Below are 141,345 nucleotides of genomic sequence, written 5' to 3'. Positions count from 1 at the left end.
GCTACATGTGTTGGGCGCTATTTCGAAGTTGAAATCGACGTTAGGTGGCGAGACATCGAAGTCGCTAACCCCATGAGGGGATGGGAATAGCGCCCTACTTCGCAGTTGAACGTCGAAGTAGGGCACGTGTAGCCGATCCGCGTCCCCCACCATCAAAATAGCGGGGTCCGCCATGGCGGCCATCAGCTGAGGGGTTGAGAGACGCTCTCTCTCCAGCCCCTGCGGGGCTCTATGGTCACCGTGTGCAGCAGCCCTTAGCCCAGGGCTTCTGGCTGCTGCTGCGGCAGCTGGGGATCCATGCTGCATGCACAGGGTCTGCAACCAGTTGTCGGCTCTGTGGATCTTGTGTTGTTTAGTGCAAGTGTGTCTGGGAGGGGCCCTTTAAGGGAGCGGCTTGCTGTTGAGTCTGCCCTGTGACCCTGTCTGCAGCTGTGCCTGGCACCCTTATTTCGATGTGCGCTACTTTGGCGTGTAGACGTTCCCTCGCAGTGCCTATTTTGATGTGGTGCCGCCCAACGTCGACGTTGCCAGCCCTGGAGGATGTGTAGACGTTATTCATCGAATTAAGCTACTCCGATGTAGCGTGCATGTGTAGACGTAGCCAAGGGGACCAACATCTAACCTACAACAGCCTGAAGCTCGTTGCTCAGTAGGAACAGGAAGCTTTATGCTAAGAGGCAGCCAATCAACAGCCTGCTGAGAGTCAGACAATTGCACTGACTGAGCAGGTGTAGCCCCCGACTATGGGACATCAGCAGCAGCTCGCTAGCTTCCCTTGTAGAGTAATAGCACAGCAAGGAACCCTTTCCTTATTAGTACTAGAGGCCAGGGTTTCAGAGCTGTGTTTTCCACTGCCCTCCTATTGTCTGGCTCTACCTCCACAATTCTTTTGTCTAAACCTCACCCTTTTCTGCAGCTGTGAGCACGGACGTGAATAAAAATAAAGAGGGTTACAAATAATTGTTATCCATATCAATTAAAAAAATGACCCCACTCCATCACAGCTAGTTGTGGTGGTGCTGTTGAAGGCAAGTCTAGAACCCTCTGCTGACTTTGTTACAGCTGCTTTCCAGCATCTACCCACAGTCTGATGGCTCCTATTGCAGGTCCATGGAGTTGGCGCACGGTCTGATGGCTAGCAGGGCCCTGGGTTACACCCACAGTCCCAAGCCAAGGTGCCTTGGGTGTATTCAGATGTGATTACATGGCCAACTTATAATTATGTCCCTGTGAACTTCTGTTTTTTTATAATTTAGTTTGATTTATTTGTCAGGAAGTTGATTATTTTGTTATTTTCATTAACCCACTGTCCCCCCTCCCCCAACACCGCCCCCACCCCTGCCAGGTGCAAGGGAGAGAAAGACCATGGCTGGGGTGACCTGAACTGGGGCTGGTTCTCCTTGTCCTTCCATGGAGCTGATGTCAGGATCCAGGCGCGCACATTGCTAAGGCAGTTGAGGTGAGCCCTTTGCCCAGCCATCTAAATGAATGAAAAAAGATTGGGACAAACCGGAGCAATGGTTTGTGGTAGATGGGATGCAGTTCAATAAGAACAAACACAAAGTGCTCCACTTAGGGAGGAACAATCAGCGGCACACAGGCAAAGTGGGAAGCGACTGCCTAGGCAGGAGCACTGCAGGAAAGGATCTCGGGGTGTAGCAGGGAGGAAAAGGGTTGAACTCAGCTCTGGGAGAGGGCTGTATCTGAAAAAGCCAGCCTGGGAGGCAATTAGCTGCCAATTAGGGCAGCAGCTAATTAGGGCTCAGCTGCGGCTTTAGAAATGGAAGGCTCTTTGAGGGGGAGAAGGCTCTTGCTTCAGCTGCAGAACAGGTGGGACCTTCTTGTCGGGGAAGCTATAGGGGTTTCCTGCTGGAGGATCTGCTGAGCTGGCTGGGGGAGCTCTGGTCAGGCAAGCTCCTAGGCTGCAGGGCCTGAGACGAGGCCTGTAGGTACTACGGTAGCAGAAGGCAGCAGTCCTACAGCGCTCTTGTCAGTGACAAGGGGACTTTCCAGGCTGCAGTTTGCCCCTGAGGTGAGGGGCTAGATGACAACTGGCAGTGGGTCACTGAGGCGAGGTGGATATTGGGATTCAGGGCTCCCTGGGAAGGGAGCACCCCAGAGAGCTGGGGTGCTGCACCAGGGTGGTAGCCTGAGGGAAGGGCCTGGTACCCTGAGAGGGATTGTATTGTATCTAGTTCTGGGTGCCATGTTTTGGGAAGGATGCGGCCAAACTGGAGACAATCTAGAGAGGAGCAACCAAAATAACTAAAGGTCTAAAAAACATGACCTGTGAGGGAAGACGGAGGGGGAAAAGGGTTTTCTTGGTCTGGAAAATAGAAGACAGAGGGGACACAACAGTTTTTAAGTACATTGTTGCAAGGAGGAGAAAAGGAAACTTTTTTTTTTTCCCCTCTAACCCCTGAGCATGGGACAAGAAGCAATGGGCTGAAATTGCAGCAAGGGAGGTTTAGGGTGGACATTAAGCAAAAGTGCCTCACTGTCAGGGTGGGTGAACACTGGAATAAATGACTGAGGGAGGCTGTGGAATCTCCATCAGTGGAGATCTGTAACAGCGGGTTAGGGAGCCACCTCTCCGGGATAGTCTGGTATGTGCTTGGTTCTGCTGTGTGTACTGGGGGCTGGACTCAATGACGTCTCAAGCTCCCTTCCTGTCCTGTGACTCCAGGACTGTACATGTGCATGAACAGTTTAACGCACTTGGCGTTAGCAGCTCTAGTAGCTTGCCGCAAAAGAAACCTTCATGTGGAGAAGCCCTTAACCAAGGGCTTAAAATATAGCTGACCTGCTCGCACCCTTGTGGGCTGCAGCAATAATCCTTCAAGACTCTGCAGAGGGTGGGCGGGAGGCCCGTGGGATTGCTCGTGTAGCAACATGCAGGGTCACAAAGATTCCCTAGAAAGCAGAGCAGATCCAGAGACGACTATATCTTCTCGGCTAGGAAGGAATTCCCCCTTTAAGGGGTAGCTGCAGTTAAGAGAGTACCTGGCAGTGCAGCACCACCTGATCTGTGCTGCATGGAGGTAGGGGCAGAGATATAGAAAGGGCCAGAAGACCAAGGGCTGGCTGAGAAAGGCAGTGTGGTTTCAGGGTAAGACAGTGCATCAGGACTCAGGAGCCCTGGGATCTACTCCTAGCTATGCCACTCACCTGCTGTGACCTCAGAGAGGTCACTTGGTGGCCATGATCAGCAAAGGTATTGAGGCTTCCCCTGAAATCAATGGAAGGAAGAAATTTATGTATGTTTCTAGATCTGGGGTTTTCCCCACTTTCACCTGCAAGCTCCCTAGGGCAGGGCCTGGCTCTAATTACACATGTGTTTATTGCCACTTCTGTATTGTGGGTTGGCAACCTGGACATCTGTTCACATGACCTTATCTACTGGAGAAACTGAGACCTTTGCACTGAAATGGGATGGACCCATTCCTTCTCCCAGCTACCCCAGAAAGACTATCACTTTGGGTAATCTTTACTCACCCGACCTCTCCTCAGAGGACCTCTGGGGCATTTTATAGAGGGACACAAACCCCTGGCTACCCTACCCCTGCTGGGGGATGCCACCTCTTGGTCTTTGACTGCTTATGACTAATCTCCTCTCTGCTACCTGGGAATATGCAAATATGAAAAAGTCTGGCCTGGTAACCCAAGTATTCCTGGGCTCTGAAGGGTTGGGGAGCCAACCCTTCACTTGCATGTGAGAGGCCTGCTAGGGAGATTCTGCCCTGGTGTGGGCTGAAGAGAAGGGGACAATCTGGCCTGGTATTTTTGGAAGGGCTAACAAGCAGACACTTTACATACAGGAATATAAGCACAGTGAACTCTGAAGCATGGGAAGGACATTCAACAGGAAATATTCACAAAATACGCTAACAAGATAAACCTGTAATACACTGCAAAGGTAGCAGCAAGTTAAAGAATCCATCAAGGGATAAATCCGCTATCTAATAGTCTTCAAAAGTCTTGTTGGCATCCTGTGTAGATAAACTCGGCAGGTTGCCGTTTCAGCTCCCGTAATCCACAGGACACTGAATCCATGAGATGGTCCCTGTTACACACTTTCAAAAGGGAATAATTTCCTTGGGGTCCTTGCAAAACCTGCAGCAAACAATTAAAATGAAAGGCAATACTTAAGGCTAAACATAAGCCTTAGGTTTAAATGGTTTCCTGGGCTTTGCCATCCACACAAACTTCCTGGGACAATCCTGCACACGCTAAGAATAACACAATGTGGTTATTTCTCCCATCTGTGCTCTTGCAGGCTGACTTGATTCTAGGCTCGTGTTTGGGTACATCCTTACTCCAATGTCATCTTCAGACAAAGGGATTGGATCCCATCAAAGGATGCCAGGTGATCATACCTGGCTATCACCTAAGAGAGACAGGAAGGTATTCCCCAGGGAGAGGATGATCCTTGAAATATCCTTCTCCTGCTTATCCTGTCCTTGTTCAGCTTGTTGTGCAGATTTTACTGTTAATTTCCATGCCCTGGGAGTCTTGGGCTTATCTCACTGTTCTAGGTCTCTGGCCACCAAAGGTAAATGTCTTTACATACCTCCTTGTGGTGAGAGCTCCATTGGCACAAGACGCACAGCAGGGCAAATTAGGTTAATGAAGGGGAGCACCAGGGCTTGAAAAGTTGATGGATGGTGGAGACTAGCTGAGAAGGAACCGGGGCTGGAGCTGGCATAAAGACAGAAGGTGACCAGTCGAAAGGAACTGCAGATGCTCCCTGGGAGAGGGGAGGTTTTTCTGAGGCTACAGAGTTAAGTTGTCTGAGAAGGTCATTGAGTCCATCCCCCAGCTCATAGCAGGACCAACCTCAACTAAATCATTCCAGCCAGGCCTTTGTCAAGCTGGGCCTTAGAAACCTCTAGGGGTGGAGATCCCACCACCTTTCTAGATAGCCCATTCCAGTGCTTCACCACCCTCCTGGTGAAATAGCTTTTCCTGATATCCAACCTAGACCTCTCCCACCGCAACTTGAGACCATTGCTCCTTGTTCTGCCATCCGTCACTACTGAGAACAGCCTCTCTCCATCCTCTTTAGAGCCCTTCTTCAGGTAGTTGAAGGCTGCTAGCAAATCCCCCGTCACTCTTCTCTTCTGTAGACTGAATGAATCTAAAGTCCTCAGCCCCACCTTATAAGTCATGAGCTCCAGCTCCCCAGTTGTTTTTCTTGCCTTCTGCTGGACTCTCTCCAATCCATCCACATCCTTTCTGTCATGGGGGCCCAGAACTGGACACAGAATTCCAGTTGTGGCCTCACCAGTGTTGAATAAAGGGGAATAGTCACATCCTTTGATCTGCTGGCAATGCTCCCACTAATGCACCCCTGTATGCTGTTAGCTTTCTTGAAGGTGCAGGAAGGAGTTGAGGGAAATAGTCTAGGCACAAGCAGACCACAGCTGCTAGGTACAGAGTTCTTGGGCTGGAGGTCAGAGCAGAGGTTGGGCCGGGCTTCTGGTAGAAGCCACCGGGGAAGCGGCACAGAGTTGGAATGCAGCAAAGGATGTCTGATAGGACTCTGCTACCCCAGGAGGAAGAATGGTAGTCATCTGTCCAGAAGGCCAGGTCAAGAGGGCAGAGCACCCTGAGTTGCTGTGTGTGAACAAGCAGAAGAAGGGGGTGATGGATCTGGAAGGTGCTAACCCCATAGCATGCAGACTAGACCCATGGATTTGAATAGGACAATTTACATGCTTACCATTAAGCTCACAGATACCCGCTGGCAGGATTGTGGCCTAAATAACCTGCCAGAGAGAATATTACTTGGGTAGATAAAATCAGATGTCTCCCGCTTCTGTGATTTATCTGTTGTGATACTTGGTGTTTTCCTGAGCTCCTGGAGTCTTGCAGACAGGGGAGGTTCAGAAGGAGGTGATGCATTTTAACATCTTTGAATCTAGAGAATGAGGCAGAGCTTCAGGAGAAAGGGAAGATGTGAGGGGAGGAAATATAATTAGCAAGGCTGGCAGAAAGCAACCGGCTACTCAACAGTAATCTGGTGACGTCCCGTCTCTTTCAACAGTGGAAGAGACGAAATCTCCACCATTTGTAGCAAAGCCCCTCTCCCGAGAACGCTTTCAGGTCTGTGCACAGCGACTATTCTGGGCTCTCTCGGGAACACAGGCAGGCAGGGCCTTGCACTATTTCTGCTCGAGACCCGAGTCGGAAAGGCCAGATGTATGCAAGCGGCTGCATTCCCATACCTTGCCTCTCCCCCAGCAAGCACCTGGCAACTGAGCAAAATGGGAGAATGGCATCGTCATGTTCCCTGTGGGGAAGTGTGGGGCTCTTTTCATGGCAGGCTGGCAAGAAACACGCCCGGCGAAGAGCCAGCCCCGAAATTCAGAATTGCACAAAAGGGTGGGCAGACTCCCTCGAGGGGCATTGCAATTTCATCAGGGGGAGGTGCAGAATGATTAGGTGCTGGGTCTCAGGCTCATCCAGCTCCCTAAAAGATTGAAATCTGTTACTGTTTTTATGTGTGGGTGCACTCACTTTGCTGTACCTATTTTAATACAGCTTGTACATTCTACAGACTCATTTTCTTTCATGTGCTGAATGGCTTTTTTGATACGAACATAACCGAAATATCCATCAGTTTGGATTCCATCAGACAGGTGGGGGGTGCAGGGAGACAGAACTGCTAATTTCAGGGACGAATAGTGGGGCTCTGACGTAAAAGTTTGCTCCCCAATGCTGTAACTGCTTCTGGGGTTCTCTGAAGATGACCATTCAGTGGGCAGCAGCGGTCAAAACAGCTAACAAGGTTCAGAAAAGGGCAACAAAAATGATTAAGGGTATGGACCGTCTGCCATATGAGGAGAGATTAATAAGACTGGGACTCTTTAGCTTGGGAAAAAAGACGATTAAGGGGGGATATGATAGAGGTCTATAAAATCATGACTGGTGTGGAGAAAATAGATAAGGAATTGTTATTTACTCCTCCTTACAACACAAGAACTAGGGGTCACCAAAAGAATTTAATAGGCAGCAGGTTTAAAACAAACAATAGGACATATTTTTTCCCACACAACGCACAGTTAACCTGTGGAACTCCTTGCCGGAGGATGTTGTGAAGACCAAGACTATAGTAGAGTTTAAGAAAGGACTAGCTAAATTCATGGGGGATAGGTCCATCAATGGGCATGGACAGTGTCCCTAGCCTCTGTTTGCCAGAGGGTGGAAATGGGTGACAGGGCATCGATCACTTGATGATTCCCTGTTCTGTTCACACCCTCCGAGGCAACTGGCATTGGCCACTGTCGGAAGGCAAGACACTGAGCTAGATGGGCCTATGGTCTGACTTAGTGTGGCCGTTCTTACGTTTTTATCTTCTTACGTTGCAGTGGTGACGGGGTGTTGACTGGGGAGCTGTGGTGGAAGGACAGAGTCTCTACGGGAATGGAAGAAAAATTGCTGCAGGAAACTTGATCACTTTAAAAAAGCTTAGCCTGAGGAGGGGTTGTGACTGTCAGGCTTTTTCGGTGCAGTAATGCTGTGAGCCCCATCTTCCCTGCACCAAGCGAGTGAAAGAAACAAGCCCTGTGGGGTAGAGAGCGGAGAGGGATACAGCCCCACGAGGCTCTCACGCCGCCTCGCTGTGCATACAATGTGAGGTATCACTTGCCTAGCCCTTATCAAGGGCCAGAGTCCTGTCTGTCAATAAAAAGGAGGGACTCCAGGGAAGAGCAACAACAAATACGAAATGGGCTGGAAAGCTTGAAAGCCCTAAGTATGTAAAGCTTGGCTAAGCAGTAGCTAAGGGGCGATATGCTGCACTGGCTCTGTAAGGAGACACGACACACAGCTTCCCTATGGGCTCCAATAGCAGCAACACCCAAGCAGCTCCTGCTCCGAGCCTTTTGAGCCAGTAGCTGTTTCACACCACTTTCACGCCAGTCTGGCCCCGGGAACAGAGACGGGCGGAATCCTCTACTGCCAGAGGATGGGCAAGGACCAATCAGGCCTTTCCGAGCTCCCATTTCGGCGCTGATCTGACACACCTCCTCAGGTAACTGAATCCTCCCATCGTTTCACCCCCCCATCCTTGTAGGTAGCTGGTCCCTCGCAGCACTGCTTTCATGTGATGGGAGACCCTGACCCCCTGGGGACGGCCGGGTGCTATCACACGCCTTTATCTTGGCTCTGTCCCCTTGAAACTCCGGAGCATAATTTGTTGTGCTGCAAAACTGCGGAAAATTCTTTCCGGCGGTGAAATGATTCAGTCTGCTACCTCTATAGGAGAGACTCAGAGGGCTAGCCATGTCCAGCACGCTGTCTGCAGGCTAACACAGAGCCCATCGTAACGGACTGTGCAGATTAATTCCAGACAGGCCCTGTCAGTGTGCCATCAGTAAGGCTTTTCTGCCATCTCGTGGCTGTGATTGAAGTTGCTTTGTTGAGCCTACTGAGGGAAATCTGCCTTTAAAAGGGTCGGAGTCAATTTTTTTCCCCCCAGTTGTGATTAATTCTGTCTTTATTTACACATAGGACAGAGGCTGATTCCCTGGAAGCGTTGGCATTTACTTCGGTTTCATTGCTTGCTGCGATTACAATATCGCCTACTCCAACCATCTGAAGTCAAGAGAATCTTCAAAAGTTAAATCAATTCTGACATCGGCTGAAAAAATCGATATTATTTAAAAAAAAAAAACAATCCCACAACTGGGTTTTTAAAACTAATTTTGTAAAGTACTTGGGTCACATTTGCTCACATTTTTTCCTACAGGGCTAGAAATTTCAAAATGAAATCTGAGAATGTCACCTGTCCACAAGACTCCAGGAACTCGGGAAAACACCAAGTATCACAACGCATAAATCACAGGAATTGACGACATCTGATTTTATCTATCCAAGTAACATTCTCTCTATCGTGTTATTTAGGCCACAATCCTGCAAGCAGGTATCTGTGAGCTTAAAGTTAAGCATGTAATTTGTCCTTTTCAAGTCCATGGGTCTAGTCCCATGTGGAAAGTCAGTCACAGTGGTGAGTCCACCAGGTGGACTATTCTGTAAGGGCTCATGAGCTAAATGTTTAGAAATTGCTTTGGAGATAAAAGCCCTAGAAATACTTTTACTGTTGCTAAGTATCAGAGAGGTAGCCAAGCTAGTCTTCATCTTCCAAAATAACAAGAAGTCCTGTGGCACCTTACAGACTAACAGATATTTTGGAGCATAAGCTTTCGTGGGCAGAGACCCGCTTCGTCAGATGCAAAGCTGGTGCTCCAGATAGCTGTTAGTCTATAAGGTGCCACAGGATTTCTTGTTACCGTCGCTGTAAGTATTCACGTCGGTAATAACATTACATAATTAGCCTGTCATTCTCGTCATGTTGAAGCTGGTCCTGTTAAGGCATTTGTCACACTCAAAGCCAGGAAGGGAGACTGGGAAGGTGGGGATTGGACCTCAGCAAGGCAGGAGAAGGCGGCTCTGCTGATCTCACTGATCACTGGGGGGAGTCTGCAGACTGGCTTAGCCAGCGGTATTGCCTTACTCCCCTCGGGAAGGTGCATTTAAATGGAACCTGGCGGGCAGCTACACCCTGGGAAACTGAGATTCCATTACAGGTTTAGGACAACTGGCCAACATCTCCCTGGGCATCCCTTGACTCTCCCGCTCTTTGTGTCAGGCCTCTGGCTGCTGTCTCCTGTGATCGCCTCAGAAGTTGTGACTCGCACCCAGATCCCTCTGGGCAGGGGACCATGCTAATTAGTGACCCCACATCTGCCTGAAAGCAGCGTATCAAACAGCCAAAGCATGCAGAGCAGGGGTTTGCCACCAGCCTGGCCAGCAGGTGGTATTCCGGAGCCCTGGCTGCCACAACCCAGCCATGCACCCCCTAAGCCCAGCAGCTTTTCTCCTTTCGGATAGAAAATGCTCAATCAGACTGTGTGGGTGTCTCACTGTTCCCCAAGACCTACTACTCACTGGGCCGGGAAAGGCCCAGCCCCCCAGCATAGAAGCCTAGTCACTCGCAGGCTCAGTAAATATTTCCTTCATCTCTGCCTGCCTGCTGCACCAGCGGTAGGGACACAGAGCTCACCTGTCTGTCCTCTGGCCAGTGACAGCACCCCCCCGACCCCCCTCAAGCTGTGTGGCTGCGTGTTTGTGCAACTTCCCTTTAAGCCCCACACAGGGGCTCAGGGCTGCAGCTGGGAGAGAGGTCTGGCCTCACGCCCTGCAGCTGCCACGGCGGATGGAGAGGTGCCCCTTTTCCCCATCCCCAGCAGGCAGCGACCCAGATAAGTCTGAGCCCTGCACCCTCGTGAACCCCAAATCCTACAGCCCCATCTCCGGCCCTCTCCCCAAACCTACACTCAGAACACCTGCCCCCACTGCGTGAATTTTTCTCTGCGCACCATATGAAGGTGATGCGTCCCACATAAAAAAGTTAATTCCACTCAGCAACGGGAACGTGGCTGGCAGCCCCAGCCCTTTGCAGAGCTCATGGCAGTTTAAGTGTTGGGAGCATTTACAGCCAGTTACTCCAGCTATGGCCAAACAAGGTTTGCAACTGGCTGGAAATAGAGATGGCAGAATCCTGAAAGCTAGTGTCTGCCCGCTTCGTGACTCAGGGGTTGCTAAAGCAGAAGGCAGGGAGGTCTCTGTCCACCCCTCACCCCCATCAGCTCACTCCGCTCCTCACACCTCCTGCTTCTTTCTTGTGTTGTTCGTGAAGGAGCATGGAAAGCAAGTAGGTCTGACGCTGGAAAGGAGCTGTTGCTTGAGGTGGCAGAATGGGCGGAGGGTGGGAGAAGGGAAGGAGCCTCCCAGACTTGCCCAGATGGTGGTTTATTGTGACAGCTGAAGTTCAGTGGGGACAATGACATAAGATGGACTGGCACCAGGGAGACCCATGTCCTATTTCTGCCTCTCTGGCCTTGGGGAAATCACTTCCCTGCCTCAGTTTCCTCCTCCACCTTTTGACTGTCTTGTCCATTTAAACCGCAGGCTGTTCAGGGCCAGGATCACCACTAGGCACGTAATACAGCAGCCAGGTCTCACCAGAGCCTGCAGATGCTGCTTCAGCGTGAAAAAGAGAGGCCCACGTGTATACACGGTATTAAAGGTGTGAGCATATCATGGACTTACAGGGGCAATAAGATATTCTCTGTCTTATTCTCTATCCCTTTTTTTTCTTTTGTTATAAACGATTCCTATCCGTTTGCTAGGGAGTCCCCAAGTTCAAGCCTACCCAGTCTCGAAGTTCTCAGACATTTTGAATTATACTATTACTACAAATTATAACCCTGTATCAGCACGGCTCTCAGGTGTCAGTAGGTAGCACACACCTTGCAGAGGGTGAAAGATCAATGCAAAACAAGGGAAGATTTAAGAGAGACAGGCTGAGGTGCTGGGCATTCCCTGTCCCCCAGCTCCGAGGCACTGCCAAGGGATATATTGCCTCTCCAAAAAGCTGGGCTTCCCAGGGAAATCTGATGGCACCAAAGCAAAGATGTAGACAAAGGCCTGGAGAAGAAACAAGCGTGAAATGGTGTTTGTGATAGCTGCTCCGAGCTTTTTAACTGATGAAACCTGAAGCAGGGAGTTTACTGCCTGGTGAAGGTTTAGCATTAAAGATAACGGCGATGAGGGCAGGATGGACGGATTCAAGGGAGGAAGCACTGAGGTTTAGGAGGTGTTGGGAGGGACGTTCCTAAAGGGCCAGGTTGTGCCACTCTGACTCACCCTGAGTGGAACAACTTATCGTACAAACCATCTCCTTCAAACCAGTGGGCCCCAGCGTGGTAAAGTGGTGAGGCCCCCTGGGCAATGAATGAGTGTGAACATTGCCAGGGCAGTGGTGGCTTGCATTGGTGGGGCTGTTCACACCGCTGCAGGCCCCAGAGACAACACCTCCCTCCTGCATGGTTGGTGAGCCCCTCCAATAGAGGTCCATCCCCCATGGAGTGAGGATATGGGTTCATGGAGGGCTGCCATGTGCCGTTCCCTGTGCTGGCCCCTGGACAGCTCCCTGAAGCTGTGGGGAGTGATTTGGTGATTTGTGGAATTTGCCCAGAAGGTGGATAATTTGTGGCGCGGTGAATTCGTTCCTTTTCCTTCTGGTCCTAGGGCTTGGCAGCCTGACCAGGAGACAGCTTTTGGCCTACAAGCCGGAATCATTTTTCTCGGCTTGCAGGGCTTGTGTCCTCCCGGTGATAGTTGGTGATCTCTCAGGGGCCCGAGGGTTATGTAGATATAGAGGTGGTCAAGTAAATTTCAATGGAACAGTTTTTCACTGGAAAACACCATTTCATTGGAGAGAAGTTTTTTCCCACAAAGGGGTCAGCTTTGATGCCATTTTTGCCAGGAAGGTCCTCAGAGTTAAGAATGACCCTTGCCAAAATAGCCAGGAGTCTAGTGATCAAGGTTTTCACCAGCAAAATCAGTCCTCCAAGGTCAAGGTCGCTCTCTTCTCTGGATTTTTTCACCATAGAACTACAGAAGGTCATTCCCACCCAGCTTTCTTTAGTTATTACCATAATTCACTTGGGCAGGTGCTGAAGTGAAGGTCCTGGTCCATGTCCATGGACATGCTCTTAAGTGAGGGGAAAGCATTAGAGAGGTGAGGTAGGATTTTTTCATTGTCCTGCCTCGTGTTGGTGGGAGAGACAAACTCTGGAGCTACTCAGCACCCTCCTTTGTCAGCTTTGCCAGCTGTTATTAGCCAGTAAATCCCTAACTGACCTCAAATAGGCATATGCCTCTAGTGATCCCTGCAGCTTGGCCCACGTATCGTCATGCCCATGCAAGGGATTGTAGGTGTGACTGTGTGCGCCTTCACATTGGCATTTCTTGGCTTTGGCATGCTCAAATGTGCAACCTTACCATTGCATAAGCAGAGAAGCTTTTTCACCTAATTATTAAACTAAGAAACATTGTTAGACTGGCAAGAATCCAATGATGGCCAACAAGACTGATAAAAGGATTAGAGGGTATAGCTCATAAAGAGAGATTAAGGAATCTTATCCTGTGCAGCCTAAAGAAAAAGATGACAAAAGAGAGGCACAGAGGATAAAAACACTTAAGAGGAAATAGCACGGAAGTGGTAGATGATTTATTTACGGGGGTAAAAGAAGAACTCAGGATACAAACCTGGGGGGAAAAAAGAGAAACACAAGCTGGATATTAGGAAAATCATGTTACAGACAAGTCAGTGGAATGGCAATAACCGAAGAGGTCTTTCAAATCAGAGTAAACGAACACAATCTGGGTGTAGAGGACAATCCTGCATTAGTGGAACATGCTGGACTAGTGACCTAAGGAACACTTTTTCACACCCAGCTCTGCATTCATTTGTATACCTACACGAAGGGCTTGATTCACCTGGATATTACTGCAGTGGAGTCACACCGCCCTATTGGGTGGTAAAGAGGCCCAGGAAGTCCTATTTGCACCTACTTCCAGGCTTTCATTTTGCACTAAATACAGGAAACAGCAATGTGAAGGTCGCACACTTAAGCACTCCAAAACCAAGAAATGCCACTGTGAAGAGAAGGAAAACGTTCAGAAAAGGGCAACAAGAATGATGAGGGGTTTGGAATGGGTGCTGGAGGAAGACAAGGACTTTTCAGCTTAGAGAAGGGGAGACTAAAAGGGGGCTATGAGAGAGGTCTACAGAATCATGACTGGTATTGAGAAAGTGAAAAAGGGAAAGTTATTTATTTGTTTCCTTACCATAAGAACTGGGGTCACCCAATGAAATTAGTGGGTATCAGGTTCAAAACAAACTAAAAGAAGTTTCTCGACACAGTGCAGTCAGCCTGTGGAACTCAACTCCTTGCTAGAGGATGTGGAGGAGATTATGACTTTAATAGGGTTCAAAAAAGATCTAGATGAATTCCTGACTGGGCGCTCCCACGGGGGAAAGCAGATTCCCTCTTGTATCCTGTGGCTGAGCCAAGAGTTCTGAAAGACCCAGGCATTGTGGGCTCACCTGGATCAGCTCCCACACACACACCCATAAAATGCCTCTTGGCATCCGTGAGGACCTGGAGCATCATGAGCTGTGTCTACACGTGCACGCTACTTCGAAGTAGCGGCACTAACTTCGAAATAGCGCCCGTCGCGGCTACACGCGTTGGGCGCTATTTCGAAGTTAACTTCGACATTAGGCGGCGAGACGTCGAAGTCGCTAACCTCATGAGGGGATCGGAATAGCGCCCTACTTCGACTTTCAACGTCGAAGTAGGGACCGTGTAGACGATCCGTGTCCCGCAACGTCGAAATTGCCGGGTCCTCCATGGCGGCCATCAGCTGGGGGGTTGAGAGACGCTCTCTCTCCAGACCCTGCGGGGCTCTATGGTCACCGTGGGCAGCAGCCCTTAGCCCAGGGCTTCTGGCTGCTGCTGCGGCAGCTGGGGATTCATGCTGCAGGCACAGGGTCTGCAACCAGTTGTCGGCTCTGTGGATCTTGTGTTGTTTAGTGCAAGTGTGTCTGGGAGGGGCCCTTTAAGGGAGCGGCTTGCTGTTGAGTCCGCCCTGTGACCCTGTCTGCAGCTGTGCCTGGCACCCTTATTTCGATGTGTGCTACTTTGGCGTGTAGACGTTCCCTTGCAGCGCCTATTTCGATGTGGTGCCGCGCAACGTCGAAGTTGAACATCGACGTTGCCAGCCCTGGAGGACGTGTAGACGTTACTCATCGAAATAGCCTATTTCGATGTTGCTACATCGAAATAAGCTATTTCGATGTTGGCTTCACGTGTAGACGTGCCCATGGAGTGGTATCCCTTCCTGTTGATGTAAGCAGCAGTGCTCTGGTCCAGGGTCCAGATGGTGATGTGGGTCCCATCCAGAGCCCCAAAGCAGTTGAGGAAGCATGAACCCCGCAAGGGAGATGTCGAAGGCCCTGATGCGGATGACCCAGCAAAGGATATCATTAAGTGCCTGGACAACCTGCATGGGGTGGGGGGTGAACACACCCATTGGTGCATGGCTGGGCAACTCAACACACCTCCTCTTGGGTCTCCCCGCCCCAGGGTCTTCACCCCTGGTCCCTTGAAGGTCCTCCTTGTCTGGGAGCCACCCTCCACCGTCCAGGGGTGGGTGTGAGACCCTAGCATAGCTTACCTCCATGAGAACAGCCCTGACAGTGGCCTTGTCCACGCCATACTGGTGGCCAACCAACTGGAGGCTGTCCAGGGTGGCCAGCTTCCAGGTGGCAATGACTATCCTCTTCTGCAGGGACAGCACAGGCTCCATCTGGGTGTCCTGGTGGTGGAGGGCTGGGGCGAGCCAGTGACACAGCCCCAGAAACGTCTGCTTGGGCATACAGAAGTTCTGGAGCCAGTGGTTGTCATCCCACCCCCCCCAGCACCAGACGGTCCCACCACTCACTGCTGGAGGGATAGCCCCAGAGGTGCTGGATGACCCAGGGGATGGGGAGCAGGCCTCGCCCCACAAGGACGGCATGTAGCAGGGTGCCTATCAGGGTCGCCCCTCAGAGTTGCCAGAGGATGGCCGCTAGCAACGTGGCCAGCAGGCTGGCCAGGGCTTCGAGGAGTAGAACGTCAGGAAGCTGCCGGGCGTCCATTTTGTTCCCCACGGTGGGGACTCTCCATGTTTGGCATCTGCGTAGCTCAGCTCAGGGCGTGTGCAGGATGAGCGTACTTAGGAGGGAGCCTTTAAGGGGGCGGTGAGCTGTGGCCCCAGAAGGGCTTGTCTGCCATGCAACCCGGTCCACTACTTTTCCTGACCCTGTCTTTTGGAAGAGCATCCCTGGCCGTGTGGACGCTCACTTTTCAATGAGCTGACTGGTCTTTTGAAAACGAGGTTCGTGACTTCGATCCACTCTCTGCGTGTTGATGTGCGCTTTCGAAAGGCGATCTTTGGTACGGTTGCTCACCTTTCGGAAACGTGCGGTAGTGTAGAAGTAGCCTTGATGATTACCTCTTCTGTTCACTTCCTCTGGGGCACCTGGCGTTGACCGCTGTTGGAAGACAAGACACTGAACTAGGCGAACCTTTGGTCTGACTCAGCATGGCCATTCTTATGAAACCCAGTACTGACACTGCTCCCATGAGTAACAATAAGAGCATAAAATGCTTTCTTTTGATCTTTTTTGCCTTTTTCTTTAAACTCCGCTTAGTGAAGTTTTTCAAAACAAAAAGGCTTTTTGGAAAGACATTTTACGCTTCCATCAAACCCAGTTGTTTTAACAGAGTCTAATTTCTTTCCCAATTTTTTTTTTTTTTTTGGAAATGAAAAATTTAGTGAAAACAAACACTGTCCTACAAACAGCTGCAATTCTTGACTTGGTCTATGTTCAAGCTCCTCTCGTAAACTGACATCCCTGCATAATCTCCGTAAGCCATCCAGCTTTTGTCTCACAAGAGTTAGAAGAGCTGCAGCCAAGGTGGTACAATGTTTTTTTTCGACCTTACAGGCAGCAATGGAAAATCTTTGCAATTGTCAAAGATCTTCCTTTGCAGAGAACACAGCGCTAATAACTTCTGCAAGCAGGCTGTTGGACAACTGGCATGGAGACCATTTTTTTTCAGGTTTCATATTGTATATAAATAGCACTGGCCAGTTGGGATATTTGATAACCACGAGAAACATTCATTTCAAGGCTCACGGTTTGCAAAACTCCTCCAATAAGATGCTGGAATTAGTGAGCTTAGCTTGCATGCACAATTACCACAATTGTATGTCCAATCTGTTATAGTTATTTTGCAGGCCATCAAGGTGAAAAATTGAAGTTCAGGAAATATGGCCGAATACATCTAAGCACGTCCTGAATTGACTGTGTAGTGAAGGGCAAATCTCGAGAAGCCCACCCCGAACTGCTGCCGAACTACTAATTGAAGCTGGTCGGGTGGGGGGCAGGAAGGTGCAGGGGGAGAAACAACTTTGAGGGAATCACGTTCCACTGGAGACCTATCAAAATCATGAAAAAATGTGAAATCTTATGGATTTTGCCAGAAGTTCATTCATCAGGTTAAAAGAGGAAGAAAAGTTCTACCAGGTTCAAGGATGGATTTGATATTTTCTGAACAACCCTTTTGAATTTTTCATTTCGAAAGAGTCTCCTTTTTAGTTTCTTTGTTGTGTTAAATTCTACGTTGCCGATAAAGCCAACACTTCAAAATCAAAATGAAAACCAATTCTGAAATTCTTTGTGAAGTGAAATCCCCGTTCTCCACCTAGATCTAGCACAAATGCTCGACACGTTTCAGGAACTGGATCATTTATTTTCCAACTTTTCTTGCAATTGAAAAGGATAAGAGGCTGTATTTCTTGAACAAACCTCAACGTGAGGCATGGGTGAAGTGAATTATTTTGCTGTGCAGTTCTTTCTAAGATGCTCCTACAGCCTGTGATGATCAAGAGTTTCACTGTCCTTGCTTTTCTGACTTTCCAGGCATGTCAGAGCCCCTTCTCCGCAGATAAGGAAAGCTGTAATGAAGCAGAACTGGGGAGGTGCTGCTGCAGAGGGAACGCAGAGGGTTTCTAGGGGAGAGGGCACAGCTCCCCTCCACACAGGGTCAAACCCAAGCCCTGCAGAGGTTCAGCATGTTGTGGCATGCAGGGAAGTGTGGGGTGATGCAGCTGGACCAAGGCAGAGAGAGGCTCGGGAGATCTGCTGGTCTGCAAGGTGGCGGTGCTGGGGTGTGGATGCTGCTCTCTCAATGGGCTGAAGAAGCTTTTGTGGAGCAGTTCCCCACCTTTTTGCACCCTGGTGGGGACTGACTCCATCCTCTCTCTCTCTCCTCCCAGTGGTGACTGAAAAATGGTCACACGTCAACTGCTGTCTCGGGAAGTGTTCCAGAGCCCTCTAGCTTCCTATCTACAATGACGACGCTGCTGTATTATACCCCTTCACCTCTCCATGTCCAGAAGATGGTCTAGATCCCGGGAAGCTGCTGAGACCTGTAAAACTCTCTACATGGACATTGCTGATGGCCTCTACCCAGTCCTGCAAATGCTATGCTTGGTAGTTAATCCGCCTTGCTGGGTCCAAGTTCAGTAGGACTGGGACAAAGGGATCAAAACAAGAGGGTTATTAGCATGTTATTTGGCTCGAAACAGCTGGCGGAAAAGCAGGACTCTTTTGGCACAGTGGCACTTATTTCCCCAGAAAAAAAGAATAACTTTAATTGAAGTCTACAATGTTGCATAAACGGAAGGTCTCCATTTTAATTGAAAAATAATTATAACCATTTAATCATTTTAAATGAGGGCTCTAATTGCAGTCAGTGCATAATAGCCGAATGCAGACACTTAGATTCCCGCAATAAAGCCGGGATGGTACAGCTTGATTTGCTAATAGCACTTACACTTCTCTTCCCTTTTGTCTCAAAGATTAATTCAGGCAAGGGCTATTAGTGCTGTTAATTGGTTCTGCAATTTAGACCTTGGGCTTGTGAATGAGTGACTGATGCAGAACCATCAGCCAATGATGTGAACACTTTGTCAATGCGCTCCTGTTTGTCCGGTTGGATAGGACGTCCTCCGCAGCTCCTCCTGACATCCAACCATGCTGGGACCCCGGAGGGATTAAGCTGAGCGATTCATTTGGCTTTAGATAGGTCAACAAGATGTCTTTGAAACTACAGGCGACAGATGAATAAAATCATTAGTCATCGCAGAGCCTCTCCCTTGCAGGGACAAATCCCATATTCACGAGCGATCCACTCCCACTAACACACGGGACGGCAGAGTCACAGGGCGGCCTGGCAAAAGGAAACACGCGATATTATCTAACCAGAAATATGCATGTACAGGGCCTGATCCAAAACCCCCTCAAGCCAATGGAAAAACACTTCAGTTGGAGTCTGATTTCTGGATCAGGCACTTAAACCACTGCTAGTTCAGTTTGTCTCCTGACCAGGTTCGCCATGGTTCCTATAACCAGCCAGGTCTAAGAGTTGCTTGGAGGGACATCCCCTCCCCAAGACATTTGTCTAAAGTCATTAAGAGAGAATGTGCTATTGAGGGAGGGCTCCAGGCTCCATTAAGCAGTTCTCTTAGCTCAGAGGCAGGTTTCCAGGGATTGCCCATTGCAATGGGACTTTTATACTTTTAAATACTCTTGGCACTTTGGGAAATCTCTGCCTCAGCTGGCAGAAGCAATTGCATTTGGAAGGAATTAATGGGCTTTCATCCTTCTCACACACACACACTCAAAGTGCAGTCAGTTGGAGGAGAGGCCAGGCCCTCCGGTCCTTCAGCCAGCTCCTGAACTGGATTCGCTCAAAGCTTTCACTCAGGAAACACCTGGGCCCCATCTTGGTCGTATCTGTGCATCTACCTCACTGTATAAAGTACAGGTTGAACCTCTCTAATCCAGAACTCTCTCATCCGGCAACATCTGTAATCTGGCATGATTTTAGTTCTCCGGAAGACCACTTATCATGGGTGTGGCCAAGTTTCCTGTGGTCCCAGGAAGTTTGTTTCCAGCCACCAGTCTTGGCTCCACAGCTAAATAACAGCACAGAACACTCAACATACTCCTAAATGTCTTCTCAGAGCCCGAAAAGCAGTGGAAATGTCGCTAATATACTAGGCAATATAGATCTCCCGTGGTCTGGCAAGTTCTCTTGTTCAGCACGGGGCAGGTCCCGACGGTGCCAGACTAGAGAGGTCAAACCTGTATGTTCTTTTAGACTTATCGTCTTGCCAGTCTTCAAGGCCATTGCAAGATGGAACACATTCCGAAAACGAAAGGGAACAAATACCAAGCTACCTGAGCCACTGTACCGATTAGCAGATCCTCACCGTGCAGGCGCAATGAATATTCATGGTCATATTTCAATATCTTAGTCTTAGCCATAGTCAGAGAAAGGAACCTGCAACCATTTCTTGGTGCTGGAGTTACAAGTAGAGAAGACTGAAGCTAACACGATGTGTTTAACCCCTAAGATGTCCCTAGGAGGGAGGTCTCAGAGGTGCAGCCGCATTAGTCTGTAACTTCACAAATAAGAACGAGTCCTGTGCCACTTTAGGGACTAAGGAATGTATTGGGTCATGCTCAAGACCCTTGTCATAGCCCCTTTGTGGAGAGCATCACAACAAGGGCAGAGCGATCCTCTTGCTCCATTTGCACACGTATGCAAGGATCTGGTATCTCCCGACCCTCTGGGACTTGCCCATGACCCAACACTAGTCAGAGCTAGAACAAGACTTAGAATTTGAGGGGTTTGTGGCTCTGCCCTTCATGTTCATTCCTCTAGGCTGTGCTGCCTCCACGGGTTTGGCCGGATGCTGTGCAAGTGTGCAAGGGCACCCATTAAGTCTAAGACATGGGCCATCTTCCCAATGGGGAGCAGCCTAGGGTCCTTGTATCCTTGTGTCACTCATCTGACTATGTGGAGCGAGTCGCGTGGCCCGACCCTGCTTCACTCACCGTCCAGGATGCACTATTACGACAACGTGGGCATTGCGGTAACGGCCAGCACCAGTCTGAGGATGCTGAGGTGTCCTCCTTAGTTTGAAGGAACTCAGATTAGCGGACCACGGACAGAATATTGAGGGCAGCAGGTGAGGAGGCAGTTTGGTTACACCTTATTGCCGTCCCACCGAAATTTTCAAGCCTGTCAATGAGCATGTTTCGTCCCCTCAGGCCGAGGCTCTGCACACTGCTCAGGTCAACCAAAATCAACGGGAAGAGGAGACATGGGTGCTGCACGATGAAGGAGACCACCGCAGAGCTGGGCAGGCAGCCCTTGGAAATCGCTGAAACTTCTGGGCCTTCTGAGGCATTTTCTCTCATTTCCGCTCAATACCTCTCCAGAGACAGCCTCCCGCCGGCTGAAACACGCTGCTTGCCAGTCACTGGCGCACCTCATTAGTCAGAGTGAAACTACTCGGCCAGGTAAACAGAGAGCAAGGCGTTAACTCTGTGACTAACAAATGGCTCCTGGTACTGATTAAGGAGAATTATCTCCCCGAAACAGATAAAGGGAACAGGGCAAGTCTGTGTGGCACCGGCCAGGCCTTTCCGACTCCGTGAGTGACGTAGCCAACGGCTCCAGCTACAAGTACCTTTGTGGTCAGCGGGCTGCCCAGACGAGACCGGCTGTGTGCTTTTGCACCTCCCCAGCCCCTTCTGAGAGCTAGCCGCCATCATGGCTGTGACCCTGTGCCAGTCCTTGGGCTTTGTGGTGTCAGTTTTAGGGGTGGCTGGAATCATAGCAGCGACAGGCATGGACATGTGGAGTGTGCAAGACCTTTACAACAACCCGGTGACGGCCGTGTATAACTACCAAGGCCTGTGGCGTACCTGTGTCAGGGAGAGTTCAGGTTTCACCGAATGCCGCTCTTACTTCACCATCCTTGGGCTGCCAGGTAGGGGCCTGCTGGTCTTACAATGTCACTGGGGCAGAGGTGGGGTTAGGAGGGCTCTAGATTGAAAAGGCCTGAGCCTGTTTTCACTTCCCTCTGAAGTTTGCCCTGATGTCTCTAGTAAATCGCTCTAGTAAATGTCTCTAAATCACTCAGTGATGGGCGTTTTGGGGTATCCAAATTGAGGCATGTGTGGAAGGCCCTGCTCATCTGAGGGTGCCGCTCCGTGCTTTCTGAAGAACAGGTCCCAGTAAGACGCCTCAGCCTGCCTATCGAAAAGCACATATCACGTTTGATTGTTTAAGGCCCTCAATTCTTGTCTGTCTTGAACTATTTAAGGGTTTGATTTTTAAGAAACAGCCTGAAGCTTCTGTAAATTGAAGAGGTAGGAAAGAAGAGAACAGGTGGCCAAAAATAACACAAACTACAATTTGCAAATGTCCTACCATGACTCTTTCAGTGTTCATCCTCCACTGGGGCTTTCTCTTCCGCCAGCGTTCCTGTTGCACCGGGACATAATGAAGTATGTTCTTCTTTTACATTGTCCTTTCGCAACATGTGTTTGCCATGCTAGGAGATGTCCCATTTCTGGTCAGAGTGGACTTCCTTATATCACAGTCGACCAAGTAGTGAAAAGAGATGATTTATGACTGCTCTGTTTGATGCACATGTTCAAAAATAGATTGGCTAATGCTCATGGAAAAGAGTTTTCCTAAGGCCAGGTAGTGTAGAAGTGATTCTCTTGCTAGACCATTTGAAACATGGATTCTCCATGCTATGTGGGAAAAGCAGATACTTTTAACCTGTCCATGCAAAATTCCCCAACTCCTATTTGGCAGGTCTCAAAAACTGTTCTGTCTCAGCCCGACCTGGACACTTATGGGGAATTGAGGGACTACATCTATAGATGTGAAGAATTTGCTGTATTGTACATGGACCTGCTGTGTCCATAAGTTTCCATAAGTGTCCATAAGTTTCGGGACTTTCCTGCAGAAAACCAAACAGCAAGGAAAATGGCAAACTGTTTATTGTTGCCCCAGAACACAGCGCTAGTTTGTATTACTTGTTCAGTGTCAGCTACGGCAGATCTGAGGGCTGAAAGGCTGGGTTTTTCAATTGCCACTGGCTGCACAGAAAATGCAGCTCATTGTGGTTTTGGCCGAGCAAATGGACTGGGACTACAGGTTGAACCCCTCTAATCCACAGCTCTCTGATCCAGCAACATCCATAATCCAACGTGGTGTTAGTTGGCTGGATGACCGTTTTTCATGGATGTGGCAAAGTTTCCCACAGTCCCATGAAGTTTGTTTACAGCCACCAGGCCTGGCTCTCAATGTTCTGTGTTGTTATTTAGCTGTAATTTACCCCTGAAAGTCTTCTAAGAGCCTAGTAGGCAATGGAAGTTTTGGTAATGCTGCTAGACAATACTGACTTTCTGTGGTCTGGCAAATTCTCTCATCTGGCACTGGTCAGGTCCCGAGGGTGCCAGTCGAGAGAGGTTCGACCTATGCCTTTCCAGGAGTTCATCTGTTAAAATTCATTCCAAAGTCATGTGGCTTTGCCTAGGGTGTTTTCTATGTGCAAGACACAGCCTCCACAGCCAAGCTGTTGGGACTCTGCTCTTCTGTCAGAACTGAGAGAGAAAGGACTCTCTCTCTTGTGCCATCATATACATACAATCTGCATTTTGATAAGAATAGAGACCAAATATAGCAGCAGATCATGGCATAATTTTCAAAAATATTTTCAAAGCATGCGGAAGTGAGCATCATTTGTGAAAGGGTAGAGCATCATGTCTTTGGGGTGTGCGTTCATTCCCCAAGTACGTAAATGAACCAATCACAGCATGAATAACAGTCGAGGAGTCCATCCTGCTCCCTTAGCTGGCTTACAACTTTCGTGCCCAGCTGGCCTCTCTAGCTGCCAAACATTGTAGTCCTTAGTGATCTCTTAGACTGTTGCCAGAAGATCTGAATGCATTGGTCCTTGCTTTGTCCCATGCTTTTCTTGAGAAATATTCTGCATGTTTGAATGACCCACATTTGCTCATGCAAAATCCGGCATGCAGAGCCCCTTTGAAAATGTGTTCCTCCCAACCCTCGGAATCGCATAATACAAAACCTGCCTGGTTTGTTCACTCTCACAACTGCCAGTGAGCACTGTGTAAGGTTACAGACATGAATTTGCCACTGAGGGTAACATATTAACCCAACAGAATGTTTTAAAAGTGCTCCATGTACCATGCAGTCCGCAAAGTAGGGCAGGCCTGAGACGCAATAGGGCTTGTACAGCTTAAAATAACTTCAGTATGCTAACACTTTATTCAAGAACAATGGGATTAATTTACTGGGCTCCATAATGAATGAAATGAATTGGTGGATTCTAAAGTTCTCAACCTTCAAAATGCTTCTGATTACTGCTCTGCAGGGAAGGGTACAAACTTGTATGAAACAACAGGTTGCACCTCTCTCGTCCAGCATCCTTGTAAACAAACTTTATGGGACCACGGGAAACTTGGCCACACCCAGGATAAGTGGCCATCTAGTTAACTAAAATCATGCCAGGATTACTGATGTTGCCGGACAAGAGAGCGCCAGAGTAGAGAGATTTAACCTGTGCCAATTTTCATTGTGGGACTCCTCCTCTGTGAAAACCATTTAATTTTGGAATATTCAGTGAAGTTTTCAAGGCAAGACTGCAAACACTCCTTTGTTCACCTGTTAAGCTGTACTGAGTATTACTTGTTATTCATTTCTCAAAGAGACAGCTCTTTTTTCCCACGAAAAAGAGAGCTGCAAAACATTTTAAAACTGCTTCATCTTCTCCATCACTTTTGGGGAAGCTGCAAATCTTCTGCAATTCTTTGAATTTCTCCGGGTTCTCCCAATCTTGGGTTGATACCTATAAGATGAAGCTTTCCTCGTCTGCAAAGGCAGAGCAATGGTGATCAAACAGAGCTCATGCATTCATCAAACATTTGAAGTCACTGATATTACAAATCACCAGAAAGGAATACTTTTCTGGCAAGTCAAAATAAAATCAATCCAAAGAGGATGAGTTGTCTTGGGTAGTATTCGACTCTGTCTATGGGCTTTTGATTAACTCGCCATTTTTTTTCAAGTACTAACAAATCGAATTAATTAACCTAACAAATTGAATCAGTTAATTCCATATGAGAATTCTTGGGCACGTTGCAAGCATTGACAATCGGCAAAAATCTTTCGGTAAAAAAACGTGGGTGAAATCTTGCTTCAGTGTTGTGAGGGTATCACCGTGTGTGTGTGTGGCTGCACAGATATTTACGAATATGTAGGTTCTGTAGTTCTGACTTGCTGATCTCTATAGCAAACAGTATCAGCTCTGCCCACTGAAGAGGGACCTTGCTTTTCCTAAGGGGGAGGGAAGTGGAATTGACTTTTCTTCCCTATTAAATACCACATGACATTTCAAGTCTCTGATGACAGTAGTACATAACCAACCTCCCCACTGGTTCTGCTTCTAGAGTGGCTTAACATCTAGGCTCCTTCTGCAACACAGAAATACCTCTGCATCTGCAGTTAGGAAAAGGCAATTTATTAGTGAAAATGAGTGTAAAAATCAAAGCCAATTGTTTGTTAAAATCTATCTATATTATTTAAGCGAATCACCATGCGGCTTGTTTTAAATATGTCACACCGTGATTTGCATTACAGCTAACTTGCTAGCTGTGCCATAATTAATGGTGTGTCAGCATTTCCATTATAAACCTCTATTTATTATTCTGACAATGGCAATTTATATTATGAACAATAGCGCTGGGGTGAATAAAAATAGTAAAACTGAGGTACAGGAGCCAGGTGACCTGAGTTCATCTTTGAATTTTTGGTTACTGTATTTTTGCTTTCCACTTCCCAACCCATAGCATAAGAAAAATAGAAGGGTTGTAATATTCCATCCTTACAATGTGTCTCTAATTTATCTAGCTGTTTAAATTTTGAATATGCAGTGGAAAAAATCAGTAAAGAAAATATGAAAATGAGAAATAACTTCCGTAGTTTATTGCTCTTACTTCAGCCGCTCAGCTATAAATATTTAGTCTGATGGGAAATTGTCATCCAAGAACCATACATGTTTTCTTCTCATTTTGGTCCTGAATATTACATATTTTGCTGTTAGGTATTCTGGACAAAAATACTCTTTTATGATCATTGGAGGCATCTAGATTAAAATGCTCAAATAATAGGTAAACAAACAAAAAAACCAAATAACCATGACTAATTCTAGGCAGAACTTCTACAGGTTGAACTTCTCTAATCTGGCACCCTCTCTCCTGACAACACCTGTAGTTCGGCATGATTTAAGTTAGTCAGAGGATAACGTATCGTGGGTGTGGCCAAGTTGCCCACAGTACAGTAAAGTTTGTTGCCAGCCACCATCCTGGCTGTCAGTGTTTCAGTGCTCTTATTTAGCTGTAATTTACCCCTAAATGTCTTCTAGGAGCCCAGCAAACAGTGGAAGCATTGGTAATGCTGCTCGACAATATTGATCTCCCATAGTATGACAAATTCTCTTGTTTGGCATTGGTCAGGTCCCACTGGTGCTGGACTAGAGAGGTTCAACCTGTAGCACTATCTATAATAAGCTTAGCCAGGCAAGTTCCATCACACACCCCAGTTTTCAGTTGCTTAGAACTTTGCTAAACATTAGTAATGCAGGAGGAAATGTTCCATGCCAGGTGTCTGTTTCAATAAAATGGTTCAGCAGTTTTACATTGCTCCAGTCCTTATGCTCCTGTTAGAAACAGTCTTACGGCACTCTCACGGAGAAGCTCCAGCTTTTCTGTGCTTTGGAACGGGGCCTTGAAATTTGGCTGAGGCAGGAGGTTACCTTGGTGTCAGGGAGGTGCCTTTTACTGTGAAAATATCCCGAAATTTGGCCAAACTAAGCCTGAAGTTCATATAAGTTTGCATAGTTGTTGAAAGCATTTTGGTCTCCACCTATGAAAGAAACAGTGCAGGTGATGTACTACTTCTTAATCAACTGATTTCCGTCAGTGAGAAAGATGTCGTCCTTTCCATACTTGAGGAAGAGCTTTCCGAAGCTCAAAATCTTGTGTCTTCAAGTTGCTCCAAGGAAAAGCTCCTGCACGCTCAGTACTGTCTTGTTAGTGTTTGGCAGCTAAATTCTCCAAAGTTTCCTTCCGCATGGATCATTCTTCTGCCTCAGCCAACTTTTACTTCTCATAGCTGCTGGGTATGACTGTACACGCTGCATGTGCCGTGACCGAGCATGCTCTGTCCCGGGACTGCAAGGCCTGAGCAGGTCTTTCCCTGCAGTTGCTGCTCCTCCCTGATGTGGTGTGGGGTACCAAAAGTGAGAGCAGGGAGGCAGTGAGGAGGGAAGGAGATTTACAGCTTGAGGAGGCATCTTGAGCTGGGCAGCGGAAGGAGATTACAGGTTGAGCTGGGCAGGGTGGTGGTGGGTGCAGACAGAAAAGAGGGGGACGGGGACAGAATACTCTATAACCACTAGGTCATACTCCCTTCCAAAACTCAGGAGTTCTGAATCTGTACATTACTCTGCTGCCAGCAAAGACTTGTGAAACCCATTTGGCAAAAGCGTGTCCGGCCAGCCTACAACCAGAGGATAACAGCTTCTCCTATTATTAGTTACACTAGTAGCTCAAGTGGCAGAGCTCTGTGTGCTAGATCTAAACATTCCCTTACTGCTGATGACACAGTGTGTGTCAATATGCTAGAATCTTTATATAGCGAGTCTGTTCTCTTTAAATAATAACTTACTTTAAAATTCTGCATCAAAAGAACAATAATAATGCCAGTCAAGCAAGGAAATAGGTTGGAAATGCCTGGATTAAGGTTTTCTGTATAAAAGGCATATGGACACACTTAATTCTGGCACCTCCCAAATGACAATTCCTTGATTTTGTAACCTTATTTTGTAACCTTAACGTCCTTTTAACACAGTATTTGGGATGTAATAATAGATAACAAGCCACCAGAATGCATGCCGTTACTTAACACTACAACATACGAGAGCAGGTTAATTCTACCACAGCAGGTGTTCGAAAGCCTGTGAATCCATAGCTAAGAGTCAGCAAAGCTCACCTCTTAGCCTTTCTCCCTGCCTGTTGGGCCATACAGCCAAGCTTTAGACAGAGCTTGGGGCCTAGCAAAGTTTATCGTAATTATTTTTAGATTAAAAATCAAGACCCACTGAAATCAACAGTGGAACTCCCGCTGACTCCAGTGGGTCTGGGATATCATCTTATGTTTGGGAATTAATGTAAGTCAATGATAAGTCTTCTGTGGTGCAGTGTCTGAGTCATATCAAGAGGTGAATGAGGAGTACTAGAGTCACGAAGAGGCATATTTAACCACCCTCTCCACATTCAGTGCTACCTTACAGTTCAAGGATTTCAGTGGCCTTACTCCTGGAGTAAGGTATTAATCAGTAATGGTGGCCCATGTTCCCTGTAAGCTGAGCGCTTGGGCAGAGATCCGAATGGCACCCAGCTGATTAGAAGAGCATCTGTAGCACCCACAGCCAGCAGTGTGTCTTTCTGCCAGGGGTGCACATCTGTGCATATTTTGATGCACGTGAAAGTTTATTCTGCCCATTAGAGCCTGGCCCCTATATACGGGGAGCTGTCTGGCTAGGAGCAGCCTGGTGGACAGAAATGGTGTTTCTTAAAGTCTGCAAAAAAAAAAAAAAAAAAAGGTGTGAGGCCTCATTGTCAATTTCTGGGCCAAAAAAGCAGAGGGCCCCAGGGGATGTCTCTAGGTGCTCACATGAGATGTGCTCAGGCGAGGGCAGAGATCTGTTTACACTCGGGGAGGTGGGTTGAGATCTGTCAGCAGCATGAGGATGCATTCGGATATGGCAACGTGGAGGTGGGGTGTGAAGGAGGTAGTGTGTGAGTGGAGCCTGCGCTCTGACCAGTCAGGCGTGATTGCAGGATCACAACAATGAAGAGTCAGGCTTCCACCCCCTTCTCCCTTCTGGCAGGATGAGTCAGGGGAGAAGCACTGTGTAGCCTGGGAGCAGAATTTGGTCCTTAGAGTTTTGAAGCTTAAAAGTGGGTGTGTGAAACCTACAAGAGTCTAATACGTGATTGATACATATTTAAGGTGCAGCCTTTATAAAACTCCTTGTCTGGGAATGCTGGGGATAGGAGGGCACATAAATTAAGGAACTCTGCTGGCATCTCTGCTGCGTAAGGCAAATGTTATCCAGCAAGGGTAGTGAGGGGTCATAGTCATGCTAACAGGCACATCTTGATCCTCAATCTGCAAGTGGGGCCAAGTTTCTTCAAAGCTGTGCCTGTTCTCTCCTTAAAATCCTCAGCTCAGCTCCTGAGTTTAAAACAGCAGCAGGCAACTGGTGCAGCCCACTTAACATCTTCCAGGACAAGCTGTGTGGGTGGTAGGGTTCTGGGTCTGCTAGGGAGGCTATGGATTGGGTGGAGTTTAATAGGGAAGCCTCAGAATTATCAGTGGATGAAGAGATTGATAGCCTGGATCAGGTAGGAAAGGGATCTTCCCTGAAGACCGCCTTGTCAGGGGATAGGATTTGCCCTCCGTAATGAAAACTATGGGGCTCCCCCAAATTGCTACGTCTTTTGATGCAAGGATGGTGGGGGGGAGCTGAGTGGCACACTCTGGGCCCTAGTGAATAACTTGAACGTATACTAGCCGGCCTGTCCAAAAATACCCACCAGCACCAGTCTTTATTCAAGACTAAGCAACTAAACCCAATGTGTCTCTTCCAAGCCATTTATAAAAGGCATGTTCCCCACCTGTTCCACGGTTGCAAGTAGAAGAACAATGCCTGTGCTTTTTCAGGTTGCCCTAGCTCCCTAATGCCTTGTCTCAGATACCCGCGAGGTTGAGCGACAGAGGATGTGGTGGTACTCTGCTCACCCTCTGCCTGCAACGCCCCATCCCCAGTAGGTCTGGGATCCGTCTGCACAAATAACCTGAATGAAACAGTTAACACTGAGTTTTAAAGTGTTGTCCTTAGGTTCCAGGGTTAACATCACCTGCTGGGATGAAAGGGGACAGTTCACAATTCACTTAGACCTGCAGTTTCAGTCTTGCTGCAGCAGGTCAGGGTCAGAAGGTTTTCTTCACATCCATATTAGCTACAAATTTTGCGGGGGGCTATATCCTGAACTTGCAAATGTTGGGGTAGTTCCTCCAAAGTGTTTAGGGCAGTGGTTCTTAACTTGGCGTGTGTGATGCACTTTCTGGGAGTGCGAGACAGGCCAGGTTTTTTAAGAAGGTAAATCATCGACCACACAAATTAAGCACTGGCACGTAAGTACGACTACTTTGTTTCATCAAAGCTATGTATTTATTAACATTATACATGTTTAAATGACTACTGTACTCCACAAACAAAAAAATTATTTTCAAGTTTTTAAGCTACTTGTAGTGAAATTATCTTGCTGTGAAATACAGCGTACTGCCACGTTGCAGGGTGTTTCTTGACACATGGGCAGATGATGATGGGACAGTCCGGCGGCTTTGTTTGAATTCGGTTAGCCACTAACTGTTAGCCCGTTGGTTACAGTTTACTACTACAGCAAAACTCCGCGACATCTCTGGGTGGTACTTGCATATTTTGCATGCCTCCTGTGCTATTATTGTGGTGAGTAATAACATGAAACTATTTTACATGCATTTCATATGCATTTAACAGTGTATAGCCCCCCCCATCTCCATTTTTGATAAGGGGTGTGAGAGCATATTTTGAGAATCAAAGGGGTGCTGGCTGCAGCAAAGGTTAAAAACCCCTGGTGTAGGGTGACACGAGGGCCCAGAAAGCTTAAAATCTTCAGGAAATGGCAGAGAGACCAGGGACGGTGTATCATGGTGTCTCTTTGTGCCCTGGCTCAACCCACAGAACTCATCCAGCCACCATCCCTCTGTACCGTGGGAAGGGCAGGTGCTGGAACTCTGGGTGCAGAAGGCTAGGGATGGCCATGAGCAAAACCAGGATGGATGGTGAGCAAGACTCATCAGACAAGATTCGCACCTCCTCATTCCAGGCCCCTTTACACTTTGTGCATCGGTGCAAAGGGACACTAAGCCCCCCAGTTGCTCCAGCAGGAAAATTCTTCCAGGGCAGGCGCTGTGGAGAGAGAAACACAGGATTGCCATCAGAGGCCCCTTTTCCTCATCGTGGTGTAGGGCCATTGCCGGAGGTGGGCTGTGCTGTGTTGTGGTTGAATTCGCAGCAGACAGTGCTGAGGAGATTTGGAGCATGCTGAGGTCTGTAGGAAAACCCTGGGGAGGCAGCTGTAACTTATGCAGGCCCCCGGGGTCTGTCAGAGCTAACCAGCCTGCAAGTGGCCCTGGGTCAGGAGGAGGCAAAGATGCCTTCAGACTCCACCAGCAGGACACATCTAACCCAGAGGGTGTTCTCAGAAGTACATAAAAACCAGCCCACCCTTCCCTGAAACACCAAGTACTGTGAGGTGCTCCTGTTACCTGGGTGTGTGTGGGGTGGGGGGAAGGTTTGCAATTCAGATAGTGAAGCAGAAGGGGGTGGATTTCCTTTGGTTCCACCTGAAGAAGTTGGAAATGGCTATTATGGGTGTGTGCTGTATTTGCCAACAACTAAGTAAATACGAGCGTATAGGTAATTTCCCAGGAGCAGCAGTGATAACATTTGAGGGCTGTAATAAGCCCAGAGATTAGGATCAAGATAAATTAATACGGGGCAGATAAAGGAGGTGTGTCACCAAGCAAAGATTGTTGAAGGCTGCAGTTACAAGCAACCTGCTACCTTGCAATTTCAGTAAAGCCCGACCAGTGCGGCCGGAGCTCTCTGAGCGCCACCAGCTCCTAGCTGGAAATGTCCTCTAGGGGCTGCTGCAGATGAAAGTCGAGGAAGGAAGTCTTTAACTGATGTGCTGTGAGCATTCTCAGTAATAACAGTCAGTCGCTAGGGTTTTGAGGGCTGGCTCAGAATGGCGGAAAAAGAGGGGAATGAGGAGGGTGCAACAGGGACACCGGGCAGTAAAAGCTCCAGAAATCCACCTTCCTGAACTTGTCGCTGATGAACTGTCCTGCCCGCCTGAGGCTTATCTGTAACAGTCCCCACTCGCAGACAGAAAATACATGCAGAGGCTTTGCAGTAGAACCCTGCGCACATTGGTTTAAAAGCCTTGTTTGTTCAAAGCAACATCATTCTCTGAGAGAACAGGGGAGGGGTTATATTGTGCGGCTGGAGTCGACATGTCCGAGGGGTTATATTGATTTTAGGGTTGGTTTGGTGACGGGCAGGGGCAGAGCTGCTTATCATTTCTCCATTCATCATGTTGGAGACTTTCAATAAAGAGGGTTGGAAAATGTGGCTATTTCTACAGAAAATTTACAACCAGAAGCAGAATGTTTCTTCTGCAGGAAAACCCAATGCTTGGGGTGGGGGGCAAAGAGATACAAAAAGTCAAAGACTGGAGATTTTTTTTCAGCAAAATGCAATTTCTGAAAAATATTTCAGGTCATTTGAAAGGTTTTCATCTGAATTTGCCTTTTTATTTTATTTTACATTTGTATAGTTCTTTTACCTTTTTGTTTTACAATTTAAAATATACAATGAAATAAATCAGGAATCAGAATGTTGTTTCTAACTGAAAAAAAACCCCCATTTGTTCATAGCAAAATGATTTACTTCCTTTTTTCCTACACAAAGGGCTTGTCTACACTACCATCCTCCTTTGAAGGAAGGATGGTAATTAGGGTGTTGGGAGTTTATTAATGAAGTGCTGCTCTGCAATTATGAGGAGCAAAGGGACTTCAGAGTTGCCCTGGCACTTCGAAGTACTGGTGGGTGAGCCGTGGCTAGACGCAAGCCGGTACTTCGAAGTTTAAAACTTCGAAGGTGCCATAGGGGGGAGGGGAGTTTGCTTAATGAAGTGCTGCAAATGCAGAGCAGCACTTCATTAATAAACTCTCAACACCCTAATTACCGTCCTTCCTTCGAAGGAGGGTGGTAATGTAGACAAGCCCAAAATGTCATTGATATTGGCATGTTCTGTCAGCAAACGACAGTTTGGACAACTTGGCATTTTCATATGAAAAAATACTCCGTTGAAGGCTGGGTCCAAGGATGTAGCAACTGACTAGGAATTCACTCATCTGCGTGTAGAACTCCTGCGGCCTCTTCTGGCTTGCACATCATAACCAGACCATTCAGGGATGTCTGTCATTTCTCTAGCCAGGAAAAGTGGTGAGCAGTGCCACTTTGGGAGTCAGGGTTCCATTAGTCAGCAGCCCAGGAGCTACACCGACACACAGGATGCGAAATTTGCTTACTGGGCAAGATGCAGTGAGAAAGTGTTCTGAGTGGTGTCAGATGGCAGAACAAGGAGCAATGGTTTGAAGTTGAAGTGGGAGAGGCGTAGGTTAGATATTAGGAAAACCTACTTCACCAGGAGGGTGGTGAAGCACTGTAATGTGTTACCTAGAGAGGTGGTGGATTCTCCATCCCTTGAGGTTTTTAAGTGACAGCTTGACAAGGTCCTGGGTGGGATGACTTAGTGGGGGTTGATCCTGCTTGAAGCAAGGGGCTGGACTAGATGACCTCCTGAGGTCCCTTCCATCCCTAGGATTCTGTGATTCTACGCAGTTCAACTGATTTGATCTGGGTTAAAGAAGCATGTCAGCTGATTTGTTTTATGTTCAGATTTTTTATAGATTCCCTTGTGTGCTCTATATATCAATGAGTATTTTTACTAAGATGTCCTTTCTTCTCAAAAGTAGAAATTGTGTAATTCCGTACTAAAACTAATGCGGGGAGAAATTTTTGAGATAAAACTTTTTTGGTCAAAAAGAGCAGATGTAGATGGACTGAAACATTTTGAAAATGATCGCTGAATTTGTCAGATTCTGTCAGTCAGAACAAAAACACATTTTTGCCCCAGTTTTATTTAAAAAAAACAAAGGTTTAAAAAACTCTCCCAAAAGAAATAATTTGTTTTGGACCAAATAAAACATTTTGTTCCAAAGTTAAATGTTTTGTACTTTTTCAGTGGGCTAAAAATTTAAAAAATGCTTTGGGTTGACTTGAAAGACTGTTTGTTTTCATGTTTTTTTGTTTTTGGTTCAGCCACTGGAAGCACCAAGTACCTGCTAATTTGAAAAGTTAGATGGCCAGGGCTGTGCAAAAGTAGAAAGCATCCATCTATAGGCAGATGTTCCCCGCTGTTGCGGGTGAGACAATAGAAGCAAACTCCTGTGGTCTCCATTAAAGCAAGAAGAGAAAGCCACATGAGTTGACTCAAAGCACTCCTGCACTTACTTGAAGATTGACTCAGTGGCAGTCGATCTTCCAGGGTTCGATTTAGCATGCCTAGTGGTGCCTCGCTAAATTGAATAATCAAGGCTCCGCCATCAACCCTGGAATTCTGGGCAATCACGAGGAGTAAGGGGTCAACTGGAGTGTTTCTCCCGCCAACCTCCCAGCTGGGGGCAGCAGGAAAAATCGATTTAGGATACATAGACTCCAGCTATTCACATATCTGGCGTAGCGGGTGTCAAGTTGCTTTTTCCCGGTAATGTAGACCTCGCCTCCCAGGGCAAACATGACACCAACCTTTCCAGGGAGAGCAATCTAACAAAAGGCACTGCTGCTAGCTAATTCTTAGGGCTGTTCCACCAGGGTTCCTTACGAATTTGCACTTCTTCAGATGATAACAGTAAGCCTAGATGGACCATGATCTTCTCCCAGTATTCCTGCATCTACAGCTCATTGTATTGTCATGCTTGGGATGTATTTGCTCCAGTGTAGCGGTGCACCTGAAGTGTTAAGTGGGATGTCCTGGGTAGTCCTCATATAGAAAAGAGAGGCAGGAGCTTATAAATCCCCTGTAAATCAGCCAGCCTTGTGATAACCTCACCTCTCTTCAAGGTTGCTTTCATTCTGCTTCATAACAAGGTGATCCTATTGACTACGTTTGCAGCAAAGAAAGGTACCGTGACTGGATAAAGACAGAACTTGTTTCTAGGTGAGGGCTGAAGTAAATTGGTGAAAACAGTGTGTTACGTTGAAATTTATGAGCATGAGGTCTAGAAGGTCCCTGTAACTCACCGTAGTGCAGTGGTAGAGCAACATGACCCATTTATATTGCTCCCCTGAGCACAGCACTTCAACAGGAGTGGACAGAGAACTCATTTACTAATTCTCGCATCCCCTCAGCCTTTGTAAAGAACCACATGTAAAACAGTGGGTCTCTGAACGGTCAGTGTATACTTGGACAACACTCATGGATGTTGGCAGGTGATACGATAGCCTAGTTGGGGCTGAGGCTTCAGACTAATGAGCGCCTTGGAAATATCTGACAGGTTAGGTAGATACCTGGACAACTGACCCCCTCGTTTGGATCATTCCCATATGAATGATTACTAAAAAATGTGGTGACTTACTTACTTGACTTAAATCTTTGTACTCTGAGTGGAGCACAGGTCATCTACAAATCTCCTTCACTTCACTCTGTCTTGGGACAAAACTAGCTGGCTCCAAGAGCACCCCGCTTGTCGTCTTTCAATCACAGTAGACCTTCTCCACGTTGTCGGAGGTCTTCCTCTTTTACGTTTTCCTTGTGGGTTCCATGGGAGAGCTTGGCGGACTACATTGGATGATGGTTTGCTGAGAGCGTGGCCTCGCCGTCTCCATCAAAAGTCTTCAAACCGCAAATACAGACATTTATGAACAGATGCCTGAGGTGCATCCTTCGCATTCAAATGGTCAGACTTGGTCACAAACGAGGACCTTCGGAAAGATTTGGTAGTGGGGATTTATAGGGACGATTCCCTGGCTGGCCTGGCCAGGACATACTTTGCTCTGCAGAACAGCCTCCGGGGGGACTGGCTGGTGCCAACATGAGTCAGAACAGCCCCTGCCTAAACTCAGCATTGCGGATGAAGAAGTCTGGGTGAAACACACCCTTACTGCTCCCGTGAGGAGTGCTGAGGAGACCTCTGCTGCCCTGGTGCATCTGCTCTGTTCTGTTCTTGTCTTATCACAAGTCCTTTAGCTTTTCACTGTGTTCCTAATGAGACTATGGCTTTTTCCTCTCCTGGTGGCAGCCCTTACGAAGAACTCAAGTAAAAGACCCCGACCTGATTCCCCATGGTCGTTTACCTTGTGTAGAATCTGAACCATGTGCCCAAGGTGGTCAGAAATTGCTAGTACCAACCTGACTAAGAAGTGTCCTGCTCCCACTTTGGATAGGGGTAAGTAATGTCAGAAGGAGCAAACCAGCAAGAAGGAGTTGCGTGGAGTCTGTGAAGACCTTAGGGAGAAGCTGCGTTGGGTAGCATCAGCATCGTACATGTACCCAGAAAAAAAGGAGAAAATTAATTTGTATGTTGAGATCTGCCTTGACTCCCCTGTCTCAGCACTAACACGCCAAGCGCACAGTTGAAGTATAGTGGACTCTGGTGTATTTAGACATGGGAAGAGGTGCAGGCTTGTTTAGGAATAGTAATAATGATCTCATAACTTCGTTCAGAGTGTGTTGCCCAACATTTGATCAACAAGGAGTACTTGGCTCCCCAGGTGTTTCTAAAGGACAAAAGCACCTATCTCTCACCTCGCCAACCAAAAAGCACACAACCCTACCCAACGAGAGCGAAACTGGACTATCTTGCAAAAACATTTTGAGCAAACAAAGCCGCGGAACAGGCACCATCTGATAAGAGCAGCCGTGTTTCTGGTGACTCAGTTGAGAGGACTTGAGTGCTGCCATAAGGTCGACGGATTCATTGAAGGCAGCTCAGATCCTGGCCCAGGGGGAGACATCATGTCGACAACAATATGCCAAGTGATGGGCTTCGTCGTCTCCTCTTTGGGTTTTGCTGGGTGCATCGCAGCCACTGGAATGGATATGTGGAGCACACAGGACTTGTATGATAACCCAGTCACGGCCGTGTTCCAGTACCAGGGACTGTGGAGGAGCTGTGTGAGGCAGAGCTCGGGTTTCACAGAGTGTCGGCCTTATTACACCATTCTTGGGCTACCAGGTAGGGGCAAAAGATAGACCCGGGTGATCCCCTGGAGTTTTCTTGAAGGATAAATATAATGCCATTTTCACTGACTGGCAGGAGATAATATTTTAAAGCAGTTTGTGAAGACGGGAGAGCAAATATCTCCAAAGTACTTAGCACGTGTGTATAACAAGTCATATATATTTTATTGCCATCAATAATAATCTTACCTGGCAAATATTACAGATTGATGCATATTTTTCCAGGACTTGCATTATTGTCCTCTGCTAGAAAGTAAAGAGGCACAGCTTTGTTGATGGGAATCGAGCTACTCTGATTGAAATCAGCTGAGATTCTGGGGTTCTGGAAAAGGGGGGACCGGCGCTGTTCTGGAATTTCATTTAGTTATTCCAGTGTTACGGGGGTATCATACTGATCATTTCCAGAAAGAAACCAGGGGAAATATCCCCCCCAGCACCTGAGGAAAGAAGCCAAACTGAATTTTCTTGTTTTCAAAGCTGGTGCAGAGCAACAGGCAGAGAGGAATCTGAATGCAAGAGTTCAGAGCAGAGTTTCCCGAACTTTATAGAGTTGTAACCTGGTTTTTTTTCCAGTATCTTGTTTTCCAGCCAAAAAATATAAGCACGTGTAAAAATGAATGAAAAATGAATACATTTTCACTGTTTATTTATTCACAGTAATAATGGTGGCTAATAATATAAAGTGCCTCGCTCATCGTTATTACCTTAATTGCCTGAGAAAATACAAAATGGATCAAATTAATAGGATCATGTGCGATAATCTGTATATTTTCTAAGGACCAGTATTTTTTTTTCCCAAGGGCTGGTACTGGACATCGGACCACACCCTGGGAAACACTGGTTTAGAGGATATTTTGAATGACCATGAAGTTTTGCTGCACAATAGCGGTTGGCTGGCTGTTTTTATTTCAGTTTTGGATCTTTACTTATTTTTTTAATAAGAAGAAAATGACCCAGCTGATCTATCCACTTTAAGGCCCCTCACCTAAAGCTGATTTGGTTATTTAGAGACAAGCATGGAAGCTTTTGTTAAAATATGGCATCACCTAGTTCCCTTTGAATCATTTGGTTATTGTACTATTTCCCCTGGGGCATGCTTCTCCACTGCCAAGCCGCTTGTAGAAAGATTTGCACCCGAGAAAAGAAAATGCAAATTTGGTCTACAGACATTCTGAGCTAGTACAATTTTACAGTCCTTTTTGCCTAAGTATAGCTGGGCAAAACAGTAGGTTGTCCGAAGCGTCAGGAACAGATGCAGGCGTGTTGAAATCAGGGTATAATCCCTATTACCAAAACCATCCTCTTAAAAAATAAATAGAAACATTTTATTCCAGAGAAGTCAATTCTGCCCTTGAGCATCTATGCCATTCACCTGAGGAAGAGGGTTTTGTCCCTGGAAGCTCAAGACCTAATCAATTTGTTAGTCTCCAAGGTGCTACAGGACTGCTTGTTGTTTTGGGGCATTTGAGTAATTTGTATGGCACACCAGCAGGTACTGAGGCTGGACCAAAACTGAAACTGATCTGATGAACAGTGTGATTCTCCGTTACAGTATTCAGTCCTTTACACCTGTTCAGCGTGGAATAAAAAATTAACACTGTGTCACTGGTTCAGTCCCATTTGACACTCATTTTTCCTTGAACAGGTACAAATAACTGCCTGGGAGCCAAGGCCATGGCTAGTCACAGCCTTTTGTGTGCAACCTTTTCACTTTTGTGTTTGTTGTTTGATAAAGTTCTAGATATCTCTCCAGAGAAATGATTTAATAATGTTCCTTCTTCATTATAGCTATTAACAATGTATTTGGCTTGGAAAAAAAAACATATGAAGCTAGCTGCCATGGAGTTCCTTTTACTTTTATAAATATATCTAACAAAGTTATACAAGACTGATTCAGGTTTCACCAAACTGATCAACGGCAAAATCCAGATTTTTGGTTAGATTATTCTTTAATTAATGTTGTAATATTTGGAGGTTGTCAGGAGTTTTTTGATGAAATAGGGTTTTTTGTAAGAAAAATGTCCACTCATTATAATCAAAACTTTCTGCTGGAAGGGGTCAATTCTGACAAATTTCCTGTGTCCACATGTAGGACGCAAGAAGCTTTTTTTTTTTTTTATATTTGAAAAGAATTTTCACTGAGAAATTTAAACTGCTTTGCAGTAAAGTAATAAATGAAAATTTAAAAGGTCAATATCAAAATAAAATATTTGGAAATTAACAAAAATTAAAGATTTTTAATTGACTTAATCTGACTTTATTTGCATTTTTTTGGTTTTGTGAAAATTTTGCAATTTTGACATTTCATCCCAGTTAACATTGGGAAACATTTTTCAATTTTTTTTTTCAGGATGGGAAACTTGTTTCTGTTCCGTAGCTAGGAAAAAGAAAATATATTTAACATCCATAGAAAGCTCATATTGCAACAACAGAGGTTCAGTCAGTGTTTCTTTCCATAGTGCATTGCTGAAATGTAAACTTAGAATTACTTGACTTTAAAGTGGTTATTTTTTTATAGATGTCCCTGTTCCAGTAAATGCAGTTGGCGATAGGGTTTCATATTTATGGCTGTGCTGATGGAAGGAGTTAGTCAAGGACAAGTTATATCCTTTTGTTATACATGCCATTTATAACATCCATTTAGGCATGGATCTTCAAAGATATTTAGGAACCTGATTCAAATTGGTGCCTAAATACCCTTGAACGTGTGGGTCTTAAAGCATATTATTCATCCCAACGTTGGGAAAAGAGAGAGAAGTTTTCTTAATGGCTCTTTGGGCTGTGAAATACAATGAGAAGCTCCTATGTTAACTATTACAGAGTATCAGCGTTGTTCAGACAATCAGTGCTGACTGGCAGATCAGTCTGAAAACTTCCATTTGATAGTGACGTGGCTGATGGATAATTCCATTGTTCCTTTGTGGGAAAACTGGGGGGTTTTGCTAATTAGTCATCCAAATATTTTAAAATTATTGAAAATTTCAGGTTAATTTATGTCACTGCCTGGCTTTTTCCAAGGGAGGTCTCTTTTGTTCTTAAGTTGTTTGCACACCCACAAGGTGTACAAAGGGACACTCATGCAGCTGGCTGTCCATGTGTGTTTAAACAGCAGGTATGTACGCGCTTTGGCCGCTCCACATTTCATATGCCTAGCTTTAAAAATATGATTATGTTTTACTAAGTAATCTTGAGGACACCTTCTGTTTAGGCCAAACTGCTACACTTCCATCCCTTCTACTTTTTAAACAACTGTCTTTCTAGAAAGAGTTTTCCTAAAATGGTTTCTGATTGTTGCATTCTTGCACTTAAAATGACAATGCTTTTGATCCCCATGGTTTTCACTGTACAGTCCATGCTCGGGAGTGGACTGGTGGGGTAGATGTAGCACGTGGACAATAATGTGAATATTATGTTGCATTGGCTCAGATATCACTACTTCTGTTGTCTTCTGCCTGATGTGAATTTGCTGAAACCACACAGAGGGGGCCAGATACCGCCGTAAATCAGCACAGCTGGGTTGCAGTCCCCGAGACGCTGGCCAATCTCTGTGGCACCATGCTGATTTACACCAGCTGGGGATCCGGCCCATCACGTGTGCTCTGGCTCACTCCATTTCAGAAGATGAGGGACTCGAGCCACAAAGTGGTTGTGCTCCAAAGGAGGAAATACTGAGGAAAGAGGCGGAGGGCACGTCTATACTTATCTGCAGATTGAGGGGCGGGAGGGCAATCTCCTAGTGGTCACTTTAGTGCATCCAGTGGGGATGCACTAAACTGAATGTCAAGGGCGCTCGTGTCCGCTCTGGTATTCCTTGCATTCACAGGGAAGGAAATGGGACCGTCTCTCCCATCGACCTTGCATGGTGGGGATGGCGCCAAAGTTTGAATCAAAGTAGGTCAGCTCCACTTTGTAATTAATGCAGCTGGAGTTGCGCATCTTAATTCGAACCTGTCCCCTAGTGTCGACCTGGCCAAAGGTATTTAGGCTTCAGGGAGGTGAATTCAGAGAGGACTACAGTTGTGCCTGAGCCTTGTGGGGGGCAGAAGAAAATGAGCTAGCTTGTTCTCTCTCTTACTTTCCATTACCATGTAGGGGTGTGGTGGGGCGGGGAGGGAGGATAGAATTTAGTGCATAACCTTTTGATTTTTCTTCTATTGAGTGAATGATGTATTTGAAAATGCTCCTGATGAATCAGTCATCCCACAGCACACCAATGTCCCTCTCTGCCCAGCCTTCTGCAGCTCATCTGCCCAAGGACAGAGCTCTCCTGCTGTTTGTAAAACAAAGGACTCCCTAGCTCAAATAAATCTGTTCCTTAGCTCTGGCCTCAATCCACCAGTCCATGCGAGGCTTCACTAAGAGATTTTTCTCCACATGAGCTGCTGGGCTGGGACTCATGTAGTTTGAAACATAGAGCAGAGACCCACAAAGGAGCTGAGTCTAGGATTCTAAATATACCAACTTATTGGGTCCAGAATGTGCTCACGAAGTCTGAGAAGCAAAGCAAACCCCTCCCATTTTTCTTGCACCCAAATAGTGCAATCTTTCAGAGGACGTTCATAGGAAGTAAAAGGATGTCTCGTTGCTCCCAGAGAGGAAACCAGAGCTATTGATTCTGTTCCATGGGGGCTTACTCACAGCTATGGAGTAACAGTTTCACTAGCGGTCACCTCAGCTGGCAGCACACCCTTTGCTGGTTGATAGCACAGGCTACTTCTGCTCTCTCACTGAAACCAAAAAAGTTGAAATGAAACTTCAGCCTTTGTAAAGAAACATGAGTAAAGAAACATGGTGATTTTCTTCACATTTTTCCTCCTGCTCTGCACCAAATGCCCGGTGAACGCCCTTCAGAGCTGATAGCCCTTATCCACCAGACTCTTGATTTCAGATGAATAATAATGGAATCGCACCTTTGCACTGATGAGTGAGAGGTTGAAAGCGCCTGGTTTGTTAGCCCTTGTTATCAACGGATAAAGCCATACCTGGTCGCATGGAATGACTCATAGCAGAGCTAGACTGGGACGCCTGACACAACCCGATCCCGCTGAAAGCCATGGTTTTTTAGGTCAGGTTCTTCCATGCATTGAGAACCGTTTGTCATGTTCACTGATAGGTGAATCACTGCCCCAAGCTGACAGAACTATTGGGCCTACCCAAACATGAGGTAACCCATCTAATCATAGAACATTAGAACTGGAAGCGACCTCAGGAGATTAAGTCCAGTCCCCTGTCCTCATGGTGGGACCCAGCACCATCTAGACCATCCCTGACAGATGCTTATCTAACCTACTCTTAAATATCTCGAGAAGTATTTGACCCTCTCTGTTATCCTGATAACTTTCCGTCTCTCACGGGGTCATCAACAAATGATATGAACATTGGCACAGATGTTATTGCCAAAAAATACCTCCAGTCAAGTGTTAAACTGTGGACGAGACAAAGTTGATGCCATTTCATTCGCACGGCTTCGTGATATTCAAACACCCATTCACCTTTCTCCAATCCTTGAGAGAGAGGCAGCTTGAAGGATGTTAAGGTGTTGCAATAGCTGATTCACAAGACATTGAGTTACCACAGAGAATTGATGTATCGTAACTCTGTAGAAGACTGCGTCACCTCTTCTAGATGGTTTTCACAATGTGCTCGGATGAAGCCTTCTGCAAAAAAGAGTTGTCTGTGGGACTTCTTGGAATTGGCAAAAATTCCTGAAGGGCACTCTGAACATTTGTTGTGCAGGTTGAACCTCTGTGGTCTGGCATGATTTTAGTTAGCCAGATGATGACTCATCATGGGCATGGCCAAGTTTCCTGTGGTCTCATAAAGTTTGTTTCCAGCCAGCAATCCTGGCTCTCAGTGTTCTGTGCTGTTGTTTAGCTGTAATTTACCCTTAAATGTTTTCTAAGAGCCCAGTAAGCAGCGGAAGTGCCGGTTATGCGGCCAGACAATATTGACCTCCCTTGGTCTGGCAAATCCTCTAGTGTGGCACCTGTAGGTCCCAGAGAGGTTCAACCTGAATAAGGTACAAATTTCTTCTCTTTGCTGTGAACCACTCCACATGCTCACTTGCCACAAGGAGTGTCTGGTACCAAGAGAGTCTGGTTATCTCATTGCCAGTGAGTGAAATAATCGTGGCACATTCCTTTGGCTTACCGTAAGAAAACAGCAAAGAGAATGAAAACACCATGAGCTGCTGTAATTCTTGTCGTTGCATTTTTAAAAAGTGGACCTCATTGTCCGCTATATCCTCTTGCTTGTGTTGCCATTCACGCCAGTGAGAAGCACTTGCAGAGTCCTACTCCCAGTTTTAGTCATGCTGTGCACTAGCCACGTACAGCTCTACGAAGAGACCCCAGATGCAGGCAGTGGAGAATGAGAGCTGTAGTATTAATAGGGAAAGAGCTTGAAATCTAAACCTGCGTATTACAGGCCTGGTATTTGACCACCAAAAGCGATACTTTTCCTTGAAAAATGTTGGTTTTGTCCACAATGGTATTTCCTTATGGAAAAGTGTTTTGAAAAATACAAATAATTTCAATAACTCTACTAATGTCGTATGAAAAGAGGAAACTCTGCAAATAGTAAAGATGAAAATGCAAATTTGCAGAGGTACTGAATTGCTTAGAGATGGTAACCGGCCCTTCTCTGCATTATTGATGTCTGAACACCTCCATAAGTAAATCTGGCCATCGTTCCATTTAGAGCTAATTTGAATATTTGTAACCTATCTGCGGGCCTGTCTCGTTCCTCCCTGGCTTCTTACAGCATGTGACTGGAAGCTCACGCCAATGCAGAAGTATATTTGGAAAGTCAGCTTGCCTGATTCAGGGTCAGACTTGGCTTACTGAAAAGAACGCATGGGGCCATGGGCCTAACATCATTCCTTCCAGAATGGGAATCCTCCAGAACTGCTCAAGAAACGATTGTTTTCCCATATGCCAGGAAAATGTTTTAATTTTCATAAATATTTTCCTTTGAAAATGTTCAGAGTTTCTTCCAAAAAGTGGAAAAAAAAAACAACACAAAACCACCACCACAATAAACCAAAACAAAACAGAAAACAAAAACAAACAAAAAACCCCAGCCCTAAAAGCTGCAAATATTTCAGTTTTTGGCAGCCAAGAAGCTTGAAAATTTAAACCAAGAACATCCAGGCTTTTTGGCTGCTAAAACAACTCTTGGCTTTTGGTTTAACAATGGAAATCTAGAATGGTTTGAGAAAAATAGAATTCTGGGGGTAATTTTCCTCTTCTTCTTGCCTTTGAAAAAGTTTTTTTTGGTGAACAGTCCATCAGCCTCCTTGTGGCTCTTCTCTGAGAATTCAGCAATACCCGTTGTATGTCATTTTGGCTGCCCCCCACCGGCCGGTCAAGGTCTGGGGTGCCACCCCAGGTTAGGAATTCAAACCTTTCTTTTCTTGGCTTGTTTTGCAGCGATGTTCCAGGCGGTGCGAGCCCTGATGATTGTGGGCATTGTTTTGGGGGCCATTGGCCTGCTTGTGTCCATTTTTGCCCTGAAATGCATTCGTATTGGCAACATGGAGGATTCTGCAAAAGCCAACATGACGCTAACCTCAGGCATCATGTTCATTGTGGCTGGTAAGTGTAAATTATCATGGCTGGTAAGTATAAATGCTTATTGCGTTCTTCATGATTTCTTCAACTACATGCAAGCCTACCTCAAAGAGGTGGAAAGGACCTTCAGAGGTCATTAAACCCAGCCTCCTGCCCTCCAGCAGGACTTATTGCCATCCCTAATGGATTTTTTTTTTTCAAATCTACTCACCTCAGATCCCTAAATGACCCCCTCAGAGATTGAGCTCACCACCCTGAAGTTAGCAGGCTAATGCTCAAACCACTGAGCTATCACCTGAATTTAAGAGCATGGAAAGTCTTTGTAAAACCAAAAGCAAACAGGCAAATGCAGCATTGCTGGCTGGCAAGATGGGGACTTTGAAGGGCTTTGGTAATGTGATGTGTTTGAGTTGATCTCCTGCTTGTTTTGGGTCAGAGGTATCTGCGACTTTAGATTTTTCAAGAGAAATGCTTAGATTTCTCATTTCTCAGCTACAGCAAACTTCACAGCAGTTATTTGCACCCTCTGCAGATGGGCATGAAATGATGTCTTTCCCCACAAAAATGTGGACAGCAATGAAAAGCTGGTTTGAAGTTTTTTTGTTGAAACCGAGCATTCAAAACTAGCAGAAAAAGATGGTTTTCAGCGATCGCAATCTGCATGACTCGGAAAGGCTTTGCGTTGTGAGAAGGTTGAGCAGAAAAACAATCTACCAGCTTTGAGAACAACAAGAAGTCTTGCGGCACCTTATCGACTAACAGATATTGCATCTGATGAAGCAGGTCTTTGCCCACAAAAGCTTATGCTCCAAAATATCTGTTAGTCGATAAGGTGCCACAAGACTTCTTGCTGCTCTCGAAGCTACAGACTAACCTGGCTCCCTCTCTGATACTAACCCACCAGCTGTACTAGAAAGATTTTTTTAAGAGAAGTGAGTTGTAACGGATGCTTTGATATTGGCGCACTCCATTACGGAGCATGTGACATGGAAAACCCGACCATTCTTATTCTCCGTCGGGCTGGTGTGCTGGGGGCGGGGCCTCTACATCATAAACCGTGGTTACAGGCCTCCAGCTGTGCTCCACAACCCAGTCATGTGGCCTAGCAACCTGAGCTGGCAAGGCTTCCCCTGGGCTACCTGCAGGAAAGCACAGTCCAATGGGCCGAGTTAATACCTACCAGTCTCCCGTCACAGGGCAGTGTGGTCCGCTGGCCAGTGTCTGTTTATAGCAGCCCCTCCTCATGCGGCAGCGTGATTCAATATCCCGTGTCCCAAGGCAGGAGGGAGATGTCATGGGGCAGCCTGGGCCCACTGTCTTACACCAGGCCCAGGTGGAGTGATAAACCGGTGGGTCAGCAGGTAATCTGACTGACTTGTGCACTTTGCCCCACGTTTTTCAGAGATCTGAATGACTCCTTGACCCATGAGGCAGTGGTGAATCTTGCTCCCCGTTTCACGTGCGCTCTCTTCCCAGGTCTATGTGCGATTGCTGGCGTGTCCGTATTTGCCAACATGCTGGTCACAAACTTCTGGATGTCGACAGCCTCTATGTACCAGGGAGCGATGCAGACGATCCAGACACGGTAACTTTTTTCTGAGGAAGAACCGTCTGTGGGCACTCGGTATAGCTCAGGGGTAAAATGTTAGCATGGGCGTGGGGTAGCCAGAGCTGCCACAGAATCAAGAAGCATGTAGTGATGGCGTCTCATCTGTGCTTGAAGATCGGTTCTGGTGCTATGGTTGGATTTATCAGGCCAGATCGTTAGCTGTGATGAGCGCACAGCGTAGCTTAAAACCACCCTGCGGGCCCCCTGCCAACAGGCCTGCTCTATCCAAAACCAGTTCCCCAAGTACATGCTTGACTTGCTGTAACTTGTACCAGCTGCCAGTGATCACCAGCTGCAGAGAGGGCTGCCCAATAATGTCACCCCTCCAGTATCAGAGGGGTGGCCGTGTTAGTCTGTATCTGCAAAGACAGCAAGGAGTCCTGAGACACATTATAGACTAACAGATTTATTGGCCCATAAGCTTTCGTGGCTGAAGACCTGCTTTTCAGTCATGGGCAAAGACCCTCTTCCTCGGATGCATCTGACAACGTGGGTCTTTGCCCATGAAAGCTTATGCTCCAATAAATTTGTTGGTCTAGAAGGTGCCACAGATTTCTGATTGTCATCTTTCTAGTTCGGCTGCAGGAAAGTGGGGGAGTGGCGTGACCTAGAAGTCACGAAGTTTAGCTCAAACTGTAGAGGCTCCTGTGTGAAGCTCCAGAGGTCCCAGGTTTGAGGTTTGCCTGTGGGTAGTTACATGCGGTACTGTCATGAGGGCAGGGAACTGGGCTGGAGGTCCCTTCCAGTTCTAGTGTTCTATGAAGTGTGACGCACGAGTTGATTATTCCACTGCATGGGATGGGCTCGTGGAGGTTTTCCTGTGTCTTGTTACTCTGGCTTTAATACCTGACCTAAGGCCCAAGGGAGTTAATGGGAGTCTGTCTGTCGCCTTCAGTGGGCACTCTGAAGGTGGAAATGAATAAATAAGAAATATAAGCGAGATAGCTGAGTGACGTCTATGTTCACGTATCCAAATGAGGGCAGCAGGGAGAATGCATCCTTTCACCCTGCCACACAGATGACACTAGTGTAGTGGGGATGAAATGTGGTCATGCTTTCGTGACTGTTGGGACAGAGGGAAGTCTGAAGGTAAAACTAAGGGAGAGCAACGTGGCGGAAGAGCGGTCATGTTCCAGGAGAGAATTTTGTATCTTAAACTTACAAGTAGCACTGAGAGTTCCTGCAACCCTACCGCATCACAGGCCCTTTGTCTTCTTATTCTGTAGGTACACCTTTGGTTCAGCCTTATTTGTTGGCTGGGTTGCTGGGGGCTTGGCCCTGGTAGGTGGCATCATGATGTGTATTGCCTGCAGGGGACTGGTTCCGGAAGACACCCAGTAAGTTGGGTTCGGTTCTAAGTTGTAAGTTTGGCTGGTAATGAAATAGGCTTTGATAATGGATTAGGGAGCGAAGTACACGTCTCCTGTGGGGCTCATTATTTCATGGCACATGGTAGATCTCTGCTGAACAAGCAGTAGTGGTGCAAACGTATATAGCCGGCGGATCAGATGCTCCATACCTGCCACTAGTAAGCACGCCCATGTTACAAAGGATATGATGACTAGAGCTTGCCAATTTTTTTAAGACAATAGTAATTTCACTGAAAAATCCATTTTAGATGCAAGCGCTACACAAACTTGGGCTGAATTCAATGCCTCATTTTAGCCAGAAATGGTTATTTTCGAAGTAAAAATATTTCTTTTCCTTTTTTCTGTTTTGTTTTGGTTTTTAAACTTGCAGTTTCATTTTGAAATTTGGCCGTTTTCTTTACAACGACCAACAGTGAAAAACAGCAAAAAAGAACCAAAATGAAAACCACAAAAAGCTTTTAAAATGGGTTTGCCCCAAATTAATTTTCTCAGGGTTTTTAATTCAGTTGAAACATTTAGGAAAAAAAAACTGGGTTGGATTTGAATGGAACCAAATGGGGAGAGGGGAAGGAATTTTGCGTTCTGGTCCTGGAACTCAAAACAATTGTTTGCTCAGCCGTAATTATGATGTTTGTGGGCTCCCTAAGAATATAGTATACTTAAAGTATTGATTATTTGCATGTCACGTGTATTGTTTCTTTTCCTGGACTGGGTGATATGTGTGTCAACGAGATATGGACTGCAATTTTTACAACGAAATATACAATTCAAAATATGCACTGTCTTGCTCAGTTAACTTTGTTACATGAATGACAACATGAGTTGCAAACTTCATAACTTGTCAGAGAGCTTCTGAAGCCAGAGGCGCTAGGACAATTTGCACCAGATGAGAAGCTGTCCCCTGTATGTGGCTTTTCAATCTGCAACTCAAACAATCTGCAGACTAGGAATTATTAATGGAAGAAACTGCCGAAGCACTTCAAAGAAGAAATTTAAGGGAGAAACTTAAGCGATCTGTTCATGGACATCTGACGTTCCTCTTAATCAGAACCTCCAAGGGTTACTATGATACAAATACTAGGAATAAATATAGATGCTTAATCAGTTGTGTTAAATCCAGGAGCTCGCAGGAATAAAGTACACAGTGAAGTGGATATCGAGGTTGTTGCAGGGTCTGCATTGCCGATGTATTTTATTTCTCTTCCAGCTACAAGGCAGTATCCTACAACGCATCAGGACGAAATATCTCCTACAAGACTGCACCATATAAGGCTGGTACTAGCTATGAACCTGAAACCAAAAGTAAAAAACTCTCGACGTATGAAGAGGCTGCTCATAGTGAGGATGGAAAACGCTCATACCCTTCAAAATATGACTATGTCTAGACATCCATCAGGGGCCAAAGATACACTATCGTTTTGTAACATTTTTCAGTCCAAAATCAAACAAAAAAAAGTGCTCAAACCAAAGGCACATAGGCCTGTATATAGGCTTGCTCTTTCTTATTTTATTTGGTTTACTGTGGTGAGGGTTGAAGCATTTTCTTTGGTTGTTAACGTGACCTTGAGATAACATTGTAGTTGTGTCCACAGTATGTCGAGGTCCATAAAAAAGCAGCGTGTTCCTCTTCTAGTTCTCATCCTTAAGAGGTTAGTATTTCAAAGTCAGCTTTTGAAAGGCAAAAGCTTGGTTCTCTCACAGACCATTTTCTGTCTGTTTTTATTGATTTGTTTAAGAACACAACACAGCTGAAGTTTGCAATTCCATGGAAATCGCTCATGATCCCATTTGTGTTTGTGGCTAAGAGCTAATTACCCTGGAGCTCAGGCCTGAAAGGCCTTTGCAAGTCAGGGTGCTAAACCCAAGAGTCTCTGCCGGCTAGTTACAAAAGGCAGAGTTTCCAGTCTCCCAAAATAATCCTGGCGGCTGATCTCTGCTACAGAGCAGTGAGTGAAAACAGCATAATGCAACAATTTGAACAATTTGCCCATCTCCTCCTTCAAATGGAATTTCACTCAAGGCGTAGAGAGTTGCCTCTTTGTGTTTTTTTGTTTGTTTTTTTTGAAGAACCTGGAGACTTTAACACAACCTCTAGCTGTGCTCAGAGAACGCAACAGCCTTCTGCTCAAATGATAGTGTATCTTTGCCCTAGCCCTGCAACCCAGCCTTGCCACGTTGTCGGGTGTGTTTTATGCCGTGTGCTTTAACTCACTTCCAGTGGCCCCTTTTTTAAGTATCGTGAGCACATGTGGGCAGATCCCATCACTAGTAGCCAGACACTTCCTTGCCTCGTACTGTAACCTACTATATGATGCTGATATGCTTAGACATTAGACGTGACCTGTGATACCCAAGTGTATTTATTTCCTCTGATCCCATCGGGAAATACATATAATCCATTTTCCCCCGTGCCTGGTATTTGCTGTGACCACTGAGAACCTTTGTGCACAACCGGCATTCCTCTAGATGGGCTCTTTAATGAAGCCAGAGAAATTTCCCATTTAGAATGATCACAAAACAAAAAAGGTCCAGACCAACACGGCTCCCTCTCTGTGACTGTGCACTTAGAATGAATTAGAGTGACATTTGGAGCGGGAATCCCACGGAGCGTTAGATGCGTAACGCTCTTCAGTGGCATTAGAGCTTCCTCTTATTAATTCTTTGCACGCCGCTCGGAATATTAACCCCTTACCAGGTCACTACCGTCGTCCCAGTGGTCAGTTGGTAATGCAGTCAGTCCAGAGGATGGGAAGCCTTGACTGTCCCCTGAGCAAGTTTGACTCAAGGAGTTTCTTTCATGGGTCTCTGGACAGTGACTCTGTGGCAGAGTGAGGATCTGTCTCCTGTGGACCTTCGGTGGATTAGAGGGATATGTAAACGAGAGATGCCAGAAAGCCTCTCCTCCCAAGCAGCCAGTTTGATAGCTAGTGGTGATGGGATTTTGCTCCTCTTCTTGGTCACAGCTCTATACATCTCACGTCTGTCTCCAGACTAGCTGCAAATAGGCGTGTAATGGGAGTTTGGAGGTGGGATGGGGAGGAGCCACTGGCACCCAGAGGACCAGAAAGGACGCACCAGTTGTGAAAGGGCAGTGGCCCAGCACAGGGGCTGTGGTGAAGCCACAAAAGACTCAGGGGAGATGGACTCCATCCCCGAACTCTAGGATAGAACCCTAAAGAAGGTCTTATTGTACTGCCTTGGGACAGCAGCAGGGTCCCCTCTCATTTAGAAACACATGCTACACACTGCAGGTGCTCTGCCGATAGCTGGGCAGCACCTACATTTCTTTCTGCTTCCACTAAACACTGGATAGGAGTAAGTGACTAATGCCAATTAAGTACAAAGAATGCTCACTTCCTTAGCCCACTCCCCCTCCCGCCCTACAAAGTGCAAATCTGCTTGCCACTGTGGTACTCGGTGATGAGATGCTGACTTACACCCTGGGGGATGGGGGTCATTATTTTTACAGTCGCAGTTAGCTACACAACTCGAAGACATTTGCTTTTTTGTTTTAACCGATGTTTGTTACTTCGAAGAGGAGATTTTCATACTGCTCTGATATATACTTTGCTTCTCTGTCTTGTCTTTTGCATGCTGGAAATATTGTGCTCCACTATGTTTTTTGTTACTTGAATATTAAAGAGACTGTAAGATTGAAACATGTTAGGTGATTTCTTTGGCTTTTGTTTTGTCATTGCCTGACGTTAGGCAAACAGGAGCCATTAATTTCCCTGGTTATTAGATTCATCCCAGTTTTGGACTCCTTAAGCTCTCAGGGCTGTGATCTGTGAAAGAGGAGGAAATGGGTCCACTGTGTTGCTTCTTTTAGGTACATAAAGAAAAGCAAGAAGGGTTTTTCTGGTTGGATTTTCAGAGTTCCTTTCCTGCTTGTGATTACAATGGAAATTCAGTTTTATTTAGAAGGTCACTTGGAGCTCCAGAAATATGTTTTCCAAAATGTGCTCCATACAGAACAGTGCATATGGCTCTGGTACAATCTACACCTGAATATTCAAGAGTTAAGTGAATTAACACATCAGGTCCTATAACTGCCTTTTGCCCAACAAATGCAGAAAGCCTCTCATATCACGCTTTTGCAAGAAGTTTAGAAAAATCTACTGCAGCAAGTTACCAAGAGATCCAGCCATGCTGGGTGCCTCTTACTGAAAAAAAAAAAAAAAACCAAATAAGTCACATATTAGCAAATGTCTGCTTTGACTGTGTAAATACAGAGGACCTGCCACAGCAAAGCACAGGAAAGGTTTCTCCTGATAACGGAGATTCAGATGGCTGCTCATTTTTAACCCAAGTCCGATTCATGTACTAATTATGCAAAAGTGCAACTGGTATTTGGGGGTTACGTGTTATTTCTGGCTGGGCAGCTAAAGGGTCTAAAACCATAACGTTGCAAAGCTCAGCCTGGGTCTCCAGCAGACGGGGTAGAGCTTTCAGTCAGTTGTGCTCTTACTGACATGGTTCATCCTCCTATGAATATAAGAATCAGCCTAGCTCAGATCTCCTTCACTTTCAATGAACTATTAAAATATGTTCTGCGAAAAACTATTAGAAACCCCAACAGCAATGCTGCTGGAACTGACTGTTAAGCCTATGTCTTCCAGCTCCTCTGTGCCTCTAACACATGGGATCTGAGCCTATTACAGCCCGAGTGACCAAGTGCTGACTTTTTAGCTTCACCTGCAACAGTTCAGGCTTTTTTCGGGGGGGTTCCCAGTTCAGTCCCTCATGTGTCTGTTAAGAAAGCAGATGGCAATGGCACTGGTTTGGTTCACCACTGCAAACAAATGGATTTATCCTGGCATGGAGCTGAAGTAACACAGTGATGGATTCGGCCTCTGAACCACAACCGAATCAAAAACCAGTGAGCATCTGACTGTGAAAATCCTCCACTCACAGAAAACATATATCCCGATCCTGCAAATCCTGCACAGGTTTGGCTGAAGTGTTGTAGGTGAACTCGGCGAGTCTCCTCACAAACATCTTTGCAGGATCGGGTCCCTAGCCAGTTCAGACGCTGCCCCCGACTGGCACGCAACAGCCCTTGAAGGAAAGGGAGCATTACAAAAACAAATACTTCTGAATACTTCACTGTGCTTTGCACAGGACAAAAATGGCTGGTATGCTGCCACTTCTGCTGCTAGATCCCGTCAGAGCAGGGAGGGAAATACTGGGACTGTTTAGCTCAGATCGCAGTCAGGTGAGTGGTGCCATGACAGGGGTGCGCGCAATAACCAGCAACAGTCTTCTAACTTCCAGCCTCGGTTCCTCCTTAGGGCAAATACAATCAGCTGCCGGCTGCCACACCAGCGTGCCTCCACCCTGCCCAGCTGGTGCAGCCCTGTGCTGGGGCCACCAGGGCCGGTAAGGGGGCCTGGCGTCGGGGGGCGGGGGGAAGTGAGCTAGTCACCTCTGTCGCTGCTCGCCCACCTGGAAGTCAGGGTCCGCCCGGCTTTCCGCTCCTAGCTACGCCACTGCTGCACATGAGCACCTGTCCTGGTTTGTGGCTCAGTCGGGGGCTCAGGTGTGGGGCCAGGCAGATGGTGGCACACCATGTGTGTACCCAGAGACCAGCACGTAGGTATGATGGGCTCTCTGACACTGACCACTCAGGCACTGAGGGAACTGAGGCCCTTTCAGCGGGAGTTTTGCAGGCCAAAGGGGCGCCCAGCCTGGGACTTGGGCACCTGGCGCCCTCCCGTGACTCACACCTTAACCAAAGGCAGATGGGCTGCCTCATGGGAGACGTAGTCCGGCGACGAGGCCCAGAAGCGAAAACGAATCACCTGACCTACACCTCCCACAAGACACTCCACCTCTGCCGGCGGAGGCAGCTGAACCCTGAAACTAAATGACTTGGAACATTGGTTCAGCCCTGCGTTTAGTGTTTTACTCCCAGCCCCAGCTCTGGGAGTCATGTGATTATGAACTCTTAAATTTTCTGTTAAAAAAGGCGGTTTCTAGCCCCCGTGGGTGCACAGAAAAGGGTGAGGACATGCCCAGAACGTGCCTGCTTACTCCTCACGTGCACTCCCAATTGCAAAATAAAAGAAAAAGGTTAAAATGCCAGAGCCGGCAGGTTTACCCAGCCACGGTTTGCTAACTGGGTACATCATGTCCGGGTATTGTGGTTGCCACGGTGACCCTACTGGAAGGCCTCAAGGAGTCAAGCTTGTAAAGGAGATGAAACCCAACACCACTCCTGTGGAAGGCTGACTGTAGGTCTCCACGGGGGCGGGAGTTAAGCTGGGCAAAGTGTTTGTCAAGGGACTCTGAGTCCAGGAGAGGTGTGCGGAGACCAAAGAACTCCAAAAGGAACGGAAATGGAGGAGCATGCACCCAGGCCAAGCCCGGGAGAGCCTGGCAGCCCAAGAGACTGAGCCTCTGCTACTGACTTCCTATGCAAAGCTGCTAGGCAAATCACTTTCCCTCTTGTGCGTCGATTGCCCACGTGAAAAAGGGAGACAATAATAACCCCCCTTGTATTCGTTCAGTCCCTTTACACTGCGAGCTCTTCGGAGCAGGGATTGTCTCTCACCAACCTTCAGGTAGGGCTGCTGGGTGCAACAGCATGGTTTTGTTTCCATGCAATTTGGCCTGCTGCTGTGAAGTTGCATTGGGCTCATCTCATCGAGCACGCACAAAAAGCTGACCCCTATCACCTACAAAGAGTAGGTTCTTTTTCAGCGAAATCAGGCTCCTGAGACACTTCCGACTTTACGGAGTGCTGTGAATTCATATTGACTCTGACCAAGGGAAGAAAGACCCATCTCTGGAGCTCCAAATTGGGCTGAGATAAGAACTCTTCTGAAATCTATAGGCAATTAAAAGCCCTATCGCCCTGCCTAGAGTGACAAGGCTACTGCTTTTAGATAGCTGAACAGAAATGAATGAGGCTGGGGATTAATAGCACTAAAATTTATGACACTGCACTGCCCAAATATTATGGGAGCAGAGCTTGGCTGGGAGAGACCTTCCAGCTGTCTCAGTGTGATAGGATTTTTTCTCTCCTTTTATTGTTCAGCTTCTGTGGGCTTTGGGGTGCGCTGGTCCATTTACAAAGGGAGATGTTAGTTGCACTTTGACTAGCGCACACGTCACCATGATGTCATTGACCAGCAGGTGCTTGGTTGTCACGTAACGCCTTACAAGGACTGCAACTGGTGCCATTTTTTTTGTTTTAAGAGGTTGGTTACCCACCCTTCAGACATTTGGTACAGGGGCTGATTTAAGGGAAAGTTAGATATCAGGCTTAGTACCCTGAAATTCTCATGCGAGTTCCCTCACAGCTCTTTGGTGAATACTCTCTGGTCCTGGTGACAAACCCAGCCTTGGGGCCAGCGAGCAAGGGGGTGGCATGATGCCCTGTGCTCCCCTTGGCCAGCTCTACCTGGTGACGACTGATTATTTAACGCACCATTTTGGTCAACAACTTCCTGTAATGACACCTCCGTCTGGGACAGTGCCTCAGATTTCCCGCCTAAAAAGAACGATTCAGGTTTGGGAATGTCCCCCGCGACGTCAGCCGCAGAGACCGAGCAAAGAATTCATGTAGTTTCTCTTCGATAAGCCTGTTTTTCTTGAGTGCTCTTTTTTCTCCAGCAGCCCACTGGTTGTTCAGCAGTCTTCATGCTTCTGATGGACAGGTCGTACCTCCCTTGTCCAGCACCGGCAGGACCTCAGTAGTCCCAAACAAGGGGATTTGCTGGCCAAGGGGCAGTCAGGCCTCCTGGCTGTCCTGTGGTGGGGCCACCAGCCTGCTAGCCTGGGTTCCCTTCTGGCTGCTGCAGGCTCCCTACCCCGACTCCTGCAGGGCTCCCCACAGTGGGCTTCCTAACCCCAGTTGAGCTCCTCGTAGTGAGGGCTGCCCGACCTGGTTCCCTACCCCAGGGCTTACTGGGTTAATCTTCTGCATAATGAAGACATACCCTCAGTGTGAAGTGGTGCACAGGATCTGGTCCAAGAGGTGAACATAGCTGAGCTACTTAGTAATGACACCCATAACACCCAGCTACTCAGTAATAACACCCATTAAATTTAACATCCTTGGCAGCAGGGGGGGCAGACACCAAAGATGCCCAGCACTGGCGTTCCAAATAGGGTTTGTTTGCATTTGTTTTGAGATTGCCGGTGACCAGGTATCCTGGATATTTTCACAAAAGCTCAGAAATGTCACTTTAGCTTGAATTTCTGTTTTAATTCTCCTGAACACAGACTCTTGCACACTACAGATGATGAGACCAGACATGTAAAATGTGAGCTGACAAGATTTTCCCCCAAACGCGAGAGGCACAGGAAGTAAAGTTGGCTGAAAAAAGAGGGGGGGTAAATATAATGAATTTTGCTTTTAATTTGACCTTTGTTTAAAAAAGGTGAAATTACAAAAATATAGAAATTCCATTCAGCTTGGTTACAGGAAAAAAAGGTGGGGCAGGGTTGTAAAACGGTGACTCCCACCCCCCTTTCTCAATTGTACAAAAATATCAAAATCTGAATTGTCCAAATTGTCTCTCACACGGCGCATAAATAGATGTACAAAATTTTTTCGATTGCCCGGTAGTCGTCATTTTTAAGGCTAAATCTACTCAGCAGAACTCGTTTTATGCAGTAACTTATGTACATGGGCTACATTCGTTCTTTGGACAGGATCCTGCAATGTTAAGAATGAGAAGGGGGAATAAAGCTGTGAGCTGCATTTCTGTTCACCTGGGCACAGGCAAACTCCCCTCTAGAGCATTAAGGCCCTGATTGTCTCCCATCATGTGGGAAGTGATATAAGAGGCAGAGGATAGACCCAGCAGTGGCAAATAGCCTGGATGGTCAGGGGAACAACCAGGGGACTGGATGATGGGGCAGGGGCTTGCTTGATAATTTCCCTGTTCTGTTCATTCCCTCTGAAGCATGAGACACTGGCCACTATTAGAAGACAGGACACTGGGCTACATGGGCCTTGGTCTGACCTTTTGCTTTCTACAACCACTTCCAGACACGTACATGGGTGGGAATACTATAGGGGCGCCATTCATTCAACTCCCCTCACCTCTCCCCAGCTCTGACCCTTTATCATGTACCCCTTTTCCAAGTATTGCCAACTTTTGTCCCTAATTTTCCACTACATTTTGACCTTGAACGGCACTTTCTACCAAGCAATAGTGTATCTCTCCTTGTCTAGTCCATTTCCCGTGCGGTGGGGCGGGGGGAGAAAATCCTGTTATAAATGAGATTGGAGAGAGTCCAGAGAAAAGCCACTAAAATGATGGAAGGTTGGGAAAATATGAGCTACGTGAAAAGTAAAAGAACTGGGTTTGTTTAGACTGGAAGAGAGACGGCTGAAAGGGGACACGATAGAAGCTTTTAGGTACCTAAAAGGGTGTTACAAGGAGAAGGAAGAAAAGTTGTTCTGAGTGACCCCTCAGGATAGGACAAGAAGCAAAGGGTTTAAAATTGCATCATGGAACATTTGTGTTGGACATTAGGAAAAACTTTTTCACTGTCCAGGTGGTTAAGCACTGGAATAAATTGCCTAGGGAGGCTGTGGAATCTCCATCACTGGAGATAGTTAACAACAGGATAGATAAACACCTGTCCCAGGGATAGGCTAGATGGGGCCTGTTCCTGCTGTCCCTTCCAGTTCTCATGTTCTCTGATTTTATGGGTTTGTTTGTTTGTTTGCACTACAGAAAAGGACGGATGGAGGGTTAATACCTGGGGCAATTTTTAACATTTGTAAAAAAGTCACCCAATTTCAAAATGAAAGTGTTCCTTGAGCAGGGACTGGATTGCTTTGTCCCTGCTGGCTCAAGGCCGTCATCTACCAGAGCGCACCTGAAAAGCACCTAGTGCCCCTGAAATACCTTTCAGGAGCTGAGCCTAAAGCACACACACGACACCAAACACTGATGCGCTGAAGACAAGGGGACGATTCCCACGCCAAAGTGCTTCGCTGCATCAGGACATGGGAATAAGGGGACTTCGAAGTGGGCGGGGTCCTTTCGAAAAGGATCCCCGTCGGCACGAGCCACGCGGCGTCGAGGCGCGTCAATTTCGAAGCGCTGCGGCCGCCCGCATGCTAATGAAGCGCTGAATATGCATTTCAGCGCTTCATTAGTAAACTTGGAAATGGCCATTTGCGTGGCCATTTCGAAGTTTGGGGCTAGTGTAGATGTAGCCGTATTGTTGTATTAGTTACATCATTCGACCATATCCAGCCATTCTCGTCCAGAGTTTTACACCCATGTGACGCTGGGCCAGCTTTGTCATTAAGGCACAGCCAGCAGCAGGCGGGGTGCAGGTGTGCCCCATAGATCTGGGGCAGCATTATTTGGCTCCTGCCGCTACCACTCTGCTTGCGTATGGCCTGGGATTCAGGAAGCACTCACGGAGCTCAGCTCTGAACCCCTGGAGTGGCCATGCATGGTGGGACACTACAGAAGTGTTTGCATGCTCCCCCTTTGTGCACCTGAACCAGGTCCAGCCACAAGCCACCTTGCAGACACAACCTAAACTCAGTGCAATGCTCTGGTGCAGCTGGGGAGACTGAGGCACTGCTGAGTTCGTTGCTGATCTTTCTGGCGTCTTGGTACATGCAACGCATGGTGTGGTTTTGAATGCTCTGCAGGTGAATGACTCTGAGGGGCTGATCCTCTACACTGCAACTTGTGTAACGATTCACGCACGTCCCTGGGGAGGGTATAAGCGGATACCGTTCTGACCAGGTAATAGTTTACGTTCCCGGCTGTGAGGGCACAACTGGAAAGCCGGGCCCTGCATATTTATGAGAAAGAGCTCTGCTGCTTTTTGGAATGTGGCTTAGACAGGCGCACAGGCTTGGTCTTACAGACAGAAGTGGAAGACCTTTGTTGCCACCCTACACACCCATGGGCGTAACAGGCTTTAACTAACTAACGGAACATGCTTGGTCCGATCTGTTCCTGCACCCTGCTCCCTGAGTGGCTCTAACTATAGCAGCCCAGCCTGTTTCTGGGGCGATGGCACCCTCAAGTGGGCATTTCTGTACATAGCGTCTCCGAGAGAGCCTGCCAAGCAGTCCCAGAGAGGCTGCTGTTCCCCCGGCCCCCTCGTCATGGCTTTGTCAGCTGTAGGACAGGGCCCATCAGAGCTGTTGTGCTGTGTGGAAGGAAGCAGCTGCAGCCAGTGCTGAGAGGCCTGTCTGGGGGGTGCTGAAGGGCTATGAACTGGCTATGGACTCAGGGCCCGATTCCTGCTCCTGAGGGAACATCCCCAGTGTGAGGCAGGGCAGGAGGGGTGGAAACCCAATGAGGTGCTACGTGGGGTGAAGGTTCCAATGAGGAGGGGTCTTTGCCCCTGCAGAACAGGCTGTGGGGCAGCTCACAAGTCCCACTTCATGGGAGGGTCACCCACCCATCTAGGTGGGTGGCCCCAACCCCCCCCTCTCTTTTATGGACCTGATCGGACAGGGCCTCGTAGGCATCCGTTGCCCCAGGATGCTGCCGAAAGGGGGCTCCCCACTGCCCATGATGGGGAGATGACGACATCATGGCAATTGAGCCCCTAGCTGCAGAAATGTCCTCCCTGGGCATGGAGCTCCGAGCACGCTCGGGCGTCCTGTGAATCCATGCACAGTGCGCTGTCTGCTGGGACTCCCTTCTGGCGTGGGAGGAGCGAGGCCTTCCTTCCTCCACTCAGCTGAGGAAGGGCCCTGTACCTGCCGTTTTGATGCCGCAGGGGCTTCCATACTATGGAGCCCCCTGCCCGGGTGGTCATAGGATACCTGTCCTTGCCCTACCCCCACAGAGCCCTACCTGTCCCCACTCCGCTGACCCCAAGCCCCGTCCCGCCATCTGCTCAGTCCTGCTGCTTTCCGTACGCTGGCAGCAGAACACGTCCCTCCCCAACAGGGGCGCTCAGCGATACGTTCTTCCCACCCGGCCAGGGCATGCTGACCCGCACGCGCTGCCGAGAGGGCGCCGGGGCAGCTGTCGCAAAGGAGCCATCGCGGCTGGGTAGCACTGGGGTTCCATGGGAGGGTGATTCCCCCTTGGACTGCTCTACGCTGGTGGGGTTCTAAATCGGGACCCAGTGCATGATCCTCCCAGGAGAAGCAGGAATCCAAAGCTTTGAGGCCACAGGGCAGGAACGCGGGAAATCCAAGCCCTGGCGAAGGGGGCTGCCAGGAGGGTCACCAGGCTCCAGCCCTTGTGCTGCTGGAGCTCCAGACGCTGGTGCCCTGAGACCCTGCTGACTCCCCGCTGTGCCTCACCGCTGGTTGCTGCTGTTTCGACTGGCTCCAGGGCTCCAGGAGCTCTGTGATCTCTTCAAGGGAGGAACTCTCCACCTCGCTGTCCTCCTCGTCAAACTGCAGGGGGAACGGAGGGAGACCGAATGAGCAACCGCGATGCGCGTGAGCAAGGGCTACCTGGCATGGCAATGACCTTGGCTGAGTGCCGGGTGCTGGCAGGGAGTGCTTGCCCTCTGCGCCCCTGGGAGCACTTCCAAGTGACACACCTTGCCTACCAGTGAACTCCCCATTTAGGCTTATCAAATGCCTCCTTCCGCTACTGGTTTTCTGTTGTAGCTCCCCAGCACTTCCCAGGCCAAAGCAGGCACATGCATTGCCCATCAGCAGACTCACAGAATCCTAGGGCTGGAAGAGACCTCAGGAGGTCGTCAAGTCCAGGACTTTGTCAAGCCGGGACTTAAAAACCTCTAGGGATGGAGATTCCCCCACCCCTCTGGGCAACACATTCCAGGGCTTCACCAGCCTCCTGGAGAAATAGTTTTTCCTTATATACAGCTTAAACCTCCCCCTCTGTAGTTTGAGACCATTGCTCCTTGTTCTGTCACCCATCACTACTGAGGACAGCCTCTCTCCATCCTCATTAGAACCCCCCTTCAGGAAGTTGAAGGCTGCTATCAAATTGCCCCTAACGCTTCTCTTCTGTGGACTAAATAAATCTAAATCCCTCAGCCTCTCCTCAAGAGGCTTTTAAAGACCAGGCTTGACCAACCCCTGGCTGGGCTGATTTGATCAGGTTTGGTCCTGCTTTGGCAGGCGGCTGGACTCGATGACCTCCTGAGGTCTCTTCCAGCCCTAGGACTCTACGTCTCATCCATCCCGCAGGGCCACCTTACAACCAAGTTGTACAGAAAGAAATTTAATGTGATGATGTCTAGCAAGCATCAGACTCTGAGATGACATCAGCACGGGTCAAGTCTAGCTCCCGAAGGCTGGTTCTGGTGATGCTGATGGACCTTCAGCTTCCTGGACTCTGACACCGCCCCCCGGCAGAGGGAAGTGCAGGGGAGATACCCACTGTTTTTGCTCCGTGTTAAGTTCTATACAGTACCAGCTGCCCCGGGGAATCCAGGTTTTTTCCCCTCTAGCTGGGGCCTATTGCATGGTCTCCCCTCCTACAGGCAGTTCCCTCAGCTCCCTCTACACACTCACCTGATGGAACGCAGTCCCTACGCCCCCTGCCTGCCCCCCACGGTCCATAGCATTGTTCACCCCAACCCAGTTTACACGGCAGAGCTGTTCTATGGGGAGGGATGGTCACCCCACTAAATCTCTGCATTCCCCAATACCAGGCACCTCCCTCTCTGTGCAGGGCTTGCCCAGCTTTCTCCTGCTGCCAACAGTACCTGGAGTTTCTTGGCTGAGCGGCTGACTTTCAGAGAGTCCGGAGGAGTACCGGGGAGGACTTTTACCCCACCAGCTGGCTTCCTGGCTGGCGTGCTCAGCGTGCGCTCCAGAATTTTAGCCATTGCCGACACCTGCGTCCCTGCACAGAGCACAGCTGGTTAGACTTGGGATCCAGGGCCCTGCACAGACCATATCACAGCATGCCTCCGTGGCACATCCGACCCTTGTTCCAGTTGCTGGGGAAAGGAGTCAGTGACGGAGCTGAGCTGCCCACTTTAGTTCACAGTACCCAAGCCTGAAAGGGACCTCCTGAGTCACTGGGACCAGCCCCAGGCTCTCTCAGGCACCCCTGCCATATGGTTGGCAAACTTGGCAAGCTTCCTCTTCAAACAACTCGGCTGTTTGCTCCTATCAGGAGGCTGTTTCCAAACCTCACTCCGCAGCCTTAGAAACAGTCTTCCAGCTCCCGGCCTCAGTTGCTCCATAGGGCCTATACAATCAGCTGTAGGCTACCGCATCAGTGTGCCTCCACCCCAGCTTACTGAGGCTGCTGCTAAGCGGGAGAGCTGCTAGCTTCATGGCTAACCAGAGCTGATGTGGTGCCAGAGGATATTATGAAGGCCAGGACTTTAATGGGGTTGAAAAGAGAGAGATCAATTCATGGCTATTGGCCTGGATGGGTAGGACCGATGTCCCTGGCCTCTGTTTGCCAAAGGCTGGAAGTGGATGAAAGGAGAGGGATCACTTTGATAACCTGTTCACTTCCTCTGGGCCATCTGGCATTGGCTTCTGTTGGCCGACAGGACACTGGGCTAGATGGACCTTTGGTCTGACCCAGCGTGGCCGTTCTTATGTTCCTATGACAATCTTTGGGATGCAGCCAGCAATGGGTAGAAGCCTTCTGCTCATTTTGTAGGCAGGGCTGACCAAGAGGCGGGGAAGAATGAACTGAAGCTACTCCCAGCCTGGCTCAGCTCTGTACTGCCAGCCATGTGGCTTGTAGTCAATCCCTAAGATGGTGCAATAATTGGAGGCCTCCGTGCAAAATACTGACATCACGGAGTGAGACGTCACTGGGCCGGTCCCATACATGCCGAGGCCAAAATGCACCCAGTCTGACCTCTTGTACAGCACATGCCAGGGGACTTCTCCAAAGTAACTCCTAGGTCAGAGCTTTCAGAAACACGGCCCATCCGCCTTTAACATTCGTCAGCGATGGAGAATCCACTACCATCCTTGATAAGCTGCTCCAATGACTTAGGACCTGTCTAGTATCCTCCAGCTAATTAAATGCCAGTTAATGCAATATATTTAACATGGGTAAGACATTGTCTTGACATGTCCCAAATGTCCATTCCTGGATGAAAGTAACTAATTGACCAGGGAGCTGGGCAGAGCGATCCACAAAGGTCTAGAGCCATCACTGCCCAAACCTATTGTTTTTCTTGTGGGATAATGAACATGCACTAACTAGGTTGCTGGAAAGCCCTAGTGGAGAGAAGCCTCTGAAGTTTTACTGCGAGGAAGACAGGTGAGCTCAACACTAAGGCTCACCTGTGTGCACTATTTATATCCATCCGTAAACTCTTGGGAAGCATTCACCCTAGCCTCTACAAAGGTGGCTAGCTAAAACACCTCAAGTGTTCCTAAGTCCTTTGCCAATAATGTGCACCGGAGGCATTGTTTAAGGGGACACCTTCAAGATCTGGGACTAAAAAGATGGTTTCCCCCTAACAGACTTGCCAAGTGCCTGTCTCTGCTGTGGTTTCTCTGCGGCTGAAAAATGCCCACTTCTGTCCCCAGGCAATGGACATCTTTCAGCTCACGCAGTAGAAGCTGGCCCATTGGAGCTAAAAGTCCTGTGTTTATTGCCCACTGGGATTCAATCGGGGAATCGGGGTCAGCCATGGAGGGTGTTTAGAAGTGAGAACCAGGAGCTCGCATTTGCCCCAGGACGGAAGAGGAAGGGTTCTGAAAACGGGCTGCAAGTAGACCCAGCAACGGGCAAGGCGCTGGAGTTCTGTGCGACGGGACTTTGCCCTGAAGAGGATGGACTGGCAGTCAGAATCCCCTGCTCCGCCTGCAGGCGGGGGACAAGCTAAGCGCGGGGGCACTGTTAACTTGCCCCTGACAGTGGTGTGGTATTGAAGCGCGTGAAGCAGCTGCTGCAGATAACAGGGGGATGGTGGTTTGGGAAAGGGGAAAACAGAGCCAGTATTTGCTCCTGTACTCGAACTTGCCATTCAGTGTCCCCGTCCTGGCTGTACCTGTGCTCAGAGTCTCACTTGAGGCTAATTACTTTGACTGCTGGTGCTGTCGCTTTGTGTGTTAATGAATATAAAAGGTTAACTTTTGTGAACGTCAGTATGTACGATGTACAGCACCTAAGGCTGCTCTGAGGAAGCTGGCTGAAAGCAGTGGCTCTTCCTGTTCTGCATTTGACTGCTCTTCACATACAATTTGTTTCACTGTTTCTTGGTACAGTCTCCGCCTTGCTTGAAAACCTCCCGATAACCCTCAGCAGGGCAGCAGGAAAAACCCTGATATTTGCTCTCCCGAAGCGTATTTTAAGCAGACGCACACATGCATTCGGGGCGAGCGAGCAGAAACTCCCTCACAAACACCAAGCCGAGAGGTCCCTCTCAGTTCTTGCACCCGGAGAAGAAGGGCTCGTCCAACGGGAGGGAAAAGGACGGGGCTGTGTGCTTTGAAAGCACATCAGTGTTCATCTCCTCACAAGGGCCCTGATCCCAGTAGGTCCTTATGTACATCTATGCCTCTATGCAGGTGAACGGCCCCAGGCCTGGGAGTGGGCAGGGATGGGGGCCATAGGGGACAGCTGCCCCCAGGCCTGGCACTTGAAAGGGGCCAGGAGCGCGAAGCCCCCTCCACATGGGACCTTGCCCCTTCTGCTCTGGGTCCTGCCCCTTCTGTAATTGACCCCGCCCCTTCTGCCCTTGACCCCGCCCCCTCCAGAGCCCAAAGCTGAGTTACCATCCCACCTTACCCCAGGGCTGGTGGCCCCGCTGATAGTCCCCTTGGCACCTGTGGGTCTGCTCATGCAGAGTGGGGCCAGAGTGACGCCATATGGCTCTGCAACCAGCCAGGAGCACCTGGCCTCAGGACACAGGCCTGCTTCCCACACCCATCAGCCAGCCCCGTCGGGGTTTTACACTGGGACAGGGAGGGTGAGAAATGTCCTTTTCTGGTCTCCTGCCACAAAAGGGCACCTTGGCACCAGTGTCCTGAGGAGCCCGGTCAGGGAGAACGACTGCCCCTTTCTTGTCCCAGCAGGGCTGCTGGGGGGACCTTCCGGGCCCCGCTGAGAGGTGTGGGGGCTGCAGAGTTAGATCTGTGCCCCAGAAGGGGTGGGGCCTTGGGTGGAAGAGGGATGGGGGCCAGCCTTCCCAGCCAGCCCTTCGGCCCCGGCTGGGGCTCTGGTGGTGATTCGAGGGGCCCAGGGTCTGGCGGCCGCTGTAGCTGCAGGCGGGCCAGGGACTGCAAGGCCCAGGCCCCTTCAAATCACCGGCCACCAGAACTGCTTCACATTCGGTGCCCCCCCAGGCTGAGGAAAGAGGCTGAATGGACAACCACACCTCGCCACCCCCTCTTCCCTTTGGTGGGCCTGAGTTGTCAAATATGGAGACGGGTGTACAGGTGAATCTCCCTTTCCTACCAACCGTGGGGCACGTGACGCGACGGAGGTTCCTGACCGTCGCACCGCAGCTGCCTTGCCAAAGAGGAACAATGTTATCTGTGCCTCACCGGCCGGAGTGGTGCCAATGGGAGGGCTGGCTTTTCTTGTGGAGGACTCCACGTCGGACCAGTCTGAAGTGCTGTCGTCATTCTGGGCCTGACCTGAAGGAACGTGCGCTGCCTGCCGGGTGTTGGGAGGCTTCGGCTTCACCGGGGTGAGCCGGACGAGGTCCTCCGCAGAGTCCTCCTCGGAGCTGAAAGGCGGCGTGCTGAAAGTTCAGTGAGAGGAGAAGGAAAGGTCAGACCCGGAGGAAGTGGAGGGCGTTTAGAAGTGAGAACCAGGAGCCCGCATTTGCCCCAGGACGGAAGAGGAAGGGTTCTGAAAACGGGCTGCAAGTAGACCCAGCAACGGGCAAGGCGCTGGAGTTCTGTGCGACGGGACTTTGCCCTGAAGAGGATGGACTGGCAGTCAGAAACTCCTGCTCCGCCTGCAGGCGGGGGACAAGCTAAGCGCGGAGGCAGCGTTAACCTGCCCCTGACAGTGGTGTGGTGTTGAGGCGCATGGAGCAGCTGCTGCAGGTAACTGGGGGATGGTGGTTTGGGAAAGGGGAAAACAGAGCCAGTATTTGCTCCTGTACTCGAACTTGCCATTCAGTGTCCCCGTCCTGGCTGTACCTGTGCTCAGAGTTTCACTTGAGGCTAATTACTTTGACCAGTGGTGTTGACATTTTGCGTATTAATGAATACAAAGCTGTCATGATCATGAGGGACAGCCAGCAGCCTGGGAGTAAAAGGGTTAACCTCCTTAGCCAGGTGGGGTTGGTCTATAGAAATGTAGGTAAGAATTGAATTTTGGCTCCTCCCTCTTCTCTTCTCTGTCTTTTTGCTTCTTCTTTCCAGCCATGAGGGAGAGAGAGAGAGAATATCTCCCTCCAAGAACAGGCCTTCGAATCTGCTGTAAGTAGGGTAAAGTTTAGATGGATCCATGAGGCTTTGTTGTTTTATGGTGTGGGAAGTGGGATCCGATGTCTGTGCACTTTTTAGAAATGTTCTTTTACTCTCCTTAGCTGTGTCTACACGTGCACGCTACTTCGAAGTAGCGGCACCAACTTCGAAATAGCGCCCGTCGCGGCTACACGCGTCGGGCGCTATTTCGAAGTTAACTTCAACATTAGGCGGCGAGACGTCGAAGTCGCTAACCTCATGAGGGGATCGGAATAGCGCCCTACTTCGACGTTCAACGTCGAAGTAGGGACCGTGTAGACGATCTGCGTCCCGCAACGTCGAAATTGCTGGGTCCTCCATGGCGGCCATCAGCTGGGGGGTTGAGAGATGCTCTCTCTCCAGCCCCTGCGGGGCTCTATGGTCACCGTGGGCAGCAGCCCTTAGCCCAGGGCTTCTGGCTGCTGCTGCGGCAGCTGGGGATCCATGCTGCAGGCACAGGGTCTGCAACCAGTTGTCAGCTCTGTGGATCTTGTGTTGTTTAGTGCAATTGTGTCTGGGAGGGGCCCTTTAAGGGAGCGGCTTGCTGTTGAGTCCGCCCTGTGACCCTGTCTGCAGCTGTGCCTGGCACCCTTATTTCGATGTGTGCTACTTTGGCGTGTAGACGTACCCTCGCAGTGCCTATTTCGATGTGGTGCCGCGCAACGTCGAAGTTGAACATCGACGTTGCCAGCCCTGGAGGACGTGTAGACGTTATTCATCGAAATAGCCTATTTCGATGTTGGCTTCACGTGTAGACGTAGCCCTTGTAACTAAGTTCTAGGCCCATGGTGGAGACTCCCCATGTGTTTTACTTTGTGACTCTTCCATCTGGCCATGAGGCTTGCAGCACAAATATTGTTGTTGTAATAAAAGTTCTCTCTTTTTCTTTTTACTAACCTGCTTTTGGTTAATGTTTGTGTCCTGGTTTTTAGTTTTGGGGCTGAGATTTCCCAAGTCGTCTCTCCCTGGTTTCCTTATTATTACTTGGGTGGTGGCAGCGAATTTTATCCCCAAAATCTAAGGTTTTTAGGATTTTTGTGGGGAAGTTTATACCAAAACCTGGTAAATAAGGTTTTGGAGGTACTTTTGCTGGTCCCCACTTCTGCATTTATCTTGCTAGAGTGGGGAAGGAGCCATGACAAAAGCTTTAACTTCTTTGAATCATAGTATCTACATTAGTTATTATCCACATCATTAAATAAGAAGCTGGCTCTCCCACGCAGCCGCGCGCAACCAGCGTGAATATTTAAATCAATTAAAATACTTTAAAAAACAACGATGGCAATTCTGCCAGGTCTGGGAGCTGGGGGTGTATTTCCTTGACAGGCTGGACACAGTCACGCTAGCCTTGGCTGAGCCAGCATGCTAAAATAGCAAGTGCACTGCAGCTGCACGGGCCACATGAAGAATTAGACTCTGTGTCCTCCATCCAGGACCCAAGGCATGTATACGAGCCTGCCCAGCCAATCCTACCCGGCTGTTCTTAGCATGCTAGCTCAGTCGCGCTGGTCCTGTTACAACACGCACAGTGGTTGAGCCACGACAAGCTCTGCACCTTGGCAGGGGGCTAGACTTGACCACCCGGTGTTCTGTAAATCAGCGCTAGTGTGTCTAGTAGAGCTAGAGGTGACCTCCTCGTCCCAAGGGTAGACATACCCTCAGTAGGGCCTGCAACTCAGACATTTCAGGGGCACTCCAGGTGAGACTTCCTGCTGCAACAAAAGGCACCAGGCCGGGCACACTGGGTTCCTGGGGCTCCTGCAATCCACGACAGACTAGAAAAGGGACATCTAAGCTCTGTAGGAGGCTGCTGGCCGCGGTAAGCACACAAGCGAAAGGCAGGAGAGTAGTGTTGGTGGCAAGAACAGGAGCTGTAAACGGGCCTCACCTGGGGTGCTGGCTGGCAGCACGGCGTAGGCTGCTGCCTTGGGTTTGTGGTGTTACTCGGGGCAGCTCTGGCAGGCTGTGGGAAAGGCTGGCTTTGCTGCGAGGAGCTGGTCGGGGTTGCTCCTCCGCATAGGGCTGTAACTCAACTTGCAGCACTCTGGGCTTGGCAGCCACGACCCGGCGAGGCGACCTGGGGCTCTTCGGGCTTTTGGCTGGAACGGGACAAGGGACACTGAGAGCCAGGGCAGAAAACAGAAACGCGGTGTCTAGCCCATGCAGGTGTCTTTCATGGCACGGATTCAGAAGGCGCTAATCCTGCCGGGCAACCTGGGTTATCTTAAGAAAAGGAAAAGATGTACAAGATGAAAAAGATGTGCATGAGAAGCCCCAGGCTTCACCATCCCACTGTCTCCACGCACAACACAGCCAGGGTAGCAGTGTTAAGAGACCTCCTCCGAGCCACACCCTCCCACCCATGGCCACTTCACACTGGGCGGAGAGCTGATATACACGACTGTCTGGCCCACGCAGTAACTCAGATGGTGTAACACCGGGATGCTGTGGTCCCTGGCCACCAAACGGTGGGATAGAATCACTTTCCTTCCCTCACCCGACCCACTCTCCTCACCTGCTCTGTCCACCTGGTATTTCCTGCATGGCATTCCCCTAACGCAGGAGGACACTGAGCATTGTAGCTCCTTGTAAACCCATTTGATAGTCGTCAACTGGCTCGTTGCATGCTCTAGCAACAGACAGAGGGAGGAGAGTTTGCAGACCAGGGCCCTTTTGGCAGCTCTCCCCCAGCCTCGAAACGAGAAGTATCGCTTCTGTTTGCACACTCACTCAAGCAGAACAGTGCCTGCCGCAACTGCAGATGGCTATTCACACTGAACGAAATATCTGCCTTGCACAGCTTTCCTCTGGGGTTCACAATGGGTCCTGAAAATGATCACTTGTGAGCGCAGCTCTAGGCTGGGACTGAACTCACGCCCACAGCAGAGATTGCCAAAGAGAGCGCCGCAGCCCTTTACCTGAGGGTACTGAACGTTGCTGTGCCAAAACGTCATCGTGCTTCTGGCGCCGCTTCACTTTCCAGTCGACCTCGTGAAGCAGCTTGTCTCGCAAGCTGAGGATATTGGGAAATTTCTTAGCCTTCTGCTGCTGCTGAGTCCTTATGAGGGAGCTCAGGTTTTTATAGACCTGAGCAGGAATCCCCTTGGAGGCCTAAAGCAGAGAGGATTATGGGTAACATGACAAACACCCCGAGATAATACTGACGCCGCTTCAGATGGTGAAACAAACCTTCTCCCTCACAGTCTCCATTACCCCTGACAGAGAACATGGCCTTCTCCAAACTACGGCCCTCATCCAACTTTCCAAGAGCTTCGCTGGACTTTGGATCTGGTCTTATGCCCACAGTATTCATCAGCCTAAAATGGGGACAGTCCCCCCAGTCAGGTGACCCAGTATCAGAATCCGCCTATCCGCGTGCCAGGGGCTGTCGTGCACGTGGGAACAGCCCCAGCCCAGAGAAACGTATGATGCCCTGAGGTGTGCTGCAGCCGGTATTTCTATGTGTGGTGCCCATCTGCACAGGCATCAATGCCCATAAAATGTATTCCAGTCAGGGATGAAAAAAATTAGAGGGGACCCCGCTTCCCATCCTCCACTCTTATCAGCATCACATGCACCCGTCTCCCTAGGACTGCAGCTGCTCTGAGCAAGGCGAGCCACGGGGTGCGTCTCACTGCAGATGAAGGTGTGATGGTAGCGGGGTGGATATACTCAGGCTACCATGGGTAGCCATAGCGGTGAGGATGCGGGGACCTGGGTCTTGGCGCGGGCGAGCAACAGGAATACACATCCAGAGCTCCTGGATGATAAGCCCTGGGCAGGGAAGGTCTACATGGTCCTTGTTATAATGGGATCCTGATCTCAGTCAGGGCCTCTACTTAGCCATCTATCAAGGGATGAGGAGGGAAGAGGCTGCACTGAAAAGAGAGAGATGTCTCTCTCCCCGCACCTTTGTTGGCTTCCTCTCTCCTGGCACTCACCTTCTTCACACCCATGTTCTCCAGCTTCTCCTCCAACGTCTCCTCCAGGATGGGGCGGAACTGCTTCAGCAGGCTGGGATTCTTCCGCAGGGCTTCCAGGAGCCTCTGCTTCCTGTCCAGGGTGTCCTCCAGGTCTGCGGCAAAACCCGAAATCACGAGGTTGTTAGTATCAAAGGCCAAGCCAGAGAGCCTGGGACCAGAGACTGGTCCCTGTCCCTAGAAGAAGATGGACTGATAGCTCCCTTTTCACCATCTGGGTCCTGTTTCAAGTTTTTCTTGATAACCACAAGGGCAAGACATATACGTACAAAAAGCTGAGATTTTAACCTTACCCAAGGATCCTTGGAGCTGCGGGCCCTCCGCAGGTGGCTACTGTGCTTCTGCCTTAATCTGTCCTTGTTACAACTTTTGTAATATCCCCCACCCTCCCCCACAGTGCCTTTGTTATTGGAAGGAAAATTATCCCCCAATATGATGAATAAGGTGGTGATCATATCATGTTTCACTGGGGAAATCGGGTGTTCAGTTGTGCGGTTATTGTGGTGCCGCACATTCACGCTATATTTCGCAGGTGGATAGCAAATTTTCCATCTAGCCTGATTTTGTTATAAATTTGGATTTTCATCTAAATGATTTCACCTCCTGAAGTGTCTACTTTCTTTGGGGAAAAAAAATGCTCCCAAACGGAAACGTTTTTGCCAAAAAATATTTAGACTGCTGCTCCCATGAGGCACCATGGTCTTCTCTTGGGATTCCCTGATGTGCCACCTCATGGTGCATCCTGGGAAGTGTAGTCCAACTCAGGAGCCTGGACTAGAGAGAAGAAAAGGAGCATAGGATGGCTGATTGTGATTCTAGGTATTTCTGGACGGTTCATGACACCACCTAATCTTTACTTTAAGGTAAATCTTTAATTCCTGGAGACTCTGGGAGAGTCCTGGAGGGCTCATGGCCCTCAGCATGAGGGCCCCAAACTACAACTCCTATGCGTCGCCACTGCAGTCTTACTACTTGGAAACACTTTGCTGTCCAACTAAATTATTTTTGTCCCTGTGGAAAAAGATGCAATGAAAATGTAGGATTTTTTTTTTCATTTTTGCCAAGCTTCTTCCCATGGTTGACCTTCTACTCTTGTCCTCACAGCACCTGGCTCCATACAGCTGGGTTTTGGCAGACCTGAATTCTCCCCAGAATTGTGCTGACATCACAGTGGTAATACCCTCTGGGTGCTATGGGATTGCACCGTGTTGGGATCAGAGGTACAGTCCCATTCTTTCTGACAGGAAGGCAACGTGGGCCTGAACGCAAAAAGGGTACCCTTGCTGAAAACATCAAGCCCCAAAGCACTCGGAGAAGGCTGTTTGCTGCGATGCTATTGCAGCCCCAATGACTCTCCTCTGCTTAACCTTGTGGAGGAGACAGCAAGGGCAGAGTACCCCATCCAAGGCCTGTTTTGTCTTGCACAGAATCACAGGGTTGGAAGGGACCTCAGGAGGTCATGCAGGCCAAACCCTGCTGAAGGCAGGACCAATCCCAACTAAATCGTCCCAGCCAGGGCTTTGTCAAGAGGGGACTTAAAGAGTCTGGGACGGAGATTCCGCTACCTCTCCGGGTAATGCATCCCAGTGCTTCACCAGCCTCCCGGGGAAATAGTTTTTCCTAATATCCAACCTACACCTCTCCCTCTGCAAATTGAGACCATCGCTTCTTGTTCTGTCACCTCTCACTACTGAAAACAGCCTCTCTCCCCCTTCTTTGTCATCCCCCTTCAGGAAGCTGAAGGCTGCTATCAAACCCCCCCCCCCCCCCCCACTCTTCTCTTTTGTGGACTAAATAAGCCGAAATCCCTCAGCCTCCCTCCATAAGTCGCGTGCTCCCTAACCATTTTTGTTGCCCTCTGCTGGCCTCTCTTCAATGTGTCCACATTCTTCTGTAATGGGGGCCCCTGAAGTGGACACAATATTCCAGATGTGGCCTTACCAGCATCAAATAATGACGAGAGAGTTGTGGCAGGCACTGAACTGAGGTTACCTGAAAGCCTGAACCACAGAACCCTCACTTTCCCTTCCATCCCTTAATAATTCCTCATTTTTCCATACACCGATCAATGTGCAAAGTCCAAGCGTGACACCAGGAGGGAAGGACTTTTGTCTGCGACAGATACCTTCCTCAGAAGACTCCTCTGGATCTGGTGCTCTGGGCGCTTGCTGGGGCACTGCAGAGGAGAGAAACCTTGGTTACTCAGCTAAAGACCCTAGTCACAACCTGGGAGGATAAGGAAAGCTTTTCTTCCATGAAAAGGAAGACCCATTCCTCTGATTAAAGCTATGGAAACTGTGGGTTTCAAAACTAGTATCACACCAGACGAGTACCTAGGCGGCCTGGGGCCTTCCATGATGTGAGGTGATGAGGCGGTTTGCCCCACTGGAGTCTGGTACTGTGACCTTGTGATGTGAGCTTACAACAAGTGGGTGCAGATTCTGGGCCTAAGCCAGCCAGGATTAAAAGATGGGGCCTGTCACTTTTACGTAGCAAGGCTTAAGTGCTCAGAGGGCCCAGGGGTGGGATGGGGTGGAGGGACAGGACTGCCAGGAGTGAGGCTGCTCCTACGGGACCATGAGGAAGCAGAGAGGAAAGCTCTCCAGCCAGCGACTGTTCCTGACTAAATAAGGAACAGACCAAGGTAGGAAGTGGTCCCAGGACAACTGCAATACAGATAGAGAATCCAACCCATAGTCAAGGTTGGGGCAGGTTCCCCTCACTGGCAAAGCTCTTTATGAGCGTCGCTGAGCCCAGCAAGGGGGCAGCAGAATGGGCCAAGAAGAAGCCCAGAGAAGGCAAAAGGATTTTGTTTATTTCTGCTATGGAAACTACAGGCCCTGGCCTTGGGATGGTTACAACTCTGGAAGGGGTGACCCTAAAATCCTGACCCGACATTTGAGTTACCCAACAAGCTGCCCTGGTCGGCGGGGGTGCTGGCCTGCAGGAGAGCTGAAACACCAGCCAGGCCACAAGGAAGTAAGTGCTTACTCAGGGAGGGGACTGCTACAGAGCTGGCAGGGAAGTCCTCAGAGCCCTCGGCTGCCCAGAGCGGGTTCTGAAAATCAGACGAGTCAGGGCTCTCTGCAGCTTAGCAGCCACAGCACCGGAAAGGAAGCCTTTGCTTTGCCTCGGCAGTGGGATGTGGGAAATCTCAGTGAGAGCATCTGAGCTGGAACAATTCCTTATTCTTGTGCAGCTGATTTCCCGGAACAAAGCATCACGTGGGAAGGGCTCTGGCTTTTCTTGACAGATCCTGATTTATGTCAGAGTCCCTAGGAGAAACTTTACACTACCTTCGCTACCTGCCACAGACGCTGTCTGCTGAAGGCAAGGTGCCCTCCCATCAGCATCAGTACCTCCACCTCCGCGTGAGGACAGCATCTCCTGCTGACACATCCCTAGAATGAACAGCCCTCTAGGTCACTTGGCTGTCTGCGTGTGTGTGTCTTTTTCATATCTCCGAGTGACGTAAGTCACCTCAACTTAAGCAGTCATGTAAACTAGCCCGTGGATGCAAGGGTCAGAAAACTTTAGATGCTAATGAGACAATTTGCATTCCCATTTTGCTGTGGAGAGAGATGACTTTGCATTTGAAGATGAGCAGCATCTCAGCCACTATGGAAATCTTATCGGTTCCCATTCTTATTAACCCCCCGCCCCCAAGACGGACCATTACCTTCAGCTTTGCTTGCAGACAGCATCTTGATCTGCAAAGAAACAATCTACCAGTATCACCATTCAAAAACGGTTTCTTTGGTCTGCAAAGGCTAGCAACATTTTTATCTCCCGCTGAAGTTTGCACCTCTGGGCACATCTTCAAAGGGTGCACAAAGTGTTTCGACAACCGGCCCAGGCACAAATTGAGCTCATCACACATGGGAGGGAGAGGTTTTAGCTAGGATTACATGCCACCCTAGATGGATGCCTTACCAGCAGACAAAAGGAAAAGCTGTATTAATTACATGCAAGTGCCTCAACGAAAGGTCTGGAAAAGAATAAGACAATCTCTGAGCCACAGCACAAAGATTGACCCCGTTATTCTGCTCATGCCAGCTCATTCCCACGTGTATGTGGAAAGGATATTTGTGACTTTGAGGGCCTTACAGAAAATGTCTGCACTTTGGGGCCACTTTCACTTTGCAGTGCCCCTAATGTAGACATGGCCCCTCTCCGGAACGGCTTTTTCCATCCAAGCAATTAATCCATCACCATGAGGAGCGGTGCTAGGTCAGCAGAAGTATTCCTCTATCAATTTAGCCACATCTACACCAGAGGTTAGGTTGTCTTTACTACAGAGCTCAGCCATGAGTCATGTACCTAGGCCAGCCTAAATCTGAAGGGTAGCTCGGGCCTCAGAACCTGATTTGACAAAATCACGTTAGCACTGGCTTCTGCTTAAATCCATCCCAAGCTGGTAAAACATGTAAGCAGGTCCTTCAAGTTAAGGAGGTGCGTAAATGCTTTGCTGAACCAGGGCCTCTGTCTTTAATTGCATCTTTCTCCTATTTCAGCTCAAGCACCAGCAGCGCTTCTAGTCAGGACCCTCCTCGCTCCTTATAACTGTTTGTCCATTTTTTGCAACTCTGGCCACTGCTGGGATGGAGTATGACACCTCAAGCTTTTCTCCCCCTTGCGAATGAAAACCCTCTGCTCATTTCTGGATAGCTGTCGTACATCAGCAGTTTGTACAACAGCTGAACTACGTCCAGCAAATGGGTCTCACTGAGGCCAGGGGCCTGTATGTTTCCCATTGGCTTAAAAAAAATCATACTTCCCAGGCACTCTGAAGCCAAAGCCTGTTACTGCCTGAGCTGATGATGAATTACAGGCCAGAGGCTGTGGCAGTCTCCTAGACTAGGTGCGGGTTAGCCTCTAGAGGGGGATAGAGAGCCGGGCTGTGTTCACAGGCCCACATGAACACGACATGCTTACCGTTTTCTCCTGCGACCGGATAACCCTGGTCTGCTCTTTCAGCTGAGCACTGAGCGAGCCCATTCGCTGTTGGAAACGGTCGGCAGCCATCTGTTGGTCCTGCGACAGGGAGGCCTGGAGTCTCTCATTTTCGCTCTTCAGCTGAAAGGGATAAGGAAGTAATTATGAGGCCTGGACATGCTGGGTATAAAATATGGTAAAGATACCATTTTTCCCGTTAATACAGAACCTGACAACCTCTAAAGTGAGGCAGCTTGTGGATTTTCACTTTGCCTTGAGATTTTATTTTGCACAGTGACGTTATTTATAAACGTCTGGCGCTCTCTTCTCCTGCTTGATCATAGGTTCAAATCAAGACCAAGCAGAGAGAGAAAAAAGAATGAAAAAATTTAAAGAAATCTATTCTCCTTGGGAAAATATAGTTTGATCAAAATAAAAAAAATCATGGGAAAGTGTCATCTTGACCTAGTTTTTAATGGAAAAATGTGAAAACGGGTCATTTCACTTTTGTGATTCATTTGATGATGAGACATCTTATCTGCATGCAGTAAAATATCTCACTGTGTTATTGAAACACGCTCGAAAGTATTAGCTACCCTATATATTTGACTTTAATATTTTGATCCAATTTGTCTTTATTACACTAAATTTAACGGGAATATTGCTATACTATTAAATATATTGAAATTCATATGTATAAATTGGATTTGTTTCAACTGTATTTAAGCTGAATCCATATTAATATTTTATTATTATTGAAATGAAACATATCAATGTTCACACATTTACATTTCACAAGAAATTTCAAAGCGCTAGAATTTCCCATGAAGTGGAAATTCTATCTTGCAATCAATTATACAGTTTGAATGCACCCTCAGGACCTGATGGGTGCCAAACGAGAGAATTTGCTGGACCACGGCAGGTCAATATTGTGTTGCACATGACCAACACTTTCACTGCTTACTGGGCTCTTAGGAGACATTTGGGGTAAATTACAGCTAACTAACGGCACAGAACACTGAGAGCCAGGACTGGGGGTTGTATAAAAACTTTACAGGACCACGGGAAACGTGGCCACACCCGCAAGGGGTTGTCTGGCTAACTAAAATCATGCTGGATTGCAGATGTTGCTGGACGAGATAGTGCCAGAGTAGAGAGGTTCAACCTGTAGTAGAAAGTGACGCACAGTTGCTGCTGTCTGGTGTTGCTTGCTGCTCTCTGTGAAATGTCAGTGGATGGTCACTGTCCACTTCGGGAAGCACACACAGGTGCATCACCAAGTTACTGTCACAAATAATGGCATCACGGAGGACTTCCCATTGACTTAACTGGAGTCAGACGGGGTCGTTACATTTCAGTCACGTTTTTGTTTACTCTAACGAGTCTTCACGCAGCTCTGTAATGTCTTTCTAGTGCAGGGTGGCCAAGACAGTATTTCAAAAATAAAGAAGGATTTTCTTAATACGTCTGCCTCCTTCTTCACCCTCTGCTACCATCATCATCCTCATCATCTTCATCCTCATTATGAAGTAGTCACCCACGTGCACCAGGACTATTTCTTGCCGCTTTTTGCAGCACTCAGTAACTACCAATCTTGTTGCACAGAGATGGAAAAATAACTGATGTCTCTTATAACAAGAGGCTCTTGGGTCCCCATTGCACTCCCTCACCGTAAAGCCCCTCGAGCTGCCTTGTAAGGAAGCTGCTATAGAAAAAGGACATCAGAATGGCCACCCAGTGCTGAAGACGAGGAAGGTGAGAGTAATGAGGAAGGCAATGGCTGACATCCAGGTTGCTCTGCCTGGGATGGTGCAAGTGCAGATGTGTCAATGGACTTTCTGTATTCTCTCTGTCCACCTTGCTGAGCGAGTGTGTGTAACATTACGGAATGCGTAACGCCATTATTTATGGTCGATATAAAAGAGTTCCTATCGTGTGAGTGTTCCATCAGTGCACTTCGGAGCTCCTAGCCATTGAAAAATTTTAGTAATAACCTAACTGGGCTTGATCTCGGGACACGAACCTGTCAACCCCCCCGAGGATTATACGGGAATCGTTGGATTGGACTACAGATGTGAGGGCAGGTGGCAGATGCGGGATCTTACCGAGTGCCTCGGGAACTCATGACTGATGTGCTGTCTCTGGAAGAACCCCAAGTCATTGCTTTTAGCTTCCGCCTAACACTTACCTCTTCCTTTTCCACCCGGTGCTCCGTCTGAAGCTCCCTCAGCTTCCTCTTCCACTCCGTTTTCTGACAAATCAAAAACACCATCTGTTTTGGTTTTTTTTTCCTTCTCCCTCAGTTTGGCATGAATGTGCCGTTATTCATTGTTACTGCTATTCAGAGGTGTGGGAGATAAAGGCTGGTCCATTCTCTAAGCTACCTACTCCAAGAGCTGTCCCCAAGTTGCTTCAGCAAAATAGTGTAAGAAGCCCTGCAAGGGATGGTTATGGGTTAAGCTTCCACCAGGGAAAGCTTCTTTCCCCCCCATGAATTGCAGATCAGTTATGCTCTGGAGGAGGAGGGCTTACAATCCTCCTGCAGAACAGTGCAGACTGGTAAAGTCGCTCGGCCATGATTCAGGAAAGCACCTGGTACTGAGAACATGCTAAAAATGAAGCCCAGGCCCACTGCTCTTCTGAAAGGGAGCCCAAGGGTGCCCCGAAATGGCACACCAGGCAGGTTGCTGGCGTTCCCCTGCCTGCACTATGTTGCACAGTCATGCAAGAGGTCCTCACAGCTGGCTGAAGGGGAGCTGATCGGAAACAAGCCCTTCCACACTTTGTCACCTGCAATTCCATCTTCTCCCTCAGGACCTGGAGCTCTCTCTGAGTCTGTGCCCACTGCTGCTTGTCCTCTGAGTCATCATCCCGCAGCACTCCCAGATTGGATGCCACCTGGCTTTTGGCCCGCAGCTCCTGCAGTTTCTGGAGAGGAAGAAAGGGGGTTATTTCCACCTGTGCCAGATTCTAGCTAGCAATGGTACCTGCTGGGGAAGACTCTCAAGCACTGACCCACAGAATCATAGAATCCTAAGGCTAGAAGAGACCTCAGGAGGTCACCAAGTCCAGCCCCCTGCCCAAAGCAGAATCAACCCCAACTAAATCATCCCAGCCAGGACTTTGTCAAGCCAGGACTTAAAAACCTCGAGGGATGGAGATTCCACCACCTCTCTTGGTAACGCATTCCAGTGCTCCACCACATTCCTGAGCCGCGTCTACACGTGCACACTATTTCGAAGTAGCAGCGGCAACTTCGAAATAGCGCCCGTCACGTCTACACATGTTGGGCGCTATTTCGAAGTTGAAATCAACGTTAGGCGGCAAGACGTCGAAGTCACTAACCCCATGAGGGGATGGGAATAGCGCCCTACTTCAACGTTCAACGTCGAAGTAGGGCACGTGTAGACGATCCGCGTCCCGCAACATCGAAATAGCAGGGTCCTCCATGGCGGCCATCAGCTGGGGGGTTGAGAGACGCTCTCTCTCCAGCCCCTGCGGGGCTCTATGGTCACCGTGTGCAGCAGCCCGTAGCCCAGGGCTTCTGGCTGCTGCTGCTGCAGCTGAGGATCCATGCTGCATGCACAGGGTCTGCAACTAGTTGTCGGCTCTGTGGATCTTGTGCTGTTTAGTGCAAGTGTGTCTGGGAGGGGCCCTTTAAGGGAGCGGCTGGCTGTTGAGTCCGCCCTGTGACCCTGTCTGCAGCTGTGCCTGGCACCCTTATTTCGATGTGTGCTACTTTGGCGTGTAGACGTTCCCTCGCAGCGCCTATTTTGATGTGGTGCTGCCCAACGTCGACGTTCAACGTCGACGTTGCCAGCCCTGGAGGACATGTAGACGCTATTCATCGAAATAGCCTATAATAGCTATTTCGATGTAGCGTGCACGTGTAGACGTAGCCCTGGGGAAGTACAGTTTTTTCCTAATATCCAGTCTAGACCTCTGCAACTCACTTGCTAAACTGCTGCACGGCCTGTCAGATGAGAGTGTTTGGCCTTAGAAAACTGTTCTTCTTGAGGTGAGACTTACCCTAAAACTAAAGACGGAACTGAACCAGACACAAGGGATGATGCCTCAATGCTGTTTTCAAGTCAGTATTTCTCTCCATTCTGAGAAGGATCCTCTGTGTTACCACACTGGGGGCAATGGAATGAGTTAAAATGCCAGGGCTAACTCAGGGATGGAACATCCCGGGCACCGAGCTCTGAAATCCCATAGACTCCCCTCAGGGCTTATTTCTCCATTGTCACTGTTTTGGGCTTTAGTCTCTCTCTCTTTTTTTTTTCTTTGCCACACCAAGAAATATCAGTAAAACTAGGAAACGATCTCCTCCCCGTCCCCATTTGTACAAAGGGAAGTTACACTTACCAGCCTGCTGATGAATTCATCCTTGCCAGCTTTTGAGGTTTGGTTCTGACCTGATGGCACTCACGAGAAAACTCAGTGGGCTGTACTGAAGCCAACACAGGAAGAAAGCTGAGCATTTCCTTCAGAACAGAATGCTGACCCTCCCCTTTCACTCACCCCTTCTAAGGCAGAGTTCTTGCTGGAGATTTCCTTGAATTCTGTCAGGAACAACTGCCTCAGGCCGTCCATTTCTTTCTGAAACTTTGTCCTCTCCTCCTCTTTCCATCTCTCAAACTCTCTTCTTCCCTCTTCCTCTCTCTGGTGAACTTTCTCTGCTTCCTGCCAAGGAAACAAACTCTGAGAGAAAACCACAGCCTGGCTGATGATTCAGACCCCACCTCCTCTCTGCCCTGCTTTCAATGAAATGAGCTCCAACAGTCACACTTCAGAGCAGCTGAACGATCCACGAGCACAGGTGATGAGCCCTATAAGGCATCCTGGTATCAGGCATAATTATACCAGCTTACGTGCAGCCTTACTAGCGCTTTGACCAGTATAACTACATCAGCATAAAATCACACCCCAACTGACACACGTACATAACTATAGAATCATAGAACTGTGGGACTAGAAGGGACCTCAAATGGTTATCTACACCTGTCCCTGCACACAGGGAAGGACTAAATACTATTTAGGCCATCCCAGACAGATGCTTGTGTAATCCACTCTTAAAAGCCTCCCATGATGGAGATTCCATAACCTCCCTATGCAATTTATTCCGGTGCTTCTTGTCCTATCGTCAGAGGTTAAAAAGACAATTTGTCTCCTTCCTCCTTGGTAACAAGTTTTATATACTTGAAAGCTGCTATCATGCCCCCTCTTAGTTCTCTCTTCTTCAGACTGAACAACAGTATTTTTTTTTCGGTCTTCCCTCATAGCTTATGTTTTCTAGATCTTTAATCATTTTCGTTGCTCTCCTCTGGTCTTCCTCCAATTTGTCCACATCTTTCCTGAAATGTGGCACCCAGAACTGGACACAAAACTCCAGCTAAGGCCCAATCATCACAGAGTAGCACAGAAGAATGATGTCATGACGTCTCAGGTCTTACAACACTCCTGTTGATACGTCCCAGAATGATGTTGGGTTTTTTTTTTTCCCCAACAGTGTCACACTGTTGGCTCATATGCACTTTGTGGTCCACTATGACCTTAAATCCCCTTCCACAGTACTTGTTCCTAGACAGTCACTTCCATTTTGTAGGTGTCCCTTCCTAAGTGGAGTATTTTGTATGTGTCCTGATCGGATTTCAGCCCATTTACTTTCTATCCTTGGCCCAGCATCTCCAGATCATTTTGAATTTTAATCCTGCCCTCAAAGCCCTCACAACCCCTCCCATGTTGGTGTCATTCACAAACATTAGGAATAATCTCTGTGCCATTATCTAAATCACTGATGAAGATGTGGACCAGAACCAGACCCAGAACTGATCCTTGTGGGACCTAACTCCATATGTCTTTCCAAGCTGAGCGTGAACCACTGTTAATTACTCTCTGGGAATGGTTTTCCAACCAGTTATGCCCCCACTGTATGGTAGCTCCACTTCGTTGGATTTCCATGGTTTCACAAAACAAAAAAAGCCGTCCTGTAGCACTTGAAAGACTAACAAAATAATTTATTAGGTGATGAGCTTTCCTGGGACAGACCCACGTCTTCAGAGCTGGAAAATTCTGTAGCTATTCCCATGGTTTGCTTATGAGAAGGGCATAAATTACCCAGAATTCTGAGTGGGCTTGTAGAGCCTACACAGTCCCGGCGCATGGCTCTGGTACCCAAGCTATGGTGAAACCTATGTCCTCTACATCTACAACCAGTGGCAGTCATCCCCTGTGACTGCAGTGTGTACACGTCCTTAGGCTTATCACTGCAAGAACAGGTGTGTGGAGCTGGCCTTGGGCTAAAACTGGTATAATAATATTAGTCAGACTCGATGACATTTTTGTAATGGCAAATGCCCTCACGTGGCTGTAGTTACACTGGCACAGAGGCCATCTGTCAGTATGTTTTTTCCACGTGAGGGCCTCGTATAAGTGACACCAGCTAGATCACCCTCGGCAGAGCTTGGACCTCCCTGGTCCAGCACCCAAGAGGCCTGACCAGTCCCAAAGGAGAGAATTTGCTGGACCAGAGGAGGTCCGTTCCGACACTTCTTCTGCCACTGGGCTCTGCTGGGTTCCCAGCTCTGTGGTAAGCCCCAGCGGCCAGCCTCGAAGGGTTCTCTGGTCCAGGTGCTCTCTGGTCCGGCAACATACATGGTGTTGCTGGACCACAGATGTCACCAGAGCAGAGAGTCATGGACCAGAGGAGGTTCAACCTGTAATAGCCTCATCTCCAGTAGGAGGGTTTGCAGCACAGCAGTGACTGTATACACCTGTATAGTGCCCCCCAGGGAACCTTTTCCACCAAAGACTAGACCTGTGTTTTACGTGAGAGTTTGTTTGTAAAGGAAGGTTACTTTTAGGACATACCAACAATTTTTCCCATAGATCAGCTTTTTGGCTTTTGTTGCAGATTGTCCGTGAAAGTTTTCAAAGTTTTCCTTGATGTTGGAAAAATTTCAGTGGGTTTTTCATTTTGTTTCAGGTCAAAGAAAAATAAATGCTGCCCCATCTTCCCCTTCCACCTCGGTTTTCCCCAAATCCTTAGAAATATGCTCTTCTGCCATACCTGAACCCTGCGCTGAGGCTCACTCTCTCTTTCAATTTCCAGCTGGGCGTGGGTCTCTTTCAGCTTCAGTCTTAGTTCTTGAATCTCGTCCTCCATTTGCTTCATCTGCTTCTTCTTCTCTCTCTCTGTGAAGGCCATTCAAAACAAAGAACCATGAGCGATGGCCTGGATTGCCAGAGGCTTCTGCTGTGGCTTATATGGAACTTTTAGGATCTGATCCTCCTTTCATCGGAGCCAGTGGCAAAACTCTCACTGACTTTAAATCTTCAGGATCAGCTTGTGAATCATTTGCCCCTGAAAAGTGGCTCATTTGTGGACTAAAGTTTGCACTTGTTCAGATTGGTAGGAAAATTAAAAATGCCAAGCAGGAGAGGGTTTGATTGTTGTTCTGGTTTTTTTTTGTTTTGTTTTGTTTTCAATTGCAGGTTGTTTTGAACAGCTGCTTAAAATGTAAAATCAGTTTTTTAAGTCCCGGCTTGACAAAGCCCTACCTGGGATGATTTAGTTGGGGTTGGTCCTGCTTTGAGCAGGGGTTGGACCTGAGGTTTCGTCCAACCCTGTGATTCTGTGAACCTGTGTGGAAGACACCACTGCCCTCTCCTGGACAGACTGTACATCACAGCAAGCTGGAGAGCCCTCCTTGAGCTCCGCTTGCATTTTTTGTACACAAGGTAGCCATTTCTTTCCTTCAGGCAAGCAGTTTCTGGCTAGGGGAACATGTGACAATGGTGTCTCCGGGGGTCCGGTTCTGACTTCTCTAATCTGCCAAGTTGAAGTATCAGAATTCTGGTCTTGGCAAGTGACTAAATGAACCGCAAGACATCAGAGAGCTTTACAAAGGAGAGCAGTAGCACCACCTCGATTTTGGAAATTGAGAAACTGAGGCACAGAAGATGACAAGTTCACACAGCAGACCTGCAACGGCATCAGGCTTAGACCTTAAATCTGAGTGCCAGGCCACTGTTACAGCCACGTGGCAACACAGCCTCTCCTTTTTATTGATTTATTTATGCCTAAAGCAGATCACTGTATGTTTTTCAACGCGGAGCTCTTTCATTTGACACACACGCTTCATTGCTGATTTTGGATTTTCAGCAGTGCAGGTGGCATTTTTTAAACCTGGCCATCCCATGTTAGCCACATAGATCCATATCTACGAACCAAAATATGTGGCTTCCCTTTCAGTGGGGCTGAGTTTCCCTGCCATTGGGTTCCCTGGACCTCGCACAGCCCTGGGTCCTTCTGGCCACATCTACACAACAAAGTTATTCCAAAATAATACAAGTTATATCCGAATAACTTTGCTCTCAGCTACACTACGCACACTCTATTTTGAAACAAATTCAAAACTAAACAAATAAATTCGAAACAGCAGGTGCATTAGTCCAAAATCTGCAAACCTCATTTCACGAGGAACAGTGGCTATTTAGACATAGTTATTTCAAAATAGTTGCTGTCAAGACATGGGACAGAGCTTATTTTGAAATAGCTGTACACACTGTTCCCTGTCCTAACACAGCAACTATTTCAAAATAAGCACTATATGTTTGGACAGTGTATTTTGAAATAGCTACACGCTACTTGGAAATAAGTTTCTGTGTGTTGTGGCATTATTCCAGAATAATTATTCTGGAGTAACTTACTCTGAAATAGGCTGAAATAGTCTGTCACCTCTTGTGAGTGGACAGAATATATGCTTCTCCCACCAACAGACTGGATCCTGGGTAGCAACGCACCATGATTACTTCTGCAACTCAGTGATCCAGCAGATGCCTCAAAGTACTATTGACTTTAAACAATCAGTGGTGGAAAGAAAGCCAGCCTTAAGAACAGTAAAATGTGCCGCGTGTCCATATGGCTTATCCCCTGCAGCTGGGAGGCTCAAAGCCCTTCAGAAAAGGAGACCAGCCCAGTCCCTTACTCACCAGCGTCGCTGGCCTCGGTGTGCCTGCGCTGAACATGGGCTTGGAGGTAGGAGTAGTTCATGAAGGCCTTGTCACACAGCTGACACTGGGCATGAGAGGATGTGAATGAGTGAAAGCGGTCAGATGGTGAGCATTGTGTCCTCCCCATCCCACCCCGCCCCAGACAAAATGGTGTCGTGCCGCTGGCTGAAAGCAGAGCTCCCGATTGCTTGGATAACTGTGTCAGAACCTTATCACAGCCCGATTCTCAGGTGCCTCTTTACTCAGAGGCCCACAGGGACTCTGTCAGAGGGTTGGAGAAGAAGCAGCAACCCAAGAAGAAGATTCCTGACTGGTCAGGCTTGCAGGAAAAACTTTGGGCAAGAGTTCAGCAAAAAGAATCAATACTAGCCACAGAGCAGCGCAGGAGGAAAAGAAGAGCTTTCAGACAGATATCCAGGCTGAAAGAAGGACTGGGGAGAACGCAGGTTGGTTAACAAATGAGGAGGAGGGTGACTTACTGATTCAAAGATGGCTGAAATACTGTAATTTAAGAACAAACGGTGAATTGGAAGAAGCAAGAAGTAACTCCAGAGCCATAAGTAAGGAAGAAAGAGTTGCGGCTAAGAGACGGCTTAGGATAGATGAGTATAAATCCAGTAGTTACAGGGTGTGCATTGCATAGCGGTAAAGCAATCAGCTGATCAGTGTGGAGATGCACAGGCAGTCACAGGTTTTTAATAATTACGGATAAGTGAGGAGGTAGAGTAAGACTGTAGGGAAGAAATGTGCTACAGGCTGAACCTCTGAAATCTGTGACTCTGTTGTCCGGAATGACCATGGGGAAGGTTGGACCAGAGAGCTCTGGCAGCCTGGAGTCGGGGCCAGCTGTCAGTCAGTGGCTGGGAACCCCAGCACAGGGCCACCTGAGCTGGCAACAGGGGTGGTGGCACCATTCAGGGAGCTGCAACTGGGGAGCGAAAAGCAGCAACTAGGGCGGGGGAGTGGTGGCCGGGGAGTGGTGGCCTGCAGTGTGGGCCATGAAGAGGTGGCCAAGGCCAGGGAGCAGGAGCAGGGCCTGGGCCAGGAAAAGATGGCTGGGGAGCTGTGGGTGGCAGCTAGGAGGGGCTGGGCCTAGCAGCTGGGAAACAGCTGGTGGCCAGGAGGGGAGTCTGTAAGCAGGGTGGGAGGCCAGCAGAGGATCATTAAGCTCCCCTGCTCCAGGACCACTCTGGTCCCATGGGTGCTGGCCCAGAGAGGTACCACCTGTACCACTTTCCAAAGAAACAGTGATCCTGGCACTTCCTCTCATATAGCCATCTTTGTTATTGTATGGTCCACGGGACTATAGAAGCTGAGGACCGCAGCCGGGATCACAAAGGGCCTTTGGCAGCACCACTCCTAATTTTTAGGTATCTGGGAAATCCCAGGAACACACTGGGATCCACAGAGCCTGAGCGATGCACCCAGACCCCTTATGCAGCGAAAGGGGAGAGAGAGACCCCTCAAACTGGGCTCCACAAAGCCAGCGAGCTAGCCGGGGAACTAGCTAAGCTATTCAACGGGGCATGCTGAGGAGAAACACCTCTCCGGGAGCTGAGCAGTTCACAAACCTGCCTCCCTCTCCACAAAACTGCCCCAGAGGAAAGTGGGTGGATCTCCTCCCTTAAATATTTCAGCACAGTTGTTAAAGCGCTCAGCCCTAACGTGGGCCACCCCAGCTCAGCGGCCTCCAGTGCCTGGGGGCGGAGGGGTAGGATTTGACCAGGGGTCTGCCACCTCTTAGGGGACCGCCCCAAGCACTGGGCTGGAAAGCAGTCCTCGCCGGCTCCGGCCCAGCTGCGGGTTAAGGAAAGAGGAACAACATCAACAGGAGAGGCTGAGGAGACCCATGGAGAGCATCTCCCAGCCCAGTGGTTCAGTGGGCTCACCTGAGACATCAGTTCCTTCTCCTCAGCTGGCAGAGGGGAGGTTTGGCCAGGGCCTCCCATGACTGAGCCACCAGCCCAGCACTTACATCGTGAGGAACAGGGGGAGCAGCCAGTGGAACACTTCACCGGAATCAGAGCCTAAAGGGGCTGTTTTCTGTAGAGAGCCTGATGCAGGACATGGTCACCTACAGCGGTGGGGGACTGAATTTCCCCTGCTGCTGAGGCCAGGGGGGGAAGTCTCCTTCCCCTCACACCTCTAGGAGAATTACGGCTCAGAGGTTATTTCTGGCCCTGGCCCCAGAGCTCACCTTGTGGTAGTTATTGGTCCCAGCCTGCAAGAGGAGCTGTTGGGTGGCAATCATCTTCTTCCGCCGCCGGTTCTCCTCCTTCACTCCCTTCAGCTCCTCCGCCTGCTTATCCTGCTCCTGCTTGGCGCACTTCAGCTCCTCCAGGGCTGCCTGCAGCTGCTTTTCCTGGAGCGCCACGCTGGCACTCAGGTAATCCTGCGAGTGCAGCAGGTACTCAATGGTCAGCTGCGCCATCTTCAGGACCTTCAAGAGCACCGGGTCCACAGGCTGCTGGCAGTGCGGGCACTTCTCCGCGTCCAGGTTACAGAAGGTAACGCTGGCAATGTTCTCCTGGAGCGTGGCCACATCCAGCTCCCGAGCCACCCGCTCCACATCCAGGGCACTGAAACGCCTCCAGTCAAGGGCATCTCGGCGGGACTGGAATTTGAAGACGGGAATTCCCCCAGGATTGGCCAGCGTGTTCCCAGAGACAACCCCCCTTGTTGGGTAGCTCAAGGGGGTGGTGTGTCCTGGCATTCCCAGCCACGTAGTTCTATAGACAGCACAAGGCAAAGGGTAGTAGATATTCTGCAAGAAAGGCTGAAATGTAAGGAGAAAAAGGCTGGTGAGTTCATTTACCGTTCTCAGTTCTGCATCAGCCGTGTGCACTGACTGATCTGCCTCTCTTTCACACACTGTTCTTCATGGTACCACACGCTTCTGACTGCTTTCAAACATCGCATGTGAAGCAGATACATTAACTATATTTAAAAACGGCAAGATTCTTTCTTTGTGACCTCCACCGGCCAAAACCACTTTTGTGTGTGTGTGTTACTGAGCTCTGACTTGAAGTTATTATATACAAGAGCGATTCTATAAACAGGCTTAAATTTAATTTAAAAATCTACACATCTCTCTCTATACTTTCAAGGAATCTTTCTCATTAGCCTTGGGAGCTGGAAATTCTGCTGGGGATTAACATCCACAACCTGTAAAATGTAGCAGCTATTTAAAAAATTAAATCAGGACATGGGTTTCAGGAGTCTAATATTCTGCTCTCAGTGTTTGCATTCACCCTGGTTGGGTGGGTGGGGGGGAATCCCTGAGGTCCTATATCCTGCTGAGAAGTTATTTACCAAAATGGCTATTTATAAAATGCTACATACCATATCTTCAGATCACATCTGAACACCAAGAGGATTAACAACAGAGAACTGTGCAGAGTAACAGTGTGTTTCTAGGTGTGTCATGCAACAGAAACAAGACTCCTAAGAACAGCTTATTGCAGACTTACACCATGGCCAGGCCAAGATCTCCAGGTGGTTAAAGTAAACCTGCATCCATGGTCTGAAATTGTTTGAGGGTTCAGTGTGTGTGGGGGGGGGGTGTCTGATGCAACAGGGCCAGGACACAGCACGCAAGTTGGGGCAGAGGTGGGAATGTATCACAAAAGCAGACCTCAGTCAGATCTTTCTGAACCTCTGTCCAGGCTGAGCCCCCAGGGTCATACAAGGTAGTCCTTGTTCACATCCTGTAGCACACTTAAGCCGTGTCTACACGTGCACGCTACTTCGAAGTAGCGGCACTAACTTCGAAATAGAGCCCATCACGGCTACACGTGTTGGGCGCTATTTCGATGTTAACATTGACGTTAGGCGGCGAGACGTCGAAGCCGCTAACCCCATGAGGGGATGGGAATAGCGCCCTACTTCGAAGTTGAACGTCGAAGTAGGGGACGTGTAGACGATCCGTGTCCCTCAAAATCGAAATAGCGGGGTCCGCCATGGTGGCCATCAGCTGAGGGGTTGAGAGACGCTCTCTCCAGCCCCTGCGGGCTCTATGGTCACCGTGTGCAGCAGCCCGTACCCCAGGGCTTCTGGCTGCTGCTGCTGCAGCTGGGGATCCATGCTGCATGCACAGGGTCTGCAACTCGTTGTCGGCTCTGTGGATCTTGTGTTGTTTAGTGCAACTGTGTCTGGGAGGGGCCCTTTAAGGGAGCGGCTGGCTGTTGAGTCCGCCCTGTGACCCTATCTGCAGCTGTGCCTGGCACCCTTATTTCGACGTGTGCTACTTTGGCGTGTAGACCTTCCCTCGCAGCGCCTATTTCGATGTGGTGCTGCCCAACGTCGATGTTGAACATCGACGTTGCCAGCCCTGGAGGACGTGTAGACGTCATTCATCGAAATAGCCTATTTCGATGTCGCTACATCGAAATAAGCTACTTTGATGTAGGCTTCACGTGTAGACGTAGCTTTAGAGACTCTTGGGCCACATCCTCAGCTGGTGTAAATCAGCATCAGTTCATTGACTTCAAAGGTGAGGATGTACCCCTGAGGGAGGATCCATGCCATGTGCTTCTCCTGAGCTGTGCCCAAGGGGGTGAAACAGGGAGTGACATGAGGCAACAAACAGAGGGTGAGTCACAAACCGTCCATCTGAGTGAACTGGGCCAAGTTCTTCCCTACTGGAGCCTTACAAAGCACAACCTCTCTCCCCTCGTGGTGTGCGTCCTGGGCCTCACGTAACCGCACCGCAGGAGGACTCCAACTTCACACCTCGCGAGCTTAGTGCACGAGCTGCTACACCAGGGGTCAGCCACCTTTCCAAGGTGGGGTCCCGAAATTTGACCTCTGTGTACGGTCTGAGCGCCAGCGATACTTTTTATAGTCACTAATAGTCCTACTTACAACAGCGCCATTAATAAATAAATGAAGAGGCAGAGCTTTACCTCTTAGGCCGTGGTTAGTAGCATTAGCTGGTCTTTTGTTAATCCACGGGTGCTATGGCCTTGAGCGAGCTCCAGCTGCATGGGGGAGCAGGGGCAGGGCTGAGCTCCCGCCTCACATGCCAATGAATACTGGCCCCTGTGCCAGGAGCTGCTGAGCCCCGTTCAACAGTTTGAGCTAAAAGCCAGATGCCTCTCAGCAAAGGCCATGGTGGAGACTCCTTCTCTCTCTCTTCTGTACGTGGTCTAAGCGTCACTGTGTGACAATTGCTCCCCAGTACTTATGATGAGAGAAACTGAAAAATACTATTTCTTTTTTTTTAAAGGGGCAAGTATGCCCCAGGTAGAAGGGAAACAAGCGCGGAGTGACCACACAGTAGCTTAGCTTGTAACTGGGCACAGGGGGAGAAAAGCTGGTGACTTCAGGTTTCCATGGGCTAAGTCCTCTCTTCAGGGACAAGGTGTTTGCAAGTGGCTTGCTCTAATGCCAGGACGGGTGCTGGGCGAAGGGTTTGCCAGAGCTGATCAGGGAGCTGCTGCGTGTGGCACTTTACCGAGCTAAGACCAGAACCACGTACAGTGACTGGTGAAATGTGGGGGTGAGGAGTGTCGGAGATATGGCCACGGAGGGTCTGAAAGAAGGAGGAGACAAATCTGTGGGGACTGTCCCCCCCGATCACTAGGAAATTTCTGTGGACTTTGGTGACCCCACAGAGGCGTACAGCCCAATGAGAAAACCTGGAGGTGGGCTGGTAGCCTGCTAAGGTGTTTCTGGAGCCTGGGGCCTGAGGAAGCTGTGTAGAGCTGCCCATACACTTGGGCAGAGGTGTGTGATCAAAACGTTTGAGATTCAGGACCAGGCATACTATAGCACTGCCACACCAGGCCCACACGCAGAAGGGGCCGATAACGACTACATGGGGGCCCACAAACATTTCTGGTGCCAGCCCAGCAGGACTGTACTCTCTCTGTCACACTCGCCAAAGAAGATCAAGGGCACATTCTCGTGTACTGTACTTCGATCAACACTCTATACGCCATTATGTGCTTACAATGCCCCTATACAACGTACATTGGACAGACTGGGCAAAATCTTCGCCAAAGAATGGAGACAGAGTGGACATCTGGAATCTCAATACACATAAGCCGGTCAGTAAATGCTTCACTGGAGTGGGCCATTCTGTAAAGACCTGAGATTGTGTGTCTTCCAACAAAGAGACTTTAAAACCAGATTCCACAGAGAAAGTTCTGAATTGGGATTCATATTCAAATTCGACACATTAACACATGACATGAGCAGAGACACCAACTACCTCAGGTTCCCTTGCTTTGATGCTCCTAATTATCTCAGGCGGGACACGTAACATCCCCCCACCTCTCACCCTCTTCCTTCAGTCCTACGTACTTGATTTGTCAGTTTGCATTGCCGTTTTCTGGGGGACCTCCGTACTTATAAATGTCAGCCTGTACTGGGAGTGAGATTGATCTGATGAAGTGGGTCTGTCCCACAGAAGCTCATCACCCAGTAAATCATTTTGTTAGTCTTTAGTGCTACCTTTCTGCTGCTTTGTTTTGTCACAACAAGAGGTATTATGCTAGAACGCTGTGTTCTCTATATGGCTGTTTTTCTGCGGTAGCCCTGCAGTTATCTTTGGTATCTATAAACAGTGCAGGACACTTCCCACAGGGCTGTTACCTGAGTAACCATAACAACAGGCGTTGATAACCCCAGGCTAGAGGGGGTTGCCTGCAGCTTTCTGTTTCCGTCCCCAGATCATATTGCAGGTCACAGTGCATGGCCGTCCTGCTCCCAGGCATCCTTTTTATTTGTCACAGCAGCAGGGAAAGAGACGTTTCATTACAGGACACAGCCGCACACTGGTTCATCTCAGCTGGCATGCACCCAGCTGTGCCTCCCTGTCGTGAGCCAGGGCTGGGGTTTGTGCCTGGCTCAATGGGGTGCTGATCTCAACCGGCACTGCTAGACTCTGCCACAGGGCAAACCATAAATACGAAATGAATACTGAGCACTACTTCCGCAGGCCACAGATACTGACGGGGAGAGAGAACTGTCACAAGTGCTCATGGGGAGCTGAGCCGCATTTCCTCTGTGCCTCGGATGCAGGAAAAGAGTCTTAGCCAGTGGGGAAAAGGGTGAAAAGGGCAGTGGCTCGGGCAGTGAGCCCACAGCCCCATCTGGACTGCGGTCCTGGGTCCCCTGCCCCCAAAGCTGCACCCAGCTCCAAGCCCCTTTGAAAAGCTGAGTCCCAGGGTGACAGACCACCCAATCCTCCTCTTAGTGACACCAGTGCAATGAGGGGCCACTCCCTTCACCTCCAGGTGGTCTCCACACATGGGTGTAGGTGACACTGTCACCCACACACCTCGGTGTGGTTCACTGTCCCATGTAGTGGCACCTAGACCGCTTACAGAGAGAAAGAAAGAGCCTCTTTTGCAGCCTTAGCTGCAAGCCCACTAAGTTCCCGAGTTCCTAGAATCGAGTCCTCCTACTGGTGGTTGCACAAAGTCTTTGTCATGGAAGTTCAACATCTAAAGGTAGAATTATGTACCAAAATAACTGCATCCAAAAATAAATCAATGTGAAATGTTAGACCTTAAAAGTCCACTCAGTCCTACTTCCCATTGAGACAAATGCTCCGACAAATAAGTTTATTTACAGTTGCAAGAGATAACGCTTCCCGCTTCTTATTTACAATGTTGCCTGAAAGTCACGATAAGTATTCGTATGGCACTAAGCGATTGGCAGAACAAGAAGCAGGACTGACTGGACTTACAGCTCTCAAGTTTTATATTGCTTTTGGTTTTGAGTGACGTTATATAACAAAGAAAAATTTATTTTTGCAAGTTTCACTTTCACAATAGGGTGTGCTACAGTATTTGTATGAGGTTAACTAAAATACTGTTTATTTTGTTAGTTTTACATAATATAATGTGAGAACTGCACACTTAGCACTCTGTACTGCAATTGAAATAAATATATTTGGACACAGAAAAATATCAAAAATATTTAGTACATTTCAATTGCTCTTCTATTTTAAGTGTCATTAAAACTTAAGATTAATTGCAATTATTTTTTAAAAGTCAATTAATTTTTGAGACAACCAGGCGAGTTAACAGTGATTAATCAAGAGCTCGAAAATAAACAGCCATGTTACATGCCCACATTATGCAAAATCAAGTGAGAGCAGTGAACTGAAATGTCAAAGAAGAACTAATGAATTGTGGGACCCGATCCTCAACCGGCTTAAATCCATGCAGCTCTTCTGCCATCAGAGGATTGTCTCAGAGAGGGAGTCCCACTGACAGCTGAGCTAGGCAGATCTTCATGAGTGGAGGATCTGGCCCACCATGTTTAATTATTTGCCCTGTTTGCTGGGAGTGCAGGTGTGCTGGTTTGGTAAGAGACACGGGGCTGTTCTTGTCCCCCAGTCTATTCTACTTCTGAAAGGGGAAACGCGGGGCTGGTCGGAGGCTGGAATCACAGGCGCTCTGAGCAGCACCGTGAGGCGGAGAGGTTGCTCTGAGAACAAGGAGCGCCATGAGGTGGCCAGTGGTGTGATATGGAGTGTGACCAGGTGGGAGGATGCAGGAGAAGGGTTGAAATACTCGAGGGGCAGGTTCTGGGAGGGGCTGAGGGCCTTCCCCGTCCTCTGCCTCGTTTGCCTCCCCAAAGCCCCTAGGAGCCTCCATCATGGAGCAGAACCCCCTCTACGCCGGGTGGTGCACAAATCCACAACTACAGGGACTTACAAACCAAAGATGGGCGCTTTCAGCGCTCTCTGCACATGCGAAGGGGGCACGGGGGGGGTTCACTTGATGTGGAGCTCGTCCACAGAAAGGAAGCCACGCCGCCCTGGACCGGGAAAGATGGAAGGAGATCGTGAGCGAGGCGTCAGAAGCCAAGGGGTGCTGAGCCCAGGGTTCACGATGATGTTGATGATGAATTATTATTATTATTATTATTATTATTTTACTAGGGCTGTGACAGACCCTAGCAGGCCCTAGGCAATGGGGCTGTCTCCAGCAAAGACTGGCTGGTGCTCAGAGCTGTCCGCCCCAGCGCTGCCCCTCCACCTGAGTCCCCAGCCTCCCAAGGACTGGGCTCCGGCAGCGACTAATTGGCTGGGGCCCTTTAAATCGCCGGGGCAGCGCCGGCAGCCCCTAGGAGGCGCTGCTTCCCCTCCAGCCCCCGCCCGCTCCCGGGCGCCGTGGGAGGCCGCCCCCGGCTTCCCGCAAGCGCCGCGCACCACTCGCCTGCGGGCTCAGCCCGCTCCGGATGCGGCCCTTCCCCTCCCCAGCGCAGCGCGCGGCCGGCCCGTGCTCCGGACTCCAGCAAGCCGGCGCCCGGGCCCGCCCAGACTTGCCTGGCGGAGCAGCCGGGGCCCGAGAGCCGCAAGCCCTTACCTGGCCCGGGGGGCAGCAGGGCGGCGGTGCAGCGGCTGGGAGAGAGGGAGGGTTTCCTGTGCTGCCCGCCTGCCCCTCCCCCGGCTCCTGCAGGGAGGAAAACCACCTGCCCAGCGCTCCCCCCGAGCCACGCTGCTGCTGCTGCTGCTGCTGCGGCAACCGGGCCCCAGGGCTGCACGCGCCGCGCGGGCGGCTGCGGGGCGGGCCGGCTGGTTACGCACACAAAAGGCCGGGCCAACAATGGCTCGCGGCTGCAAGGAGCCCGGCCGGCGTCGCGGTGCCAGGGGGTGCAGAGGGCGAAGGGTGCGACTGAGCGAGGGGAAGAAGCCAGGCTGGGGCGCTTCCCAAGTGAATCCTCCGAGTCTGGATCCCCCAGAAGCCCGGTGGCACCGTGGGGACTCCCCGATGTTTCCGAGCAGGAGCTTTCGAGGGCAGAGAACCCCGAGCGGTGACCCCAAAATATCGGTGGGTCTCCAAGGTGGGGCCGGACCCGTGCCGGGGCTTTGCCCACGAAAGCTCCTGTTCCGAAATATTGGTTCGTCTGCAGGGTGCCACCAAGTAAATGTAACGCCCCCCCCCATACCAGGCCAGGGGGCTAAGGGCTGGGAAGGCCCCCGGGGAGGCAAGACCCCCTGGTGCATGAGAGAGAGAAGGGGTGGGCCAAAGAGCTTGTGGGTCTGTGCCCGGGTGCAGCTGTGGTTTGCTGCACAGCAGTCGGGAGGGCTGTTTTTCTAGGCAAAAGGGGAGGGGGGTGGAACTCGAGCCCCAAACTGCCCCCCTCCCGCCAAGGCCCAGCCACACCCTGTGGCTTAATACCCCGGTTGGGAGCCAAGCCACTGCTCTGTCGAGGCCTGAGTCGCCCTCCTGGGTTGGTGTATGTTCCGCCCCCCCCCGCAGCAGGGCCCAGCCACACCCAGGCTTCCCCACCGCCCCCGACCATAGCCCCACCCCTTCCCTGCTCCATATCAGTACCTGTCCGCTACCCCAGAGCCAAGGACCCCCAACCCCTCCCCTTGCAGCCTGCCCCCATCACACACAACCTGCAGGCTGCAGTGGGGCTGTTGGAGAGCACGGCCACCCCCAGAGTCCAGCTCCCCCCTGTCCCCAGAGAGCCTGCTGGCTGCAGGGGGGCAGTTGGGGGGCAGCCCACCCAGAACCTGTCCCCCCACCAGACAGCCTGCAGGATGCAGAGGAGGGGGAGCCTGCTGGAAGTTGGAGGCTGCTGCAAAATCCTCCCCTCCCCAGCCAGCAAGCCAAATGGGGATCACTGAGGCATCCACCCAAAGTGCCGCCTCCCCCTTACCAGGGCAAGGCTGGGGGAGCAGCTGGAGGCCAGGGTTAGCCTGCAGAGTGCTGCCCTACGGGCAGTGAGCTGTGGTATGGGGCAGCCACTACCCCAAGCAAAGACCCACTGGAGAATCTGCCAGCCTGGGCAGTGGCAGCAGCAAGCTGGGTGCTGTCACCCCTCCCCCCCCCCCCGCCAGACTGCAGGTCCAGTCTGCAGATCTCCAGCCCCCACCTGACAAGCACACAGCCCCAGATCCCTCCCTCCCAGGAGAATTACTGGACAGGGAGGAGCCGTGGGAAGAATGTCACCGTAGCAGCATTACCCCTCACCACCACAGGTGGCCCTGGTAATGCCCACCCAGCCCCCTGTCTGGAGAACCCTATCTTCTGCACCCCCCCCCCACCATGACTTGAACCCCCCACCGACCCTCTGCCCTAAGCCACCCGTCCTACCCAAAGCCTCACTCCAGCCTTCAGTTTTCTTTTTGAAAAACACTGTAATTGGAAAACAGCCTGTACCTTTTCCATTAATTTAAAAAAAAAATTGCTTCAGTCAAGGAGCCAAGCAACACCCGGTGTGTCCGCTGGAAGCAACAATAAACACAGCCCTCTTTCCTCCGCACTCCATCCCAGGAGATTGCTGAGTGCTTGAGAGAGGGATAAGGAGACCTGTGGTACCTTACAGACTAACAGATATTTTGGAGCATAAACTTTCATGGGCAAAGACCCGCTTCATCATTGGACGAAGCGGGTCTTTGCCCATGAAAGCTTATGCTCCAAAATCTCTCTTAGTCTATAAGGTGCCACAGGTCTTCCTGTAGTTTTTGACGATACAGACTAACAACGGCTACCTCTCTGAAACTTGAGAGGGGGAATAAAACTGAGAGCCACTGGGGTTGGCTAGAGCTTTTATTTGTAAGGAGATTTCAAATGTCGCTGTCCCAAAGGCAGGGGGCACAGCTGAAGCAAAAGAAGGAAAGAAACATCATAAACCCCTGGAGTGGGGGAGGTTTGAGTTACTATTCCCTGAGTGTCCCTACGTTCATTATTGCTGAACATGGATATCTCAGTAACAGTGAGAGATCTCAGCCAGCTCTGAGGTTCAACAAACCATCTTGTTCAACAAATCAGAAGGCAAAATTTCCAAACACGTCAAAGGGGCCAGATTTTTAAAAGCACTTTAGAACCTAAAGATAAACGCGGGCGCCTAATGGGATTTTCAGAACCACTTGTCTGCATCTGTAGGCACCAAACACCTTGAAATATCTGACCCGTGGGTTCCTAAGTCACTCTGACTTTCAGTGGAGCTTTATCTCCCAAAGCCAGTGTGACTTTTGGGAAGGGGACTTGGGTTCCTACATCACTTAGGTGCTTTGGAAAATTTTACTACAAAAGACATGGCATAGTGATCATGTCATCACAAAGGTATTTTCACCTCTGCCTTCCTACACATTTCATGAGCTCCTGGGAAAACTTGGGAGAAGAGGTGATTTCTGAGATCCTCTCTTCCAAAGTGGTCAGCAGACAGAAAATGGCTGAGAGTCACTGGCTAAGAGGAGGTTTGTGTTGTACGCGGGTTATTTAGTCACAGGATTATCAGGTCTGGAAGGGTCAACTCGTTCTGCTAGATTCAGTCTTACTTTGTTGCGTTTGCCCACTGCCTTCTGTGCCTTGAATAAGGACCTTATAAGTGGTGGGGCAGTATGCTTTGTACAGCTTTTCCACCAACGTGTTACTTTCTGCAACCACCGTCTTGTGCTCCTGGTTCATGAAGTTCCACAGGTGCAAAGCATAGGAGTTGTTGAAATCAGGGTTTCTCTCCCAGACCTCGTAGTACTGCCTCCATTGCGGGTGGGGAATAGGGTAGAAGCGCTGGGGATGTAAGAAGGAAATGTCGTGACAGCTTTGGTCCTCCACCTTTTGAAAATCGGTCAGGTTGCACAATGCTGGGAGTTTCCTCGTCGTGAGGCTGGGGACTTGATTTCCCCAAATGTCTCCATTGTAGTTTTGAACAAAATCCTCCATGCAACCCCAAATGAACCAATGGTGGCCAGGAAAGCCAAAAACTCCATTGCTGGAGAACTGGGAAGCCTGGGCTGCCAGGAAATTTGCCACTGGAATAGGCCTGATGGAGATGACATCCGTGTCCATGTAGATCCCACCGTATTTCCAGATGAGTGTAAGTCGGCAGGCGTCAGAGCTGATATGAACCCAGTACTTCTCCTAATTTGAATTTACCTGCAGAGTTGGAAAAAAGATTACGGAGACACAGTTGACCCCCACTTCAAAACATCTCAACTCCTGCTCCTGTTGACTATGTAGTGTATAAACCTCTCAGCAGTCAGTTCTCACTTTCATCCCTTTAACAACGAATGGCTGCTTCTTTTTGCAGCAAAGACAAGAACGGGTGTCAATGTTGTTCTGTGTGATTGTCCAAGGCTCAGTAAACACCAAGGAAACATCCAATGTGTACTAAAGAATGAGACTGTGAAGCATAAAATGGTAGGCACGGCCATACTGGCTGAGCTCAAAGGTCTGTCTAGCCCAGTATTCTCTCTTCTGACCATGGTCAATGTCAGGTGTCTCAGAGGTAATACACCGAATAGGTAATCGTGTGATCCATTCCCTGTCGCTCATTCAAATATTCTGGCAAACAGATGCTAGAGACACCATCCCTGTCCATCCTGGCGTGTAGCCATTAAGGGAGCTATCCTCTGTGAATTTAGCTAGTTCTTTTGCCGAACCCTATTCTAGTCTTGGACCTCACAACGTCCTATGATGAAAATTTCTACAGGTCTGCCACACGCTGTGGGAAGTAATGCTTCCATTTCTCGCTGCCCGTTAGTTTCATTTGGTAACCCCAGAATCTCTGTGTTATGGGAGCTAAATAGCAATTCCTTGTCTACTTTGTCCCTCGTGTCCTCAGTCCTGAAGACTGATGCAAAGAATTCATTTAATTTCAGCACAATGTTCTTATAATCTGTGGGTGTGCTTTTACTGTCTTGATCTTCCAGCAGCCCCACAGGTTTTTTTAGCAAGCTTTTGGATTATGATGTATGTACTTTGTTCCCTCTACTTTGGCCGTATCTAAACTAGCCGCCTTCTTTGAAGGAAATGACACAGACCAGGAAATATCAATCTGGTGCTGCTATGCATATGCAGCACCTCATTAGAATAATGGCAGCCACGCAAATTTCAAAGCAGCTAATATGGAGGTGCTGACAGGCAGTCTAGACGCGGGCGCTTTGAAATATGCACCCAACTTCAAAATTCCCTTACTCCCGGCTCGTTTTGGGAGAAAGGGAATTTTGATGCTGGGGGCCTATTTTTAAGCACCTGCGTCTAGACTGCCTGTCAGCACTTCGCAATTAACAGCTTTGAAATATGCATGGCCGCCATTATGCGAATGAGGCGCTGCATATGCATAGCAGCGCCTCGTGGATATTCCCCAGTCTGTATCGTTTCCATGACACGTCCTTTGACTGTTTGGGTGCCAGTTCTACAGATTCTTTGGTTTTGGCCTTCCTAATGATATCCCTACACTTCACTTACCAGAGTTTAAACTCCTTTCTGTTTTCCTCCCTAGGATTTAACTTCCACTTTGCCAAACATGCCATTTTGCCTGTTGCTGCTGCTTTTACTTTAGTTCTTTACAGCCACTGTAGCGCTCTTTTGGGTTTTCTTTTTATGCTTTTGAATTTGGAGCATATGTTTCGGATGAGCCTTTGCTAGGGTGTCCTTCAAAAATTTCCAGGAAACTTGAAGTGATTTCAATTTTAGTTTTTAAAATTCTGTTTAATGATCCTGCTCAGTTTCGTGTCATTCCTCTTCATTATCGTGAATCATTAACTGTTATTTCAACCAAACAACTACCCACCTCCATTTACTGTCTGATCCAAAGCCCTGGGAAATCAACTGAGGGATTTTCATTGACTTCCCTAGGCTTGAAACAAGCCCTCCTGGCAATCCCCAAAGAACATAAAAAGTGAGAGAGAAATCGAGGCCTTGGGTAACACAAGTGTAGGGGAGGCCAATGTACCGGTAAAGCAGGTTATTGTTCATTCTATGGAAGCTCAGTTTTCATTTAAATATAAATAAAGGAGTGGTCGGCTGTGATGGCTGCAAATAGACCCATTAAATCAAAGAAACAAGTGCAGGGTAGTGCAGTGCAACATGCTTGTGTTCTCAGACAGGCCAAAACAAAAACTCAAAGAGGTATGGACTCCTGGAGCAGCATTTCTGAGAGGTCTGGGTGGAGACTGGAAGAGTACCACTGACTGCCTTTTTTGCCCCCCAAATTGACTTCTGAATTCCCCTCTCACTACTCAATCTTCTGCCCAGAGAGGTTCATTGCTATTAGAAACCTTTCACCAGCACTGAAATCATGTTGCCGAAACAGCAAACGCTCACGTTAAATTCAAGCTGATCGAAATACTTAAATACAACATTTTTATCAACACATTGCCTCTTTTGAAAAGAGGCTATTAACCCATTTTGATAACATACGGTTATCAAAATCGTGATTCAAATGGTCCATTTGCCACAAATCATGGCATCCGGAAATGAGAAATGTCTAGAGCAATGTCAATATTACACGGTGTCATGAAAAAGAAGCCCACATTCGTTTCAACAAAATGAGAACAGATTCAAAAGTTGGGGTGGGGGGAAATGGGCCAAAACATTCGTTTTCCACCCCCCTCTCCTTTGAATCTTGTTCAGAAAAATTTTCCCCTTGATATATCCTCTCACCTGATGATACCATGGGAGCAGGGGTATCTCCTGGAACAAAGTGTCCATCTGCAAAGGAAGGATGAAGACATTCTCCATAGCAGATAAGAGGGTGAAGGCTGGGTAAGAGGAACTTGGATCCAGCTGTGTGTTATTTTTCAGCCCTTGCATGAAGAGAACAACAGGTCTGTCCTGTTAGGTCCTGGCAGAAAATACCAGTATCCAGGAGGATTCTAATCAAGGGAGAGGGGACAGTGGCTGGAGGTCCAGTTGAGAACACTCAGACATCTGCTGCTTTCTGCAAAATCTTTGCTAATTCAATTACATCTACAGTTACAAAAAGCAATTCAGTTATAGCAGCAAGTGATTTCAGTTAATTTGAGGATCTTTGTTGATGCCCTACTTTTCCTTCCTTCCTCCTGGAGAAATGGCCATTTGCTTTCCACGAGAGGCAACTGAGGGCAATGCCATGTGGGAAGATGATGTCACAAACCCACAGCCACTTGCAGGGTATTTTTTTCCCATGCTGCACCAGCAAAAATATCCAGAATGCTACGGGGATGAGGGAACTGTAGGACAGGTTCCCACCAAGAGCTGCTGCAACAGGTGATGTTTGGTGATTAAGTGTGGCATCAATAAGTCGACTTTGGGGGCAGCCTGTGGTGAAGTGAGGGTAGTCAAATTCGAATTTATAAAACCCAGCATTACAAAACTGAGTTCAATAAATTCAAATTTATCTCATAGTGTAGACGTAGCCATTGACTAAGAGGTGGTACCTCTTGTGTACAGGATATTTAGTAACAGAACTTTCAGGTCTGGGAGAGTCAACTCGTTCTGCTAGAGTCAGTCTTACTTTGTTGCATTTGACCACTGCCTTCTGTGCCTTGAATAAGGACCTTGTAAGTGGTGGGGCAGTATGCTTTGTACAGGTTTTCCACTAAGGTGTTACTTCCCGCAACCACAGTTTTGCGTTGCTGGTTCATGTAATTCCACAGGTGCACAGCATAGGAGTTGTTGAAGACAGGGATTGTCTTCCACACTTCGTAGTACTGCTTCCATGCTGGGTAGGGAATAGGGTAGAACCGATGGGGATGTAAGAAGGAAATGTCATGACAGTGATGATCCTCCACACTCTGGAAATTGGTCAGGTTGCACAACAGTTTGAGTCTCCTTGTCATTAGGCTGGGGCCTTGGTATCCCCAAATGTCTCCTCTGTAGTTTTGAACAAAATCCTCCATGCAACCCCAAAGGAACCAGTGATGCCGAGGAAAGCCAAAAACCCCATTGCTTGAGACCTGCGATGCCTCTGCTGCCAGGAAGTTTGCCACTGGGATAGGCCTCATGGAGATGACATCAGTGTCTAAATAGATCCCCCCGTATTTCCAGATGAGTGCAAGTCGGCAGGCGTCAGAGCTGACATGAGTCCAGTACCTTTCCTGCTTTGGATCTACCTGCAGAGTTGAAAAAGATGACAGAGATAGAGTTGACTCCTCTTCTAAACTTCTCAACTCCTCCTCCTATTAGCTATGTAGCGTACAAAACTCTCAGCAGTCTATTCTCACTTTAATGCCATTAAAATTAATGGCTCTTTGTCTTTTTCAGCTATGACCCTTTGCTGGAAGAAGGTAAAGGTAAATGTAAACTTTGTTCTATGTGATCGTAGAGCAGTAACAGAGAGAAAGCCGTGCTAGTCTATGTACTATCAAACCAAAAAAGCAGTCAAGTAGCACTTTAAAGACTAACAAAATAATTTATTAAGTGAGCCCTCGAAGGCTCGCCTCATTCATTATTTTGTTAGTCTTTAAAGCGCTACTTTACTGCTTTTTTGTTATGATCGTAGAAGTGTGTCTGAGGCACAGGAAACGCAGAGGAGACATCAAATATTTGGGAAAGAATGAGACTATAAACCATAAGATGACAGCAACAGCCATACTGGGTCAGATCAAAGGGCCATCTAGCCCAGTTGTCTCTCTTCTGACCGCGGTCAATGTCAGCTAGCTCAGAGGGAATGAACAGAACAGGTGATCGACACGTGACCAGTCCTGGTCGCTCATTCCCAGCTTCTGGCAAAGAGAAGCTAGAGACTCCATCCACCAATCCTGACTAGCAGCCATTAAGGGACTGAGCCTCCATGAATTTATCTTGTTCTGTTTTGAAACCTGTTTTAGTCCTGCACCTCATAAGATCCCATGACAAAGATTTCTACAGGTTTACTGTGTGTCGTGTGAAGAAATTTTTCCTTTGCTTTGCTTTGTTTTAAACGCGCTGCTTATTAATTGCCTTTGGTGACTCCCTAATTCCTTTGTTACGAGCGGTAAATAGCAATTACAGCAATTCCTTATTTTCACCAGTCCTCATGCTAGACCGAAATTATAGTCTCCCACTGAGTTGTTTTTTATTCAAGCTGAAAAAAGCTGATTCTTCTTAATCTCTCCTCTTACTGGAGAGGTTCCATACCCCTCCTCGTTTTTTTGTCATCCTGTTCTGAACCTTTTCCTACGTATTTTTCTGAGCTGGGACGACCATGCAGGCACCCAGTATTCAAGGTGGGAGAGTGCCCTCCACTTACATAAAGGCAATATAATATTTTCTGTATTAATATGGATTCCTTTCTTAACAATTCCCAAAGTTCCATTTGGTCCATTAACTACCACTGCAACTTGAGCAGATGACATCCGAGAACTATCCACAATGACCCCAAGATCTCTTTCTTGAGCGGCAACAGCTAATTTACACTCTATCAATGTAACTGTATAGCTGAGATTACATTTTCCAATATGTATGACTTTGCCCTCATCAACACCGAGTTTTGTCTGTCATTTCATTGCCCACTCACCCAGTTTCCAGAGATATTTTTTGGAGCTCTTCATGGTTTACCTGGCAGTTAACTATCATGAGCAGTGTGCAACATTTGCTAAGTTTACCCCTTTTTCAGGATGATTTATTAATATGTTGGCTAGGACTTTTGGAGGACCTCACTATTTATCTCTCTCCATTCTGAAGGCTGACCATTTTGTGACAAAGTCCTGCACTTTGGGACAGTTAAGGAAATGTCCCAGAGGCTTACTGTGCCCTGTTTTGCTCCGCCTCCAGGGCGGGGCAGAGCCTAATGAACCATACTCATCATAGGCACAGTCAAAAATGGGGGAAGTCCCTACATGGATGTGGAGGCAACCCTGGCTCCTCCCGAGCTATCCTTGGGGGTGGTCTGGGGGGGAACCCAGTCCCCCCCCCACCTCGATCCGGGTTCTGGCCCATGGACCCCGGGCAGCTGCTGCTGGAGGGGCTGTCTCCCTCAGCCAAAAGAGCAACAGCTTCCTCCCTGGGCTACTTCCCCAGGTTCTTTGTCCCATACCTTTTTCCTGTAGCTCCCACTTGCGAGGCATGATTTCCCTTTACAAAAGCTCATGTTCGTCTACACGTCCGGCAACATTATTCTTTATTGTAATTTCACCCAGTTGCCTGGTACTGAAGGCAAGTTTACCAGCCTGTAATTGCCAGGATCACCACTGGAGCCCTTTTTAGAAATTGGTGCTAGATTAACTGTTGTCCAGTCACTTAGCACAGAAGCTGATTAAAATGAAAAGTTACAGACCACAGTTAGCAGCTTGCAAGTTCACATTTGGGTTCTTTTAGAACTTGGGTAAATACTTCCTGGCATTTGTGACTTATTACAGTGTCATTTATCCATTTACTCTAAAACCTCCTCTAATGATGCCTCAGTTTGGCACTGTTCCTCAGGTTTGGCACCTCTAAAGAATGGATCAGGTTTGGGATCCTCCCTCATGTCCTCAGTCCTGAAGATCGATACAAAGAATACCCACAATTGTTTAATCATCAGTGGGTGCTCTTTTAGTATCTCAACCTTCGAGTGGCCTCACAGGTTTAGTGAGATTTTGGATTATGCACTTTTTTTTTTTTTTTTGCTAGTCTTTGACTCTTCAGGTAGCTATTCTATAGATTCCTTTTTGGCCTTCCTGACAATATCTTTGCCCTTCACTGACCAGAGTTTGAACTCCTTTCTATTTTCCTCCATAGGATTTAACTTGCACTTTTTGCCACTTGTTGCTTCTTCTACCTTGTTGTTTATAGCCACGGTGACACTTTTTTGGGTGTGTTATGCTTTTATATATATAAGAATAGCCTCTATTATGATGTCTTTCAAAAGATTCCGTGTAGCTTACAGAGCTTTCACTTTTGGTACTGTCGCTCTTAATATTCTGTTTAACTGACTTGCTCATCTTAGCGTAGATCCCCTTCATTATCATTAACTCTTATTTCCACAAAAAGAGGAAAAAAACCTCTCAATCTCCATTTACACACTGATTGTCTCATCCAAATTCCCTGGGAATGAATCGAGAGTTTATCGCTGCTTACTTTGGGCTTTGGAACGGAGCCTCCTGGTAATCGCTATAGAGGATAAAAAGCGTGAGCGAAATTCAGACCTTGGGTTATGCAGGTGCAGGGAAGGCCGATATACCAGTAGCAGTTTGCTGCCTGTTTATTCTACAGACCCTCAACTTTTATTTAAAAAGGAATAAAGAAGAGCTTGGCTGTTATAGCTGCCAATAGACCCATGAAATCAAAGAAACAAGTGCGGGGTGATGCATTGAGATATGCTTGTGTTCTCAGACAGGCCAAAACAAGAACTCAGAGAGGTGTGAACTCCATGGGCAGCATTTCTGAGAGGTCTGGGTGGGGACTGGAAGAGGACCACTGACTTTCTTAACCACCACCACCCTCAAACTGACCTCTGAATTCCCCTCTTACCTCGAAATCTTTTAACCAGACCGGTTCGTAACCGTCAGGAACCTTTCACAAGCACTGAAATCATGGTTCCAAAACAGAAAATGCTCACATTAAATTCAAGTGGACAGAAATACTTGAAACGCAATATTTTAATCAATAATTGCCTTTTTTGACAAAAAATGGCGACTAACCATTTTGATAAAACTTGGTTATCAAAATTTATATTGAAATGGTTCATTTGCCATAAATCCTGCCATCAGGAGATGAAAACCATCCACAACAATTTCCAGTATTTTCTCTTTTGTTTTTTTAAAAAAAGGGGGTGCTGGCATTCAACGGCTCCCCTGCCCTGCCCCCAGCCAGGCCCACAACTGGGGCTGCTGACCTGCCCGTACTCGGTCCCAGCACAAAAAAAGCACGGACAGTTTCAGTTATTATTTCAACTAACGCATGGCAAAGCATCGTGATAAAGGGGTCCACACTGGGCTCAACAAAAGAACAACAGATTCAAAACTTGAAAAAATCTGCCGAAACTTTCATTTTTCACCCCCTCTACTTTGAATCTCGTTAAAAGTTTCCCCTTAATATTTCCTCTCACCTTACGATACCATGGGAGCAGGGGTGTCTCCTGGAACAAACTGTCCATCTGGAAAGGATGAATGTGGACATTCTCCATGGCAGATAAGAGGGAGAAGGCAGGGTAAGAGGAATTTGAATCCAGCAGTGTGTTATTTTTCAGGCCCTTCATGAAGAAAAGAACGGGTCTGTCCCGGTAGGTCCTGGAAGCAGATTCCACAGCGCACGAAACCAAATGAGGAGGCTCCAGGCGGTCTGTGGTCTCCACAAAGATAATGCTTCTGCTCTCATTCATAACATCCTCTTGCATCAAGGATATCTCAGAACGAGGGATGTCTGAGAAGATCCAGCCAGCCTGTTGGGAAATCTTATAGACAAAGGCCAAGACAAAGACAAAAAAGAGCCAGAGCCCTATTTTGATCTCCTTCAGCATTCTTGCTTTTCCTTGAACAGATGTGTCTTAATTAAAACAAACAAACAATGCCAGAGTTAGTTCACTGTTTGCTGCGAGGAGAGAACCATGACAGGACAGGATTTCAACTGTTATCATCACTTTGGAGTATTTCTTATGGGATCGACAGCTCTAGCTCAGAACCAGGGGAAGAAACTATGCGCATTCTACTTGAGCAGCGTGCTGCATACGAGCAGGGAGCCCTGATGAGCTAATGCGGTGCGTGTTTGAAAAAGACCCAGAGGAAGGCTCCAATAACAGAGAAACCGGCTGTCTTGTCATTGGAATACCATATAAGGAAGCAGAAGAGTCAGCAGTCACTCACACCTAGTTTCACTGCAGGGCAATGGTGATATTAGAAGAAACCCAGTTTACTTAGCTGTGGAGTCCTGATAGAAGAAGGGTTGTTATCCATTCACCCTCTATTTCCTCTTGGCTGCATGAAATGAAAAATAAAATGCCAATGCCAAAGCCAGTCTTCCTCCACAACCTCAGGAGCTCAGAACTTGCTGCATAAGGAAGGCAGAATTTGGCCCTTACATCTGGACTGGACTGTGTCGTAGGTGTGTGCCTTTTGGGTGTCCAGTTGATTGCATGTTACCAGTGCATATCCTTTACAGACACACTTGCCAGAGCTCATAAGACAGCTCGAGCTTTTGGAACAGCAGCCTCAGTGCTACACAAAACCACTTGTTTCATGTTTAGGAAAAGGCTGCATAAGAAAAAGTGTGACATACCCAGGCTCCATTCTAATCTATGGGATGCTTGTTGTGGATGTGAGGTGTCTAAAGGAAAAAATCTCCAGTAACCATCTATATACCCACGAAGCCTGGGAATAAATTGAGTATGTTCTACTTCTAGCAAAGTCAGAAGATAACACCCGCATTGGTTCATCTGCTCACTTGTCTTACGGAACACGGATAAAGTACCATGTACTGCACACCAATTTTCAGAGACATACGTCAACATAACATGTTGGGGAAGATGCAACATGGGTTTCCGTAAAGGGAAATCATGCCTCACCAAGCTATTAGCATTCTCTGAGGGGGCCCACACGCATGTGAACAAGGGTGATTCAGTGGACACAGTGGTCTTAGACTTTCAGAATGCCTTTGACAAGGGTCCTCAGCAAAGGCCCGTAATCATGGTACGCTGTTTTGGGATAAATGAGAAGGTTCTCTTATGTATGATAACAGGAACACAGAGTAGGACTAAATGGTTGTTCTTTAACATGGAGAGAAGTAAACCTCAGGACCTTCCTGTAGAACTGATACCGAGACCATGTTGTTCAACATACTCCTAAGTGATCTGGGAAAGGGAACAAGGCATGACGTGGGGAAGTTTGCAGCTGATACAAAATGAATCAAAATATCTAGCCTGAAGGCTGATTGTGAAATTTTACAAAGGGCTCTCACAAACTCAGCTGACTGGGCAAGGAAATGGCTGAGGAAATTGAGCACACGTAATTGCAAAGGAGTGCCCATTGTCAAACATAATTCTACCCACACAGAGAAAATATTGCAGTCTACATGAGACATTACTACTCAAGAAAGAATCTTGGAATCCTTGTGGGCGGCAGGCAAACAAGCTGATAGAATGCTAGTAAGCATCAGGAAAAGGATGTCGGCCATTCGGTTTGCCCCATTGCAAAAAAAAAAAAAAAGATAGAATTGGGAAAATTACAGAGAAGGGCGATTAGGTGTACAGAATAGCTGCAATTCAAGGAGACATTAAAACACCCTGTGATTGCTCAGTTTAGAAATGAGATGACCAAGAGTGGATACGATACAGGTGCATTAATGTACGAACATGTATCAGAGAGTTAGCTGTGTTAAGCTACGTCTACACGTGAAGCCTACTTCGAAGTAGCTTATTTCGATGTAGCGACATCGAAATAGGCTATTTCGATGAATAACATCTACACGTCCTCCAGGGCTGGCAACGTCAACGTTCAACTTCGACGTTGCGCAGCACCACATCGAAATAGGCGCAGCGAGGGAACATCTACACGCCAAAGTAGCACACATCGAAATAGGGATGCCAGGCACAGCTGCAGACAGGGTCACAGGGCGGACTAGCGCTTCCGGGGCAACAGCTAGCCGCTCCCTTAAAGGGCCCCTCCCAGACACACTCAGCCTGCACAGCACGCGGTCTGAGGAGCCATAGGCACACAGACCCCGGGCGCCGCAGTCATGGACCCCCAGCAGCAGCAGCAGCCAGAGGGCCACCCAGCCCTCCTGGCAGGAGCAGGGCTTGCCCTGATCCATGCCATGCGGGAGGCAGCTGAACACCTCCTTGCCACACCGGAGGAGGAGCAGCCCCCAGGGAAGCAGGGCTCAACCCCCAACCCTGCAGCACCCCGACCCCCCCGCCCCGCCTCACATGCCGGTGGCTGTGGAGCTACCCCACCAGCACCAACTGGTGGGAGCGGCTGGTGCTTGAGGAGTGGGACGACGACCGCTGGCTCAGGAACTTTAGGATGAGCTGGCAGACATTTATGGAGCTGTGCCAGTGGCTCACCCCCGCACTCAGGCACCAGGACACCGCCATGCGGCGTGCCCTCACAGTGGAGAAACGGGTTGGCATCGCTGTCTGGAAGCTGGCCACTCCCGACAGCTACCGATCCGTGGGACAGCAGTTTGGCGTCGGCAAGGCCACCGTCGGGGCTGTCCTCATGGAGGTAAGAGGACCCACAGGGGGGTGAGGGCAGGTGGGCCCTGGCAGGGGAGGGGAGGGGAGGGCAGGGCAGGGCAGGGCCACGCACACCCTGCTCACCCCTCATTGGTGCTCTCCCATGTGCTTCCCCTGCAGGTCGTGCGCGCCATCAACGCCATGCTCCTCCACAGGCTCGTGAGGCTGGGGGACCCAGATGCCACCGTCGCCGCCTTTGCCACCCTGGGCTTCCCCAATTGCTTCGGGGCTCTGGATGGGACTCACATCCCCATCCGCGCCCCGCATCACAGTGGAGGACGCTACATCAACCGCAAGGGCGACCACTCAGTGGTCCTCCAGGCCTTGGTGGACAGCCGGGGCCGTTTCCAGGACATTTATGTGGGCTGGCCTGGCAGCACCTACGACGCCCGGGTTTTCCGGAACTCGGGCCTGTGCCGCCAGCTGGAGGCGGGGACCTATATCCCCCAGCGGGAGATCCCTGTGGGGAACACCACCATGCCCCTCTGTGTCATCGCAGATGCGGCATACCCACTCCGGCCCTGGCTCATGCACCCATACGCGGGCCATCTCTCTGCCAGCCAGGAGCGCTTCAACCAGTGCCTGAACCACGCGCGCCAGGTGGTGGAGCGCTCATTTGGCCGCCTCAAAGGGCGCTGGAGATGTCTCCTGACCCGCCTGGATGTGGGCCCCAACAACATCTCCCAGATTGTGGGTGCCTGCTGTGCCCTGCACAATTTGGTGGAGAGCAAGGGGGAGGCCGTTTTCCAGGGCTGGGCTGTGGAAGCCGGCAGGGGCGACGTGCAGCCACCCGCTGCCCCCAGTCGCCAGGTGGACCCCAAAGGGACCCGGGTCCGGGAGGCCCTGTGGGCCCACTTCGATGATGAGGCCGCGGGGTGAACTCTGCCAGGCCCCTCACTGTGCCCCCCTCCTTCTTCCACAACACTCCCTGCCCCTACGCCCACACCACGGAGCTCCCAACAGCACCCCCCACCCCCAACTTCTCCTGGACAAATAAAAGCACGCACTCGCTGGTAAAATGAAACTGGTTTTCTTTTTTTAACTGGTTTTTGAACTAATAACGACAAAACTATGTACAAGACCTACTAACTAAACCATAACATGAGTGAATAATAAAAAAGTTTCCATATATATGTACGTGTAACAAAAGAGAGAAAACCAGGGATTGCAAGGACGGGGAGAACTATTTACATGGGGGGGGGGACTGGGCAAACGGGGGGCACAAATACATAAGTCCAACTATATACAAGGGGTGGGGGCACGTCCTGGGCCCCACGCCCCTATAGTCCAGCACTGGGGGTGGGCGGCCGGGAGCCCCGCCTCGGCCGCAGCCCTGTCCAGGGCTGGCTGGGGGCCGGGCGGACTGGCAGATACGTCCGGCGTGTCTCAGCTGGCCCCAGGTGTCCGTCGGCGCTCCGGCCCTCGGTGGCGGGTGGCGGGGCGACGGCGGATGGCGCAGCGACGAGCGGAGCAGTGGGTGGCGCGGCGGGTGGAGTGGGCAGGGTGGGCACTGCGGCGGCTGGCGCGGCACGGGGGGGCCAGGTAGTCCACGAGGCGGTTGAAGGTCTCCATGTAGGCCCCCCATGCCTCTTGGCGCCAGGCCAGCTCCCGCTCCTGCAGGTGGAGGCGGCGTTGCTCCACCTGCAGATGCTGCTCCGCGACCTCCAGCTGCCGGCGATGGATGGCCAGCAGCTGGGGGTCCGTCGCCGCCGTGTGGTGTTGCGGGGTCCGCCGTCTTGCCTGCCGTGGGGCCGGTCGGTCCTCTGCCGAGGGGCTGGCCTGGAGCGATGGCCCCGGAGGGGATTCCGGGACCACTGAAGCCTCGCCGGCGCTCTCCGGTCCTTCCGATGGTGCAGCTGTGGAACACAGGACGGGGGGAAGAAGAGTGGAGACAGGCGTTAGTGTGGGCCCCGAGCCGTGGCCCTTGTCCCCCCACCCCTGTGCTGCAGGTTCCCCATCCCCGTCCCTGGGAGATGCTGCTGTGATGGATGGGGTTCAGGGGTCCCCCTGCACTGCACCCCGTCCCCTGGCAGGAGTGACTCTCACTTCACTCAGCAGGGTCTGACAGGAGAGGTGTCTTAGGCCACAGATGCCCAGTTTCTCCCAGGAGTGACAGCACAGCAGTCAGAGACAGTTCTTCCAACCCATCCTGGGGAGAAGACCCCAAGGGGTGCCCCTCTGGGGTGTAGCTTTCCCCCTCCTCAGGCTGGCTGCCTTCCAGCTCTCCCTTCCCCTAGCCTCTACCTGCGGCCCCCGCCCCAATTCAAAGCCAGCTCGGCTCCTCCCTCCTCTTTGTTCAGCGCAGAGGTGTCACCTGCCAGCTGTAGCCCCAGGATCATCCTTTGCCCCGGGACCTATTCAGCTCTTGTTGCTCATATCTAGCCTGAGTCTCCCTTTTGCACTCCCCCCACTCCATCACATGCTGCTGCTGCTGCTGCTGCTGCTGTTGCTCCCGCGGGGTGTCCCACCCCCTCCTTCCGGGGGACCCTCGAGGTTCTGCTCCCCCCTGCCCCGGGGATGGGGCATGGCACTGTTGTGCGGGGTGGGTGGGGGGCAGGGGCTGATGCAGTGCTGTGAGGGACATGGCCCTGCTGTCCTTGGGGCCATGGCCATGTGGGCATGTGGGGGGCCCTGGGCACATATCTATTACCCCCGCCCCTCAACCCCGGGGGTGTACACCAGAGGGGGGTACATACCTGTCGGTCCACTCCCACGGTCCGGAGATCCCCGGGGGGGTGGACGCCCGGCTGCTGCTCCGGGAGGGCAGGAGGAGGATCTGCAGCCTGAACTCTGCAGAGGAGGAGCCCACCTCCTCCTCCTCCTCCTCCTGCTGCGATGTCCTGGGGGTGGGCTCCGGGGGGGGCCCCCGGGGTGCGGGGCTTGCCTCCGGGGCGGACTCCGGCTGAAGGGCCTGCTGGGGCTCGTCGGCCGAGGTATCAAGGGTGGCCGGAGGGGAGGAGGTGTGCCGGGGGCCCAGGATGTCCCTGAGCTCCCTCTAAAAGGGGCAAGTGACAGGGGCGGCCCCAGATCGGCCGGCCGCATCCCGGGCCCGGGAGTAACCCTGCCGCAGCTCCTTCACCTTACTCCTGACGTGATCAGGAGTGTGGGCAGGGTGACCCCGGGCAGCCAGGCCCTCGGCCAGCCGAGCGAACGCATCCGCGTTCCGCCTCTTGCTCCCCATTACCTGGAGCACCTCCTCCTCGCTCCAGAGCCCCAGCAGGTCCTGCAGCTCGGCCTCCGTCCAGGAGGGGCCCCGCTGCCGCTTCCCGGCCTGGCTGCCCGCCTGGCTGGCCTGGCTGCTCTGGCTTCCCTGGGGGGGGTCCCCTGGGGGTGCTGGGGGGGCTGCCGGGCAGCCATCGCAGGTGCTGGCCCTGTTCTGGGTGGCTGAGGGACGTGCAGGCTGGCCGCGTGTCTGGGCTGCCGCCTGCACGTTCCCTCAGCTTCCTGCACAGGAAGGGAGGGGGAGGGGATCTTTAAGGGGCCGCTCCACGCGGCCACCATTGAGCTGAGGGGCTGCAGAGAGCGTCTCTCAACCCCCCAGCTGATGGCCGCCATGGAGGACCCCGCAATTTCGATGTTGCGGGACGCGCAACGACTACACGGTCCCTACTTCGACGTTGAACGTCGAAGTAGGGTGCTACTCCCATCCCCTCATGGGGTTAGCGGCTTCGACGTCTCGCCGCCTAACGTCGATGTTAACTTCGGAATAGCGCCCGACACGTGTAGCCGTGATGGGCGCTATTGCGAAGTTAGTGCCGCTACTTCGAAGTCGCGTGCACGTGTAGACACGGCTTTAGTCTGGATCTTCCAAAACAAAAAGTCCTGTTCGGAGCATAAGCTTACGCTCCAAAATATCTGTTCGTCTCTATGGTGCCACAGGACTTTTTGTTGTTTTTGTATGAACATGTGGAGCAAGTGAATAAAGAAATGTTGTTCTGTCCCCCACATAATATAAGAATGTGGGTCACCCAATTAAATTAACAGGCAGCACATTTAAAACAAACCAAAGGGAGTACGTTTTCCCCAGAACATTCAGGCAACCCATGCAATTCATTCCCAGGCGATGTTGTAGAGTCCAAAAATACAACTGGGTTCAAAAAAGAATTAGGTAAATTCAGGGAGGAGAGGTACCTCACTGGCTATTGGCCAAGATAATTCAGGATGCAGCCCCATGCTCAGAGGTTTAGAGACTTGCAGACTGCCTGAAGCTGGGATGGGAGGACAGGATAACTCAACATTACCTTGTTCCGTGTGCTATTTGTGAAGCATCCGGCATGGCCTCAGCTGGTTGCCACGGGGTACTCCACTCATCTCTTGTCCGGCACCTTCTTTTTGTCAGTCTGCAGATTAGTGCCTCAGGTCACCACCCTTTTGCTCTGTTTGCACACTGTGACTCCACCTCTCTCTTCCTCTCTCTCTCTGGTCTGCAGCCCCTCTCTCGTGCCAGGAACCCCAAGCTCCTCCTCATTACTTGGCCCTCCATACAGGTCGCTCTGTGTTCCCCAACTGCCAGGGTCCAGTCCTTCCAATCGCTTTCCCTTCTACAGGGATTCAGTCACTCTTCCCACTCACTGTCCTGCTGGGGCCACTTCCTCAGGGTGGGTAGGGGAACCCAAGTGGGCTGCTATCCAGGAGCACTTAACCCAGCAGCTCTGGGAGCCCTCGCTGCTCCTTCCCTGGACAGCTTCCGGCAGCTCCTGGTTCCCCTTCTGTCTGTGGTTAGATCAGCCCCGGACACTCCAACCTCCCCCAGGGCATGATTGCCTTTTCTGAGCAACAGCCCATCTGCTGTGAAATTCTTGGTCTATTAAGACCCCAAGCAACCCTGCCTTGGTGCACCTGCTTGCAAAAAGTTGCCTGCTCCCTGGCTCTGGACTAAGATCTGACCCGCTCCAGTCTGTGTCAGGTGGACACCCCACCCCAGACTCTGACCACTCTCATACCTGTGAGAAGAAACCCTCCCCACATCTCATGGCACCTCTTAGTTTGTTCCGCTAGGACTCCAGGTCATGCAGAGCCAGCTGGCAGACTCAGCTTGTAACCCCCAGCCTTCCCTGCCACTGCTTCATCTTCTCCAGCGAGTCTCCCAGCACCCGCTTGCCAAGGGGTTGAGTCCCTGCGGTCTTGGAATCCCGCTGGGTGCTAATTGCTGCCCACATCAGCTTTCTGCATGGGGGGGTGTCTATCTCCTTTGCCACCCCCCCCCACACACACCCGCCTCTCCTCTTTTGCTGCACCATCTAGAGGTTCATCATGGGCCTGTTTCTTCTTTTGTTTATCTCCTCAGGCCGTCGCCTTTTCTTGGCTGACTTTTTTCCAGTGTGGGGACTGTGTCGCTTTGTATGACCCTTCTGCCCACACCAAAAACAGGCCCTTCTCTGACACAGTCACTTTTGGCGGGGGGGTGGGGGGGGAAGAGCATCCTGGGCCCTTCCCTCAGTCCCTGCCTCCTGATACGACTCTTTCCTCTGGCTCAAAATTTTGTCCTAGAAAGTGCTAGCAACCCCTCCCAGCGTGGTGTCGTTTGCAGATTTTATAAGCACCCTCTCCATTCCAAGTCGTTAAGGAAAATACTGAATAGTACCGAACCCAGGACTGCACTTACTGTTCTCATTAAGCCAGGCTGTTTCTTTTTCACCCCTCTTGTTTAGTAATAACCTTGCCCAGAGAGCATCTTGGCTACTATCTTTGTATCGGTGAGACTGCCTGTCTTGGCACTTGGCAGAGCTGTGTAGCTTTCTCTGCGAATGCTCCAAAGACACTTTCACAGCCCACTCCCTGCCTATCTCTAACTGGCAATTTTCTACATCAATTCACTTTAATGTACAAAATCACAGAAAACAAAGAAAAACAGACATACTAGGAGTTGGCTTTGATAGGAGACTGGACTCAAGGACCCAGGAGGTGCCTTCCACCACTATTTATAGGTTTCTAAACACCGGTAGAAATGGGTTAGCTATGACTAGTGTCCACGCCGCAGGAAATTTCTCTGCAGGTTTAATAAGCAGAGGTAACAAGCAGGCCTTCTGCTGTCAGCCTGATGCAAGCACCAAAACAAAGACAGGAGGACAGGAGTAATGAAGTGTAGGCCCAATGTGGTCACAAGTATCATCGAACTAAAAAGACACCAAGTGATGTAAGGCGAAGAGTAGACAAACACATGGTGCCTACAGTCCTAGGCTTGCAAAAGTCACCAGCGTGGGTAGCCTGGAGAAGAGAGATGGCGAACTCAGGAGAACCCCAAGCATCAGCTGGAAGTTTCTGTCGAGGGTATCAAGGCATCAGCTGTGCTGAGAAATGTGGCTGATGATGGGAATGAGCCTCACATTCCTTTGACAAGACCCATCATTTATCCTAATGGACTGTATGACTATCTGAGCCAATTTCTGGAAGCTTCCGCTACTCCAAGTGCTATGGTCTCTTTAATAGTGCAGTGGGGTTGTAGTCTTACCTTTTGGTGCCAGAGTCCAGGTAACAATCTTGGACAGGACACAACTGAGCAGGAATTTGACTGTCTTATCCTAGGTGCTGTTTGCGTGCATCTCCAAACCAGCCTGCAGTTAGACGTCTGTTTGAGAAAGGTCCAGTATTTGTATAGGAAGCATAACACAGATAACAACCGTGATGAATTGAAAGAGATATGGGGCAGATGCTTGTGCAAGTTCTACCATGCTTTGTTTGACTCAGACCATGCTCTTTATCAGTCATTGTCTTGTGAGTGTAGTCATGTCTTTAACTGGTGACTGGTTTACTCTGAGAATAGTGTATCTAGGTTCTTTCATTGCCCCTGCCAACAAAGCCGTTGTGTTTGTTACAGGCTTACCGCTAATGGTGTCTCTTTGTCGATGCATGTTCCTTCTCTCATCAGCCTGGATAGTGCAAGGTGTGCAGAGCTCTGTTCATGCTACATTCATGGCATGAATACTGTGGGGTTAGATAAATTACTCAGTCTGGAAGGTTGCAATGTTGCTTTCGCCTTAAAATCCAGAACCTTACGACAAAAGTCCCCAAACCAGAGAGAGACAAAGCAGACTGCTCCTTAAGGCAGAAGCACAACTCCCTGCAACCTTACAGACTACTGAAAGACCCAAAGTGTATGTTTCCCTAAAGAGCTCCCAGCTGGAAGCAGAACCAGGAAATATCTTGAGAATTTGAAGTGTGAGAATGTAATTTTAGCTGTTTTCAAGGCACGACAATTCCCAAGGACAACCATTGTGTCCAGCAACCATACAGCGTGGAATTAAGAGATAATTTGCTGGGCAGAAACAGTAAACTTGCATGGGTGTTATCCCAGGGAGTGTGTGAGGAGCAAGCTGAGGCAAGGGGTGTAGCTCCAGCCCAGGCCACAAATGTTAATTAATGACACCTCTGGCAAGCTTAGGACTTATGGTTATTTCTTTCTTAAGGAAAGTCTGGAGTTGCCTTGTTTGGCTCAAGGGAGGACCCTTTGCTTTGAAAAAATGGTGTCAACTTCTAGTCCTCTCTCCTTGATGAGTACCTGGGGGTGAAATATTGTGTCCGGTTTTGGGCCCCGCAGTATAAAAAGGATATGGATGTGCTGGAACAGGTTCAGCAGAGGGCAACAAAAATGATTAAGGGGTTGGAGCACAAGACCTATGAGGAGAGGCTGAGGGATTTGGGCTTATTTAGTTTACAGAAGAGAAGATTGAGGGGTGATTTAATAGCAGCCGTCACCTTCCTGAAGGGGAGCTCTAAAGAGGATGGAGAGAAATTGTTCTCAGTGGTGACAGACAGAGGAACAAGGAGTAATGGTCTGAAGTTACAGAAAGAGAAGTGTAGGTTGGATTTTAGGAAAAGCTACTTCACCAGGAGGCTGGTGAAGCACTGGAATGCGTTGCCTAGAGAGGTGGTGGATTCTCCATCCCTAGAGGTTTTTAAGTTCCAGCTTGACAAGGTCCTGGCTGGGGTGACTTAGTTGGGGTTGATCCTGCTTTGGGCAGGGGCTGGACTAGATGACCTCCTGAGGTCCCTTCCAGCCCTAGGATTCTATGAAATCCACTCCACACTCATATCTCCTGAGCATTCAGACTCTACATGGAGAGCACAAGGAGCAGCTTGGGAGGTGAAATCCACCCGTCATGAAGGGCTGTGCTGCAGGGTTCATTGCACAGCCCTTTTCCCACAGCTGCTGCTTTAGCCAATGGGTCCACTGTAGCGGTCAGTCAAGTCACTGGGTCTACATAAATGTGGGTCTTCCCCATTGCCTCCTGCCTGAATCCAATGTGTTCCTTCAGCCTCAGCCATCTGGGGCTGTTGTTGAGCCCATGTTCATGGTGTTTAGGGGGGCACGGATTGCTGGGGTATCAGACCCAAGCACAATGGTTCAGCCTCATGCAGCCCACAACAACACTTCATCCAGCTGAGAATATCACCCCCCACCGTTCACTCAATGCTAATAGGAATGCAAAGTCTCTGCTTCCAATACCCTTACCTTAGTGACTGGGCAGGGATTGTTTGCAGTTGTAGCTATAGCAATGTAGCAATGTTGGCAAGTCCTCCTACCAGGGAAAGACGACTGGACCAGTTGCCTAAAACCAGTCAGTACAATGCTTGTTCTTTGACGTTCCCACCATGACTATATTTTAACCCTCCCCTAATTACCTACCCTGTGCTTATTAGTTGGGCTGGTTACCCTTAGAATCAAGTAGGGGCCCTTTTTTATCAAAACAACCTCTCCTGCACAGAAGCAAGAGATACAGTAATAGCCACCCTGTGCTGTCCCGTTTTAAACAGGTCCAAACACCACCACCTACTTCTCCATCCTGAGAAACCCAGTTGCGCTGATGGAGTCCTCCTATGCCTACAATAAAGGTTTTACACCAGACTTTAGAAGGTCAAAGGATGTGAATGCATTTTTGGTATCTCCATGGACATGTTACAATATGGGCAAATGCACAAATAACTTTCGTGCCAGGAACTGCATGTGGTTTGACATTAGCTATGATAATAACTCAGTGGACAGTGAAGACTATGTCCAGAGAGTCATAGAGGAGATCGAGCAGGCTTTCCAGTGGCTGCTCACCGAGTCCTTTGATGAGTCTGTGGTCCTGCTGAAGGACACTCTGGGCTGGGAACTGGACGATGTGGTTTGCTTCAAGCTGAATGCACGAAGCCAGGACACTGTCCAGAGGGTGAGCCCCAAGAGCAAGGAAAAGGTAAAAGAATGGTGCTTTTTGGACTGGAAGCTCTACCAGCATTTCAACAGGAACTTACGGAGGAGAATTCAGGAGACAATAGGACTGGACAAATTGGCTCAGGAGGTGAGAATGAGGCAAAAGAAACTCATGGAGCTGTCTTTCTTGGACCCAGAGCCAACAGATAAGACCAAGATCAAAGACAAAAAGCTTCAGCCCTTCCAGTCAGGTCATGCGAATATTCTGAGCTATAATCTTAAAGAAGACAAGGCTAATGAGATGCTGACACCCTGCCTGAGACTCGTCACGCTTGAGGTACATGTCACATCTGTGTGCACATCAGTTCCAAGAAAAGAAGAGGAAGGGCACAGCCCTAGTGGCGTCTTTGACAGGGTTGGTGAATCATTAATATCAAAGGGGTAACTGTGTTATTCTGTATCTTCAAAAACAACGAGAAGTCCTATGGCACCTTATAGACTAACAGATATTTTGGAGCATGAGCTTTTGTGGGCAAAGACCCGCTTCAGCAGATGCATGAGCGGGGGCAGGGTTCGGGGGAGGGTTTAGAGAGGGAGTCTCTGTCAAGGGGAAGGCCAGAGTTGACAAGGTCTGTTCAGTCACAGAGGACGTGGCCCGTTATCAGTAGCTAATTGGGGAAGTGTGAACATCAAGAGTGGAGAAATCGCTTTTGCAGTTGGCCAGCCACTCCCAGTCTCTGTTCGATCTTTGGTTGATGGTGTCAAATTTGCAAATGAATTTCAGCTCTGCAGTTTCTCTTTGGAGTTTATTTATGAAGTGTTTTGTTGTTGTTATTGTTGCTGTAGGACTGCTATTTTTAAATCTGTTACTGAGTGTCCAGGGAGATAGAAGTGTTCTCCTGAAAGTTGTTGTATGTTTCCATTCCTGATGTCTGATGTGTGTCCCTTTATTCTTTTACACAGAGACAGTCCGGTTTGGCCAACGTATATTGCAGTGGGGCATTGCTGGCACATGACGGCATATATAGCATTATATTAGTAGACGTCCAGGTGAAAGAGCCCCTGATGGAGTGGTTGATGTGCTTAGGTCCTGTGATGATGTCACTGGTGTAGATATGTGAGCAGAGCTGACACCGAGGTTTGTTGCAGAGATTGGTTCCAGGTTTCGAGTTACTGTGGCGTGGTCTATGGTTGCTGGTGAGGATTTTTTAAGGTTGGCGGGCTGTGTGTAGGTGAGGACAGGCCTGCCTCCCGAGGTCTCCGACAGGGAAGGATCATTGTCCAGGATGGGTTGTAGATCACTGATGATGAGTCAGGGGTTCCAGAGGAGGGAATGCTAACATACAAAAACCTGCCTGAGAACACTTCAGGCTCTCTGGACACTCAGATTGAACAGAGACTGGGAGCGGCTGGCCAATAACAAAAGCAGTTTCTCCGCTCTTGGTGTTCACACCTCCACATTAGCTACTTATAATGGGCCACGTCCTCTGTGGCTGAACAGACCTGGTCGGCTCTGGCCCACCCCTTGACTGAGACTCCCTCTTTATACCCTCCTCTGGGACCTCCCCTGCACTCATGCATCTGATGAAGCAGGTCTTTGCACACGAAAGCTCATGCTCCAAAATATCTGTTAGTCTCTAAGGTGCCACAGGACTTTGTATTGCTTTCAAAGATGCAGACTAACTTGCTCTCAAATATCTTTTAGTTTATGAGGTGCCACAGGGCTTCGTATTGCCTATGAATCATTAATATCAGCCACAAAGCAAGAATGCTCATTCCAGACTCCTGTCATTTTGTCCATGTGTCTCGCAGAAGTGTTTGGTTCCGTTTTTGGTGCCTCAGTGGAGTGAACCTAGGACATTTTCTTGTGGAGATTTCAGATCTGAGAGTGGAGAGAGGAAGGTAGGGTGTGTGGCAGGAATACAACGCTTCTTTATTGACTCCATCAGGCATATTGTTCCTGGAGGCCTTTGCTTGCTCCAACCTACAGCCCGGGCTGGGCAGGAGTGATGCTGGCTAAAGAACCAGGGAGCCAGGACAGGTTTCCTGACCATGTGTATCGTGGAATCATAGAGTCCTTGGGCTGGAAGGGACCTCAGGAGGTCATCGAGTCCAGCCCCCTGCCTAAAGCAAGATCAACCCTAAATAAATCATCCCAGCCAGTTTTTTGTCAACCCAGGACTTAAAAACCTCTACGGATGGAGATTCCACCACCTCTCTAGGTAACGCATTCCAGTGATTCGCCACCCTCCGAGTGAAATAGTTCTTCCTAATATCCAACCTACACCTGCCCCTCTGTAACTTCAGACCATTGCTCCTTGTTCTGCCATCCGTCACCACTGAAAACAGTCTCTCTCCATCCTCTTTATAGCCCCCTTTCAGGAAGTTTAAGGCTGCAATCAAATCACCCCTCAGCCTTCTCTTCTGCAAACTAAATACCTCTAACCCTCTCAGCCTCTCCTCATAGGTCATGTGCTCCAGCCCCTTAATCATTTGCATTGTCTACCTCTGAACCCACTCCAGTGCATCCACATCCTTTCTATAGTAGGGGGCCCAGAACTGGACACCGTACTCCAGATGTGGCTTCACCAGTGCTGAGTAGAGGGGAATAATAATTTCTCTAGATCTGCTGGAAATGCTTCTCCTAATGCACCCCAATATGCCATTATCCTTCTTGGCTACAAGGACACACTGTTTACTCATATCCAGCCTCTCATCCACTATAATCTCCAGGTCCTTTTCTGCTGCACTGCTACTTAGCCAGTTGGTCCTCAGCCTGTAACAATGCTTGGGATTCTTCCGTCGCAAGTGCAGGACTTTGCACTTCTCCTTGTTGAACCTCATCAGATTTCCTTTGGCCCAATCCTCCAATTTGTCTAGGTCACTCTGGACCCTGTCCCTATCTTCCAACATATCTATCTGTCCCCCTAGCTTCGTGTTATCTGCAAATTTGCTGAAGGTGCAATCTGTCCCCTCAGCCAGGTCATTAATAGAGATATTGATCAATACCAGCCCTAGAGCTGATTCCTGGGACACTCCACTTGAAACTGACCCCCAACCAAGCCGTTGACCATTACTCAGTGGGCCTGACCGTCTATCCAGCTTTCCGTCCATCTTAAAGTATGAGTATCCAATCCACACCTCATTAATATACGGGCAAGAAGGTTGTGGGAGACTGTATCAAAAGCTTTGCTAAAGTCAAGGGATATCACATCCATTGGCTTCCCCATGTCCACAGAGCCAGTTACCTCATCATACTAGCTAATCAGATTGGTCAGGCAGGACTTGCCCTTGGTGAATCCATGTTGACTGCTCTTGATCGCTTTCCCCTCTTCCAAGTGCTTCAAAATGGATTCTTTGAGGATCCCCTCCATGATTTTCCCAGGGACTGAGGTAAGGCTGACCGGTCTATAGTTCCCTGCATTGTCCTTCTTTCCTTTTTTATAGATAGGCACCGCATTTGCCTTTTTCCAGTCATCCAGGGCCCCTCCCGATCTCCCCGAGTTTTCAAAGATAATAGCCAAAGGCTCTGCAATGACATCTGCCAATTCCCTCAGTGCCCTTGGATGTGTTAAATCTGGACCGAGGCATTTGTGTGTGGCTAGCTTTTCTAAAGAGCTCTTAACCTGTTCTTCCCCCACCAAGGGCTGCCCACCTCCTTCCCATACTGCATTGCCTAGTGTCGTAGTCTGGGAGCTGACCTTGTCAATGAAAACTGAGGCAAAAAAAAAAACATTGAGTACTTCAGCCTTTCCCACATCATCTGTCACCAGGTCGTCTCCCTCGTCCAGTAACAGCCCCACACCCTCCCTGATTAATCCTGTTATTGTTGACATGCCTGTAGAAACCTTCTTGTTTCCCTTCACATTCCTCACTAGCTTCAGTTCCAACTGTGCTTTTACTTTCCTGATTACTCCACTGCATTCCCCAGCGATGTATGTGTATTCCTCCTTTGTCATCCGTCCAAGTTTCCACTTCTTATACTCATCCCTTTTGAGTTTAATTTCACAAAAGATTTCCCTGGTAAGCCAAGCTGGTTGCCCACCATGTTTGTTTTTCTTACTGCGCATCAGGATGGTTTGTTCCTGTGCCTTCAATAAAACTTCTTTAAAATACTGCCCGTTCTCCTGAGCTCCTTTCCTTTTCATATTAGCTTCCCAGCGGATCCTGCCCATCAGTTCTCTCAAGGAGTTGAAGTCTGCTCTTCTGAAATCAGGGGTCTGTATTTTACTGCTCTCTTTTCTTCCTTTTGTCAGGATCCTGAAATCTACCATCTCACGGTCACTACAGCCCGGGTTGCCACCCACTTCTATTTCTCCTAGTAGTTCTTCCCTGTTTGTGGGCAGCAGGTCAAGCTGCGCATGGCTCCTGGTCTGAGTTCCTCCCACCCAGAGCCTGACAAAGTAGTCTCTCTCTCCTAGGGGTGCATGTCCTGGGCCTCAGCCAGCTCCCACCTACACCTATGTGACACAAGAGACATCCCGGGAAGGGAGCGGCCCCTCATTGCAGTTGTATCAGCAAGAGGGGATCCGGGTGGGCTGTCACTAATGCCAAGACCAGGGCCGCCGATGGTGGGAGGAGGAAGAGGTAGTTGCTTTGGGCCCCTTTGAAGTACCGTGGCTTTGGTGTGGTCAGCAGCCCTTTTCTGCAATGAAGTGTCTATTTCGCTGCTGCTGTGACAGACAAAAGGGACCCCTGGGAGCAGGACGGCCATGCAGGGTGACCTGCAATATGGTCTGGGGACGGAAACAGAAAACCTGCAGAGATCCCCTGTAGCCTGCGGCTATCGGTGCCTGTTGTTAGGGCTACCTAGGTAACAGCCCCGTGGGACGCGCCCTGTACTGTTGGCGGCAGGGCTGCTGCAGAAACTCAGCGATGCAGAAATCACAGTGTGGTGCTCTGGAGAATGTGACAGAGAATGAGAGTCCTGCTGGGCGGGGTTGGGTCATCTCTTTGTGGGCCCCATGTAGTCATTATCGGGCCCTCTGATTGTGGGCCTGGTGTGGCAGTGTATGGACTGCTCTAGGCAGCATCCTCAGGCGCCAGGCTTCAGAAACGGCTTATCAGGCTACCAGCCCTTCTCTGGGTTTTCTCGTTGAGCTGTAAACCTCCACGGGGTCACCAGAGGCCACAGTGAGCGGAATTTTCCTGGTAATCAGGGGAAAGTCCCCCACAGATGTCTCCTCTCTTTTTCAGACCCTCCGTAGCCATGTCTCCGACACCCCTCACCCCTACACTTCACCAGTCACTCTACGTGGTTCTGGTCTTAGCTCGGTAAGGTCCCACAACCAGCCCCTGATCAGCTCTGACTGCCAGTCCTCCTCCACACCCAGAATGAGTGATGGTGATACTTCCTCCCCTCCTTTCTTGGCAGGGGCCTTTGCTGCCCAAACCCGCTTCAGACCTCCCGTCCCAGGGAGGGGTGCGCAGACAGCTGGCTTTCTGCTGGACGGATGCAAGAGGAAAACGCCCATCACAACTCCAGCGAGGCAGAGATTCCCTGTGCAGCTCCCAGCTCTCATGTGCTGCGTGTAGAAAATCCCCTGCTCTCTGCACAAACATAGCACGCAGCCACGCGGAGGCCGGGCAGGGCAGGGCAGGGTGGGCCCTTCCTGCACGGTGCTGTGAGATGCCAGCTCCAGAGGTCACCCTTAACCAAGTGGAGCCGTGGCAGCACTTCCTTTCCCACTGCAGGAGTACAAAGAGATACTTGCTCCAGCTGGACACGGTGATTCCCTACGGCTGCTCCATGCCTAGCGCCAGGCCCTGAGACTCCTTGACACGGTTTAGGAAGGCAGCAAGCTGGTCCCTGGGATCACAGAGGTTGAAAAACACTGGCCTAGCATCCACTGACCCAGCCCACTCCCATTACCAGATCAGCCCGGAGGGGCTGCAGAGCCCAGGCCCCAGGGCGCAAGAGAAGCAAACCCTTACCTGTCCCAGGGGAGCAGAGCAGAATCTGGCAGGACGCTGCAGCGGCTGGCCTGGAGCGCTGAAGTGAAGTGATTGCTAACACAGAGGGGCTGTGCAAAGCTGCTGGAAAGAAAGGGAGGGTTTCCTGTGCTGTAACACTACACCCCTCCGGGTCTGCCATGGGGAAATTGAAAGCTACCCAGGAAAGGCAGCCGTCCGGGCTGAGCGCAAGCCATGGCTGGGTTGCCTGGGCCCCACCCCAGAGGAAGACTCCAGCCCGGCTGATGAAAGCTGTCCTCCCTGCCCTGCCCCCCCGCCCGGCTTCAGCAGGGAAAAACAAACCACAAAGTGCTCCCCAGAGCCAAGCTGCTGCGGTGGCAGCCAGAACCACTGGGTTTGACTCGCCTCTGCCTGGCAGCCTCTCGGCGCTGGTGTAGCTGCGGGGACTTCAGGGCCCGGACCCCTGGCTGCCGGCGGGGTGGGCGAGAGGAGAATAAGGCCCAATGGGTGTTCATGGTTCACGGTTCATTCAGCCCAAGCATGTGGGAGCATATGTGTATTTATGGGTTTACCCTGGTTAGCCCGAGACAGTTAGAGCTGTAATTTTACTCATCAGAAGATGGGCTGGTCTGCAGAGCTCTACCCCCCTCAGCCTCTATCATCGGTTATTGTGTACCTATGACAAAGGTAAGCTGAGTGAAAATAACAGGGTTTTTATTTAATAGCATGAGCAATACAGTACAACACTACAAAGAAAACAGGACTCCCTACAACGTAACAGAACAGCAACAGTTAACGGCTCCGATGTTAGCCCGATTCAGACCCTCACAATAAGATTACAAGGAAAGGGTAAGGAAAACAATGCCATGTCCCAGAGAAGAAGGAGGACACGGACTAATGGTGAGAGATGTCAGGAACTGGATGCAGGAACTGTTGGAACAGGAACGTTGATTTCCTCCGTCACCTTTCTTCTATTCTCGACTCGCAGTCCTGCGTGGAGAACACCTGCATGAACTGACCTGTAGCTGCGTGTAAGTCTGAGGTTTTCCCAGAATAAAATCAACTAACATTAGACTGGCCTACGAGGCCTAGCGGCTCTCTGACTGCCGCCCTAGCTACCAGACGGCTTCCCAGATCCTCTGTCAGGCTGGCCTACGAGGCCTAGCAGCATGCAGCTGTTGCTCTAAGTACCAGCACGGACCGGGAACGCTAGGGAGAGAGAAGCCCTGACGTGTGGGCTCCACTCCTTTTCACAGACTCCTGTCTTTGAGCAGACTAGAGTCATTTTCCCGCCTTCGTCTTCACGCCTTACTTGAGGGGAGAAGACAAGCTCACGTTGGTGGCCATCTTTCAAAATGGAAGCCAATTATGGAATCCATATTGCAAGTGAAGACAAAATGGAGTCTATCTAAAAAAAAAAAAAAAAGGAAGCCATACAACTCAGTTTAACTCTCATGCCCTTGTTAAGTGTACTGTTACTTGTTGCCCCAGAGAGAAGGCTGTAAGTTGTCACCTGCTAAGAAAACACCATACCACACATGGCAAACACTGCATAATTGGCTATTAAACCGCCATCCCTGGGTCTTTGAGTTTCAAAACAGCCATTCCATCAGAGCAGGAAGGATTTGCCATTTCAAGTTACTGCATGTCCACAAGTGTGAGGATTTGGGGAAAGCATCCAGCTTAAATTTCTTCCAAGTACGCGTACTCCCCAAGCCATGAAAGCCCAGGAGACTTAATGCTGGGAAGACCTGATGTTGCTGGGGCTTGCCAGTCAGGCCCCGGGGTGGAGGGAAGCACCGTGGTAAATGACGCGTGGCAGGGGTGATGGGAATGGCTTTGCAGTCACAGGTGTGATTTCCAGCACAGGCATAAGGACCCAAGGACCAGAACACAGGTCAGCAAGAGTCTGTGCAAAGCCACAGCCAGGGAGCAGTGTGGAGAGTAGGCACCGCAGGAAGTACCGCCCAAGAGACCCAGAGTGACAGCACCTTGTGGCTGGCCCTTTGATTGGCCAGGAGCCCTCTTTAACTACAGAGGGAGCCCCAGGAAGTTGGACAACCACATGGACTTTCGGCCCACTGTGACTGAGGCTTTTACCTTGTCACCTGCTCTCAGCTTGACCCTCCTGACTGCAGCCTGGCGCTACCTGTGGTCTCCGACCCTGGCCTGACTTTGAGCTTGACTCTTATTATTGACTCTGACACTAGTGATTCCTCTGACCACTGTCCCTGCCATGGGCATCCCACACCCTGTAACCGTGCCAAACGCCACCGTGGTCTCAGCCTGGCACCTGCTCGCTGCCTGTGGATGTACCCAGAGTCGGGCTCGCTCTGTTCCAATGTATGTGTAAATATTCTAGAAACTAAACTGATCTTCACCCGCAGAGATGCTCACGTCAGAGTGCCCCATGGCTCAGAGGCTTGGCTACTCTCCTGCAAGATGGGACGCCTGGTGTCTAAATCCTGACCCTGGCCAGGCAGAGCGGGGAACAGAACCAGCATTCTCTTCACGTGGTGTGAGTTCCCTAAGCACGGGGCTGAAGGTCATAACAGAGGCCTCCTTCCCCTGCCCACGTCCCATTGCACTGGTGGTGCTCAGAGCACACCCGTCAGACTGGACCTTGCCAGTCCCCCCTGCGCAGAGTGGCAGAAACTGAGGTGCCAGGGGAAATGAAAACATGAGTCCAGGCAGCTACAGGGTCAGGCAGGAACTGAATGGGGGCGTGACAATGGGTTTCAGGTGCCTAGGCTCCTTTGTGGGTCTGTAGGCCTTCATTTCTCCATGGCTGGGTTTTCCAGCAGGGCAGTGGGAGAACAGCACTTCCCAGCCTCACGGGGTTGTTGGGAGACAAAATTCAATAGCTTAAGTGAGATGCACAAATCCTGCAAAAGAGACACAGACAGAGACCACTTAGACCGACATATATAGAAACAACAAGAAGTCCTGTGGAAACATATAGAATACGTAGAATATATATAGAAACAGTAAACACAGCCCCCTTTTTTCTGCACACCATCTCAGAAGCTTGAGGGAGGCTTAGAAGGGGAATATAAATTCAGAGCCATTCGATAGCATTCTCATTTACAAGGACATTTAAAATGTCACTGTCCCACAGTCTGGGGACACAGCTGAAGCAAAAGAGAAAATAAACAATTGCAGCGAACACCTGGGCTATGCTTACGCTACAGCCATCTATCGACAGAAGTCACTGGCGGAAGGGATTTCCCGACACAGCTTCTGTCAACAGAGTGCGACCACACACAAAAGCCAAGCAGAAGAGCGCTCCGCTCTGTTGACAGGGTGGCTGGACTGCCCAGCTGCTCTCTCGCAAAAACAGGCACCCGGAAGCACAGCAGACTGGGTTGCCCATTGCTCTGGACTCCCTGTCTGTCGAGAGAAGGCCCCTCCAGAGCGTCTACGTGCTTTTTTCATTGACAGAATCTGTTGACAGCCACGTTGTATCTCACGGCTGAGAGCCAGAACGCTGCCAGCAAACATGCTGAGTTTTGTTTGTGGACGTTCTACCAGTTTTGTTGACAAAACTGGGGTTGTGTGGGCAAAACTTGCTAGTGTAACCATAGCCCTGGAGTGGCGGAGCTTTGGGCTACCACTTGTTGAGTGTCAATGTATTCATAATTAGCGACATTCAATATTACAGTAGCACTGAGAATCCTCAGTCAGCTCTGAGCTTCATTGAACACGGTGTTGTACAACCACAGATCAAACGAGAGGGCAAGATTTCCAAAAGCATCTAAGATATCGGAAGTCATTAGGGCACATCAGAAGGCAGCGAGATCATCAAGAGCTCTTAGTGGCATTGAGACGCACCAAATACCTTTGAAAACTTCACTCTTGGGTTCCTAAGATACACTGATTTTCAGTGGAACTTTTATACCCAAAGCCATCATGAATTTTCAAAATGTGACTCAGGCGCTTCAGTCACTGAGGTGCTTTGGAGAAGATTCCCTGAAAGGACAAGTCACACTTATCATGTCTTCACCTGTGGTATTTATATCCCCAAAAGTGATTTCTGAGCATCTGTCCCCTACAAAGTGCTAGACAGAAATTGGCTGAGCGTCAGCGACTGAGAGGGGGTACGCACTGTGTGTAAGTTACTTAGTCACAGGACTGTCAGGGCTGGAAGGATCCAGTGATTCATTCTTCTTTTGTTGCACCACTGCCCTTTGTGCCTTGAATAAGGACGTTATAAGTAGTGGGGCAGTTCGTTTTGTACAGATTTTCCATCAAGGTGTTACTTCCTACAACCACAGTTTTGTGTTCCTTGTTCATGAAGTTCCACAAGTGCAAACCGAAGGAGTTGCTGAAGTCCGGATTTGTCTCCCAGGCCTCGAAGTACTTCCACCATTCTGAGTAGGGTAAAGGGTAGAAACGCTGAGGATGTAAATACAAAATGTTCTGACAGCGGAGATCCTCCACGTCATGGAAATCACCCAGTTTGCACAAAGCTTTGAGCCTCCTAGTCAGTAATTTGGGACCTTGGTATCCCCAGTCAGCTCCATTGTAGTTTTGAACAAAATCCTCCATGCAATCCCAAAGGAAGGGGTGATGACGAGAAAAGCCAAAAATCGCACTGCCAATGAGGTTTAAATCCTCAGCTGTCAGGAAGTTTTCCAGTGATGTTGGCCTGAGGGAGATGACATCTGTGTCCATGTAGATCCCACCGTACTTCCAGAGGAGCGCGTATCTGCAGGCATCAGAGCTAACATGACGCCAGTACACTTCTTGGTCTGGTTTGACCTGCAAAGTTGGAAAGGGAACACAGAGATGCAGTTGACTGCACTTTGAAAATATCTCAACTACTGCTCCTGTTAAATCTGTCTGCAGAAAACTCTCAGCAGTGACCATCCTAACTTTTATCCCTTTAAAATAACGGCTGGGAACAGATCTAGATTTTGTTCAGCTTAATTGTACAAGCGTGTCCAAGTCTTAGTAAATGTAAAGGAAACTTCCAACAATTATGAAGTAACAATATGAATTATAAGAAAATAAGAACGGCCACACTGGGTCACAGCCCAGATCCATCTAGCCTAATATCCTGTCTTCAGACACTGACCGATGCCAGGTGTCCCAAAACAGATGAATTGAACAGGGAATCATCAAGTTCCATTCCCTGTCGCTCTTTCCCAGCTTCTGGCAAACAGAATATAGAAACAAGATCCCTGCCCATCCTCGTCGACAGCCATTGATCGACCTCCCTTCCAGGTATTTATACCTTTTTTTTTTTAACTCTGTTCTAGTCTCGGCCTTCGTAACATCCTCTGGCAAAGAGTCCCATAGATTCTCTGCGCAGTGTGAAGAAATACTTCCTTCTCTTTGTTTTAAACCTGTTGTCTCTTAATTTAATTTGGTGACCCCTGGTTCTTGCGTAACGAGGAGTAATCACCATTTGTTAAGTGCCTTTACTACACCAGTCATGTTATAGACCTCAGTCATACCCCCATTAGTCATTTCTTTCCCAAGCTGAAATGTACCAATGTTATTAATCACTCCTCATATGGAAGCTGTTCCATACCCCTAAGCATTTGTGTTATACTTTTCTGAACCTTTACCAGTTCCAATAGATCTTTACTGAGATGAGACAACCACATCTATATTCAGTGCTCAGGATGTCGTCTTAGCATGGATTTACATATTGTCTGTCTTACTGTCACTTTTCTCATGATTCCCAATGTTTGGTGTTCCTTTTTGACTGCTACTGCACACTGAGCAGATGTTTTCAGAGAACTATCCAAAACGATGCTCAGATCTCTTTCTTGAGTGATAACAGCTAACTTAAGCCGTGTCTACACGTGCACGCTACTTCGAAGTAGCGGCACTAACTTCGAAATAGCGCCCGTCACGGCTACACGTGTTGGGCGCTATTTCGATGTTAACATCGACGTCAAGCGGCGAGACGTCGAAGCCGCTAACCCCATGAGGGGATAGGAATAGCGCCCTACTTCGACGTTCAACGTCGAAGTAGGGACCATGTAGTCGTTGCGCGTCCCGCAACATCGAAATTGCTGGGTCCGCCATGGCGGCCATCAGCTGAGGGGTTGAGAGACGCTCTCTCTCCAGCCCCTGCGGGGCTCTATGGTCACCGTGGGCAGCAGCCTGTAGCCCAGGGCTTCTGGCTGCTGCTGCTGCAGCTGGGGATCCATGCTGCACGCACAGGGTCTGCAACCAGTTGTTGGCTCTGTGGATCTTGTGTTGTTTAGTGCAAGTGTGTCTGGGAGGGGCCCTTTAAGGGAGCGGCTTGCTGTTGAGTCCGCCCTGTGACCCTGTCTGCAGCTGTGCCTGGCACCCTTATTTCGATGTGTGCTACTGTGGCGTGTAGACGTTCCCTCGCAGTGCCTATTTCGATGTGGTGCTGCGCAACGTCGATGTTGAACGTCGACGTTGCCAGCCCTGGAGGACGTGTAGACGTTATTCATCGAAATAGCTTATTTCGATGTCACTACATCAAAATAAGCTATTTCGATGTAGCGTTCACGTGTAGACGTAGCCTTGGTGTGTATAACTGGCGTCGCTTTCCAATGTGCATTACTTTCCATTTCTCAGCATTGAACTCATCTGCCATGCTCTTGCCCAATCTCCAGTTTTGAGAGATCTTTTGCCATCTGCTTGGAATATAACTATCTGGAGTAGTTTTGCACCATCTGCTAATTTTGCCACTTCACTATTTACCCCTTTCTCCAGATCACTTAGGAATATGTTGACCAGGATTGATCCCAGTACACACCCCTGGGGGACAATGGTTATGACCATTTGCTCCTACCCTTTGTTTCCTATTTTGTAACCAGTTATCAGCCCATGAGAGGCTCTCTCCTTTTATTCCATGACTGTTCAAGAGCCTTTGATGGTGGACCTTATCACAGGGTTTCTGAAAATCTAAGAACACTATATCCATTGGATCCCCATCCTCCCCAGGCTTGTTGAACCCCCTCTAAAATTCTAGTAGAGGTATAATTTAACTGTCCAAAAACTATATTGACTCATCCCCAACAACTTAAGTTCATCAACCTGCCTGGCAATGTTGTTCTTTGCTATAATTTCAGTCGGTTTGCCCAGTCAAGTTTACTGGCCTGTAATTGTCAGGATCGCTTCTGGAATCCTTTTAAAAATTGATGTCACATTAATTATTCTTCAGTCATTTGGCACAAAAGATGATTTAATAGATAAGGTTAAAAACTACAGTTAGGAGTCATGTGGCACCTTATGGACTAATTGATTTATTTGGGCAAAAGGTTTGATGGGCCAAGACCCACTTTGTCAGATGCATCATCTCTGCCTGTCAAAGTTAGATTGACATACATCTGTTTGTCTTCAAGGTGCCACAAGACTCCTTATCTGTATCTGCAAAACAGTGAACACGGCTACTCCTCTGAAAGTACAGCTAATCTGTCTGCCGTTTCACATTTGAGTTTCTGCAGAACTCTTGGGTGAATAAAACCTGGTGATGGTGACTGATTATACTATAGTTTAATTGATGAGTTTGTTCCAAGACCTCCTGTAATGACACATCAGTCTGGCACAATTCCTGAGATTTGTCACCGAAAAAGAATGGCTCAGGTTTGGGACTCTCCCTCACAAATTCAGTCATGAAGAGTGATGTGCAGAAATCATTTAATTTCTCTGCAATGGCCTTATCATCCTGGAGTGCTCTTTTAGCATCTCGATCGTCCAGGGAACCCATCGGTTCTTTAGCAAGAGTGCTGCTTCTGAAGTACTGAAATCTTTAGCTAGCTGTTCTTCAAGTTGTTTTTGGCTTTCCTAATGACATTTTACACTTGCTAGAATGTATGCTCCTTTCTACTGACCTCAGTCAGACAACACTACCACTTTTTACAGAATGTCTTTTCCTCTCATCGCTTCTTTTACTTTGTTGTTCAGCCACAGTGGCATTTTCTTGATTTTCTTTTCATGCTTTTTAATTTGGGGTATTCATTTGAGGTGAGCCTCTGTTATCATATCTTGAAAAAGTTTCCATGCAGCTTGAAGAGATTTCACCTCTGGCACTGCGGCTGTTAATTTTTGTTTAACTAAATAAACTCAGTTATGTGTAGTTCATTAACCATTAACTGTTATTTCCACCAAACAGCCCCATCTCAATTTACACACTCACTGTCTGAGCCAAAGCCGGTGGGAATTAATTGAGAGATTCTCTGTGACTCCTATGGGCTTTGGAACAGCACACCCCTCCGCCCCCGCAGCAATCTCTAGCAAGGATTAAGGACAGAGAGGCAGCCGTGTTAGTCCATATTCTATCAAAACAAAAAAGCCGTCAGATATTTTTAACAAGCACCAAAATCATAAGCTTATCAAATTTATTACTGCAATGTTCCATTTGCCATAAATCCTGCCAGCAGGAAATAGAAAATGTTCATAACAATTTCAATAAATATTCTGACAAATGCATGGGAAAGTGTCATGAAATAGGGGGCCACATTCGGCGTCACAGAATTTTGACAAAAGCATGGCATAGCATCACGAAATAAGGGTCCACCGTCAGTGCCACGAAATTTTAATAGCTTTGAAACTTGAAGAAAAATGTGCAAATACATTCATTTTCTATCCCCTCTATATTAGATCTTGTTCAAAAATCTTTTCTCCTCAATAATTGCTCTTACCTGGTGATACCATCGGAGCAGAGGTGTCCCTTGGAACAAAATTTCCAGCTGGAAAGGTATAATGTAGACATTCTCCAGAGCAGATAGGAGAGAGAAGGTGGGGTAAGCAGAATTCACATCCTGCCGTATATTGGCTGTCGGCCCTTTCATGAAGTAAAAAACAGGTCTGTCCTGGTAGATCCTGGCAGCAGATTCCACAGAACATGAAGCCAGTGGAGAAGGCTCCAGACTGTCTGAGGTCTCCACAAAGATGATGCTTCCCCTGTAGTTCATAATTTGCTTTTGCGGCAGGGAACTGTTAGAACTAGGTATGACTGGGGAGATCTGGTTAGTCTTTGGGGAAATGTGATAGATAACAGAAAGGGCAAAGAAGAAAAAAAGCGTGGACGCGATGGTGATCCACTTCTGCATTCTTGCTTTCCCTCGGACCGACAAGCCTTAAAAAAACCAGAAAAACAAAGTCAGAGTCAGTGAATTGTTTGTCGATTGGAGACGAAAGTGCCAGGACAGGATTTCACGGGCTATTATCTTTTTGGATGACTACTTATGCAATTGGCCGCTTAGTGCAGAACAGAAGAATCCAGAGTTAAACAAAAGCATACACCTGAGCTGGCATCAGCCTCTTTGATCCAGGCAGCAGTTTATGAAAAAGGCTTGTCAACCATTCTCGGGTTGAAGCTCTGAAGTTTGCAGTCCTGAAACTAATGGCAGTCTACGCTGAATTAAATGAGAATATGAGAAGAAACCAAGACAATTTGGCTGTACAGTCCCTGTGGAAAAAAGACCTGTTATCCACTCACCTTCTATCTTCTTTTGGCTGCATGAAATGAAAAATAAATTCAAAGGCCAAAGCCAGCCTTTCTGCACCAGCCAATAGCTCAGAAGTTAGTGCATAAGGAAGGCAGAATTTTGCCTTATATCTGACCTGTGTCTTAGGTGCGTTCCTTCTCGATGTGCCACTTCATTGCATGTTACCATTGCATGTCCGTTATAGGCAGGCCTGCCAGTGCTCATTAGGCAGCCTGAGCTTTTTGAACAGCAGCCTCAGTGCCAAAGGGAACCACTAGTTTCATGTTTAAGGAAAGGCTGCAAGAAAGTGAGACATACCTGGGATGAGGGCGATTATTTGACAGGTGTGGATTTGCGGTGTCTGAAGGGGAACACGTGCAGTAACCATCTCTAATACTCACTAAGCCTGTGAATAAACAGAGTACGTTCTACTTCTAGCATAGTCAGGAGATACACCCACATTGGTTTAACTGCTAACCTGTCTGATTAATTGACTAACAGATCTACCCAGTGCTGCTCCTAGCTCTCACCGTTTAGGATGTCTTGAACAAATTGACTCACAGAAGCACAGACAAACAGACATGTGCAATCAAAAACATATAGAGGGAGTAATCAGATCAGAATACAAAGTACCATGTTCTGCCCACCAGTTTTCCAACACAGATGAGTAGGATGTGTTGGGAAAGAGTCAAAATGGCTGTTGTGAAGGAAGTCAGGCCTCACTGAGCTATTCCCATTGTTTGAGGGAGTCAGCAAGCGCTTAGATTTTCAGAACGCCTGTGACAAGATCCCTCAGCAAAGGCTCTTAAGCGAAGTGAGCTGTCATGGGGCAACAGGGTAGGTCCTCTCATGGTTAAAAGAAAGGAAACAAAGGGAAGGAATAAATGGCCAGTTACCCCAGTGTAGCAAGGTCATTATCAGGGCTCCTCTCAAGAATCGGTATTGAGACCCATGCTGCTCAACATATTCCTAACTGTAGCAGAAAAGGGAGTAAGGATGAGGTAGGAAAATTTGCAGATGATACAAAATTAATCAAAATCTTGTGTGCAAAACTGACTGTGAAACGTTACAAAGGGCTCTCCCGAAAGGAATGCCCATTGTCAAACATAATCCTCACTCTACACAGAATAGGCTGAGGTTTAAATTAGCTGTTGTTACTCAGGGAAGATGCTGGACTCCTCGTGGACCATTCTCTGAAACATCTGCTCGATCACACGCTCTCCCCACTGAAGACTGCTAACAACTGGAGTGGACGGGTATCATCTTCCCTGTCTCTTACACATTCGAGTGCACAGACTGCCCTGCTCGCTCACCATGAGAAGAAGTCCTCTCCCCGCATCTTCCATCAGGATTCTCTGAGCCACCTGACAGGTACGGCCTGTAGCTCCCAGCCTCTGCTGTTGCTGCTTCATCCTCTCCAGCGAATCCCCAACACCTGCTCGTCCAAGGGCTCAGCCCCCACAGGCTTAAAGTCCCTCCGGGCGCTAACTGCTGTGCACATCAGCCTCCTGCCTCGGGGGTCTGTCTCCTCCTGCCCACTCTCACCTGCCTCTCCTGTTTTGCTACAGCATCTACAGGTTCATTATGGGCCTGTTTCCTCTTTCTTTTATCTCCTCAGGCCCTCGCCCTCTTCTTGAGTGTCTCTCTTTCCCGCGTAGGGTCCCTGTCTCCTTACGTGGCCCTTCTCCTCACACCGAAAGGAGGCTCTAACTCAATCACTTCCTGTGAGGGACTTCGTGGGCCATGGCCTCAGTCCTGGCCACCTGATACAATTTGTTCTTCTCACCTACATCAGAACGCTCCCTCTTCAGCTGCCGCTCATTGTCACAGGGTGAGCATCTTCACAGCCTGGCCTCTGACCTCCAAGTCCCAGATTGTCTTCCTGTTTCTGGCACTTCCACTTTCTGCTCTTTCCCTCCAGTAAGCACCTGCACACTGTCCCACCACCTCTCTCCCTCTCTGGCAGGGACCACCTGTCACTGCGGGAACTGCAGTGCCCTCTTCATGACTCAGGCATCTGAGTAGCTCCCTCAGCCTTCCCCATCCTGGGGTACAGTCCTGCAACCCCTCTATCATGGCCACAGTGACGCAGGCACTCTCCCCATTCCTTGTCCAACTGGCACTGCTTCCTCAGGAGTGGGTACGAAATAGGGGCCCATGCTCTTCTCTGGGTTCCAGGCTGGGATGTAAAATCCCATTGAGTTAACCAGCTAAACGTTAAGTTGAAACGCACTATTATCATTGCATGTGTTTGTAAAGCACCCATCACTATGGTATCTGGGCACACTTTAAATTATTTAATTTGTCTCCATGAGAAAAATAGCAGGTGACTTGCCACAATCCAGTCATTGCCATATTGTAAAGAAAGACGTGAAAGGCTCTTATGATTTTCTCCTTCAGCAGCATATTAACAGTGTAAAGACCACGCCCAAGAAGGAGTACATTCCTCTGGATTCATCTGCAAACGCTTTACGTGCATCATTACATCAGCCTCCCTACCTCCCCTCCCTCCCTGGCAGCCTGGCATGTGGACAAAAGGGGACAACAGAGAAGAACTCTGGGGTGCTCCAGCCAGGATGGGGGCACACGGCAATTTCCATACACCACCCATTGAGTTCTCTGGTGCACTGATGGATGGAGGCAGGGACGGAGGCGATCCCTGCCTGGCAGAGGCTGCAGTTCTGTTAACTCCCTGTGGCCTGCAGGGTCCAAAAGGATGAACTACGCTGCAAGGTGATTAATTGAGCAGTGTCCCAGCAAGAGAGATTTTCAGTAGCTCCCTGAAGGGGATTGTTGTCTGTCCCATCTCCCGATGGACCCGTCCTCTCTCTGACAGCTCAGAAAAGAGGTGAGCTGCAGCAGTACTGAGGTTTGTTTATTGGTGTAGATTCCTAACGGTACAGCAGTACTCACACAGACACCAAATTCCTGCAGCAGTGTGGAGGCAGGCTGTCGGATTTCACGGGGGCTCAGGCTGGCCAGGCTACAGCTTCCTGGAGATACCAGCTGATGAAAGTCCCTGTAGTCCCTTCAGATCCACAGGAGATCTCTGCTCCTTCTGGTCACGAGTTCTGTGTGCTGTTACATCTTCTGATTGGAGCACTTGCTTCTGACAGCCTGTTTCATCCTGTTTCCTCTATGTCCATAAAAGGCTGCAGCTGTAATGTCTTACTGTCAGCCGTTGCTCACTCGTTACCCCCTAACCCCCTCCACACAAGTCACATTATACGCTGTATATATGCACCAGGTTACATTTTTTTCATGACACGTTCATATGTATGAATACAATTGATTGTCTACCTCCATAGAAACAACAAGAAGGCCTGTGGCACCTGATAGACAAACAGAAATTCTTGCAGCATAAGCTTTCTGATGAACCGGGTCTTTGCCCACGAAAGCTCATGGTCCAAAATATTCTGTTTGTCTATCAGGTGCCACAGGACTTGTTGCTTTTGCGGGTACGGGCTAACGCAGCTACCCCTCTGATACACACATAGAGTAACGCAGCCTTAAGCCGGCATCTAACAGCACTGAGGACTTTCAGTGCTCTACAGCACAGGAAACCACAGACTCCATTTGAGAGAACAAGCCTCTGCTGCTACGTATCACAAATGGTGGGGGGCTGCGTCCGGCTATATTACCCACAAGCAGTGACTGTCAGGGACCAGACCAGGTAGGACCAGCTGCTGGCCTGTTCCCCCACTAACTGCTGTTGGGCAATCATCGAGCCCCGCTGCACAGCCTTTGAAAGGGCCAAGTGGCCAAAGCCCCCGACCGGCTGCTGGTTTGGCAGCCCTGCCTTAGCTGTACACACAGCAGAATAGCAGCTCTGCACAGAGTCCCAGGCCCGCACCCGTTCTTACCCCTGTTCCAGTCCTTGCTCCAGCCGCTTGCCATCCCTGGGCCACTCCGTCTTCAGATTTCTGGCTTCAGTCCCCAGATTGGCCTTTAGCTTATGACTCTGGTTGAGCTCCCAGCCCTGGAATTACTCTTCTGTTTCCCTGGATCTGAGACCTGGCTCCTTCTCTGGCTTATGGGTCTGGCTCATACTCCAACTCTGTCATTTGTCTTCTGAGTCCCCCAAGTACCGATATCCGGCTTGTTTCCTGGACTCTGCCCACCTCAGACCCAGCTCCAACTGAATTCTCAACAAGAGTGGAACGTAAAGTTATTTCATGAAGAGGGCCCGAGAGGGCCATCTAGTCTCACCCATGGCCAAGATGCAAGATTTGTTGCGTCCAAAGCATCTGGAAGACAGGTGACTGACCACCAGGTTCCTTTTGAAAACTTGCAGGGAAGGAGCTTCCACAGCCTCCGTAGGTGCTTCTTCCATCGTGTTATTGTTTTTACAATTAGGAAGTGTCTTCTGAGATTTAATATAAATCTGCCCTCATTGGGTTTGGACTCATGGCCTCTCATCCTGCCCTACCTGGGAGAGGAGCTTTACTTCACCTTTATTAGGGCAGACCTTCAAGTATCTGAAGACTAGGATCATTCCCCTCTTAATCTTCTCTTTTCCAAACTGAGCACACCCCATTCCTACCCCTTCGTCACTCACCTCTGGACCCTTTCCAACTCCTCAACATTCTTTAGAGAACAATGAAACACGGGGCAAAAAGGACGTGAGACATAATCAATCCATGCAAGTGTGTTGACCTTTAGGAGGCACCGGTGTGTTGTCCTGAGAGGTCTCCTGCTCTGTCAGTGGTGATAACTGTTTGGCCTCATGGATACATTCCAGATGTATATCACATTGCCCCTGCATGGGTGGCTAACGTGAAAGACTCCAACAAGGCCCGCAGAGTCCCCAGAGTGAGGTTCAAAGGCACCAGGCCATGTTTGTAGAAAAGAAGCATGTTTTTTGCTGCCCCAGACCAGAGGTCTACAGTTAGTCTAACACATGTGCTTGCTACCATGGGCTCAACTGAGTCAGAGGCATGGAATCCATCACTGCTGCCTTGGTGGGACAAAGACAACCCTTTGGGGAACGCTTTTATACACAGCCACAAACAAGTTATGCGTTGCACCTGACACAACAGTTGACCACCTCCTGGCTCTTAAAGACCACCTTTTACCCTGCCCCAGGGGTTGAGTCACTATCACGTTCTCAGTTGAGACCCTGTCCTGAACTTGGGTCTGTTTGTGTGTTATCCATTAGTGTGCTGGTGCCGAGATGTCTCTTCGCCAGGTGCTCTGTTACAGGTCCTCTGGAATGTCCCTTCCAGCCTGTGCCTAGACCCGCTTAGGTGTGAGTGGCTCTGCAACGCCAGCCCTGTTTGTGTAAACTGCTGCGAGCAGGGCCGGCCCCTTGCTCACCACTTCACTTTGCTTTCTATAAGCAAAACTTTCATCTTATTACACCTTCCAATGCATTGGCAACCGAAATTGGACCCAGAACTCCAGCTGAGGCCTAACCAGTGCTGAGCAGCCCTGTATTCTCACCTCCCGCGGCGTATGTGTTATGTCTTTCTCAGTGCAACTCACAATTCCTTTCACTTCATTTTTCTTCACCATCTTCACCTCGGTGGCTCATGCTGAGGCTATGATCAGCCACAGCTCCCAGATCCTTCTCCGCAGTGCGGCTGCCAGGCCAGCTCTCCCACATTCTCTAGTTGTGCGTTGGGTTTTCCTCCCATCGGTGTATCACCTTACATTTGTCTTTCTTGAATTTCCCTTTATTGTCTATAGCTCAGTTCTTCAATTTAGCAAGAACACTCAGAATTCTAGCTCTGTCTTCCAGATTCCCGGCGACCTCGCTGGGTTTGTCCCCTCTGATTGCTACATCCAGGTCGTTAGTAAAGATGTTAAACAACACTGGACCTAGAACAGATCCATGTGGAACCTCACCTGGGACCTCCCTCCAAAAGGATATAATTCCACTTGTAGATGCTTTTTGTTTAAGATTGTTTGACCAGTTCTGTGTCCATTCAGCGGTAGTTTTGCTGAGCCCCCATTCCTCCAGCTAACTTATCACAGTGTCTTGTGGGACTGTGTCAGATGTCTTGTGGAACTCCGCATGTAATATGTCCACCGTATTCCCCCATTCACTAAATCAGTTACCCTGCCAAAGAAGGAAGTCAAGCTGATCCTCTCTGGATTATCAGACACTCCCAGTGTCACCCAGGAATTCCTGCAGGGTTTCGGGAAGTACAGTACATCCTCTGGAGCAAATTTAGAAATTAAAAGTGCATTTTCTTGGCTCTGCTTAGCAGATGACATTTAGAAAAAAAAAGGCAGATCATCTATCCAGACACCCACTGTGATCATCTGTTCATCTCTTGAGACATCCTCAGGGCCTCCCTGACCCACTCCTGACATGGACCCCCAACGTCTGGACTCAGTTACTGAAATCCTCACATTATGAATAGTAACAGAGAGGTCTCCGTGTTAGTCTGTGCTGCAACAAAACAAAGCAGCAGAAATGCAGAACTTTAAAGACTAACAAAATGATTTATTCGGTGAGGAGCTTTCGTGGGACTGACCCACTTCTTCAGATCAATTTCATTTCCAGTAGATACTGACATATACAAGTACAGAGGTCCAAAAAGAAAAAAAAATGCAATACAAACTGACAAATCAAATAGGATTGAAGGAAGGGAATGAGAGGTGGGGGGTTGTTAATTGTCCTGTTGAGATAATTATGGGCATCAACGGAAGGGAAGCAGTCCTTGTAATGCCTAAGGTAGTTGATGTCTCTGTTCATACCACGAGTTAGTGTGTCACATTTGAATATGTGCTCTAACTCAGAAATATCACGCTCGAATCTGTTGTTAATTTCTCTTTGTTGCAGGAAGCAAATTCTCAGGTCTCTTCCTCACATCACGGTTACAGATTTCAAGTTACAGTGAATCCACGATTTAGACTAGTTTAAGCCTGCAAGAGACCCATCCCCCATGCAGAAGAGGAAATCAGACCCTATCCCCAGGTCTTTAAAAAGTTTACCTGGGGTGGGTGGGTGGGAATTCCTTCCTGACCCAAAGTCTGGCAGTCAGTTAGGTCCTGAGCACGTAGGGAAGACTTATTGGGCAGATGCCTGCAAAGAATTCTTGGAAGTAACTCAGAGCCCTGCCCATCTAGTGTCCTGTCTCCTCCACTGGGGCGTTTTGCCACTGGCGGTTGCCAATAACCCAGGTGCTATTCCAGGAACCACTCCATAAACATATCAAGCTTGGTCTGGGAGCCATTTAGGGGGTTTTGCTAGGAAGACTGTACCAGAACCTCATTCCTCTAATTGATAGAAAACTTTGCCTAAGTTCAAGGCTCAGCTTGCTGGGAGCAGGTTGAGAAGCATTTGTTATTGTCTATTAATTAGTTACCAAACAGCTCCTCTTCCTCCGTGGGATTTATCTGTTGGGTGTATTTATACAGAACAATCACACACCCTCACATTTCCTTTGACTGGGCCGAACAAGCCAAGCTCTTTGCATCTCCCATTCATAAAGTAGGTTTTCCACTCTGATTGTCCACGTAACCCTTTTCTGCACTGTTACCATATGAATCCATCTTCGTTAAACATGGGCCACCAGGACTGCTCACATATTCCAGATGAGATCTCACCAGGGCCTTGTACCCTTGTACTAACACTGCCCTGTCTCTGCTGCAAATAGTCCAGGAAAGCAGGTTAATCTGTCATCCCCGGCCAGACGAATTTGAATTTTTTGCTAATTAAAGTCCTCTTTCTCTTTTTTACTTGATATAATTTGGGGGATGTACAACACACACACCTCCAGGCCTAGTGCAATGAACTCTTTAGGACTACATTCCCTGAGTTTTAAAGAGGGGTTTTCAGAGTGCATTTTTTCTTGTCCTTGTTTCTCCTATTCCAGCTGCACTTATCTGGATGGAGACCAATCCAAAACGTATTTACTGCGACTGCTTCTTGGCAGGAATCCCACTTTCCTGTTCTGTGCTATGATTTGATGTAATTTTTTTTTCAATCCCTTGTTGCTTTGCTTTTGTCCTTTCCTGTCCAGAGGTCTGCAGTTCTATGGAAGAATAATTGCCTCATTTAAAGCGGTAGGCCATTTTGGGGCATTGTTATTGCATGGTGAAAGTTATGTAAAGCAGGAGCATGGTGTTCAGTAAACTGCCCCAGTGGCAGCAGCAGAAGCTGATGTATGTTTTAAATAAGCCACCAGAAAAGTGTGGAGCTGCCACAAAGGCTGCTTGTCTCAACTTGTGAGGTTCAAGTTCCCCCAGTTCTCCCAGGCTGCACCCTTGATCTGGCTGCCTCAGTTTCCCCCAGCTGTTTGGCAGGCCCCAACAGGGGCATAACCTCATGAACTGCTAAGAGCCAGTGAGCGGGGACAGAGGGAATTTGCCCCACCCACGCCACTGTTTTCTTTGGGGACTTCTCCAGTTGTAAAGAATAAGAGTAGGTTTGTTACAGGTGGTCTCCGACTTAGGAACCCATCGACTTAAGACCTTTCGGACTCACAACCAACCTCTAGCTCACTAGCTCCCTCCCGCACACCTCAGCTCACCTCCCCCAACGGGGGTCTCCAGCTGCAGGCCTGCGACTCCCCTCCCACCCCCATGGACCCAGCTCCAACCCCCTTTCCCCAACCCCCGCGCCCACCCAGGCCTCGACCTCCACCCCCGTGGCCCCAGACCCAACCCCCATGTGGCCCCAGATCACTCCCCCACCCCATGTGGCTGGCTCAGCGTGCGCAGGGCTCCAACCTTCCCCCTGCTCAAGCACCCACTCCGGTGCAACCCCTGTTCAACCCTCCCACCGCCCAGCTCAACCCTCCCCCGGTGCTTGGGGCTCTGGCTGTCAGCCACCACTGGCGTGCACAGAGGCTCTATCACTGTTGCCAGCTCAACCCACCCCCGCCCCAGTTCACCTCATTCAACCCCCCAAATCCCCCACGGCCCCAGCTACACTCCCTGGCACATGGGACTCCAGCTCCAACCCCACTACCCACCACCCCCGCAGCCTTGGCTCCAGCTACCAGCCCAGCCGCACCCTCCCACCACCCCTGGTGCCCTATCCCACCCTGGGCGTAACCCCTCCCACCCCCTTCCCAGGACCCCAACCCAAGCCCCGCTGACTTGCACGAAATTCAAGTTAGGTGAGGGATTACAGGACAGCATAAGGCTATTTCCCACTTACGACCAAATTGAGTTACGAGCAGCTGTTCGGAAGGTAACCCGCTCAGAAGTGGGAGACGAGCTGCAAACAGGCTGGCCGATAGTGAAGGTTTAGTTTGGAAATAAGTTCTAGGGAGGAAACTGAAGAGGAAATTAGAGTCACTCTGAACAGCCCAGCAACATTTGGAGGAGAAAGATGAAGCAATCAGTGAGTTAACAAATCGGTTAGCTGTAGGGTCAGAGAGGGGATCAGCCCTGCTCCAAAGGAAGCAGGAAGTTAAAAGAAAAGTGGGAACGGAGCAGCTCAGAAAGTCGGAGTGGGTTTGCAATGTGCTGGAGAAAGACAAGGCTTGCAGCAGACAGACTGCCTGCCGCAGAAAGAGCAAACGCAGGGGCACAGAGTGTCAGAAAGGCAGGAGGAGGACGATGGATCCTCTTGATGTGGTGGAGCTCGCAAAAACAGAGCAGCTGCTGGGCCCAGTTCCTATATCGAAGACAAGACCGTTAGTTCCGGGCGCAGTACCTTTCAGATCGGCAATGGAGGTCAAGTCTCAGGACCCACGGGCATGGGGAGGAAGTTAGCTGTGCAGCAGCCCTCAGTGGTCTGCAGGAGGGGAAAGGAAGTCCTAGAGTGGCCCTGCAGGAGGAGGAGACAAATGTCATTTTAGAGGAGGTAACTGATGATGCAAAAGGAAGTGGGGGGAGGAGACACCCTCTGGGTAGCCCCATGTTCCCTAGCAGCTGTGTTCTTGGGAAACCAGGGCACAGTTGTGGAAAACTTTCCCTCCCCTTCCTCTGCTGGCCTCTGCTCGAGCCAAAGCCCGTACAACG

At 49.0% G+C, this 141,345-nt stretch overlaps 5 protein-coding genes and 1 pseudogene across 8 annotated transcripts; 2 read left to right on the top strand and 4 right to left on the bottom strand.

Annotated features, from left to right (window-relative positions):
* Nucleotides 1-36,118: 36,118 nt before the first annotated feature.
* CLDN18 (claudin 18) lies at nt 36,119-50,546 on the top strand. The gene is made up of 5 exons (XM_075004226.1): nt 36,119-36,338; nt 43,774-43,938; nt 45,391-45,499; nt 46,750-46,860; nt 48,101-50,546. The coding sequence occupies exons 1-5, from the start codon at nt 36,119-36,121 to the stop codon at nt 48,276-48,278; spliced, it is 783 nt and encodes a 260-aa protein (XP_074860327.1). The 3' UTR covers nt 48,279-50,546.
* A 4,560-nt stretch (nt 50,547-55,106) lies between these two features.
* Nucleotides 55,107-92,628, bottom strand: DZIP1L (DAZ interacting zinc finger protein 1 like). Its single transcript, XM_075003820.1, has 16 exons — nt 92,472-92,628; nt 85,343-85,921; nt 83,125-83,209; nt 81,200-81,324; nt 78,652-78,813; nt 76,918-77,055; nt 76,316-76,378; nt 74,128-74,268; nt 72,872-72,902; nt 71,318-71,368; nt 69,154-69,287; nt 68,131-68,323; nt 67,101-67,311; nt 64,298-64,497; nt 60,532-60,671; nt 55,107-59,245 (listed from the first exon to the last, which is right to left on the bottom strand). Exons 2-16 carry the CDS (start codon nt 85,856-85,858, stop codon nt 59,069-59,071), a joined length of 2,367 nt encoding a protein of 788 aa, XP_074859921.1. The 5' UTR covers nt 85,859-85,921; nt 92,472-92,628; the 3' UTR covers nt 55,107-59,068.
* A 2,741-nt stretch (nt 92,629-95,369) lies between these two features.
* On the bottom strand, nt 95,370-98,672 carry LOC142018230 (alpha-1,4-N-acetylglucosaminyltransferase-like). The gene is given in 2 exon segments (XM_075003822.1): nt 95,370-95,996; nt 98,508-98,672. Coding segments are annotated over 2 exon segments (777 nt in total). The 5' UTR covers nt 98,658-98,672.
* Nucleotides 98,673-107,991: 9,319 nt separating this feature from the next.
* On the bottom strand, nt 107,992-122,096 carry LOC142018229 (uncharacterized). The gene is made up of 4 exons (XM_075003821.1): nt 122,021-122,096; nt 113,405-113,521; nt 109,650-111,293; nt 107,992-108,809 (listed from the first exon to the last, which is right to left on the bottom strand). The coding sequence occupies exons 3-4, from the start codon at nt 109,993-109,995 to the stop codon at nt 108,340-108,342; spliced, it is 816 nt and encodes a 271-aa protein (XP_074859922.1). The 5' UTR covers nt 109,996-111,293; nt 113,405-113,521; nt 122,021-122,096; the 3' UTR covers nt 107,992-108,339.
* Nucleotides 115,457-116,517, top strand: LOC142018632 (galactose-3-O-sulfotransferase 2 pseudogene; annotated as a pseudogene).
* A 606-nt stretch (nt 122,097-122,702) lies between the features above and the next one.
* Nucleotides 122,703-141,135, bottom strand: LOC142018437 (alpha-1,4-N-acetylglucosaminyltransferase-like). 4 transcript variants are annotated; one of them, XM_075004251.1, is made up of 5 exons: nt 141,038-141,073; nt 140,537-140,655; nt 131,740-131,827; nt 130,633-131,069; nt 122,703-126,760 (listed from the first exon to the last, which is right to left on the bottom strand). In XM_075004251.1, exons 3-5 carry the CDS (start codon nt 131,807-131,809, stop codon nt 126,158-126,160), a joined length of 1,110 nt encoding a protein of 369 aa, XP_074860352.1. In that variant the 5' UTR covers nt 131,810-131,827; nt 140,537-140,655; nt 141,038-141,073; the 3' UTR covers nt 122,703-126,157. The 4 variants fall into 4 exon arrangements, with proteins under 4 accessions (XP_074860352.1, XP_074860355.1, XP_074860353.1 ...); XM_075004254.1 differs by lacking the exons at nt 131,740-131,827; nt 140,537-140,655; nt 141,038-141,073 and adding exons at nt 131,558-131,718; nt 134,335-134,737; XM_075004252.1 differs by lacking the exons at nt 131,740-131,827; nt 140,537-140,655 and having other exon boundaries at nt 141,038-141,135.
* Between the last annotated feature and the right edge of the window lie 210 nt (nt 141,136-141,345).

This window comes from Carettochelys insculpta, chromosome 10, assembly GCF_033958435.1.
Source record: "Carettochelys insculpta isolate YL-2023 chromosome 10, ASM3395843v1, whole genome shotgun sequence".
In the NCBI taxonomy this organism is placed as follows: domain Eukaryota; kingdom Metazoa; phylum Chordata; order Testudines; family Carettochelyidae; genus Carettochelys; species Carettochelys insculpta.
The sequence above is the reverse complement of the archived record's forward strand: the minus strand, read 5'-3'. Positions and strand labels throughout refer to the sequence as shown.

Excerpts from the sequence above, each read along its gene's own strand:
- LOC142018229 (XM_075003821.1), bottom strand. The coding sequence starts at position 109,995 with ATGCGGCCGGCCGATCTGGGGCCGCCCCTGTCACTTGCCCCTTTTAGA. Across the intron at positions 108,810-109,649 it reads CCGTGGGAGTGGACCGACAG|CTGCACCATCGGAAGGACCG; the intron begins GTATGTACCCCC and ends TGTGTTCCACAG.
- LOC142018437 (XM_075004251.1), bottom strand. The coding sequence starts at position 131,809 with ATGGTTACTGCACGTGTTCCCCTTCAGACACCGCAAATCCACACCTGT. Across the intron at positions 131,070-131,739 it reads AATAATCGCCCTCATCCCAG|GCTTGTCGGTCCGAGGGAAA; the intron begins GTATGTCTCACT and ends GGTTTTTTTAAG. Across the intron at positions 126,761-130,632 it reads TGCTCCGATGGTATCACCAG|GTCAAACCAGACCAAGAAGT; the intron begins GTAAGAGCAATT and ends CCAACTTTGCAG.
- DZIP1L (XM_075003820.1), bottom strand. The coding sequence starts at position 85,858 with ATGCCAGGACACACCACCCCCTTGAGCTACCCAACAAGGGGGGTTGTC. Across the intron at positions 83,210-85,342 it reads GGACCAATAACTACCACAAG|TGTCAGCTGTGTGACAAGGC; the intron begins GTGAGCTCTGGG and ends TCTCATGCCCAG. Across the intron at positions 67,312-68,130 it reads GCAACGTTCAGTACCCTCAG|CCAAAAGCCCGAAGAGCCCC; the intron begins GTAAAGGGCTGC and ends GTCCCGTTCCAG.
- CLDN18 (XM_075004226.1), top strand. The coding sequence starts at position 36,119 with ATGTCGACAACAATATGCCAAGTGATGGGCTTCGTCGTCTCCTCTTTG. Across the intron at positions 36,339-43,773 it reads CACCATTCTTGGGCTACCAG|CGATGTTCCAGGCGGTGCGA; the intron begins GTAGGGGCAAAA and ends CTTGTTTTGCAG. Across the intron at positions 46,861-48,100 it reads CTGGTTCCGGAAGACACCCA|CTACAAGGCAGTATCCTACA; the intron begins GTAAGTTGGGTT and ends TTTCTCTTCCAG.